The sequence below is a fragment of the Elephas maximus genome, chromosome 15 (genome assembly GCF_024166365.1).
Source record: "Elephas maximus indicus isolate mEleMax1 chromosome 15, mEleMax1 primary haplotype, whole genome shotgun sequence".
Taxonomy (NCBI): domain Eukaryota; kingdom Metazoa; phylum Chordata; class Mammalia; order Proboscidea; family Elephantidae; genus Elephas; species Elephas maximus.
In genome coordinates this window covers 16,372,182-16,516,360 of record NC_064833.1, presented here as the reverse complement: position 1 = coordinate 16,516,360, position 144,179 = coordinate 16,372,182, and positions in this window count along the sequence as shown.

Here is a 144,179-nt window from a genome sequence, read left to right as displayed (position 1 = left end):
TGGGAGTCAACTATGGAAGGCAATGGGTTTTGGTTTGGTTTATGTTCAGTGACCATGAGTCCTGTCTTGCATTACTGGTTCCAGCACCAAATTGCCAGCAGAGGGCACCAGAACCCTTTGAAAGGTTGTCTTTTGTTTGTTTTTTTGTCAGGCTAACAGGGTTGATATTCAAATTACTCAGCCTGCAAGAATCAAATTATTGCTTGGGGGGCCTGAAGGAGGGACGGCACAGAGTTATGTGACTCCCTCTCTCACTTTCTTAAGGAGGAAAAACAACAACAAAAAAAGCTCTCATTAAATTGTAAGAGATACACCCATCATGGAGTTACTTGTTAAAGCAGGCTTCCCAAATCCAAATGCAATTAAAACTGAGTTTTTAGACCTTTATCTCCTTCCTACTGGGTGTGTAGCCCCCCTCTGGGATCTCCTGCAGAGAACACTGCTTTGAAAACAGTAATAAGTGTAGCAAGCCTGTGGGCCCGGCACCCTGAGAAGGTGTGCAGGGAAGCTGGCCTGTCAATGAAAGTGAAACGTGTCTGAGAGAAGAAAACAGATGTGGTGGCATTCTGTGGTGACAGAAACCTCTGTGAGGTGTGCTCCAGACCCTGAAGGCTGAATCATTCTCTCCTGTGGTGTTGGGCTAAAGAATGGCTAACCAAGTTTCTCATGGCAAATTCATGGAGATGTTTTTTGTTTTGTTTTGTTTTGGGGGTGGTGGACAAGGTGAAGGGAGGAGGCACTATAAGAAACAAGTAATATAAAAAAACCAAAACCAATCCCGTTGCTGTCAAGTCGATTCCTACTCACAGCGACCGTATAGGACAGAGTAGAACCGCCCCATACGGCTTCCAAGGAGCAGCCAGTGGATTCGAACTGGTGACCTTTAGATTAGCAGCTGTGCGCTTAACCACTGTGCCACCAGGGCTCCAGGTAAAATATATATATATATATAAAAAACCAAACCCGTTGCGTTGATTCCAACTCCTAGAGACCCTGTAGGACAGGGTGGAACTGCCCCACATGGTTTCCAAGGAGTGCCTAGTAGATTTAAACTGCTGACCTTTTGGTTAACAGCCATAGCTCTTAACCACTATGCCACCAGGGTTTCCATTCCAGGTAATATATAGGGGGCCTGTTAAAAGAACCTGTTGCTGTCAAGTCAGTTCCAACTTATAGTGACCACAGTCTGTAATTTTTAACAGAAGCAGAGTGCCACATCTTTTTCTTGTGGAACGGCTGGTAGGTTCGAACAGACGACGTTTTGGTTAGCAGCTGAATGCTTAACCACTGGGCCACCAGGGCTCCTTAATATAAAGGGGCAGAGAGTCTAAATTAATGGTGATGTAAAAATGTGAGTAGAGGTAGTGAGAATGGTGACACGTTGTGAAATATGTAACCAATGTCATTGAACTGCACATACAGAAATTATGAACAGGTATATATTTGGCTGTGTATATTGCCACCAAAAAAAAAAAAAAAAACCCCAGGTAACATATACAGTGAATTTTTTGTCTGATTCCTCAGAGAATGTACTAAGTCGTATGATTTAAGACTTTTACTTAACTCTGACACTTTGAGTTAGGTAAATTACCTTTTGGAGTCCCTATATAGGGTTTTGTTGGTGTTGTTGTTGCTATGAGTCGGAATCGACTCAAGGGCAGTGGGTTTGGTTTGGTTTGGGTTGGGGGTGTGCAGTGGTTAAGAACTTGGCTGCTAACCAAAAGATTGGCAGTTCAAATCCACCAGCCACTCCTTACAAATCCTATGGGGTAGTTCTATTCTGTCCTACAAGGTTGCTATGAGTTGGAATCGATTCAGTGGCAATGAGTGCTTGTTTTTTAGGTGGTGCATGCAGTGCTGGGTTGCTAACTGAAAAGTTGAAATTTTGAGTCCATCCAAGAGCCCTTGGAAAAAAGGCCTGGTGATCTATATCCAAAAAATCAGCCATTGCAAAACCCTATGGAGCACATTTCTACTCTGACATACATGGGGTCACCATGAGTTGAAGTCGATGCAATGGCAACTAGTTTTTAATTACCTTTTAAGAGCAATTATACAGTTACTTGCACCGTCTTTGACCATCTTATTATATATTTCTAGCTCAATTGAGTATTTCTGAGAATTGTTTGAGGAAATAAAAATGTCAGTTTCCTCAATCTTTGCTAGTTTGTGTATTTTCCTGATATTAAATTGAACTGGGGGAAGAAGACATAAAAATTAGTGCATTCTATTTGATCTCCTCATGGCCAAGTTAGAGAGAGTTTTACATTTGCATTACTATCACTCTTCTCTCAAAGGCTGGTTTTCAAAGGTGTTATGGCAGCAGAAAAGAATCTCAACTGCCCCAGCTTGGGAACACAGTGGGGCCTAGGGAAGTGGTATGGAGTTTGAGACTTGAAGGATGAGTTGGACTTAGCCTGGTGTGGAAGGAGCTGGGAAGAGTGTCTGGTCAAGGAGAAGCACACTGGGAAGGCCCAGAGGGAAGACTCTCAGAGCATGTTGCCCACGTTTCCAGAAAGGCAATGGAGTGGAAAGTCATCACTGTCCACAATGCTGCTCTGACTGTAAAAAAGAATTAAATCCAATTTATCAACAATATCAAATGTGAGCCATGGAAGAATTTGATGAGATAAAAAAAAACATTGCCATCGAGTCAGTTCTGACTCATTGTGACCCTATAGGACAGAGTAGAACTGCCCCATAGGGTTTCCAGTGTGAGCCATGGAAGAATTTGATGAGATAGCTTTCACTTATTCCAAAGCAAGGTTTGGATGTTGGGTTTAAATCAGGTCTAGATAGGATTTTGTATTGTACTGAAATCTTGTGTCTTGTGGGGACAGGAGACTCGATCTGATTTGAAAATCCAAGAATAATATATATTTCAACCTACATTTCTAGGAAATCTGATATGTAGAGTGGGGAAAAGAGGAGATTGACTTTATTTTAGTAAGTGTAATGGGGGCCAATTTGGCCTAATTATCCATAATGCCAGTCTATCTCAAGCTCAATACCTTTAACTCAAGATGTGCCATGTCTGTCATTTTATGTGTGAATAACTGTCGGATGCTCTTCCCCAAGCCTGGGGACATATGCTGTCTTTGTGACTAAACATGCCTTTTCTTGTCACCTTAGTCTCCCAGCAACACCCGGGGAAGTCAGTAGATTAAAATTCAAACTTAACATTCTTTAGTTTCTTTCTAATTACCTGGCTAAAGAGCTGCCTACTTGCAGCTGAAAGGACACCGTCACCAAAGGATGTGATATTGAGAAAGGCCCGATGAAAAGTCGCAGGAAAATAGAGCCTTGCATTCCTGTGGCTGCTAATTTTGTGTGAAGCATCTGAGGAATTGGTGTGGGGTGGAGGTGGGGAAGCTGAGAGCCGTCTTCTAGGGGATTCTAGTAATATGAATTCTCTGGCTTGACAGTTGAATATTTAAGCTTTAAAGGAACTGGGAGTGTCCTACAATTCAAGACCTTCATGTGATAAAGTCTAGACAGAGATGGTAAAAGACTTTCTTCTAAAAAAAGGAAGTGGTTGTCATCTAGTTGACTCCAACTCATAGCAACTGTATGTGTGTGACAGCAGAACTGTGCTCTGTAAGGTTTTCAATGACTAATTTTTTTGGAAGCTAGTGGCCAGGCCTTTCTTCTGAGGTGCCTCTGGGTGGATGCAGACCTCCAACCTTCTGCTGAGCATCTGAGTTTGTTAACTGAAAAAGGGATTCCAAAGGTGGCTCCTGGGAAGGCAAAAGCTTCCCTGTATGAGGGCGGGTGTTTTCTTGGGACAGGTTAAAGATAACATTCAAACTGGAAGAGTCAGAACTGACTCCAAGTAATGATATTGGCTTAAATATGTATTTTAAACTTGGTTGTGGCAATGTAGTTTTGCAGCAGAACATTCCGTTGCTCTAAAGTCACGTGCAAAATTACAGATTTGTCAGTGTACCCTTATCCCAACTTCCTGTTTGAGAGCTTCCTATCTTTCCCCAGACTCAAAAACAAGCCCCAGCTGGCCTGATAAAATTACTCTATATAGGTTCAAAGAGCCACCGGGTCTGTTGTGCCACATGGAATATATTTTACTGCTGCAATTCAAGGGGCAATTTGGGGGGGACAGGAGGGGAAACTGGCTTCATGTCTCTTACTTAGTTACCCAGTGGTGGGGAAATGATTCTGAAAGCCTTCCTGGTTCACTGAAGCAAGGTACTTGCCCACATGCCCTTCCACCCCTCTACGCCTCTGCACACTGCATAACTCATACGCTCTTCCCACCTATTACTTTCCAGACTATGCTGGCCCCAGCTCCATTGCCATGTCATTCCCTTCAACACAGGACTTATTTTAGACTGTTGAACTGAATGAGGAGCTCCAAAATGGACATAGATCTAGAGGATGGTATCTTTAATATTTCAACTCCAGCAACCAGCACCTGACTCCTGGTAGGCACAAAACGAACGTCTGGCGAATGATGGATGACGTGGTTTTGAATACAGAATTAATACATGTTCGTGTACTCCCTCCTTTCCTACCTCCCTCGCTGCCTCCTTCCCTCTTTTGGGAAGAGGCTGTGGTGTGTGACATAGTGCATTTCACGCAAGCATGCAGGGTGAGAACTGCTGGTCACCTTGGAAGCATTTCCCCCAGAATCCCTCATTGACATGCTCAGCAGCTGTACACCCTGCTGCCCAAATCATTTCAAGACTTCAATGACTATTTTCAGGTTTCCCTGGCCTGTTAATTGGCTTCTCTCCTGTTACTCATCTCTCATGAGTGATATTGACATTGTTCATGAGTCTAGGCATTCCAGATCAGGGGCTCCCAATCCCAGAATCCCTAGGCTGGTTTGCTGGGAGTTGGAAACCTCCTGGTATCTCATTCCACAAAGGAAATGAAATTCTCCCAGGAGCGCTGGTCCTGGCCACCCTGGTTGCTGATAACAACCCTCACTTTCATCCAAGAGGCTACAGTTTAGTAACAGCAGCAGCTGCCTCCAGCCATACAGTTTCTCCTTGTTGTTCTTTTTTTTTTAAGGCCAAGTCTCTACCTTCCTCAAACTGCCTTCCCAATATGAGGCCAAAAGCTTAAATGCCTCAGGGTAACTGGGACCCACCAGATGTTGCTGATGGCTTCCCATGATTGTCGGTGACTTCACTGAAAACTTATGTGTGATCTTTCAACATGTCCACAAGTGGGGGGAAGAAAAGCTTGCTGGTGGAAGAAAGTTTCCTGGTATGTCACTCCATGCACGCACAAGATGAAACAGGAGCTCAGGACATCATTTCCAATGGCTCTCTGGACCCTCGGCTTCACCCGTGTCAATTCTACTGGCCAGATTCCAAAGCTTTGCCACACAGAGAGTTGGGTCTTTGGACTGTGCAAGCATGGGGTCCTGGAGGAAGGCAGGCAGTGTGAGCAAGGCTTGACCACCCACTTAATGGCCCACATCAGTGTTTTCATCAGGAAAACTACTGAATTCCTAGCAATGCCATTTCTCAGGGTGATCCCAACCCTGCTCTTTCAGCAAACAGACACTGGAATATACCCCCATTATAAAGTGATTTTTCTCAGGGAAAGAGATTTTTCTCAGGGAGCTTGCAGCCTAGTGGTGGGGGGGTAAGACAAGGACCAGGTAAATATATAGTATAGTATCATATAGTATCATATCGTATCGTATAGTACAGTACAGTATAACGTTAGAGATAAACTCTTACAAAAATGGCAACTCCGTATGAGCATTGTGAAATGCAGAACTGTCAGCTGCCTTGGAGGGTAAAGCAGGGTGACTTAACCTAGTCTGGGGTGGGGGGTGGCCAGAATGCCTCTTTGAGAAAAGGCTGACTCTGGAGTTAAATCTGGCACCTTCTTTCATGCAGTCAATACTACTGAGCATTTGCAAAGACAGTCACTGTGCTGTGTTGGGAATACAAATATAAATAAGGCATGGCACCTATTCTTTCCGCCTTAGGGATGAGACAGATATGTAAATGTTCGATTAAAATATATTGTCGCCAGATAAACCAGGGGCTATGGATACACATAGGAAAGGCAGTTAATATAATCTGGAGAGGTCAGGGATGATTGGAGGAGGTGTCCCTAGAGCTCTGTCTTAAAGGATGAACAATAAATTAATAATAACAGTTATTGAGACCTTGCTGAAGGCAACATTCTGTTTGCTTTCCATGTATAATCTCATGTGATCATCACATAACCTCTATGAAGTAACTACTATCATTAACCACATTTTACGGATGATGAAATTGTGACTTTGAGGGGTTAAATGGTCTGCCCAGTTCATGCTGGAGGTAAAGGGTGGAGCCTGGATTCCAACACCAGGCTCTAACCATTCTACTGTCTTCCTGGAGTTAGCCAGAAAAAAAATGGAGAAAAGTGTTCCAGTTACTGAGATCAGCCCAACTGGAAAGACACAGAGGATTGTGAGAGCATGGCCGTTCCAGGGGTTGTAAGAGTTTAGTGTTTCTCAAACCCATAGTGCAACTGGGGGGGTGGGGTGGGTGGTGAGGCTGTAGTGGTGGGCGCAGGATAGATTTCAATGAATTTTCCCTGCTGAGGTGTCGTTCATGGTCACAGCTGATATTCTAAAAGGAAATCTTTGTTGGGAGAGAAGGAAATGAAAAACAGGAATTCTATGCATTTTAAAAAAATCAAGAAAAAGAGTGAAAAACAAAATTGCATAGACCGGGAAAAGGGAATAATTGTTTGAGTATAGTATAATGTTTTTTGGGGGGAGTTGTAGTATAATGTTAGAGACAAACGCTCACAAACATGGGAACTCCGTAAGAGCAGGGATGGTAATGCTGATGCTGCTGCCGAGGATTTTGGTCTATTTTATTCACTGATGCCTAGAACAGTGCCTGCTCATAAGAGGTGCTCAATAAGTGTTTGTTGACTAACTGGATGAATGAATGAGTCTGATAAGATAAGTTGGGCCCAAGTCATTGAGGTGCTTGAGCGCTATATTAGTAAAATTTTTGTATTTATTTTGTCTCTACAGGAGATTGATAAAAGGCATTTGAATGGAAGAATGTTGTAATCATGTCTGAATTTAAGAAAAATATATTTGGTTACAATAGGCAGGAAGCCATTGATCTAGCTCATGGAAGAAGATGAGTAAATATTTATTGACTGAATGAATTAGTAAGTGCATGAAAAAAGAAAAGAATGCAGTTATGCAGAGTAAGGGCAGAATGAATATAATGGCTTATTGTGGGAAAGTGGGAACTTCTTTGTGGAAAGTAGGAACTAGGTATGAATGCTACCAGCACGAACTGGTAACATTCAGAGCCCAGCTGAGGCTGAATATTAGCAAGGAAGGTTGTGTCATCTGCATATCATAGGTTGTTAATTAGTGTTCCTCCAGTCCTTTTGCCAGGTTCTTCTTCACCTGTGATATGCAGATATCACAACCTTGCTTGCTGAAAGTGAGGAGGACTTGAAGCACTTACTGATGAAAATCAAAGACTATAGCCTCAACATAAAACCAAAAACCAAAACCAAACCCAGTGCTGTCGAGTCGATTCCGACTCATAGCGACCCTATGGGACAGAGTAGAACCGCCCCATAGAGTTTCCAAGGAGCGCCTGGCAGATTCGAACTGCCGACCCTTTGGTTAGCAGCCGTAGCACTTAACCACTATGCCACCAGGGTTTCCCCTCAACATACAGAAAACAAAAATCCTCACATTTATCAACATCATGATAAATGGAGAAAATATTGAAACTGTCAAGGAGTCTGTTTTACTTGGATCCACAATCAATGCCCATGGAAGCAGCAGTCAAGAACTCAAATGATGTATTTATTGCATTGGGCAGATCTGCAGCAAAAGACCTCTTTGAAGTGTTAAAAAGCAAAGATGTCACTTTGAGGATGAAGGTACACCTATTTTCATATGCGTTCGAAAGCTGGACAGTGAGTAAGGAAGACTGAAGAAGAATTGATATCTTTGAGTTATGGTGTTGGCGAAGAATACTGAACAAACCATGGACTGCCAGAAGAATGAACAAGCCTGTCTTGAAAGAGTACAGCTAGAATGCTCCTTTTAAGTGAATATGGTAAGACTTCATCTCACATACTTTGGATATGTTATCAGGAGGGACCAGTCCCTGGAGAAGGACATCATGCTTGGTAAAGTAGAGGGTCAGCAAAAAAGAGGAAGACCATCAATGAGATGGATTGACACAATGGCTGCAACAAGGGGCTTGGACATAGCAATGATTGTGAGGGTGGTGCAGGACCGGGCAGTGCTTCTTTCTGTTTTACATAATAAGGTCACTATGAGTTGGAACTGGCTCAGTGGCACCTAATTACAACAACAACAACAGTGTCACTAATCAGCGTAAGTGTTTTCCTCCTAACAGTACCCAGAAGGCCTGGAGCTGGAAGGTAGATATTAGAAAGGTAGATGGCATGGAAGGTCAAGGAGAGAGAGAAGGGGGCTCTCAAGGTTACAGTTGAAACAGTTCCACCCTGGTCTTCAGCTAGTAAGGGGACTCAAAAATGATAGGATTGGGGAAATGGAGATTCAGGAACAAAATTGGAAATAAGGCCAAATAGGAAATTTAGTGGAAATGAAGAAGGGGAATAAGTAGAAGAATAAAAGTGTTCTTGAATTATTTATTCATATCACACCTTCTCCTCACTTACGACTGTCTTGTTATCTGGCATTTTATGATTATGACAATAGTAAAAAATCTACTATCCAACTATTTTTCGTGTTAATGACCCTCAGACCTCCACACCCTCTCCCTGCACAGGACTGCCCACCCTCTCTGAGCACAGGTCCTCCAGGGCTCCCAGAAGGTGGAGGGTGGAGCGGCACCACCCTGGGGGTATTTAATCCCAGTCTGGAACTAGTGGGATGCTGCGGGTCCTCCCAGCTCATGTGTCCCCTTCGCTCCTCCTGACTCTCTTCTGGCTCTCTCTAGGCGCCCTACCCTCGACCGTATACTCACACCACCATCTGGTGGGTGCCGGGAGCAAGAGTGGTGGTGGCCAAGGCTGCAGGCAGCACCTACCCGCCCTGTGCAGCCCCACTTTCCGCACTGCACGGAGTGCACTGCAGAGCCTGAGCTGGGATGCTGAGACGCCCACAACATGGATGGCATGCAGTGAGCAGAGCCAGGGCAAGCTGGTGACAGCTGCCCAGCTGAGAGAGGTGGGGCTGGGGAGGAGGGGAGGCCGGGCAGGAAATCTGAGTATTTTGCATAACTCCGATTTGCCTATAATGACCTAGTCTTTGGAACCTAACCAGGTCAATAAGTGAAAAGACCTGGAGATCTGCTTCCATAAAGATTACAGCCTAGATAACCCTATGGGGCAGTTCTACTCTGTCAGAATCGACTTGACTGCACACAACAACAACATCAAGACCCTTAGTGCCTAGGGATTAAGAAAAATTCTCTAAATAGTTTTTTTTGTTTGTTTGTTTTTAAATAAATGGGAGGGGCAACTCCGGAGTGATTACATATCTTCATTTCACAGTTGAAGACAGTAACTCTCAGAGAGGCAGAAGTTTTTCTTCCTAAAACAATTAGCATTGTAGTATAGCTGATTGCGAAACTTGTTACTTTCTGTTTTAGCTAATCGTTTATGGCCACGGCCAAGATTGTCTGTAGCTAAACTTATAACCCATTCTCCCTTTCCATTTAGCAACAGGCTCTGACTTTTACCTGGGAATGTTGCTACCCAGCCCTAAGGACCAAGTTTCCCACTTTCTCTTGCAACTACTTGTGGTCATTTGACTAAGTTCTGGCCAATGTCATATGAGCAGTAGTGTCATTGGGAACGTTCAGGAACTCTCTTTAAAAGAAAGAGAGGGCACATATGAAATTTGGACAATATTATGGATTGAATTGTGTCCCCCAAAAATGTGTGTCAACTTGGCTAGGCCGTGATGCCCAGTATTGTGTGATTGTCCACCATTTTGTCATCTGATGTGATTTTCATATGTGTTGTAAATCCTATGTCTCTGATGTTAATGAGGTGGGATTAGTGGCAGTTGTGTTGATGAGACAGGACTCAGTCTATAAGACTGAATTGTGTCTTAAGTCAATCTCTTTTTCAAATATAAGAGAAAGAAGCAAGCAGAGATACAGGGGGAACTCATACCACCAAGAAACAAGAGGCAGGAGAATAGCACGTCCTTTGGACCCAGGATCCCTGCACTGAGAAGCTTCTCGACTGGTGAAAGCTGATGACAAGAACCTTCCCCCAGAGCCCACAGAGAGATAAACGCTTCCCCTGGAGCCAGCACCCTGAATTTGGACTTTTAGCCTCCTAAACTGTGAGACAATAAATTTCTCTTTGTTGAAGTTATCCACTTGTGGTATTTTTGCTATAGCAACACTAGATAACTAAGAGACCATGAGGATATTTTGGCCTGGAAGGGAAGCCATATATAGAGGGCCAAATAGAGAAGGATCCTGGTTACTGGCACTCTGGAACCAGTGAATATATCAGTCCTGGAACGCTTCGCTCCAGACTTTTGTGTGTGTGTGTGTGTGTGTGTGCGTGTGGTAAACGTATATGTAACAAAATCCCTCCAGACTTCTTAAACGTGAGAGAGAAATAAATTTTACTTTACTTAAGCAACAATTTTCTAGGTCTCTCGTACTTACAGTGGGACTTAGTCCTAATGAATGAAAATACCTATGACTTTCTACCAAGGAAATGCCATTCAAATACGACTTTGACCTCTGGTGTTTGAGTCAATAGCAAGGTATTTTGAATCTCAACCTACTTTTCCATAGATAGCAGCAATCTTTGAAATGAGGGGTGGTCCTGGCAGTATCGGCTAGGTTGAAATACTCTCTCAAATCATTCTTTGTGTTGTTTTGACTTCCCACACTGTTCCAAGAAAAAAAAAGAAAACTAGGGTTCTTTGAGGTCAGGTTGATATTGAAAACTAGGATTACTCTGACTTGAAGCCTCTCGTTCTGCACCAAGGATATCGAAAATTAGATTTCTCTGGGTCAGATGTGTCTTCTGTGACTGTTTCCAGCTTCAGTGGTCTCTCTGGAAGCCCAAGATTGGTTGGTGACCAAAATCAATCTGATCTTGACCAAAGGAGGCATTTGCCAGAGTATGATATGTCCTCATTCTGTGGGATACTTATACACACAGTTCTAGAGTGGACCATATGCAAAAATGAATGCAAGAAGCAATTCCTAAGAATCTAGATTCTTAAATTGAAAATATTCCAATAGATGATAAGCCGTATGCAAGCAGCATCTTCGCAGTGTTATTCACCATGGTCCCCTCAAAGCCTGGCACTGAGTAACCATTTGATGAATGCTTTACAAAAGAGAGAGAAGAGAGGGAAAAAGGAGAGAGGATAAAAAAATATGGAAGAGAATTTTATGCACAAATGTCTAAAATATATAAGTGTGTATGTGTATTTTTACGTCAGAGAAGTAAAAGCTTGAAAGCTGGAATCCCATTTTCCATTTTTCACCCATGTTCTTTCATTTGTTAGTGAGTTTTGTTAATGAGGGTGTTCTCTTGAATGTCAAGGTGCCAGTGCCTTTCACCCAATTAATCTCAAAACTCAGAGTTAACTCTGCTGCTGTTTTAACACCCTGGGGCCATATTTCTCAGAGTAATTAGATTTAACTTCTGCAACATTTGTTTTCCCATTTGCTACTCCCATAGGTTGTAGGTTTCTGCAGCTTTCTTGACCTCTGCTGTAGGGACTCTCCTTGAGGAATGGTTTTCAGGGGGGCTGTTGAGGGCTTTGTCAGTTTATGTAACTATTTGGCAGGCCCTAAGGCAGCTGGTCTGTGACTTGAAATTGCCCTCTGCTAGGATATGTTTTGAAGATCTTAGTTGAAGAAAGACAGGAAGTCTCAGTCTTGGCCCCTAGGCTCCAGTGAAGATGATGACCTTAGGCTCCTGGAACCTAAGGAGGTCTTAGGAGGTCACCAGGTGTCTAGTAAGCTGGAAGGGACAAAGTTAGTGGTGAGTGTATGTCTTTCCAACTTAACTGTAACTGATAGACGTAAAGACATCTTTCTGAGCTTTTCAGAAGCTATTTAAGTGGTAATAAGATAAACCAATGAGGTTATGTAAAAATGGTGTGGGGGCTGTGCCTGACCTCTAACTTCACAAGGGGGAAGGAGAATCAAGACCAACAGCCCAAGGCTTATTCCTTTGAGGTAGAGGTCAGACACACCTCCTCTCTCTCCACCATCTTTACCAATTCTGACACCAACAGTCCCACCCACAGCACTCTCTACTTCTCTGCCGAGTTCAATAATTCATTGCAGTGGCTCACAGAAAATACTTACGATTATGAGGTAGTTTATTAGGGAAATAACAGGTTATAATTTAGGTTCAGGAATGCTTAGGATACAGTTCTTCCATCAGGATAGTCTCTTCCCAGCTGTGTCCACAGACACCCCTCTCTCTGGCCCCTCAGCCTCTGCCCTGCTCAGGGAAGTGTTACAAAACTCTTTTAGCTTTGCTGATAAGTACCCAGAGATACCGTACTCTTTCAGCAAGCCTCCTGCCCGAAGGCAATCAGCTTTTTTCACTCTGTGGGCCGGGAAGCCCACTGCACCAGCTCCTGCCGGTCTCTCTTGTAGCCATTTCTCTGCCACTGCTTCTCACTGTCTTCAGTGTTACAGCTCTCTCTTGGTCTACTGGATCCAGGAGCTTCACAATGCAGGAATCCCGGGTCCAAAGGATGCCCTCCACTCCTGGCTCTTCCTTGGTGGTGATGAGATCATCTTTCTGCTCTGGAATTGGCTGTCTTCTAAGCCTTGCAGGATAGCAAAATGACCAACCCCCTAGGTGGGCCACAATCATCTTATTTGCACAGTCCCACCCAAGAGATTGGATATCACTTGGGAGCTATGAGACCGTGGTGAAAAAGGCCACACAAAAGCGATCCATTGCACTGCAGGTCACTTTTTGCAAAACATCTTTATTGACATACAATTCACATACGGTAAAACTCACCCATTTAAAAGCCTACAATTTATTGGTTTCTAGTATATTGAAACCAATTCATCCAAAGAACCACCGTTCAACATCAAAGACCTCACCCAGGGGAGGGCAAGCCGTTATTCCAGCAGTGTTGCCACTGGTCAAAACATGTCTGGATATTCCTGGGAACTGCCTTCTGAGATCACAGCACATTCTTTTGAGTTTTCCCTATGGTACCGAATATCCTATCTCTGAGGGTGGAGTCAATTCTTTGACTTGAATCTCTCTAGCCAGCATTGTTGGATTAATGGGCCAACTTTCCTTTGAAAGGGACAGAGATAGTTTTTTTCCCATACAGTCATGCATGTATTTGCAAATGATCTCTTCACTAGAAAGAGAGGGTCGGACAGAACATTGGACCAGGAGACAGAAGATCAGAAGAAAAGTCCAAGTCCCACCACTTATGAGCTATTTGACCACAAGGTTAGCCTCACCAACTTTCCTTTTCTGCCCTTCTTATTGAGGATAACAATCCCTTGCTGTTGAGTTGATTCCAACTCGTAGTGACCCTATAGGACAGAGTAAAACTGCCCCATAGGGTTTCCAAGGAGTGCCTGGTAGATTTGAACTGCTGACCTTTTGGTTGGCAGCTGTAGCTCTTAACCACTACATCACCAGGGTTTCCATTGAGGATAATAAAGAAAAAAAATTAAATGAGATATACATTAAGTGATATAATACATGTGACCCTGTGTCTTAGTTGTCTAGTGCTGCTATACCAGATACGCCATAAGTGGATGGCTTTAACAAACAAATTTTTTTTATATAGTTTAGGAGGCTAGAAGTCCAAATTCAAGGTGCTAGCTCTAGGGGAAAGCTTTCTCTCTGTTGGCTCTGGAAGAAGGTCCTAACCTCTTTTGAGCTTCTGCTCCTGGGCAGTCTTCATGTGGCCTGGCATCTCTCTTCCCCGGTCTGTGCTTCTGTCTCTTACTTGTTTAATCTCTTATATCTCAAAAGAGTTTAACTCGAGACACACTGTACACTAATCCTACCGCTTTCACATAACAAAGACAACCTGTTCCCACATGGGATTATAACCACAGGCAGAGTGGCTAGTATCACAACACATATTGTGGGGGGACACAATCAACCCATAGCACACTGCTTTGTAAACAGTAAATTGAAAAGTGCTGAGCGTGTCAAAAGAGGGTATCCTCTGAAAATGCTCAGTGTTGCTATCTGTGGCCCTTTCCCACTTTTCCACCTGACCTCCATCCCCAAATTCATCTCAGAATCCAGGAGGGCCATTCCAACACTCTAGACAGCACTCAGAGAAAAAGTAGAAAGGCAAGTACAGCCACTTCCTATTAAGGCTATTTCTAGGAAATTGCTCTCACCACTTCTGGTCAGTAGTTGAAAAATATGACCCTGGCGATAGAAACAATGCTGAAGATTGCATGATAGAATTTTGCAAGGCCAATGACTTATTCATTGGAAAAACTTTCTTTCAAAAATATAAATGGTGGAACCAGGGATAGCATTGCTGATGTCAGATGGATCCTGGCTGAAAGCAGAGAATACCAGAAGGATGTTTACCTGTGTTTTATTGACTGTGCAAAGGGATTCAACTGTGTGGATCATAACAAATTATGGATAACATTGCGAAGAATGGGAATTCCAGAACACTTAATTGTGTTCATGAAGAACTTTCACATAGATCAAGAGGCAGTTGTTCAGATAGAACAAGGGGATACTGATTGGTTTAAAGTCAGGAAAGGTGTACACCAGGGTTGTATTCTTTGACCATACCTATTCAATCTGTATGCTGAGCAAATAATCCGAGAAGCTGGACTATATGAAGAAGAATGAGGCATCAGGTTTGGAGGAAGACTCATTAACAATGTGCATTATGCAGATGACACAACCTTGCTTGCTGAAAGTGAAAAGGACTTGAAGCACTTACTAATGAAAACTAGAGACCACAGCCTTCAGTATGGATTGTACCTCAACGAAAAGAAAACAGAAATCCTCACAACTGGACCAATAAGCAACATCGTGATAAATGGGGAAGATATTGAAGTTGTAGAGGATTTCATTTTACTTGGATCCACAATCAACAGCCATGGAAGCAGCAGTCAAGAAATCAAATGATGCATTGTGTAAATCTGCTGCAAAAGACCTCTTTGAAGTGTTGAAGAGCAAAGATGTCACCTTGAAGACTAAGGTGAGCCTGACCCAAGCCATGGTATTTTCAATTGCATCATATGCACGTGAAAGCTGGACAGTGAATAAGGAAGACCGAAGAAGAATTGACACCTGTAAATTGTGGTGTTGGCAAAGAATATTGAATATACCATGGACTGCCGAAAGAACGAACAAATCTGTCTTAGAAGAAGTACAACCAGAATGCTTCTTTGAAGCAAGGATGGTGAGACTGCGTCTTATATACTTTGGACATGTTGTCAGGAGGGATCAGTTCCTGGAGAAGGACATCATGCTTGGCAGAGTACAGGGTCAGCAGAAAAGAGGAAGACCCTCAATGAGGTGGTTTGACACAGTGGCTGCAACAATGAACTCAAGCATAACAACGATTGTAAGGATGGTGCAGGACAGGGCAGTGTTTCGTTCTGTTGTGCATATGGTCGCTCTGAGTCGGAACCGACTAGACGGAACCTAACAACAACAACACTACATCTGTGGAAAGAGTGGATGGACAAGCTAAAAATCATCAGTCAGAAGAAGACCAGTGTCTGACTCCAGAACAATCGGTTGCTCATATGCAAGTTCAAGTTGAAGGTGAAGAAAATTAAAACAAGTCCATGAAAGCCAAAGTATATCCGGCCTGAATTTAGAGACCATCTCAAGGATATATTTGATGCATTGAATGCTAATGACCAAAGATCAGATGAGTTGTGCAAGGACATCATACGTGAAGAAAGCAAAAGGTCCTTAAAAAGGCAAAATGGATGTCAGAGAGGATTTTGAAACCTACTCTTGAATGTAGAGTAGCCAAAGCCAATGGAAGAAAAGATGAAATAAAAGAGCTGAACAGAAGATTTCACAGGGAGGCTCGAGAAGCCAAAGTATTACAATGAAATGTGCAAAGACTTGGATGTGCAAAATGTGCAAAAACCAAGAGGGAAGAACATGCTCAGCATTTCTCAAGCTGAAAGAACCGAAGAAAAATTCAAGCCTCGATTTGCAATACTGAGGATTCTATGGTCAAACAATGGAGCTGTACGGAAAGCAGGAAAAGGAAATGGAAGGAATACAGTCACTGTGTCAAAAAGAATTGGTCGACATTCAACAATTTCAGGAGGTGGCATATGATCAAGAACCGATGGTACAGAAGGAAGAAGCCCAAGCTGCGCTGAAGGCATTGGTGAAGAACAAGGCTCAAGGAATTGACGGAATACTATTTAAGATGTCTCAACAAATGGGCACAACACTGGAAATACTCACTTGTCTATACCAAGAAATTTGGAAGACTGCTAACTGTTCAATCAACTGGAAGAGTTTCATATTTGTGCCCATTCCAAAGAAAGGTGATCCAACAGAATGTGGAAATTATCAAACAGTATCATTGACACCACACTCAAGTAAAACTATGCTAAATATAATTAAAAAATGATTGTAGCAGTACATCAACAGGGAACTTCTAGAAATTCAAGCCAGATTCAGAAGAGAACGCAGAACAATGAATATCATTGATGATGTCAGATGAATCTTGACTGAAAGCAGAGAATGCAAAAAAGGTGTTTACCTGTGCCAGAAAGATGTTTACTTGTGTTTTATTGACTATGCAAAAGCATTTGACTGTGTGGATCATAACGAATTATGGATAACATTGCAAAGAATGGGGATTCCAGAACACTTAATTGTGCTCTTTTGGAACCTGTACATAGACCAAGAGGCAGTCATTTGAACAGAACAAGGGGATATTGTGTAGTTTACAATCAAGAAAGGTGTGCATCAGCGTTGTATCCTGTCACCATACTTGTTCAGTCTGTATGCTGAGCAAATAATCCAAGAAAAAACTATATGAGGAAGAATGCAGCATCAAGATTTTAGGAAGATTCATTAACAACCTGCAATGTGCAGATGATGCATCTTTGCTTGCTGAAAGTGAAGAGGACTTGATGAACTACCAGATGAAGATCAAAGACTACAGTCTTCAGTATGGATGGCACTACAACATAAAGAAAACAGAATTCTCACAACTGGACCAATAAGCAACATCGTGATAAATGGAGAAAATACTGAAGTTGTAGAGGATTTCGTTTTACTTGGATCCTCAATCAACACCCATGGAAGCAGCAGTCAAGAAATCAAAGGACGTATTGTGTTGGGCAAATCTGCTGCAAAAGACCTCTTTAAAGTGTTAAAAAGGAAAGATGTCACCTTGGGACTAAGGTTCACCTAACCCAAGCCATCGAGTTTTTCAGTTGCCTCGTATGCAGGAGAAAGTTGAACAATGAATAAGGAAGACCGAAGAAGTGATGGTTTTGAATTATGGTGTTGGTGAAGAATATTGAATACACCATGGACTGCCAGCAGAATGAACAAATCTTTCTTAGAAGTACAGCCAGAATGCTCCCTAGAAGTGAGGATGGTGAGACTTCATCTCACGTATTTTGGACATGTTATCAGGAGAGACCAGTTCCTGGAGGAAGCAGGGATGTAGTGAGGTACAATCTCGTAAGTTGGATGTTCCCCCACCTTTGAAGATGAATACATGTTGATAGTGGTGACACTTCTGCAGAAATGCCTTCCCCCCCCCTCACCCAGCTGCCTCAGTCTGATGCCTCTTGTATTTGTGGTGCCTCGGAATGTCATTCTGTACCTTCTCTGGCGCCCCCTTGGACTTGCTGCCAGTGGCAAGTGCCCCCTCTATTCCTACCCCCCGCCCTGCTATACCCCTGGGAGAAAGACATTATGCTTGGTAAAGTAGAGGGTCTGTGAAAAAGAGGAAGACCCTCAATGAGATGGATTGACACAGTGGCTGCAACAATGGTCTCAGACATAGTAATGGTTGGGAGGCTGGCACAGTACTGGGCAGTGTTTCTTTCTGTTGTACGTAGGCTTACCATGAGTCAGAACCAGCTTGATGGTACCTAACAGCAACTACAACTTCTGCTTATATGACTGGGCAGAACTTAGTCACATGGTCTTAGTCATCTAGTGCTACTATCACAGAAATACCACAAGTGGATGGCTTTAACAAAAAGAAATTTATTTCCTCACAGTAAAGTAGGCTAAAAGTCCAGATTCAGGGCATTGGCTCCAGGGGAAGGCTTTCTTTTTTTGTTGGTTCTGGAGGAAGGTCCTCGTCCTTAATCTTCCCCTGGTCGAGGAGCTCTTCAGGCACAGGGACCCCTGGTCCAAAGGATGCCCTCTGCTCCCGGTGCTGCTTTCTTGGTGGTATGAGGTTCCCAACTCTCTGCTCCTGCTCACTTCCCTTTCCTTTCATCTCTTGAGAGATAAAAAGTGGTGCAGGCCACACCCCAGGGAAATTCCCTTTACATTGGATCAGGGATGTGACCTGGTAAGGTGTTACAATCCCACCCTAATCCTCTTTAATATAAAATTATAATCACAAAATGGAAGACAACCACAGAGTACTGGGAATCATGGCCTAACCAAGTTAATACACACATTTTGGGGGGGACATAATTCAATCCATGACACATGGCCGCCCATAGTGTCAGTGGAGGCTGAAAAAATGCTGTGTTTATGCTGGGAATTCATGTGCCTAGCTGGAAAACAGGACTTCTGTTACGGAAGACGTGGTGGCGAAAGGATACGGGAACATAACATCCATAGTCTCATAGATTTTGAGGATCATCTTTGTTATTATTCTTTTTTTGCTTTTTAAAAAATTGAGTTTATTTATTTTTTTAAATTTCAGAGTAGAACTTTCCAGTGGTAGGGAAGAAAAAGTTTTTAAAATACTTTGAACTATTGTGCTTGAAACCCATTGCCATCGAGTCAGATCCAGCTCACAGAGTAGAGCTGCCCCATAGGGTTTCCAAGGAGTGGCTGGTGGATTTGAACTGCTGACCTTTTTTGGTTAGCAGCTCAGCTCTTAACTCCTGTGGTTACCCACTGCCGCCAAGTCGATTCTGACTCACAGTGACCCTATAGGACAGAGTAGAACTGCCAGATAGTTTTTCCAAGGAGCACCTGGTGGATTTGAACTGCCAACCTCTTGGTTAGCAGCCGTAGCATTTTAACCACTACGCCACCAGGGTTTCCACTCCTATGGTTATGCACATGGAAATGTCACAGGGGAAAAAAATCAAAAACAAAAACTCTGGAGTTTTGCCTCCGAGAGACTAACTTGGGGGCGGGGGAAGGGCGGGAATGTATGAAATTGAAAGTTCATAGCACTAGGATCTTAGAAATCATAATTTAGTGTTATGAAGTACTGCATTCCTCCTTTCATTTATCCATTCATCTACTAATTCATCCATTCATTTACTGGACACTTGCTGAGGGCCTGTTAGGTTTCAGGCATGGATTCTACTTGCAAATACCGTGAAGGCTAGGATAAAGAGACGCTGACTCCCCAGCTCCGCATTCCCAGGGATTTAAACGTACATGGATTGAGCCATGCAGCTACCATCTGAAATGTTCCATCATCTCAGTGATCTTGTCTGAAATCTTAAGAATGAAGAAAGTATTTCCTAAGAGAGTATTATTTTGTTTCTTTAGGGGCCGCCCCTGCAAAATGTTATCTTCCTCCTTGGGGCAACCCTCATTGCAGGACGGAAGCCTTTAGAGTTGTGTGTACTTAACCTACAGAGCCTGGAACAAACAAGATGCATGTTCAAAACAAGTATGTAGTTTTGTTTCTTTCTTTGAGCAGGTACGAGGCACTTTGGCATATGAAGTCACATTGAATTGTCACAGCAGGTCTGTGAAGGATGAGTGTGCCATTAGGGTAATATGAGGAGGCTTTAGACCCACTGTCTCTTTCAAATAGTCCACATTAGCCTTCTCACTCAGGTCACCTCAGATACACACTTGATCTAAGTAAATAACCTACAAGTAAATAAAACTTCACAATCATGGTTCAAGGTAATTCCCCAGGCCACTTTCCAATCAGATCAAGATTTAGTCTTAAAAAGTTCTAGACCCACCACTGCCTTTGAAGCGGGTAGTATTATGCCCAGTTTTTAGAGCAAGAAACAGATGTTCAGAGAGGTATCAAGGTTCCCTCAAGGCTACACTGTTTGTAAGCAGCACAGCCAGGACACAGGCCTACTGCTGCAGGCCAGTTCTATCTGTTCACATGGTCGTTGTTAGCTGCCATTGAGTTGGCTCTGACTCGTGGCAACCCCGTGTACAACAGAACGAAGTATTGCCTGGTCCTACTCCGTTTTCACCATCATTATTACTCTTGAGTCCATTTTTGTGGCCACAGTGTAAGCGCTTCTAACCTAGGGGGCTCGTCTTCCAGCACCATATCAGACAATATTCATTTATTCCCATGAAGGCTCCATCTAAATGAGAGAATGAGGTTTTTGGGCCAGAATGTAAATGATTGGGTCCTGTCGTGGGAGCCCCCTTGAAGAAGTAATTGTACTTAGCGCAGGACGCAGATTGCTAACATCTGTGTGCAGCCAGTGTGTCTCTGGACCTGGCCAATTGGCCACTTAGGATGTTAGAGCAAGATGTTCCTTCAAGATGTTTTAACCCAACTCCCTTATTTTACTGTTGAAGAAATAAAGCCTTAGAGAAAAGAAAGTTCCCCGTGGTCACTCAGGGAGCTAGTGACAGGAGTGGGAGAACAGCCCAGGTCCACTACCCACTGCTCCTCAAGTCTTCTTTGTAACTCACTGCTCGGAGAACAGAGCCTTCATGGTCAAGACCTCAGCCACTAACCAAAAGGTTGGCGGTTTGAATCTACCAGCTGCTCCTTGGAACCCTATGAGGCAATTCTACTCTCTCTTCTAGGGTCACTATGAGTTGGAATTGATTGGAGGGTAAAAGGTTAAGGTCAGGGGTCACTCGGAGAATAAATAAGGATGAGGTGGATTCCTAGGAAAAAAGGATTTGTCATTGTGGAGACTGAGGATCTTCTGTTCACTGTATTTAGGGGCCGATATTTGAGAGGTGTGAAGAGGTTAAATGAGAGCTAGCTGGCAAATGATGGGAACTGGGAAGAGAGGCCAGGAAGCAGCCACTTGAATCATTTCCCACCCCATCTTGGAGTGCATAAGGTCCTTGGGTGGTGCAAACAGTTTGGGCTCAGCCATTAACCAAAAGGTTGGTGGTTCAAATCCATCCAGCAATGCCATGGAAGAAAGGCCTGGCAGTCTCCTTCCTGAAGATCACAGCCATTGAAGCCCTGTGGGCTGCAGTTCCACTCTGACACACATGGGGTCATCCTGAGTCAGAATCAGCTCAGCAGCAGCGAGATTCTTGGTTTTCTCCGAGCGCATAAACCTGGATGAGGCCGCTCACTCCGTTCCCGCTGGAAGCAGCTCCCACCTCAGTTGTTATCAGTTACACCTCAATGCCACTGTCCAGTAGCCAGTTAATACGGATTAGCTGACAATCGCTTAAATAGAGTCGGATGGTGTCAGAAAGGGGGCCAGGAGGCCTCCTAACTGCCTACTTCACGATATGTCCTAGATGCTGGCCAGACTTCTCAAACTATCTCCTTTGTGCCAACACCAGGTTGCATTAAGGGCACCCAGACTAGGACCCTGGGTTCCCTGTGTTGTGCTCACCCCGGGATCTGGGGCACACGTTAACCCAGGCCTCAGCTACAGGAAACTAATTCTCACTATTCCTAAGGTGGGTGAAGGCAAGGACCCTGTCTGTCTATCGTTGGATCCTCAGCTCTTAGTGCGGAACTGGGCGTAATAAGTGCTCGATAAATACTCGTCAAGTAAACGGAGACTTGTGAAAAATACTCAGAATAAAAACGGTACTGGAGGATCTGGCTGGCACTGTTTAGAAGCCATTTTTGCAATAAGAGTGGATGGCATAATGCCGACAGATAACAGTGAGGAAACCGATCTAGGTAAGTCTTATAAAATAAGTCACGTCAGTTAAGGAGCCCTGGTGGTGCAGTGGCTAAAGCTATTGACTGCTAACTAAAAGGTAGGTGCTTTGAAACCACCGTAGCTCCATGGGAGAAAGATTAGGCAGTCTGCTTCCATAGAGATTTACAACCGTGGAAACCCTGTGGGGTCACCATGAGTCAGAATCGACTTGATGGCACTGGTTTCTCAGTTAAGGAGAACTTCTTACGGGAAAAGGCAGAACTTGGAGTCGAGGTAGCTAAAATCCAGGATACATGAGGACAACCACGAGAGCACGAAGTTCAAGATACAGAAACAGAAAACGCTGATCCCTACAGAGCAAGGGCAGATATTTTTAAAGGATATGTCAGGGACTGTTAAGTGTTTTATATATGCTACTGAATTCCTTTCTCACAATTCTGAAAGACTCGTCATATCTATTTTACAGCCAAGGAAACCATAGTTCAGAGAAGATAAACCATTTGCTCCCTCTTTTCACTTCGAATAAATTACTTAACAGAGACAATGTTTGAACTCACGTCTAAATCTCATATTTCCCCTAACAACTTAAAAATACAATTGTAACTGTAAATAATCTCAAAGGAACTGCAGAGGAAAGTTCTAGAGAACTGAGGATGGGTAAATCGTCCAATTTTAAGTAAGGAAGGAAAGGAGGATATTAAAATTGACAAATAAACGTGATGTCCATTCCCAGGAAAATTCTACAATTTATTATTAAGAATATTGTTTTCTCAGCACTTAAGAGAAGGAAACAATGATCACCAGGAACCAGTATGGGTTACTTAAGAATAAGGAAACGTGATGACAAACTCACCACATTCCTTTTGCGCTAGTATTGCTAGACTGGCACAGTACTGGGCTGTCACTGATGCCATGTGGGTCAATTTCAACAAAGGACTTGGCAGTCCCCCTTAAAATATTTTGGAAGAAAACTGGAGAAACGAAAGCAGGAAGATAGTATATTTCAGTGGATATACATTGGGTGAAGGACTAGATAAGTCTTAGCTACCTGCTGTATCTCTCTGCCCTTGGCCTTCCTTGTAAGCATGTAATTAATTGTGTGACATGAAGATTGAATTTGTTGACATTTCTGTGTCACAGAGTTGGAAAGGATTGTTGGATAGGGGCTTGGGGTCAAGACTTCAGTCCTAGAAGAAACAAGTGTGTTGAGAGTGGACTCGAACATTAAGAAGGGTGGTATTAAGGCAGGGACACAGTCAGGAAATGAGAACAAGAGCCAGTGACGAGCTGTGCTACAAGGTGGGAGCTTGGGCACAGAAACACAACTGCAATAATGATGACACAAGTACTGAGCTGGTTGAGCAGAATGTTTAATTTACGGGGAGTCTCCTGAGCCCTTCACACTTTGCCTGAGGACAGCATTAGACCCAGAGCTTTAAAGATAGATTGCTTAGTCAGCCAGTTGGTGGTTTGTGTGTGTGTGTGTGTGTGTGTGTGTGCATGCACGCGCATGCTTACACAGGCTCATGTATCTGTGGATGTGTGGATTGGAACTAGGCAGGAGTGGTATTTAAGCTAGAGAAGGATTAGAAGGATTTACGAGTCATCTTCATCTTAATAGGCTTTTTATGTGGAGAATAACTCATTGGTCTCTTTGTTTTACTTATATGCATATTTGCTTTTCATGTCTTTCTTCCAAAAATGTTTTGAAGTAACTAAAAAGTGTTCAGGACCTACTCTGAGTAACTTCAGAAGTCAGAATTAGGACAAATGGTGAATATTAAAAGGAACCATCTGAGCTGCAAAACAGTGGGGTGGCCTGTTGAGCAAGTCGTGACCTCGTCATCCCTGGAAGGAAGCAAGTGCAAGGTAGCCAGAAGGGAGGTGTGCGTGTGCACACACACACATTCTTGGAATGGTATGAATAGTTGTATCGCTTCGCCTACTAAGTTGCCTTCCATTACTGTTTCTGTGTTTATTTATTTAATTAAATTTGTTCATTTTTTTGAATATATTAATCATGTTTTATTTTTGAGATTTTGTTTTCATAACCTCACTATATAGTTCCAACAAACTTTAGGTTGCTGACTCTAATCGGTGATAGCCCACACAGCTAAACCCAAGCCTGCGAGAATAGGGCTACCTTTTGGGAATGTAGCTAGTCATCTATCTTTCTATAATATTATAACTGCTCATGAGTTTATTATTAACTAATGTCCAACTATTGTGGATAGATTAGAAACTGTGATAGAGCTGGAAACAAAACGTACACTACAACTTTCTCTCCCACACCTCAGCCCCTAGCTCTCTGGGTGACGTTATACTACGTATAAAAAACCAAACCAAACCTGATGCTGATGAGTAAATTCTGATTCATAGTGACCCTATAGAACAGAATAGAACTGCCCCATAGGGTTTCCAAGGAGCAGCTGGTGGATTTGAACTGTCAACCTTTTGGTTAGTAGCCAAACTCTTAACCATTGTGCCACCAGGGCTCCTATTTTATTCTTCCGATTCTCTGCCTTTAACTGCTCTTTAACTCCTAGGGCAGGGAATACTGTAAGTAAGAGGCAATTGACATCATTAGAAGCTGCATTTCACCTTTCATCAAGGGAGTTTTTGTTCAAACAAAAAGAAATAGAAAGCAACTCCCCTGGTCCCTGCCCAGCCAAGGACTAATCGAGCAGGTGGGAAATTACAACCACCAAACCCTCCCTGTTGCCTTTAAAGTCACAGCCGGAAGAGTATGGCCTCTTGCTATTTTGCCGAGAGTCAGATTTGCAAATGTGATAAAACAGATGGCACTTTCTGGGATAAGCCTTCCCTGGTCTCTCCCAGACAGTTGTCCTTTTCTTCCTCTGACCTTTTCTATGTTGTCATTTATTGCTTTGCTTGTCTGTCTCAGAGCATGCTTGGAGACATGCATCCTGGAGCAAAACTGCCTGGGTTCAGATCCTAGCTCTGCCACTTACTGGCTCTGTGACCTTAGGGATTTTGCTCATCGGTACCGGAGAATGATAACCCTCACAGGATCGTCCTGAGCATTGTCAGTGAAAGGGTAGTAGTTCCAACCCACCCAGGCGTGCCTCAGAAAAAAACCCTGGTGATCTGTTTTCAAAAGGCCATGCCTTGAAAACCCTATGGAGGGCAGTTCTACTCTGCAATGCATAGGATTGCCATGATTCGGATTCAACTCCACAGCAGCTGGTGGCTTATGGTTATGATAGGGGTTAATAGAATGGGCTCTGGAATCAGATCTGCCTGGGTTCGTGTTCTTTAGGTTTGTTATGGGGCCCCGTAATTAACCTCCCTTAACCTCAGTTTTCCTTGGCTGTAAAATGGGAACAATAACAACCTCTATGTCAGAGAGCTACTGTGACGGTAATGCAGGGAAAATGCCTGGCTCCTAACACTCAGGAAAAGTTGCATATTGGACTCTGAGATCTTTCAGGGCAGGAACTTGTTCTAACTCAATTCTCGTAGCACCTAGACTGGCACTAGCCCATAGTAGGGGCTATTGAATTTACGAACCCTGGCTTTCATGGATGCAACCATCCCCCTTATCTCACTGTCCCCCTGAGTTCCCCCCAACCCCTGCCACACCCCATCGTGTATTCACCTTTCACCTCCCCCTTATCTGCTCTTTGGAGCTGGTGGGAGCTCTGCTCAGTTTCAAAGATGTGATTCAGCTCCCGAGGCCTGTTAGTACAAGCAGAGGTCCCTCATCAGCTGTAGCCACCTCCCTGGAAAGGCATGCAGGGTGAGCTCCAATCTGCATTCTGGCCTGGGGGAAAGGGTGTGGAGTTGTGACTTTTTTCCCCTTCTGATTCTCAGATAACACATCTACCCTAGTCCAAGAGACCATTTCTCTTAATAGAGGTATAGGTGAGGCTGCTTATTCTTTCCAAAATCCTACACAACCTGAGTGAACGTCATGCCTGTCACAGTTGACAGGCATCTTCCTGAGTAGGCGGCAAGCAGAAGATGAGATGGCTTAACACAGCATTTCCGAGAGCCACGAAATGTCGGGGCTGAAAAGTGTATTGGAAGAGTATCTTTCTTGTCAACGGTTCTCAGACTTTAGTGGATTTTAAGAACCCCCTTGGAGCTCATGCTATTCATACATATTACTAGGCCCCGAGCCGCAGTGGGGGCAGTGGGGGCTCAGTGGTAGAATTCTTGCTTTCTGTGCAGGAGACCTGGATTCAACTCCTGACCAGTGCACCACATGCATAGCCATTACCCGTCCGTCAGTGGAGGCTTCTGTGTTGCCATGATGCTGAACAAATTTCAGCAGTTTCCAGACTAAGAAGGACAAGGAAGAAAGGCCTGGTGACCTATTTCTGAAAATCAGCCAACAAAAACCCTATGGATCACAATGGTCCCACCCACAACCAGTCACGTGCGTGGGATTGTCATGAGTCAGGAGTCAACTTGGCGGTAGCTAAAAACAGTAGCATACAGAGATTGTAATTCAGCAGGTCTGGGGTCGTGTCCAGAAATCGGCCTTTCAGATAAGCAGCCTAGACAATTCTGATGCAAATGGGTACATGGATGTCATTTTGAGAAACCTGGGTTATTTCAGAGGTGGGAAAAATTGATCCCCATCACCAAATAACTAGCTCATGCAGACAGTCAGTGGTAAGCCTGGGACTGGAACTCAGGGCGCTGCTTTTTGCTCAGTGCTTCTTCAACATTGACGTGAATTCTTTGGTACTTCCTACCTTTAGACCTCCAAGCGCCTTATAGTAAGCCTGTGGTAAAACAAGGCACTGAATTTGGGGCTGAAATTCTAACCTTGCGCCCCAAGCCCTCGTTCTCTGGTTTAAAGGCCCAGTATTTCATGATTGGATCCCCAAAGAACTTTTCACATAGATCCCAGCTCTGCACCATCTGAGGCCAGACAGGGGGCTTCACACATCTCAGGGGCAGCTCCTCTGTGGCCACAGGCTCACCTTCTCTGGGGCGTGTGGCTGCCCTAACACAGTTCCCCCCGCCCCTTGGTTGTCAAGTCCACTGATTATCATGTAATTCTTAACCAAGGCTGGCCAGATTTCAGTTGCAAAGTATTACAAGAGAAGGGGGTAACATGGATTTCTCAGTTAAATTAACATGCAGCAAGAGACAAAACTGGCTTCCAAAGGGGAAGCGAAAAAGCAGGAAGAAAAGAGCATGGGTGAGAGGGCTGCTGTCACTAGTTTTGATACCGTGCTTTGTGGATGATGCAGCTCCGGGCAATGATCAGGCTGGCAAAATTCGAGTTCTAAGCATTTGAAAAGGAGCCCTGGTGGCACAGGGGCTATGCGCTTAGCTGCACAGGGGCTATGCGCTTAGCTGCGAACAGAAAGGTCGCAGGAGAAAGATGTGGGAGCCTGCTTCCTTCAATATAACAGCCTTGGAAACCCTATGGGGTAGTTCTCCTCCATCCTGTGGGGTCTCTAAGAGTCAGAATCAACTGGACAGCACCTAACAACAACAATAATACCAAGCATTTGAAAACCAAAGCAAAGAGTGGCAAGCATTCACCCACAGGAGGCCTGCAGCACCATTATGAGATGCAGATTTCTTGCATCCGCAGGGAACTCGCGATAAGGAAGCAGAGTTTGCTGTAGGGTGTATACAGGTATATGCCGTTCATTCATTTATTCATGCAGTTCTGTTACTAGATAGCTCATGAGTTGTAATTGTGGGATAAAGTTTTCATTCATCCATCCATCCATTCGTTGAAGATATTTCTAGAGCCAGATAATGTGCTAGGCACTGGAGATACAAAAGTGACAAAGAACATGGCCCCTGACTTCTAGGAATTTACAGGCTAGAGAGAGGAGACAGGGAAAGAAACTGGCACGAACTATATAGTATACCAAAAGCCCCACTGTCCGTCTGTCAGTTTGTCCTACTGTGGTGGCTTTCATGCCACCATGATGCTGAAAGCTATGCCACTGGTATTTCACATACTAGCAGGGTCACCCATGGCAGACAGGTTTCAGGGGCGTTTTCAGACTAAGACAGTCTAGGGTGGAAGGCCTGGTGATCTACTTAGGAAAATTAGCCAATGAAAACCTTAGGGGTCACAACAGAACATTGTCTGACTCGTTTGCTTTGGGCACATCATCAGGAGGGCTCACTCATGACTCCCAGAGCCTGTGGCCTCAGACTTTCACCAAGCAACTTCAGATTGGAAGCAAGGATCAGAATCTCATTTAGACTAGGACGTCACAGCAGATAATGTAATATGTGGTGTGGCCCAGGCACTATGAGGTGAATAGGGTCACATTTTCTAGATGTAGATGACTCATTTGGCCTCGGGGGTGGCATTCCCAAGTTGGGGAGGGCCTCTGGGAAGAGTCAGAACAGAAAGCTTAGGTTGAAGAGATCCTTCAAATTACTATTACACCAAGGGCACGCGGGGTTATTTCGCTTAGGTGAATGTCCCTGCTTCCGTAGTAAGCCTTGCCTATAATAACTAACTCCTAGTAATGCAAAGATTTCCATCAAGGACACCGATGATACTCTCGCTCTCTCTTAATCTCCAAAAAAAGTAATACAATTTAGTCCTGGGGTTTTAAATTTCCACCCAAAATGAGCTTTTCAATTGTTCCCTTTTTTTTTTCTAAGTCCAGTTTCATGGCTTCCTCCTCGCGAATGAAAGATCACGCAGGCATGGGTTTCTGAAGGTTATCTATAGCTTTGCCGAAAATGGTTATAATTGCAGAAATGAAATAGTGCTAACTGCAAAGCCTGAATAACATTATAGCATTATGCAAAACGAAGGCACTTGAGAAGAATAAAGGAACGATGACAATGCAAATCAGAGCCAGTGAAGGTCAGATGCTTTGCATAAAGTGCCTTGCAGTCTCATTCACATGAACTTAGCCTGAGGAGAGGAAAGTGACTTATTAAAGCACAATGGGTTTTCACAGAGCCTTCCTGCCGAGCCCCCGGATCTGCTTACAAGTCCCACAGGCGGCCATGAGGGGATTCGGCAGCCAAGCTGAAATTATAGAACCTTTGTGTGGAAATCAAATATCCCAGCCTCATGATTGCACTCCGGCTGGCTTTTTTAACCCTTGGGTGGGCGAACTGAATGGGTCCTGCTTAGGGAACAGGGCTAGGCCATTAGTTACAAGCTCTCACTTGTGGCTCAGTGGCAGAATTCTCGCCTTCCATGCGGGAGGCCCAGGGTCGATTCCCAGCCTGGGTACTTCAGCTGCAGCCACCACCTGTTGGCCAGTGGAGGCTTGTGTGGTGTTGTGATGCTGAACAGGTTTTAGTGGAGCGTCCAGACTAAGACAGACTAGGAAGAAAGACCTGGCAGTCTACTTCTGAAAAACAGTCAGTGAAAATTGTATGGGTCATAAAGGTCCCGTCCTATTATGTATGGGGTCGCCGTGAGCCGGGGCAACTCCACAGCAGCTAACAAAAACAAGACTTGTGAGTAAACATGCAGAGCTCTGAGTTCCGTCTTAGAACTGCAGTCTGCACTGAACGTGAAAACTTAGGGGTTTTTTAAAAAACATTAATGTCCGAATAGGATTGGAAATGGTGCTGGTGAAGAGTGAGCTTCTTGGATCAAGCAGACACAAGAGACTATGTTGGCATCTCCTGTCTGGAAGGGAGATGGGAGGGCGGAGGGGATCAGAAGCTGTCTCATTAGGGGGAGAGCAATTAGGAGTATATAGCAGGGCGTGTATAAGTTTTTATATGAGGGACTGACCTGATTTGTAAACTTTCACTTAAAGCACAATAAAAATTAAAAAAAAAAACAAAAAACGAATGTCCAGGCTCTACCTAGATTCCACCCCAGACCAGCTAAGGCACTGTATTATAATTTCAACACACACTCACTTTATTCCTATGATGAGGCAAGGCCATCAAGTTCAATCTTCAAGGAGAAGCTTGTCTTTATACCCTGGGTATAAAGTACGGTGAAGAAAGCTTCTTGACTAATTAGACACGGTTGAGGATAAATGACCAGGACAGTGAGAAGACCTTTCTGCCTTTAGGAAGTTAAACTCTTTTTATATAGGTTACACATATAAATAAGAATAGCACAGGAGAGGACAGAGAAATTGGCAGTACTCAAAGTTTTATAGGAATTCAGTGGAGAAAAAAGCCCATACATTAAAGGGGAAAGAGAGTAGCTCTTTGACTCCAGGTGGACTTCAGTTCAAACCAATGCCTTCCTGCATACTGATTGTGTGACCCTGGAAAAGCTACCACGTGAAGGGGCTTGTTGCTAACTGTTCAGCAGGATTGTTATGAGAATTATCAATACTATTTGCAAATTTCACAAAATATCTGGCTGATAGTAAGCACTCAATCAGTGGTATCTAGGTGGCACAAATGTTTAAGTACTCAACTACCAGCTAAAAGGTTGGTGGTTCAAACCCACCCAGACAGGCCTGGCAGTCCGTTTCAAAAGGTCATAGCTTTGAAAACCCTATGAAGCACAGACCTACTCTGTACGCATGGGGTTGTCATGAGTCGGAATTGACCCTACGGCAACTAACAAAGACAACAATACTTTTTTGTGGGCTGAAGTCTTCAGGGATGGTTTCCTGAAGGAGGCCATCCAGGAAGACTTAAGCCAAGCCTTAAAGAATGAGGAAGTTTTATATTCTGATCACGGTAAAGGTAGAGGAGAGGGAAGAAGAGACTGAGAGCAGGGAACCAAAGGTAGAGAAAGGTCATTGGACAGGACGGAGAAGTTCACTACCTGCTCAACATCCACTTTCACCTCCTCCTTGGTAACTACCACCTCTGTGTGTACCCCAGTCCCAGGCAGCAAATCACAGCTGATAGAGTTCAGTCAGGAACACCTTTTCTCCCTTGCCAAATGCTCGACTTTCTTGTCACCCTTGAAGTTAAGGAAGATGATAGGACTCACTTCAGACCAATGGGATTTAAGGAGAAGTTTGCTGGTCGGCTTCTGAGAGGTTTTCTTTCCTCATGGAAGTAACAGGGTACCTCTTCCCTCTTTATACTGCTTTTAATGAAGATGTGGCTCTTGGAGCTGTGAGGGGCATTTTGAGGTGACATGGCAATGAGAATGAAAGGATGGTGAAGTGGAAAGACAGAAGGAGTGAGTGTCCCTGATAGGTATGCTGGAGCTGCTGCATTAGTTTGGGGCTGTCTGTCCATATGCTTCTTGATACCAAGGGAGAAAAATCTAGTATTTGTTTAAGCCATTGTTAAAACTAATTTTCTTGTTTCTTAACTGATATACTTGGCTAAATCACTGATAAATATTGCTCTCTTTTACCTCTCTAAGAAACATGGCCTGGCTGACCCTTTGCATAGAGTTATGCTCACAGAGCTAAGAGAAGAAAGACCAGAAAGGAGTCCTGTTCTGGCAAAGAGGTAGATAAACTAAGACCTTGATCATCTAGGGTTATTCTTCCAGGAAAAAACCTCTCAAGTGTTTCTATATATAGAACAGGCTTCTTCTGCAACTTTTAGGAAAGGTCACCTGGAATCTAGCCAAGTTGAAATTACTGCTACCTGCTAGGGACAAATGATTCATCCAATTTCTGGAACTCATAACCACACCACCCAAAAGAAGAGAGCCAATCCATTGTTTCAATACAATGTGAAGTATTCCCTACAGTTTGCTCAATGTCTTCTACCAAAGCTTAAGGGTTAAATTCCTCTGACTGAAACCTAAATGAGCTTGGACACTATGAGGGGATTGGGGTCACATTTTCTAGACGTAGAATTGATTCATTTGTCACTTAAGGTATAAGCTGTTGTACGTGAGCACTATCATGCATGGCTATTAGTATAAAACTTGCTTCTGTCAAGTTTCAGGGAATATAGGGATATGAATCATACCGAAATTGTATATTCTCATGAAACCACCATGTCTAATCCTGTGTTTGGTGTAACACACTGTCCATTGTTGCTGTTCAAACATCAGAGTGTTTGTTTCTGGATCTAGGGTTAGCAAGGACAGTGTGAGCCGGGAGATGAAGGATGTGGGTCTCCACAGGGCCTAGGGAGATTACTGCCCCCTAAGTTTTTTACCATCCTGGTGCCACAGTGGTTGAAATACTTGAATTCCTTTGCTTTTAATTCTCCTTTAATCACACACATTGCTAGAAGAAGTGGCTTGCTGTCTAACTTACACTAATGTATAGGTGGTTAAGTTGATTCTATTCTCCTGGTCAACAACCCAGGCAAACTGAGGCAGGAAGTTCTAGCCACACTGTGCTTTTTCTTGTCCAACAAACATTTCCTGTACTTTTTCACCTTGATCCTTTTGTTCACCATGTTTTTGTCTGGACTGCCCTTCTTCTCGTATCTATATTTTCCAATATCGTATTCACTATCCAGTATTTGCTCCTTGGAAACTGTATGGGGCAGTTCTACTCCGTCCTATAGGTTAGCTATAAGTCAGAATTGACTTGACAGCAAAAGGTTTGTTTTTTTGTTTTATCTGGTATTAAGGGCCCTCTCCTCCATGGAACTTCTGGTATACCTGCTCAGAATTAAAACTTTCTTCACTACCTTTGTGCTCCATAGTTCATGTGTTGGTTCACTCACTCACTCAGTCTTGTCTCTCCATTCCTGCCTTCCCCAACCTAACTCAAAAAACCCATTTCGCCATTGAGTCAGTTTCAACTCATAGCAACCTTACAGGACAGAGTAGAATTGTCTCATAGAATTTGCAAGGCCGTAATGTTTATGGAAGCAGACTGCCACATCTTTCTTCTGCAGAGAGGCTGGTGGGCACAAACTGCCAACCTTTTGCTTAGCAGCTAAGTGCTTAACCACTGTGCCACCAGGGCTCCTTGAGTGAAGGGAGAGAAGGGGTTAACTAGGGAGATAAAATTGACTCCAGGCACTCAAGGAGTTTAGAGGATGGAGTAAGATAATGGATGCCTTTAATAGGGTTTCTGGCACCTGGTATGTGCTCAGTAATTGGTGACTATTATGATTACTTCTTCTGATGGCATTTTTTGTTTAAGGGAGTGTTTACAAACATTAGAATCCCTGGGTCATGCAAACTGTTAACACATTCAGCTACTAACCATAAATTTCATGGTCCAACTCTACTCAGAGGCACCTCCTGAAAAAGGCCTGGTGATCTACTTCAAAAAACCCAGCCATGAAAACGTTATGGAGCACAGTTCTACTGTGACACACATGGAGTCACCATGAGTTAGAATCCACTTGTTCGCAACTGTTTTTTTTTTTTTTTTTTTTGCAAACACCAGGCTCTCTTAAATGATGAACTGATCTCAGTATTTGGAAGGCCACATTCTCCTACTAGAGGGAAAGCAAAGTACCCAGGTGTGTTTCTAAAAATAGTACATCTGCACACAGCTTTCCAGGGACTCAGAAAGCTCACTGCCTCTCGTTTCACTCCTCACACACCCCCAGGACTCTACTTTTATCATTTTTTCCTGGGTGGCTTTGGCATCAAGTTTGGCCCAAGGATTACTGTTACAAATTCACACTCACACCCACTGACTTCTTATGGTGGGCAGAGGAGTAAGGACGGGAATTATGGGTGGTAGGAAGAGGTTGACAGGGTGAGGGGCAGTCCACAGGGAGAGACAGTCACTTGCCACTCATACTTCTCGGTGGCTTGAAGTTGTTACAGTGGGAAAATGCTCATGTAGTAATAATGACCTATTGTACTTTTTTCATTAAAAAATGCCAAGGATCCATCTATGGAAGCTGACCTTTGTATGGTCAAATGGGATAACAAGGGATCAAATTCCATAGTTCATTTTTAAAATTCTAACAAAATAATTTTATTTAGTTTTTTTTTTTTTTTTAATCTTCAGTGTGTATATTTTACATACTGAAAAGTAGAGAGAGCATTATAATGGACACTTATAACTTGATTTCACATTTGCTAACATTTTGCTGCGTTTGCTTTATTTCTCCTTTTTTTTCTTAAGCACCTTGAAGTAGTTTGTATGTGAAAGCACATTATAGACATCATGACATTTTCCCCTAAATATCTCGTAATGCGTATCTGAAAAGCAAGAATATTGTCTCACATAACTATAATACAACCATACCCATTAAAATCAACAGTGATTTCCTCATCAGCACAGAGTGCTCAGTCAAAATTCAAATACATGCCCTCAACTGTCCCAGAAGTTTCTTTCATAGTTGATTTGTTCAAACTGTACACTGATTGGGTGGTCTTTTGTGGTGTTTTGCAAGGCCTCTGAGGGGCATCAGGATTATGAACTGGAAAGGGGCAGTAATGGAGACTGACCTTGCTTTCTTGGGTGATGGCCTCGCTAGGCGGAAGAAAGACACCCTGCATTCCTGCTTAATGACTAAGAACCATAATAAGAACAGGCCTGTGATTACCCATTGAGGTGAGTCTGGGACTGGGTGACCAGTATGGAAATCACATGCAAATCTAAGCAAACTTGACTAATTTCCCTCAAAGGGGTCAATGAAGAGTGATAAGCATGAGGTTTATTATATCTATTAGGAGACAGAATATGTTCTTAAATTTGCTGAATTGAGGCTTTGTTGGTATAGAGCTGCCTTAACTCCATTTTCTCTCTCCAGGGAGGGGAATTTAGCTACTTCCCAACAGCTTTCTGCGGAAGCTTTGGCACTTGAATTACTTCTGTTGACAGCACATCTCTTTAGCTGAGCAGTGCTGTTGCCACTGCATAAGCTGCCCCTTGATTGTCCCAGGAGCTGTAAGTTCAAGTCCTAATTCTGCCAATAACCCATGTGGCCTTCACTTCAGCTTTGAAAAATCACATCAACTGGGAAATGAGGGGGTTGGACACGATGCCCTTTCTTTAAGCTGTTTACTAGTTCTGAAACTGCAGGTACCCCTGAAAGTTCTGACTTTTCGACTCCAAATTTCTCTCTTTGGCATTTGGTGAGAATAGAGGTAGTGCATATTCCTTTAGTGTGCGTAACTAGGGGAAAAAAGAACAGAAATTCCCATTTACTTTTTTAAAAAAATTTTATTGTGCTTTCGGTGAAAGTTTACAGCACAAGTTAGTTTGTCATTCAAAAATTTATACGCAAGTTGTTTTGTGGCATTGGCTGCAATATCTGCAATGTGTCAGCACGCTCCCCCTTTGCACCCCAGGTTCCCCGTGTCCATTCGTCCAGTTTTCCTGTCCCTTTCTGCCTTCTTGTCTTGCCTTTGGGTGGGAGTTGCCCATTTGGTGTCATTTACATGATAGAACTAAGAAGCACGTTCCTCACGTGTTTTTTTTTTTTTTTTTTTTTTTTCTTTTTATATAGGCCTGGCTAATCTTTGGCTAAAAAGTGGACTTCCAGAGTGGCTTCAGTTCTGAGTTAGCAGGGTGTCCAGGGGCCATAGTCTCAGAGGATTCACCACTCTGTCGGATCAGTAAGTCTGGTCTTTTTTTGGGAATCTGAACTTTGTTCTACATTTTTCTCCTGCTCTGTCCAGGACCCTCTATTGTAAACTCTGTCAGGACAGTTGGTGGTAGTAGCCAGGCACCATCTAGTTCTTCTGGGCTCAGGCTGGTGGAGGCTGTGGTTCCTATGTTTCTTTAATCCTTTGGGCTAATATTTTCCTTGTCTTTGATTTTCTTTATTCTCCTTTGCTCTGGACAGATAGGATCAATAGATGTATCTGAGATGGCTGCTTGCAGGCTTTTAAGACCCCAGATGCTACTCATCAAAATAGGATATAGAACATTTTCTTTATGAACTGTGTTATGCCAGCTGACCTAGAAGTCTCCTGAAACCATAGTCCCCAGCCCTCAGCCCCAACAACTCGGTCCCTTAAGGTGTTTGGATGTGTCTATGAAGCTTCTGTGACTTTGCCTTGGTCAAGTTGTGCTTGTTGCTGTTGTTGTTGCATGCCGTCCAGCCAGTTCTGACTCACAGTGATCCTGTGTACCACAGAACGAAACACTGCCCGGTCCTGTGTCATCCTTACAATTGTTATTATGCTTGAGCCCATTGTTGCAGCCACTGTGTCAATCCATCTCATTGAGGGTCTTCCTCTTTTCCACTCACCCTGTACTCTGCCAAGCATGCTGTTTTTCTTCAGGTGCTGATCCCTTCTGACAACATGTCCAAAGTATGTAAGACACAGTCTCACCATCCTTGCTTCTAAGGAGCATTCTGGTTGTGCTTGCTTTCCCTATGTTGTGTGTTGTCCTTCCCTTCACTGAAGTTGACACTTGTCTACTACTTAGCTAGTGATTTCCCTTCCCAGTCCGTTCCCTCTGTCGTAACCATCAAAGTTTGTTTTTTTTCCTGTGTGTAAATCTTTTTTTGAGGTCTTGTAATAGTGATTTCATATAATATTTGTCTTTTTTGTGATTGACTTATTTCACTCAGCATAATGCCCTCCAGATTCATCCATGTTGTGAGATGTTTCACAGATTCATCATTGTTTTTTATTGTTGGATAGTATTCCATTGTGTCTGAAGCAAACAAATGAACACATTAAAAAAAAAAAAAGTCTAGGTGGTTATATTAGTCATCTAGTGCTGCTAAAACAGAAATACCGCAGGTGGATAACTGTAACAAAGAGGAATTTATTCTCTCACAGTCTAGTAGGCTATAAATTTAGGGTGTCAACTCCAGGGGAAAGCCTTCTCTCTCTGTCAGCTCTGGAGGAAGGTTCTTCTCATCAATCTTCCCCTGAACTAGGAGCTTCTCCACGCAGGAACCCCAGGTCCAAAGGATGCACTCTGCTCCGGGTGCTTCCTTCTTGATGGCATGAGGTCCACCACTCTCTGCTTACTTCCTTTTCATTTTATCTCTTCTAAGATAAAAGGTGGTGCAGACCACACCCCAAGGAAACTTTCTTTACATTGGGTCAGGAATGTGACCTGAGCAAGGGTGTAAGATTCTACCCTAATCCTCTTTAACCATAGGCAGAGATTATGATTTATCACACATAGGAAAATAACCAAATGGAAGACAACCACACAGTACTGGGAATCATGGCCTAACCAAGGTGACACAAATTTTGGGGGGACACAATTCAATACATGACAGTGGTGCTCTGTGATGGTACTTGATAGGTCAATACTGGTCAAGACATTAGAAAAATGAAACTCCTAAGATGAAGGATGGGCAAGTAGACCTGAGTGTCTGAGGTTCCTGCAGAGCTGTGGACTTCTAACTTTGAACACTGAAAGAGTGAAGGAGTAAAAACAGGAAGGCACCATACATGTATGGCTTTATTTAATCATCACCACAACTATAAGAAGTAATTGTTCTTATTCCCATTTTCCAGATAAGAAAACTGAGTTTTAGAAAGCAGGTTTAAATAATCTGCTGAAGGTCACAGAGAAAGAAGCAGTCGGTGGAACCAGGCCCAGATTTGATTCCAAAGCCCTCACTTTCCTTCTTGTTGCCCGCTCCCAAGGGTTTTATTTTTATCTCTAAAGATGGTAGATGGTTGACCTGGCAAAGACTAAGAATCGGGAATGTGATAGAATAGAAAGAGCATTCAGGAGATTTGTTTTGCTGGTGTATTTGTTGGTTTGTTTATTTTTGAGTTGTGGTCTTACTCAGGAATCAAGCACTATTTTGTCACCTCGTACTAAATTAATGAAGCTCTCAATCCCAGGCCTTCACCCCTGTGCTTCCCCTGCTGAGACCACTCTTCTTCCCTTACCTGGTAACTCCTTCCCGCCATTTCCTCAGACAGCCTTCCCTGACTCCTTGGACTAGCTTGGATCTCCCAGGTATAAACTCTCGAAGTATATAATACGTTGTCCTAGTCATCTAGTGCTTCTGTAACAGAAATACCACAAGTGAATGGCTTTAACAAAGAGAAGTTTATTCTCTCACAGTCGAATAGGCTACAAGTCCAAATTCAGGGTGTCGGCTCCAGGGGAAGGCTTTCTGTCTCTGTCTGCTCTGAGGAAGGTCCTTGTGATGCGTTAGTTGTTTCCTGGTCTGGGAGCATCTCAGTACAGCAACCTCAGGTCCAAAGGACACACTCTGCTCCTGGCACTGCTTTCTTGGTGGTATGAGGTCCCCAACTCTCTGCTCGCTTCCCTTTCCTTTTTATCTCTTGAGAGAGAAAAGGTAGTGCAGGCCACACCCCATGGGAACTCTCTTTATCTTGGATCATAGTAAAGATGTTACAATCCCACCCTAATCCTCTTTAACATAAGATTACAATCACAGAAGGGAAGACAATCACACAATACTGGGAATCATGGCCCAGCCAAATCGATACACACTTTTTTGCGGGGACATAATTCAATCCATGGCATACTTTTTTTAATTCAATCCATGACATACTTCTTTTAATTCAATCCATGACATACGTATAAGTTAGAACAGTGCCTCACACATAGCAAGCACTCAGTCCTGTGAGCTGCCATTATTTTTTCTAGCTTTCCCAGTGGATAATAGTTCTACTGGGGCAGATCCTGTATCTGCCTTGTTTACTGCTGTATCCCCAGTGTCTGCCCACGTTGTGGATTGTTGCTGTCAGTTGCCATTGCGTCCGCTCTGACTCGTGGCAACCTCCTGGATAACAGAACAAAGTGCTGCCCCGTGATTTGGGGTATGTATGAGTCCATCGCTGTGGCTGTCGTGTCAGTCCATCTCATGGAGGGCTTGCATGCTCTAATTACTATCTTTCTGAATCACACAGACCTGGGCCCTGATGAATACCTGCCACGTGCTGGGTACTTTCATATATGTTATCTCTCATAAAGTCAGTGATTATTGGCCTAACCATTTTACTGATGAAAAAAGTAAGGATCAGAGAAGTAAATGAGCCTGCCTCAGGTCACACAGCTATTAAATCCTTGAACGATGAACCTTATGGAAACCCTATGTAAACAGGAGGTTCCGGTTTCATGAAACCAAAGCCAAAGCAAAGTAAGCAGAAGTTAACAAAAGAGTCACAGTCATCTGATATTTTAATTAAAAAAAAAAAAAAAAAGATACCACCGCCTTCTTTCCTAGATACCAAAACAGATGTTGATTCCTGCATGGGGACAGAAAGTCATTAGGGCCTCTCCCGTGGAGGTCACATCTTTCTGGGTGGAGGACTAAAGAGCCACTTGCTAATGCTGATTGAAGAGTCACCATTATTGTCCTCTTGGGCTGCTCGGAGCTGCAATAATTTCTGTGTTGGCCAACTCAGTTTTAAGCCTGTCAGGGAACTATTACTGTTCGTATGACATTAAGGATACTTAACGTCAATGCTTCTTTTTAAAGTGCATACAAATCACTGGAGGGCCAAGTGATTCTGATTGAGTCGTGTAATGATCAAATCCCACTTCTCTAACACCAAACTGCGTGGAAATCAATACCAATCAATCAGATCAATTCAATTCCAATTCAACGGCACACGCAGTATTTCTTCTTCTGACCCTACCACCTGGAGTTAGGTCAGACCTCTCCCGTTAAAGGGCCTAGTCTGCCAGACTGCCAAGTTTGCCCAAGACCTCAGATGCAAGCTTGGGAGTCCCCCAATATCCTCACTTTAGACCTGCTGGTTGCAAGAAGCAGTTTTCCCACTACCCTCTCAGGATGCCAGCTGTGGCTCAGGTGTTCCCAGTCTTCCCCCCGACTCCCCACTCTGACCTGCTGATTCCCATTATTGTTCTCAGATTCGATAATTCACTAAAACGACTCACAGAACTCAGGAAAGTGCTGTATTTACGGTTAACAACAAGGATACATGTGATGAAACACATACAGCAAGTTATGGGAAGGTTCCTAACGCAGAGCTTCCACCCCCTAAAAAGGGATACGCTACTCTCCCATATGCATCAATGTCCTTCACCAGTGTCCAGAGCCTTTACTGGGGCCTCGTGGCATAGGTACAATTGATTGAATCAACACTACCCCTATCCCCTGAGGTTGGGCTGAGATCTTGTGGTGGGCCTTTCTGGCCTGACCAGCCTCCACCCAAAGGGCAGTTCATTAGTATAAACTATCAGGTATGGTCTGGAGGCGCCATCAAAGACACTTCAATCACTGGGGAAATTACAAGGTATCGGAGTTTATCTCTCAAACCAAGGACAAAGACCACGTTCTTAGCGTAAAGTTCAATTCTTTACCCCACAAAGAGGTTCGAGGAGGGGTTGGAATTCTGTACTTCCAAGTGTCCAGCTAATGGGGATGCAGATGGTTCATGGACGAGTCTTTGAGAAGCCAGTGTTTTTCAAATTGCCTGGGCTGCGTTCTGCACCAAATGCAGTGACTCCAGTCAAGAATGGTCTTGCAACTGTAGACAAGAGTGTGCACCTCTGCTTCTTAATGGGAATGGGCCCTTGGGACAGATTCTTCTCTCAGGATGCAGGTGTCTGCATGTATAAATGGGTGTGCTGTGTATTGAGAATGGGTCAACGGTGAAAGGCAAATTATTTCTAAGGCCCCTTTCAGTTCCATGGTTGCATGACTGCCTGACTCATTCTAACAGTTGCATTGAAGAGATTTGTTTTTTTCTGTTTCCTTAGAAAGGAGCAGGGAGGGGCTTAGAATCTTGTGAAAGAGACTTTTAAGCCGTAGCCTTAGGAACCAGTCCATGGCCCATAGAAACCTTTGTCCATGACTCAACTCCTTTGAAACCTCTCTACTCCTCTGTGGTCTATGTCTATTCCACAGGTGGCCAAGAGCACTTTGCCAGCATGATGCACTGGCAGTCAGTCTTAAAATTTCCTGACAATAAAAGAACCCGTGGAAAAATGACAGTAACCTTCAGCTAAAGCAATATGGTCATGAACGTTCAGGGCCAGAGTGAAACTTGGATGCTACAGAGCCAAATACCCTTATTTCAAAAAGAGAAGGGACTTAGCAAAGAACACACAGTCAGTTGGAAAGAAACATGGGCCTGGAGCTCCTGACAGTCCACTGCCAATTCACCCTTTCCCCACGCTGTAAGTGAATGCAAGGTACAGGTTTTAATAATATGTCCTGGATGTCCTTAGGCCATTGTCATACAATAAAATAACGCTCCAATGTGAGGGACGTCATTCATGTTCTCAAGTTTCTCTGGGTGTTCTTATTTACACCCTCTCTTCACTTACTTCACTTACTGACATTGTTAGGTTCCAAAGACCAGGACATTATGTGAAATTGGTATTATGCAAAAACGGAGGATGACCACATCAGGTCATAAGATGAAGGATGACTAATATAACTGCCAAATTACATCATTATGTAATTGCCAAGCCACTGAGAATCATGGCCTAGCCAAGTTGACACATAACCTTAACCATCACAGCCAGCATTATTCTTGCCCCACACCTCTAAGTTCATTACTGCCAGATGTACCCCGTCATTGCACAAAATAGTAGATAGTAGATTTTTTGCTATAGTTGTAAATGCAAAATGTTGGATAATGAGACAGTCCATAAGTGAGGAGAGGTATATTTATTTTAGCCATTCAGTTTAAAAATAAAATTTCTAATACCTGTCTCAGGGTAATGGAGGCAAAAATTAAGACACTGGACTTCAAAGTTGCCATCTTCCAGTGATAGTTCAAAAGTCACCTATTTCCCCAGGATGGATGCCACCATTTTGATCACAGTATGGTGAACACCAAGCAGTGCTTTTTACGTTAGAGAGGGAGGAGATAGTGAGAGAAGGACAGAGAAGGAGATAAAGAGAAAGGGACAAAGACTGTAAGCTGCTCACAGCATTATGTAAAACTGTAAAATACCCTCACCATCTCTTGCACTTCCCATCTCTCTGGGTCTTTCCCACACCTCCCACTGAATTTGCATCCTCTGGCATATGAAAATTCAAAAAAGAAAGAAAGAAAAGCTTACCATTTCTCCGTGCTTGTTAACAAGAGACTTTACGAAGACACACTTTATTACAGTGTTATTAACATTGGCTTTGCTTCCATGAAGTGGGTTATGAGGAATATTATGGAAGGAAAGGTGTGCTTTCACAAGTAGATGGACCCCGTCTCTCACAGGTGAGGTCATCACACTAACCACTTCTGCTGGTGTCTTTGGTCAGACCATCCATCAACATATACTCAGGCTGATTTGGAATCAGTTACCATGGAAGGTGTCATTGGAGGTACAGGGGCACATCATATGTGGCACTGTGACTCCCAACATGGTAAATCGTCAGATCTCTCTACTTGTGAGAGGACTGCCAGAACCATAAGAAAACAGGCCTCCTGCCCCTCCTATCATTCACACTGCTGTCTTGAACCACTTACTCCTTGCTCTCTGCGTCATATCCCATCTTTCCTTTCATCTTCTTAACTTCTGACTTTGCTATTTGTTATCCTCACAGCTTCATCCTGACATTCTGACTTAATGCTCAGGCTTTGCTCATCTTTCTCCTCCTTGACTTCCGTCAGTTCACATTCCCTTCCTGGCTACGCTGTTCTAGGCCATGTGAATAAACGAACTCTAAGTCCACCCAGTACCTAGGAGCTTCCGCGTGAAGTAACTGCATGGGTCAGTTTATTAGTTTCCTACCGCTGCTGTAACAAATTACCACACACTCAGTGGCTTAAAACAACTCAGATTTACTATCTGACATTTCTGGAGGTCAGAAGTCCAAAATGGATTTCACTGGGCCAAAATCAAGATGCCGGCAGGGCTGCCTTCTTTCTGGAGGCTCTAGACGAGAATTCATTTTTCTTGCCTTTTCAAGCTTCTGGAGGCTGCTCAGACTCCTTGGCCCATGGCCCCCTTCCATCCTAAAGCCAGCAATGGCTGGTAAATCTTTCTCATGATGCCATCTCTCTGGCTCTAACTCTTTTCTTTTTAAGGACCCTCATGATTGCATTGGGTTCACCTAGGTAATCCAAAATACTATTCCTCTCTTAACGTCAGATGATTAGCAACTTGCATTCCGTGTGCAACTGTACTTCCCCTCTTCCCCAACCATGTAATACAACATTTTCACAGGTTCTGGGGATTAGGACATGAGCATCTCCGGGAGGACCATTATTCCCTTCTGATTTCTGGCCCCGGGAGAAGTTTGTATTCATGTAAGGGCAGGAGGTGGCTCAGGAAGGCGGTTGGTCTGGGAATATAAAAGAAACCTCAGAAACACTCTTATCACAATGTGACATGTTTTGCAGTCACTTTCTTTACAATTTTATCAAGAGTCATCATATCTTGTTGAAAAACACATTAATCGCTAAGGAACACAACAGAAATTCAATATGTCGCTATTACCGTGAAAAAGACAAAACGAACATGCATTAAATATTTAAATTATAACCTAAGGAACGTCTGTTATTAAAAGCAACATGAGTTATCAATGTAATAAAGAATAGTTTTCAATTATTTTTTTCTCCTGAGCTTTGTCAAGCCATGTGCTGAGCACTTTACACAGGCTCTCTCTTTTAATCTCCAAAACAACTCTATGAGGTAGGTGCTATTGATACTCACATTTTTAAATAAGGAATGATAGGCTTGGAAGGACTCTAAGTTGCAAAGGGCCCTACAGGATTTGAACCCGAATTTGATTCCCTTGCCCGAACATACCCAGGGACTACGCTGCCACTTTAGACGAGGGAAAAAATCAGTGAGGCACCAAGTAGCTAAGAAATGGTCTTGAAGGTGGTGATATTTGAACAGGTTTTAAAAGATTGCTCAAGGAAACCCCTTATGATCCCTCTAAGACTCTATGGGGAACAAGAACATAGGTATTTACCTGCTCGTTACAGAAACAGGTTCATTCCCAGGACTTGTCTGTGCCTTTACGGCCAAGTACATTTAAAGAGCATGCTCCCTTTATTATCTACTTCCAAGCCTCACCTTGGCGAGGCAATGGATAGAGAAGCCATCCTTGTTTGCTTTAGATCTCAGGTTGGCCTCTTCCCTGCAGCCCTTGAGGAACCATTTCCCACCAAGGCTAGATGAGGGCATGCTTGGGTGTGGGGGGAGGATGAGATTCTCTGAGGGAGGGGTGTATTCCTAGGGTGCTCTCAAGGCTGTTTTACCCAGTCCAGTGCCATCGAGTTGATTCTGACTCATAGCGACCCTATAGGACAGAGTAGAACTGCCCCATAGAGTTTCCAAGGAGGCCTGGTGGATTCAAACTGCTGACCCTTTGTTTAGCAGCCATAGCACTTAACCACTACGCCACCAGGGTTTCCAAGGCTGTTTTAGGAAGCCTGAATTTGTAAAATGGAAATTGCTTGTGTCCCATTAGGGACTGCAGACCACACAAGTTATTCATTCATTCATTCTTATCCAACATTCGCCTTGCAGGCACTATTGACTATAGAAATAAGCATGACATGGTCCCTTTTTTAAAGATTTAAGAATTCATAGGGGGAAAAAAATAGAAATCATCGTCTATGAACAAATGAATTCAGAATCAGATACAACAAACCAGTATTAAGCACAGACAAGGTACCAGGTGCATTTGACATTATCTAATGCTGGCAGCAACCCTACAATGTAGGTATCTGCATCATATCCTCCATTTTCTCATTCCGGGATGAGATACCAAGGTTCTTAGAGTTTAAGTAAGTTGCCCAAAGTCCCATGGGTAGCAAGTGGAGAAGCTAGGATTCAAACACAGGCCTACCTGATCCCAAAGCCTGTTCACTTTGTACTAAACCACCTATGATTCCCCCTCATAGCCTTCGAGAGCAGGGATCAGCAAACTTTTTCTCAAAGAGCCAAAAAAGTAAATATTTCAGGCTTTACAGGTCAGGGGGGCAAAATGGAGGATATTATGTAGATAGTGATATATCCAATTCAAATAAAACCATTTAAAAATTATTTTTAGCTTATAGGCCATACAGTAGAAGGCAGCTGAAAGAGTTTGGTCCACAGACCATAGTTTGCTGTTCCTTGTTCTAGAGCAATTTCTCCCTCTCTTTATAGTAGAGGCTACCATATGTATTTGTTATACCACATTCTAATGCATTCGTATACATATTGCAACTTCTTTGAGCAAGATCTCTTTGACAACAAAGACTGTTTGAGACTTTGTTTTATCGGAGAATACTACATGAGTGCTTTATCCATAGCAGAGCCCATAAATAATAGCATTGGCACGGGTATAATCCATTATAATTTACCAAGTGGACTCCTTGGAGATGGCCATGAATCTATATGTATACATGTGCATGTGTGTGTGCATTTATGTATTTAGCACCAAATAATGAATTTTGAGACAGGGAGACATGGTGTTGCTTCTGGAAGTGGTTTATGGAAGGAACCTAGAATTTTAGGGGCAGTTTGGTTTTCAAGCACAACTCCTAGGTGTATGAAGCAGAATAGCCTAATGGTTAAGATCCTTAGCTTTAGAGACAGAGAGATCTATCTGGCTGTGAAATTTGCTTCTGCCTTATTTTTTCTCTCGGAGACCAGGGTCACAGATTAAAGGAAAAAAATCCATGATAATGATGATGGTTATGATAATGATAATGAAAACTTCACATTCATTGAGCCTTTTTATGAGCAGGCTCTGGTTCAAGAGCTTATAGGTGTAAAATCATTTAATTCTGATACCAGCTCTCAAAGGCGGATAACATTGTTAACTCCGTTTGTCAGATGGAAAAACTGAGGCACAGATAGGCTAAGTAACTTGTTCAAGGTCACACGGCTAGAAAGTGGCAGAATGGGATTCAGACTAGGTACACGGGCTACAGAATCTGCACTTTATTATTATCAAAATCCCTGTGCTATCTGGGACTTCTTCAAGGGCTTTTATTTGATGAATGATTATTTAAAGGAGAACTGGGATATGGGTTTCCCAAAACTTGAGTGGCTGGCTTTGGAGGCTAAACCGAGTTCTTATCAGTCACATATTGTGCTTTGCTTACATCCAAAGGGCAAAATGTGGGAAGAGGTATTGAGTTGTGAAACATATTTCAAATATGATTAAAAAAAAAAAAGCATTTACACATCACGTGAAATTGTGGATTAACTTGGCAACATCTGAAGAAACAGCAAGGAAGCTACTTACCATCTTTAAATTAGCTACTGATAATGCGTCTTGACATTCTGTGGTGAAAGAAGTTTAAGAGAGTGAGCAGCAAACCCCTTCCTTCCCCTGCCGGCTTTCTGAATCCACCGAGAAACACAAGGGAGTCGACAGATGGGGAATAGAATGCCAGCTTTATTACCGACGAAGCAAATACTGGGGAGAAAGGCAACAATAAACCAAAAAACCCAAACCTGTTGCCGTCGAGTCAATTCTGACTTATAGGGACCCTATAGGACAGAGTAGAACTGCCCCATAGGGTTTCCAAGGAACACCCAGTGGATTTGAACTGCCGACCTTTTGGTTAGCAGCCGAACTCTTAACCACTGCACCACCAGGCTTTCTTTTTAAGGCAACAATGGGTTTTAAAAAAATTGTTTCCCAGAATTAGGGTGGCTATTCTACCCAGGCACTGACAGTGCTGGGAAAAAACAAACAAAAACATTTTTTCTCCCTGGGTAGGACCTTTGTCTACATTCCAGAGAGGGCAGTTGCCCTCCGCAAGCAGTTACAGCCTGTAAAAGAGGAGCAGGAGGACAACCTATGTAAGCCCCATGCTTTGTCTCAGACTCTCCAGTTAAATAACTTTTGGGACATCATGATAAATGGAGAAAAATTTGAACTAGTCAATGATTTTATTCTACTTGAATTAACAATTCATGGCCATGGAAGCAGCAGTCAAGGAAGCAAACAATGTATTGCATTGGGCAAATCTTCTGCAACAGACCTCTTTAAAGTGTTGAAAAGCCAAGATGTCACTTTGAGGACTAAGGTGTGCCTGACCCAAGCCATGGTCTTTTCAATTGCCTCATATGCATGCGAAAGTTGAACAATGAAAAAAGAAGACAGGAGAAGAATTGATGCATTTGAATTGTGGTGTTGGCGAAGAATATTGAATATACTGTGGACTTCCAGAAGAATGAACAAATCAGCCTTAGAGGAAATAAAACCAGAATGCTCTTTAGAAGAAAGGGTGGTAAGACTTTGGTTCTCTTACTTTGGACTCATCATCAGGAAAGTCCAACCACTAGAAAAGGACATCATGGTTGGTAAAGTGAAGAGTCAGTAAAAATGACGGGAACTGTCAATGAGATGGATTGACACAATAGGCCACAACCATGGACTCAAACACACCAACGATCGTGAAAATGGCACAGGACCAGGCAACGTTTTGTTCTGTTACGCATAAGATTGCCGTGAGTAGATCTGACTCAACACCATCTAACAAAAACAATAGCAACATGGGGTGGAGTATGCAGAGGGACAGGTGTGTTTAGAGAAAGTCTGTCTTCATGGAGGTCAGGAGAGTGGGAGAATGAGTGGTCTCCACCTAATGGGACTTTCGGGGGAAGGAAGATTCTATATCCTTCTTGGTTTGTTCTTTGGAAGAATTCCCCTCTTTGGAATGGAAATTTACTTTTGCCAATTTTTTCACACACAAAAATTGTAAGTAGGAGAAATGACGTGTATTCTATAAAAAGGAAATCTCCATTTAATTTCATATGATGTAATGGTGACCCAAGAAACCTGATTCTGACTCACAGCGACCCTGTAGGACAGAGTAGAACTGCCCCATAGGGTTCCTAAGGCTGTTAGTCTTTACGGAAGCAGACTGGCACATCTTTCTCCCAAGGAGTGGTTGGAGAGTTTTAACTGCCGACCTTTCAGGTAACAGCTGAGTGCTTTAACCACTGTGCCATGAGGGCTCCCAGTGATGGTGACACGTTCCTAAGAAGTTTTCTTTAGATATCTCTGGGCAGATGAACTAGCTGTGCGAATTTGGTCAAGTCATGTCCCCTCTCTGGGCCTCATTTCCCTCAGGGGTTAAGCCCAGTGGTGCACTGGATGGCTGCCTTGATTCCTTCCAGGCCTCACATTCTCAAATACTCTGATTTCCTATTTCCAAGAACAATAATTACCACAGAAAGTATCATCTTGCCCTAGATTGTGATCTTCATGAATTCATCTGTGAGAACAGACAAACATCAAAAAGCAGCTGAAGCAGAACACAGGATCTACGGCAAAGGCCAGGGGCCTGGCCTAAAACCTCCCGTCGAGATAAACTTTCAAACAAGCAGCATCTGTGTGTCAGGAGGGAGGAGGAGAAGGTGGGACAGTATGAAATGGAGTCTTTATTCAGGGTGTAAGCTCCCATTTCCTGGGACAGTGAGAACGTTGTCTTTTCAGAAAGCCTGCCTGAAGGGCTTGCCTGTGCTGTAGCTTGAGGACAGGGAAGAACAACGGGAGGCGTGGAAACCACTTCCTCCCTGAGTCCTTCAACTCCTCCCTTCAACCCAAGTCTGCAACCTTCTGTTCCTCTGAGGCTTAGGGGAGCTGGGCCAACTCACACACACACGTGCACACACACACAGGTGCACACATGTGCACATACACATGCACGTGTGTGCATACACACATGAATATGCACGTGCACGTATACCCACATATGCACACACATGTATACACATAAAAGAATAAGCACACACCTTTCCACCACTGAAATGAGCGTGGACTGAGTCCCCTGTGGAGGAAGAGACAACATGCCACGTAGTCCTCACACAGAGTCCGTTCCTCCCAGGTACATCCCTGACTCACCCAAGTGTACTTAACTGTCCCTTCCTTGAGGCCACCACAGCACTATGCATGTATTTCCATTTTGCTTTTTTGCCTGGTAGGCCACTTATTTTGTTTTCACATATGTTTGTCCCTTATAGACTGTGAGCTCTTTGAATGCAAAGACTGTAGCTCGTTTATTTTTGATGCCTCAGTCCCAAGCTCTAGCATACAAACAGGAGTTAAGAAATGATTTTTGAGTGGGTGTAGATTAGCACCCTTTGAAGTTTCACCCCCTCCCAAGAACCACCCTACTGGGAACAACCAATGCTCACAAATAGTGGTGGATGCCTGGCGGCCATATTTATACTACCTGAACCTCCCTCCCCAACAACCCTTGGGTAGCCCTTGACTCAGTCTCAGCCAAACAGGTTCCCCTACCAGGTTAAGAGATGGAGCCCAGGCTTTCCCGCTGCGAGATGGTAGGTGAGAGGTAGCTGTCTTCCACCTCGTGTCTAAAGGACCAATTTCAGCTGTGCCAAAGATTGAAAATTTATGACTATTTTTAATAACAAAAATAATACATGCTTGTTGTAACAATTCAGACAATGTGTGTATGTCTGGTGTAAAAGAAAAATAGTGAGGAGTGGGGGCTTGTCCTACCAGGTAAACACAGTATGGTGGTGGTACTGTAAAATATTTTGATGGAACAGATAGGATCCAGTTATATAAAAGAAAAAAACAAACCCACTGCCATCGAGTTGATTCCAATTCATAGCGACCCTATAGGAGAGAGCAGAACTGCCCCATAGAGTTTCCAAGGAGCACCTGGCGAATTCAAACTGCTGACCTCTTGCTTAGCATCTGTAGCACTTAACCACTACACCAGCAGGGTTTCCTCTATGATCGCCTGGCACAAACTGTTTGCCCTTGACTACTAACCTAAAGGTTGGTAGTTCGGACCCACCCAATGGCACCATGGAAGAAAGGCCTGGCATGCTTCCATAAAGATCACAGCCAAGAAGACCCCATGGAACAGTTCTACTCTGTAACACATGCGGTCATGACTCAATGGCAAAGGGTTTTATTTCTTTATTTTTGTTCCATGATAAATGTGGCATTTCAGCTCAACCGGGGCAAGGATGGATGTTTTTAAATTGATGTGGTGCTGAGACAGTTGATTTGATGTTCAAATGAAAATGAAGTTAGCCTTCCTCAAGTGGGATATAAAAGTAAATATAAGCCTGAAAATAAAATGGTAAAATTATTGTCATGTGTGATATTAAAGACTATTTTCATACTTTGAAGTGGGGGGGGGGGCTTCCTAAGTAAGAAGGGAAACCCAGCAGCCGTAAAGGAAAAACAACATATATTTAGTTACATTAAAAAAAAAAAAAGAAAAAAAATTTTTTTAGTTGCAAAAACTATTTCCAACTCCTGCACACACAGAGGGATAATTCCCTCAGAATATGAAAACCCATTGCCATCGAGTCAATTCCAACTCATAGTGACCCTACAGGACAGTAGACTACCCCACAGGGTTTCCAAGGCTGTAGTCTTTCTGGAAGCAGACTGCTACATCTTTCTCCCTTGGAGTGGCTAGTAGGTTCGAAGTGCCAACATTTCGACCTTTCAGTTAGCAGCTATGCACTTAACTACTGCACAACCAGGACCAGTGGCATCAGCAGGCAGGTGCAGGAGGTGTGGACTGCCCCAGATGACACTGTCAGAGGGCATGACATCAAAATGACTGTCTAAGAAGATATCCCTGTAGCTAGTTACAACAGCAAAAACTTTTCGTCAGCCCAGCTCACAGGTATCAATATACCTCCGAGGCTAAAACTCTATGCTGATTTACTTTTTGAACCTCCTGATAAAATCCCCTGGAGCCCTGGTGGTGCAGTGGTTAAACACTGGGCTGCTAAGTGAAAAGTCAGTGGTTTGAGCCACCAGCTGCTTCCTTGGGAGAAAGATGTGTGGCAGGTCTGCTTCCATAAAAGATTACAGCCTTGGAAACCCTGTGGGGGCACTTCCACAGGGTCACTGTGAGACAAAACTCACTTGATGGCAACAGGTTTTGATTTTTGGTTTTTAACGTGCTCTGATCAGAGCTGTCACTATTACCCAATTACGATGACGTTTTGAATCACATGGATTTGTCTGCCGGGGCTACAAGCACACGCTGTTGTTTTCATTGCTGCCGGTGTTTTTATAGTCACTGACTTTGTCAAATTTTCTGGCATTTTAGCTACAGTATGGTGGTAATTAGTATTTGTGAACCTATATCAACAATTTTTTTGAAAATGAAGTAGTAATTAAAGGAAAAGAAGGAGTGATAGACAGGAATTACAATGATTAACAGCACAAAAGCATTACTAAGGATTCTGTATGGCCTGGTAGGGGAGGATGTTCATGCGGGAGGGGGTGACACAATGAGTTACCACACTGGGTGGCACTGACCCTAGTGACCCCACTGCCAGGGCTCCTCAGGATATGAAGAATTTCTGCAAACTAAGAATTAGAAGTCAAACCACCTAACGGAAAAATGGGTGAAGGCATAGTTTCAAGGCTTTTTGTATTTTGGTAATGTACTGATTTTTATTCAAAATAATGAGCCAAAATGTAATTTCCCCTGTGTGGATGTAAGTCCTACAACGTTGTGTGGAAAGCAGCCCTCTTAAATACGAGCTGCTGACTTTTGACATTGGATTCACCTAAGGGAGCTTAACAAGAGAGTCATAAAGAATGTGTTCAATTAACACTCAAATTCATTCGACAACTATTTGTCAGTAATGCCCCCTACCACACAAGGCTTTAATACGGATGAACTATGATAACACATGTAAAGCCCCAGGAACAGGGGCTAGGCAACAGTGGGAATTCAGTCAGTTATTTCCCTCCCAGTTTTCCTCTCCACTTTCACTAGACTACTAACAAGTGGGACCTGTTTCAAATGTAGGTTTGTATCCTGAGGGTCTAGCCCAGTGCTTGTCACAGTGTAAGAAGGAAGACAAGAAAGGAAGGAAGGGAGAAAGGAAGGGAGAGAGGGAGAAAGAAGGGAGGGAGGGAGGAATGAAGGAAGGAAAGGCAGGCAGGCTAAAATAGGTCCCTAACAAATTCGGCAGGTTCATTTCTTGGTGCAGTTCCACGTGCGGCCACTTGATGGCGGCATGCGCATTGCAGGCCTCTCACCTTCTCAAATCCGACACTTAAATTGCCCAGGTTTTAAAGGCGCGGTGCCTGGGTATGATTCGGTGCGTGCCTGCGCTCGAAGCTACGCCAAGCCTCAGCACTCAGCTGAGCTGTAATGCAGGTCGCCGTGAAGATCTACAAGGCTTTCATGGCATTTCTTTCTAGAAAAAACCTAAGAGGAGTTTGATAGTAAAAAGGCCTTTGTAGTCATTTGCAAACGGCGAGAATTCCCTCAGCACACGCACCTGCTCCAGGTATTGCGGTCGAGGAGCCAGCGGCGTGCTGCTCCAGGGCCAGGCTGGCGCAGTCAGCTGGTGGCGTGATGCGAACCGCAGTCATCAGCTCTGCACCAACGTGCCCCGGGATGGAAAATATGATTTGTGGCATAGCAGCTTGGGAATAATAATGGAAACGTAATTGCTCCAGGCCAAATTGCTCGCTGTCTTTCAATCGCAAAGCTGCTTCACAGCATATGAGAGGAACCGTAGTTTTTAGCTTTTGTTTTTCTAGGACAACCAGAGGCACACCCAGCAACTGTCCTTCTGCCCCCAGTGACTTAGAGGTTTCTTTGAACCCCAGAGAAAGGCTGTCCGCACACCCGGAAGGACCTGCCCCTGCTGCAGGCTCACTGTGCCAGCCTGTCCGTTCAAGCAGAACCACCCAAGCCAGGGATGCGGCTTTGAAACCTGTTCATTCCCACTCTGTCACCGGGACGGGCTGTTAGGTCTTTTGCCTTCTGAAATTCTTTTTTAAAATCCTCTATAGCTCACACCCATTTCTCACCGGGTTTCCATCACGCCCCTGAAGCAGGCAGAGGTTATTGGCATGATCATACAGAAGGGAACACAAGAACCAGAGAGATGAAATGACGTGCCTGGGGTCTCCATTGCCCAGCTCAGTGCTGGGGATCAGAGGACTCCCAGGTGGGAGCCTGGGTTTGAGTCCATTTTAAGGAAGTTACCTGACATCTCGGAGGCTCCGCTTCTTCATCTGTAAAATGAGGAGAAAGAGGATGGTCTCTTGGGGCTTTAGGGAGGACTGAATGCTGTAGGGTCTCTATGAGTCAGAATCGACTGGATGGCAATATGTTGGGTTGGGATTGGGACGAGATACCAAAGCAAAAAGAAGAAACCAAACCCGTTGCTGTCAAGTTAATTCCCGCTCCTAGGAACCCTGTGGGACAGAGTACAACTGTCCCCGTAGGGTTTCCAAGGGGCAACTGGTGGGTTCAAACTGCCAGCCTTTAGGTTAGCAGCCAAGCTGTTAGTCACTACACCACCAGGGCTCCTGTAATAAGATAGTGCATGTCAAATATTGTGGGGCCGGGAGCTTCTGCTTGTGGGAGGCAGTAAGTGGTGTGTCTTGCACCTCTTCACACAATCTCGCGTCCCTCCAGCCCCATATTCAGTGCTAACAGTTCCACACGGTCCACCACAGTGTTTGGACAGGGGCAGTCTTCTGCTCCAGGCCTTCTCTGGCTGATGAAGGAAATTTGCTCAGCTTTTAAGGGTATGCTTTCTAAGAGACTGATGTTGGAGGGGCCACCCTTGACAAATGGGAGACTGAAGCACTGCTGTAAACGCTTCCCCTTTTCATTCCTCCAGGGGCAGTTCTGAGTCACGTTCCAAAGGGGGTAGATTAAGCAAACTCATTCCCGCTCATGGCCAAACTGATAGCGTACTCTCATGTTGGCATTCCTTCCTTCCTGTTCCACTCGCCTCAGCGCTTCACTCACGCACCTTGGGACCACCGGCAAAATAAACCGCCTTGGTAAAAGCCTCAGATGCAGGCTTCTCGCTTGGGAACCCAAGCCTCCCGACTCACAAGGCCAGGACTCCTTCACGCTACATTGGCGTTCAGGTACACTCACGCACGCACGCACACACACACACACGTGCGCACATACATATACACACGTACTTCCTTGGCAGGAAGGTGCAGAGGGGGCATGTTTGGTCAGCTCTAACGTGTTTTTAGAGCATCTCATAAGGTGCTGGGGCCCCACAAGGTGGAAAGTGTGTTTGTCAAGTCCCTTAAAGACACTTGTTCCTAGGCCTTAAGGACAGAGGTGTTCAACCCCAGGTGCCCCATAACAGCAGTCCCCTGAGTCCTGGGCCACATCAGGTGGAGCCAGAAGCTGTCTCCATCCTGTGATTTAAGGGCACCATCAGGCTCTGCAGTGCAAATGTATTATGTGGGTGTAAGTTGGAGCTTGTAGGGGGGTAGGCAGTCCTAGTTGAGTGCCTTAGAGCTTTCCTCTCATCTTTTAAGCTACCGTTTATTGATGAGCACTTATGAGTCAGTACCACGTTAACACTTCTATACACACCCCGTAAACTTGTTGCTGTCAAGTAGATTCCAACCCATAGTGACCCTGTAGGACAGAGTAAAACTGCCCATAGGGTTTCCAATGCTGTAATATTTATGGAAGCAGACTGCCACATCTGGTGGGTTCAAACCACAGACCTTTCGGTTAGCAGCCAAGTGCTTAACCACTGTGCCCCCCGGGCTTCTTCTACACACATCAGTCCTTTAAAACCCAGGCTTCAGAATAGAATCACCTGGAAAAAAACAAAACCCATTGCTGTCGAGTTGATTCTGACTCATAGCGACCCTATAGGACAGAGTAGAGCTGCCCCATAGAGTTTCCAAAGAACTCCTGGTGGATTCAAACTGCTGACCGCTTGGTTAGCAGCCGTAGCACTTAACTGCTATGCCACCAGGTTTCCACCTGGAGCATCTTTAAGACATGCCATTGCTATCCTTCAACCCTTTTACCCCATTCTGTTTTAATTGGTCTGAAGGTGGGACTGGGGCAACCGACAAGTTCCTCAGGTGGTTTTCACCTGCAGTCAGGTTGGAGTGCCACTGAAACACGTTGTTTTTCTTTTATTCTCACCACGATCTTCCCAGGAATGTATTCTTACTCTCACTTGCAGAAGGGGAAGCAGCGAGTGTCTCAGAGCAGTTCAGGGACCTTCCCAAGGACACACAGCCAGTTAATAATGGAACAGAGCTCCAAGTGCAAGTCTGTCTGATTCCCAAATGCCAGACTTCTTCAAATAGAATGCTTGCCAAAATTCGTTCCTAAAAATCCCAAGGCGGAGGAGGGTATAAGCATATTCTTCCAGAAGAGATTACTTGGGGGACAAAAGCAAGCTGGTAGCATCATTAAAGCCCGGGCCTCACCTATTAAAAAAAAAAAAACACATGAAAAGCTTGCATTTTTTTTCTATCATATATCTGTGTTTGTTTTACAAAAGATTCAGATTTTGTATTATTTTCTGTAAAATTGATACCCCAGTGCAGTGCAGTGGGTTTCTCTTGTACATAGCCTTTCTGGCCTTGGGTTTATAATTCTGCCAAAATGATTGGCTGGGCCACAATCTTCCAAAGGGATTGGTTAACTTACTATGCAAATAGGGTGTGTAAAATCACTCATTAGGATTAAATGGCCTGTGACAATTGGTCAATTACTATGCAAATTGAGTGTTTGTGGTCTACTGAGGGAATTGATCAGTTTGTGGTCTGGCTGGGAGGGCCATGCATTGAATATGAGGGCCAATCCCACAGAGGTTGAGCGGGACCTCACTACCATCAAGAAGGACCTGGAGCAGGGAGCATCCTTTGGAGCCAGGGTGCCTGCACTTAGAACCTCGTAGACCTAAGAGAAAGAGAGAGAACTGTAACACTGAAGGTAGCTTGAGACACTGAGAAACAGTGGCAACCATAGCAGAGCCCAGCAGCAGCAGAACGAGCAGAGGGAACCAGGAGACTGGTGCAAGGCAACTGCAGAGGGCTTGCCAGCCCATAGAGCAAGAGAGAGCTGAGGGCCTTCAGGCAGGTGGCTTGCTGATGGAGTAGGGTGCTTCTGGGCACTTGTCTTCAGTACTAGAGAGCTGTAACCCTTGTCCAAGCAAAGCGGGGGCCCTGAGAAGAGTCTGTTGGCTGGCGTAGCCAAGAGAAGGGTCATGTGCCTTCAGGTACACCAAGAGAGGGGCTGCCTGCCTGCAGGCATCGCAGAGAAGAAGGTGAGAGATGTCTTGGTTGGAAGCACTCTGGATAAAAGAACTGTATCCTATCTTCTGGGTTGTATCCTGTTACTTCCAAGTAGATGCTGGTCATTAGTTGTAGCTTGTTACTTTTCTAATAAACCACATAATCTCGAGTATGTGGGAGTCCTGTGCGGCCATTGCAATGAATTATTGAACCCAGCAGAGAAGTAGAGAGTGTTATGCAGGCGACAGCTGGTGTCAGAAATAGTGAAAAGGTTGGAGGGTGTACGTATGTCTGACCTCTACCACATGACCATCAGCTTTGTGCTGATCTTGTTTTTATTCCCCTCCTTGAAGTTAGACAACTTCAGATGCTGGGTTATATCGAGACAGCTGGGTTGGGGTCATTCACACCACACCATGCTTGCAGGAGGATCACACACTTCAGTTTGAGCAGTTTATTCCTCAACCATATTGTTGTGGGGTAGCTGCCACTGAGTCAGTTTCAAATCACGGTAACCCCCATACACAACAGAACAAAGCGTCACCTTATCCTTAATTACTGGCATGGTTGAGTCCAGTCAGACAATATTCTGTTCCAATCCATAGGATTCTTACTGGCTAATTTGCAGGAGTAGGTTGCCAGACCTTTCTTCCTAGTCTTCCTTAATCTGGATGCTCCACTGAAACCTGTCCACCGTGGGTGACTCTGCTGGTGTTTGAAATACTGGTGGCATGGTTTCCAGCATCGCAGCAACACACAAGCACCACAGTGTGATAGACTGACAGACATACCCTCAAATGGACAGATGATCTGGGGTCACTATGAGGAGGGTGGATGTGGATGGAAAAGAAGGAGGAACGTTGGGAGAAAGAGTAATGAAAAGCATGAGGTTCCCTCATGATTAATCCTGTTAATACTTCTCACGGCATTTGAAAAGAAAATTCTTAGCTTTGGAAGATACAGGCATCAACGATGGGCACAAAGGCAAAGCTCGTAACGTGAACTTCTCATATCCTCTATTTCAGGGCTTGACACACATTTTCTATAAAGGATCAGATAGTAAATATATTAGGCCTGTGAGCCATATGGTCTCTGTCACAGCTACTCAACTCTGCGGCTATAGCACAAATACAGCTGCCATAGCACAAATGCTATAGACACCATATAAATGAATGAGCGTGGCTGTGATCCAATAAAACTTCCGTTACAAAAGCAAGCAGCTGGGCAGTATGTGGCCTTGGGCAGTGGTTTGCTGACCCCTGCTCTATTTTGCTTACTTCTAAGCCTGAGCTAGGCAATTAGCGTAATTCCTCCTATCCTCAGTTGCTTCATTTATAAAATCTCAAAGTTGGGGCTGGGCTAGATGCTCATAACAGCTATGGATTTTGTTCTCTCAACACACACATACAATCACACGCACACACATTGCTAGTTGTTACAACATGAATTTGGTTTCCAAATGAGAACACGGAGGCTTAGAGAAATGAGGTGGAATGTTTCACATCTAGTAAGTGGAGAGTCAGAATTTGTATCCAGGCCTTTTAGTAACTATCTGTCAGCGTTCTTCAGAGAGACAGAATCAATGGGAGGGAGGGAGGAAGGGAGGAAGGAAGGGAGGGAGGGAGGGAGGGAGAGAGGGATGGATGGATGGATGGATGGATGGATGGATGGATGGATGGATGGATGGATGGATGGATGGATGGATGGATGGATGGATAGACAGGTAGGTACGTAGACAGACAAATGGATGGTAGTGAGAGCTACAGATATAGAGATTTATTTTAAAGAAATTAGTTCACGTGATGTGGGGGCTGGCAAGTTCAAAATTTGCTGGGCAGGCCAGCAGGCTGGAAACTCTATCAGGATTTCTATGTTACAGTCTTGATGAAGAATTTCTTCTTCACCAGGAAACTCAGTTTTTGCTCTTAAGGCCTTCAACTGATTGAACAAGGCCCACCCACATTGTCGAGAGTATCTGTGTACTACTGTGTCACATATACAAGTACTTTCACAAAGTAGTGTTTCCCCTGACAACTGGGCACCATAGCTGAGCCAAGATGACGTATAAAATTAACCATCACAGTGACTGAAGCCCTAATTCTTTTCCAAGTTATAACAATGCTTCTAGGCAATGGTTTGAAAATACTTCTAGCCCCAAGACCAAGAGGCTATGACTTCACTTACCTTCTCTAGGTGTCTCTTTTTCCAACTTAGCAGCCAAACCATTATTTATTTCTTTGTTTGTTCTAAGCAATGAACCTAAGGCTGAAATCTATCCAGCTGAGCACATTGGCTTGGCAAATGTCAGGAGACCAGTTTCCATTGGGCCTGCCTCCCACATCAAGGGAATACTTGGACATGCATCTGAAACATCTCCTTATTTCTGACCTTCCAGCTGTCTCCATTATCACAGGGTCATGTAAGCACTGGAGAGTCCAGTCCCAATGACACAGCCTGCTAAATGCAGTAAACACACGCCCCCTGTGTCATCGGCTTTAAATGGCCTCTGCAGAAATACCCAAGAGACCGAAAATCACAGTAGCCCAGATGCCTGGCTCGTTCTGTCACTTATTTCTTCTGTAGTAAATTCCACTGCAAAATGTGTTTCTGTGTCCGACCATTCTAGGCCTCCAAATGAAGACTAAAAATGTGGTCCCTGCATTTGCCCCGTAGTTGCTGTGGTGCAGGGACTATGTTAAGTGCTTAAATATGTTATGTACATAATCTCATTTCATTCTTCCAACAGCCTTATAAGTGGTGATTTTTATGTTCGTTTTTCGTGTACAGAAGATGTGTGGTAGGTGAGCAGAGCAGGGCAGTGTTCTCTCTTCCCCTGGGAGAGCTGGGTAAACTCGGTTTCCATCTCTACTCCCATGGCAAGGAGACTCCGCAGTCTTCCCCCCATACTGCTGGGAGGTCAGGTGAGTGCAGCCTGCATGCTTTCTCCTCTGGGCTGGGCCATGTCAGTCCCTTTGTGGGTGCCACCAACCACACACCCAGAAAGGTTTCCATTTTGAGCATAGGATACTTTATTGATAATTTCAGAGAAAGAACTTACATCTCAGCAATGCAAACAACTTTACCAGGAAGAAGAGGTCTAATGATTTTTCCAGGGTCTTTTGGCTACTGCAAAGGTGTGAACACTGTACTGGTCACACTTCATCCCGCTTTCCTCCAGCTCATCTTTCCCTTCCTATATCCCTGCTCTTCTGTCTTACACCCTTCCTTTTCTCCACTTGTTCTCTGTGTAGTGGCTTACTTGTCCACAACGGCTTTATTCTAGACAAAACATGCTTCTGAGTCTCTAGACTTCAACCAACACTTCCTGACTAGAGTATTTTCCCAAAAGAGCCTCTGCCTTTAGGGCTTATTGATACATTTTGCTTACAAAGAATCCATGTGCTATACTGCAATGGTAAAGAGCACAGATTTTGAAACCTGAGTTTCTGGGTTTGAATCCTCACTCCACCAATCTAACCGTGGAATCTTCAGCCAGTGATTTCAGCACTCTATTCCTTAGCTTCTTCATCTGTAAAATGAACATAAAAACAGTACCTACTTCTAGGGTTGTAGTTAGAATTTCAAAAGTTCACAAAAGAGAAGCACCTAAAACATTGCCTGGCACAGAATTAAGCAGTATATTGAAACAGAAATTATAATTATTGGCTTGTATGGAGATTCTTGCTCATCTAAGACCTCTGGCTAATAAATAATAATAATAATGGCTAAAAAAATTTTGCACGCTGTTTGGTGCTAAGATGTCCTCCACCATACTGCAAGCACAGCTACTTAACAGCAACTAGATCCACTGGGGATTTGTGGAGAAGGAACTGGGTGTGCTGGGTCATGCCTCTTCCTCTGTCTCTTTGGGATGTGTCCATCCACAGAGAACACACCTTCGGCTCTGCTCTTCCATGCTGGAGGTTTTACAGGACCCATCCCCCATCGGGAGGCTGTGGCTGTCCAGTAATGCCTGTACCTGGGTGAGTAAGCCCTCTGACATTAAACTGCCGTGTCAGCAAGCTCGTTTGCCCAAAGATAACCAGCTTTAATAGTAACCACAAAAAGAGGATGTTTTAATCTACCAGACTCACATTTTTTTTCTGAACTTAAGTGGGGAACAGAGATGTCATTTATCAGCTCCCCTTGAAACTACAGGTAAAAGAAGAAGCAAAAGACACTGGGCAGGCAAAGTGAAATGAAACATGCCCACTGCAGACACAATATGTGGGGACATGAGAAATTTAAGACACTAGAATTGAGTAACACTTGAATTACATCCTAAGGGAAGGATAGGTGGAAGTTTTCAAAGTCAACATGACAAAAATGGCAGTAGAGGTAGCAATATACAGAAATGTACAGAGTAATACGTGACTAAGGAACATCAGGTGTGCTGGCACCTGGCTAGAGAACTCAGTGCACCAAGAGAAATAGGCCGTGATGAGGCTGGAGAGGAAGGCAGGGCCAGATCACAGAAGACGTTGGAGGTCTCTAGGCGTCACCTTGTGGGTACTCAGGGAGAGTGGCTATTGAATGGTTTCTAGTCTCTGTGGATACACGCCCATGTGGTAAAAGTGATAGGATTCAAATATTTGTATTTCAGGATCTTTGTGGAGACAGTATGCTCCATGAGGATAAAAATAGCGACCATATATTTTCATCACCTCTGCACTTTCTTAGTATCTCCAACATTTAATGCAAGGCTTGGCACAGTGTATTTTTGAATGGATGAAGAAAAAGGTACAAACCTAGAGTCAGATAGATTCATGTACGAGTGACTCTTAACTCCTTGGGGCCACAGATACATTTGAATATCTGGTAAAGGTTTGGGATCTTTTCCCCAGAAAAATGTATTTTGTGTAAGATTTCAGGGGGTTCATGAACAAAAGTGAGCACCCATTATGCTAGACCCACCACCCATCTGTCAGTCATACTGTGGTGGTCTGTGTTGCTATGATGCTGGAAGCTATGCCACCAGTATTTTTTAAATACCAGCAAGCTCACTCATGGTGGACAGGCTTCAGGGGAGCTTCCAGACTAAGAGAGACTATAAAGAAAGTCCTGATGAGCTACATTCAAAAATTAGCCATTGAAAACCCTATGGATCACAACAGAATATTGTCTGGAAGTGCTGGGAGATAAGCCCCCTAGGCTGGAAGGCACTCAAACTACATAGTGTCTGTGACAGTGGAGCCAAGCATACCAATACAATCATGAAGATTGTGCAAGGCTGGGTAGTGTTTCATTCTGTTATACATAGGGTCACCATGAGCCTGATCCAGCTCCGCAGGAACTAAACAACAACTGTTCTGGACACTAGGCTGTTGCTGGCCTACAAAAACATCTGGAGCAGATACTTTTGGAGCCATATCCATATCGCCTTGCCCTCACCATTGCAGTGCACACCAGACCAACTTCCATCTGTAGCACCTGTGTTTCTCTACCTAGACTGTCACTTAGAGCCAGGGCTTCAAACTGGCTAATTCCTGTTTGAACATCTGCTGAGAATTTGCATTTCTGCCCCAAATATACTGAATCAGAATCTGCAGTTTGACAAGATCCCCAGGTGATTCTTATGTATAATAAATTTTGAGAACCACTGCTTTACTAGTGGTTCTCAGAATTGATCCCTAACCAGCAGCATTAGCATCCCCTAGGAACTTGTTAGAAATGTGAATTCTTGGCAGGGGTTCGAACTGGAACTCACTGGTTTGAAGCCCTGCTTAGAGTCTGATCCGTCATCTTTATGGCAGTCTGAAGGGCTAGAGAATTAATGCCTCCTGGTAGTAGCCATTGATCAATTATTGGCTGGTGTATAAATACCGCATCTCCTTTTCCCTTTAATGAGTTAACATGAGATACGTGATCTGTACTGTCTCCCAGAGTTTGCTCAGTGGATTAGGCTCCAGTTGCCCACACTAGTCTGAGAGGATACCCTTTACTTGTTCCCTTTCCTTGCCTTTTTCTCTACCAGTGTTCCCTCCATTGCCAAACAAGTTACTTGCACTGGAATTTTTGTTTTAGAGATCGCTTCTGGGGAATCCAAACTGAGGTAGCTGTTGTTGTTAGGTGCTGTTGAGTGGGTTCCAACTCACAGCTACCCTATGCACAACAAAACGAAACACTGCCCAGTCCTGCGCCATCCTCACAATTGTTGCTATGCTTGAACCCATTGTTGCAGGCACTGTGTCAATCCATCTTGTTGAGGGGCTTCCTCTTTTTCCCTGCCCTTCTACTTTACCAAGCATGATGTCTTTCTCCAGGGACTGGATCCATCCTTATAATATGTCCAAAGTATGTGAGATGTAATCTGGCCATCCTTGCTTCAAAGGAGCATTCTGGTTGTATTTCTTCCAAGACAGATTTGTTCTTTCTTTTAGCAATCCATGGTGTATTCAGTATTCTTTGCCAGCACCAGAGTTCAAAGGCATCAATTCTTCTTCAGTCTTCCTTATTCATTGTCCAGCTTTCACATGCATATGATGCGATTGAAAACACCATGGCTTGGGTCAGGCACACCTTAGCCTCAAGGTGACATCTTTGCTTTTCAACACTTTAAAGAGGTCCTTTGCAGCAGATTTGCCCAATGCAATGCATCTTTTGATTTCTTGACTATTGCGTTCATGGGTGTTGATTGTGGATCCAAGTAAAATGAAATCCTTGACAATCTCAATTTTTTCTCCATTTATCATGATGTTGCTTCTTGGTCCAGTTATGAGGACTTTTGTTTTCTTTATGTTGAGGTATAATTCATGCTGAAGGCTGTGGCCTTTGATCTTCTTTAGTAAGTGCTTCAAGTCCTCTTTACTTTCTGCAAGCAAGATTGTATCATCTGCATAATGCAGGTTGTTTATGAGTCTTCCCCCAATCCTGATGCCCCATTCTTCTTCATATAATCCAGCTTCTCAGATTATTTGCTCGGAATACAGATTGAACAGGTATAGTGAAAGGATACAACCCTGACACGATAATTATTTGTAGAATGTTTAGCCTTCTGCTGTATAAGGTGGGTTTTATTTGGTATTAATTTTAGTAGATGTTGACGTCTGATACACAGAGAGGTTTAGTAACAAGGCCAAAGGTCCAGGGCTAGGTTAATGCTAAATTGAGGTTGGACTAAAGTCTCTTCAGTCAATGACTTGCCCTCTTCTTCATTTATTTAGACTATATCACTGCTATTTTTTTTTTATATGCCAGGCATTGGGAGTCAGACATGATCTCCCTTCACATGGAGCTCACGTTCTAGGGAGAGAGAAAAGACAATCAGTATGTATAACAATTAAAATAAGTACAGATTGTGATGTGAACTATCAAAGAAATCTACAACATGGTAAAATAGAAAAAAAAAAAAAAAATGGAAGAGCAGGTGCTATGCAGTGAAGGCCAGCCTCAGAAATTGTGAGAGATGTCCTTGTTCTCCATCTTGGTTCACCGGACCTCTGTGTTTATTTATTTTTTTTATTGAATACCTACAATGTAGCAGCAAAGAAAACAGACATAGTCTTTACTCTGAGGGAGTTTACAATCTAGGCAGAAAAGATGGGGGGGGGGAGCAAATAAATAAGGAAAAATGCCAGCTATAATAATTTTGAAAAGAATAAAAATAGATGATGAGACAGCACATTTTGCCTTTTTTAAATAGGGTTCCCCAAGAGAATCAAATGCTAATACCCTAAGGAACTTCTTGGATACAGTTAACTAACTTCTCTTCTTTACATCTAGAATATTACTAGTTACATACCATTCTTGAGAGAATCGGAAAAACAAACAAGCAAGCAAACAAACAAGTTACTCTGTCCTGTGTTTCAGATGAGGACCTCTGGTTGAGAAAGTCTCTCTGAGGAGATATCATTTAAGCAGAGCTCTGAATGTCAAGAAGAATCCGGCCATTGAGGATCAGAGCATGCAAGGTAGGGAGAGTGGTGACTGCCAATGTGCTGAGAGCGATATCCAGCTCCAATGCACAAGTAACAGAAAGAAGACCCGTGAGGCTGGAGCAGAGTAGATGAAAGGAGGAGTAGAAGCAAATGGTGCTAGGGAGATGGGAGAGGGACAAACATGGAGAACCTTGTACAGCAAGGTTAGAAGCATGTATTTCATTCAGAGCATGGGGAATAGATTATACAGAGGCAATAATTACAGAAGTGAGACCAGTTAAGATGTTTTTGCAGTCGTGTAGTCGAGAGGTGGTAGAGCTTTATCCAAACTGGTAGTGGAGTTAACAGGACTTGCTGATGAATTGGAAATTGGGATGAAGGACAAAGAAATCAAAGATGATGCCTGGCTTTATGAAAGGTGGTGAATGATGGCACCATTTGCTGGAATAGAAAAGGCTAAAGAGGAACAGGTTTGTAAGAAGATGCTCAAGAATTTTGTTTTGGCTATGTTACACTTGAGATATCTATGTGACGTCCAAGTAGACATGTCACAGGGATGGATTACCCAGTAAGCAGGGTATGCACAGGCTTACATGTGCTTACTTTCTAATCTGTAGTGCACAGTTTCACCTGTGCACTACTGTTTCGCTCGTGAATTTGTGCAATACAAATTAGTAAGTAAATACAACTAAGCCTGTGTGTACCGTATTTACTGGGTAATCCGCCCCTGCTGATGTCAGGTTGACCATGGAGTATGTGACTCCAGCGTCTGTAGAGAAAGAGTTGAAAGAGTTGCCACGTAGAAGACAAGACTGCCTAAATACATCTGTGGTCTTGAAATACTGCCTGGTTTAGCATTGTTACACTTTCAAGGTGGTCCTGTTTTAAATGATAAATTATGTCATCACCCTCCTGTGGAAAGAATATAGATGGAAAAGTAAAGAAAGCCCAAGATAGACCCTGGGACATTCGAACTATTGACCTTTTGGTTAGTGCCTAGCTCTTAACCACTTCACCACCAGGGCTGCACTCAACATTTATACAAACTAAACCAAATCTGGTGCAGTCAAGTTGATTGCAACTCATAGGGATCCTATAAGACAGAGTAGAGCTGCTCTATATGGTTTCCAAGGAACAGCTAGCTGGTGGATTCGAACTGCCAACCTTTTGGTTTGCTGCCGAGCTCTTAACTACTTGCGCCTCAACATTTATAGGAGGAAGAAAAGAGGAGGAGCCAGCGAAGGAGACTGTGAAAGAATAGTCAGTGAGTTAGAAGGAAAACCAAGAAAGTATGGTATCAGGAAGATAAGCGAAAACAGGTTTTATAAGGACGAAATGGCCAGGCATGCAAATGTTGCCCCTGGAGAAATCTAGCCTATCACATTACAAATGAATTAAGGACAATGAGTGTACTTGGAAAGACTGCGGAGTGTTGTTGTTAGTTGTAGTTGAGTTAGTTGTTGTTAGTTGCAGTTAGATCAACTCCTACTCATGGTGACCTTATGTATAACAGAATGAAAAGTTGCCTGGTCCCATGCCATCTTCATGATTATTGGCACATTCAAATCCATTTTTGTAGCTATTGAGTCAATCCATCCCATTGAGGCGTTCTCTCCTTTTCACTGATGCTCTACCCTACCAAACATGATGTCCATTTTCTAGAGATTGATCTTTCCTGATGACATGTCCAAAGTAAGCAAGACAAAGTCTTGTCATCCTCTTTTAAGGAGCATTCTGGTTGTATTTCTTCCAAGACTGATTTGTTTGTTCTTCTGGAAGTTCACAGTGTATTCAATATCCTTCACCAACACTGCACTTCAAATGCATGTTGTTACACATAGGGCTTTCATTGGCTAATTTTTGGAAGTAAATCTCCAGGCCTTTCTTCCTAGTCTGTCTTCGTCTGGAAGCTCTAGTGAAACCTGTCCATCATGGGTCACCCTGCTGGTATGTGAAGTATCAATGGCATAGCTTCCAGCCTCACAGCCACCGAGTATTTCCATTTAACTTGCTCATAACAACCTAAAAAAACAAAAACCAGTGGACACATTGAAATGTTTTGAGGTTAAAGAAAAACATCTTGCCTATGACATTGACTGATATTAAGCTCAGGAAACATGGGAGTTTATTTGAGAAAGTAGAGGGCCTCCAAGGGTTCTGACTCTCTAAAGACTGTTCTACTACTGTTATTACTACTGTCTGTTACTACTGCCATGACTGCTACTATCACATCATCTCTTCCAACTCCCAGGCCAGTGCTGTTTTCCAGCAGATCATGCTGTCTCAGCAAAGCTTCCTGGCTGGTTGTATAAAAAGCAATGTGGGAAAGAGTTAATTGGCAAACAGAGTGACTACATTTGCAACCCGAGAAGGCCTGCTGTGACTTGTTATCTGCAGAGCTAAGCAGCTTGCTGTACAAGTGATATTCAAAGCTCATTGCTGTTAATGCCAATGGGGGCACTTAACGCCTCTCTGTAAGTGGTCTCAAGATTAATATCTTGCCATTTATTTTATGTTATTTTTTTCCCATTGGGGGAGAAGGCTTTCCTCATCTTTTGCCTTCAGGAGCCAGAGCCAGAGAAGGTCAGGCCTGGCAGAAACCTGGGGTGAGCTGCTAACTTGACAGTTTCTTCCAAATTTCTCCCTGTGTAGCATGAATCATAGAGTTGGAGAATTACTCAGCAGGATGGAAAGAGCATGGGCTTTGGAATCAGAAACCTGGGTTCAAACAATTAGTAATTAAAGGGAAGAGCTACTCAACTCATCTTAGCATTATGTTTTCATTTATAAAAGAAAAAAAAAAGCGAAGGGGAAAAGGAGACATATGAAACTTATATCACAGGCTTATCATGAACAACCTACTCTAATCTGGCTTCTGCTTCCTACACACTGAAAAAAAACAAAAAACGAAAACGGTTGCCATCAAGTTGATGCTGACTCCTGGCAACCCCGCGTGCGTCAGAGTGGAACCGTGCTCCTAGGGTTTTTCGATGGCTGATTTTCCAGAAGTAGGTCACCAAGCCTTTCTTCCAAGGTGCTTCTGGGTCTACTGTAGCTTCCAAACTTTTGGTAAGCGGCTGAGCGTGTTAACCTTTTGCACCACCAGGGACTCCCATGCCCTGAAAGTCATCTTGAAATGTTATTGTTTTCATATTTCAACCGTGTATTCATCAGAATTGATCCACCCCACACCGCAAAGCATAACCTTCTCTTGCCTCTGTGACCTTCTGTGTTTCTGGTTTTCTTTCTACCGCTCTAACTGCTCAGTCTACTGTGCTGGCTTCTCCTCTGCTTGATCTCAGAACTTAAAGATGAGTCTTCTTCTCTTTTCTCTTCACATTCTCTCACCAGATAATAGCCATTATCATCTCATTAAGCACCATGTATATTTGGACAACTTCCAAAATTTTCTCCCCAGCCTATACACCTGTCTTTTGAGATCTGGTCTTATACATCCATGTGCCCACCTGACATCCATTTTTGAATGCCCCTCAAGCAGCTTACACATACTCATATGCTTCTCTCAAAAAGTCCATTCCATTCCAACTCTACCAGTTGCATTCTTCTCTGGCTTGTGTCCTGCACTTCAGCCGCATAGATGTTATTACAGTCTCTGGGACACTCCTGGCTCTTTCCTGCCTGTAGACTTTGTACATGTTCCTGCTTCTGCCTGAGATGTTCTCCTCATGGAGAACATGAATATTCAATTCCTTCTCATTGTTGAGGTCTTGCCTTAGTTGTCACCTCCTTGGAAGCGCCTTTTCTGTCACCCATCCTACAGTAGTTTCCTCTTCATTGTTCTCTGCCATGTCTTTCTGTTCTTTTCACAGCAATAGTCATAATTAATAATTATTGTTTAAGATATGAATATCTGCAATCGATTGATTATTATTGTTGTTTTTAATCACAGTACACACAGAGCCTGGTATGTAGTAAACCCTGTTGCCGTCTAGTTGAATTCCGACTCATAGCGACCCTATAGGACAGAGTAGAACTGCTCCATGGGGTTTGAAGGCTGTAATCTTTTTGGAAGCAAACTGTCACATCTTTCTACTGCAGAGCAGCTGGTGAATTCGAACTGAAGGACTTTCAGTTAGCAGCTGAGCACTTAACCACTGTGCCACCAGGTCTCCTTGATATGTAGTAAGGACTCAGTAAATATTTATAGAATTAAATAATTCAACAGGTGAAAATACCTGGCTCATAATATGTTCCATGCTTCATCGAGCATGGAAACCCTGGTGGTGTAGTGGTCAAGTGCTACGACTGCTAACCAAAGGGTCAGCAGTTCAAATCTGCCAGGCGCTCCTTGGAAACTCTATGGGGCAGTTCTACTCTGTCCTGTAGGGTCGCTATGAGTCAGAATCGACTCGACGGCACTGGGTTTGGTTTGGTTTTGGTTATCGAGCATATACTCTATGCCCTTTGGATACTTCTGGCAATCTTGGGTAGATGTTTAGACATAACCCAAGAGAATGTGTACGGTGAGTAAATAAACTGATTTTCATAATTTCAAAATGGAGGTGCTTACTCTGTAAAGGCAGTATTCTCTAAATATTGATATAGCTTTGATGACTCAAAATAAATAAAATGAAACAAATCTACCCTCCTAGAAATTCAGAAAATGAGACCCATTTGTGGACACTAAAAATCAGTTGCTGTCAAGTTATTTCCAACTCATAGCGACCCCAAGTGCTCCATAGGGTTTTCAATGGCGGATTTTTTGTAAGTAGATTGCCAGGCCTTTCTTCTTTGACCTCGAGGAGGACTCAAACCTCCAACCTTTCCATTAACCATTTGTACCACCCAGAGGCTCCTTGTGGAGACTTTTTATTGTCATCAGATGCCGTCGAGGCTGTTCCAACTCACAGCGACCCTGTGTGACAGAGCAGATAGACCTGAACTGCCCCACAGGGTTTTCTAGGCTATAATCTTTGTAGGGCCAGATCACCAAACCTTTCTTCTGTGGAGCTGCTGAGTGGGTTTGAACCACCAACCTTGTGGTTAGCACCCAAGCACTTAACCATTGTGTCACCAGGGCTCCTTTATGGAGACTACCACCAACTTGTTTTAATCGATGTGCACAGTTTAAAAAAAAAAAATTAAAGATTTATTTTACATATTAAAGTACATTCCTGCATAAAGAACTAGAGAAAGACTTCTGGATAGGCTTAACGCTACTGGAGACTTCTGCACCTGGTAGTGTTTTTCTGAATTACAGGCATAGGACTGGGAAGAAACTAACCAACATTCCTTAGCTACTATTCCCAGTATATTTGAACATCGATGGATAATAAATACAAATAGGTAAAATGACTAAATAGAATCAGCAAATGTGAAAAACTATAAATGCCTGCTAAAGGACTTCCGTGAAAACAAATACTTTTTCCATATAATTATAAACTTCGGATGTAGGCAAAAACCTCAAGTGTTGGTCTCTCATGGCCCCACAGCGCGTGGGGTAACAGCTGAGCCACAGTAGCACCATTTTATAACAAGGCAGCTGAGTATTATGGAGATTATACCTTGTTCAAGGTTTAAAACAAAACTTTTTTTGCACTGAAAATGAGAGCATGTATACCTGGACATCTGGCTCCTGGTACGATGGTGTTGGGCCCATTGAAAAGTCTTCCCCACGCCCATATTTCAATTGTCTGAAATTCATCCAGTATCATTTTGCACTATGTATGGCCATTGAACAAGGTAATCAGTTAAAAACAGAACATTTTCACGTTCTTGTTCTTAGTTTAGCCCTGTAGCAACTTTATGAAAAAAGAGATTGGTATTTTGACTAAGGTGAGGCTCGGCGAAGGCAAGTAGCAGCTTTCCTGTGGTCACACAACCAGAAAGTGATATAGCAATGGCTCAGATGGTGGGTGTGCCAATTCCAAGCCTTATCACCTTCCCACTTGTGGTGCTAAAACCAGTGGAAACGGCACTGGACGTTTTTTCTTTTTAGGCAACAATTTTCTTTGAACACTTGTAACCAAAGTGTCTATCTAGCCCTTTCTTATTTCTCTCAGTGGCCAAAGGATGGCACCTCCCTGTGACGGTTGCTGGGGCCGATCATCTGTTATCACCTGCTTCAGTGTGGAACCACCTACGGAATCATGAGAAGAGAATTTTGCCTAAAGGGCCTTGCTCAATAAAGGCGCCAGGGAAAGGAAGTGGAAAGGGATGGGATTTCTCCTCACTGTCTTTATAATTACTTTTTAGCAACATATAATTACAGGAGTATAATAATAGCTCTTGTTCTCAGGCCTAGAATTCTGGCTACACAGATTCACATAAGTAGAATCTAACAGTGCTGTGCAGCAGAGGGATGAGTACGGGCCCTGAAGGGTATAGACTTGGGTTCAAAGCTTAGTGTCGTCACTCACTAGCTTTGGGGGTTTGGGCAAGATACTGAACATCTTTGATCCTCCCTTCCTCATATCTCAAATAAGAGTGATAACACATATCTCATAAGGTTTTGGAAGTTTAATTTATTAAATGTGTAAAACCAGTTGCCGTTGAGTCAATTCTGACTCACAGTGACCCTGTAGGATGGAGTGGAACTGCCCCATAGGGTTTCCAAGGAGCAGCTGGTGGATTTGAACTGCCAACCTTTTGGTTTGCAGCCACCAGGAGAGAGTGTAAAATAAAAAAGATACTCAAAAAACATCAAGTTTCCATCTGATAGTGAGTAGGATAGGCTTTATCATAATATCTGCCAGTGACAAGGTAAATGCATCTTATTTTCATTTGGAGTGGCAACAAGTGGGGATGACTAAATGTTGGGATGCTTTCAGCCTGTCCAGGGAACCACTGGCCAGTTTTAAGGTCCCGTGACCTCAGTCAACCCGCAGTACACTGGAGGGCTTTCTGAACAGTTTTGAACTGAGAGATTTTAAAGTAAAGAATTTATATGAATTGAACCTGCAATCTAGGTTGGCTTCATCCTAAAACTATATTCTTAAATATGCTATCCTTCGTCCTCATTTTGTACACATTAAATGTCTCAACTCTTTTCTATGCATTTAGGAGTAAATAATATTTTTTTATTTATTGAATGTACCTCCTTGTACCAACAGATTTGCCATTCTGTTAGCATTGTCCAAAGATGGATAGCTATCGACTTGACATTTCTACTTGATATCTCATAAACATCTTCAACTTAACGTCTCCACAGTATCTTGACCTTCTCACCAAAAATGGTTCTTCCCAAATTGTTCATTCACATCTCACAAAATGGCGCCATCATTAACTCAAACCCTCAAGTAAAAACTTGAGATTCTGACTTAACATCTCTCTTTCACACTTCACATCCCTTACATCAGTAAATCTTGATGATTCTACCCCCAAAATAATGTTAATTAATTCACATTTCTCAATCTCCACTGCCACTGACTGTCCAAGCAGAGAAAGGACCACCATTGGGTAGGGGTGTCAGAGAGGATATTTAAGTTTTAGATGTGAAGTTGGATTTAAAAAAAAAAAAAAAACCCGTTGCCATTAAGTTGACTCCGACTCATAGCGACCCTATAGGACAGAATAGAGCTGCCACATAGAGTTCCCAAGAAGCACCTGGTGGATTTGAACTGCCGACCTTTTGGCTAACAGCTGTAGCTCTTAATCACCATGCCACCAGGGTTTCCGAAGCTGGATTAGATGGAGACTAAATTTCTTTCAAACTACAAGATATAATAACTTGGCATTCTTCTTTCTTCTCTTGAATTTGATACTTAAAAGGAAGTATGTAAAGATGAAAGGTGGTAAATGCAAACATCATCATTGATGGGACATGTACACACATACTCTGGCGGTGGAGGGGCTAAGTTATTTCTTCTTTTGGCTCCTTGTAGATGACCTATTGACTACCCAGTCACTTTTTCTATATAAAATCCAGGTGCATCTGAGAGCACCTGGAATCTAATCCGTGTTGGCATTCCAACTCTGCCCCTGAAAGCCTGTGGGTCTCTTCAAGCTTGTTATGTAACCTCTCTGAGACATAGTTTTCTCATTAGTCAAAAGGGATGATCTCTACTCACAGAGTTGATGGGTGAACCAAATGAGATGGCAACAGTGAGGATGATGAAAATGATATCCCATGAGTTTTATTTATTAATTTATTCAAAAAATATTAAGTGTTAGGTGCTAAGAATGGAGACAAAGAGATAGTTTCTATCCTCTTGAAACTTATCATCTGCAGAGGTAGTAAACAGACTCTAAACAAATAGTCACACAATAAACATGTAGGTGAGCATTCCAATAATAGCTAACACTTACCCAGTACCTTCTCCATGCTATGGACCCCCCTCAGTATTTTATGTACATTAACTAATTCAGTTCTACAGTAAATATCTGAAGTTGGTAGTGTTCACATCCCATTTTATAGATGCTGAAGTACAGAAAGGTGAAGTAACTCATCCAAATCTCTCAGTTACTAAATGGCTGAGCCTAGATTTACACCCAGGCTATGTGGCCTCAAAGTCCATGCTTTTCATCACCCCCCTTCAATTATGTTGATAAGTATTATGAAGGTAAACTCTAGGGTCTTCAAAACTGTGAAATAATGTATTAGTGGGTACTGATACAGATTGGGGTATCTGAGAAACATATCCAAGGGAATGATATTTAAGTTGCAATTGAAAAAATGAGTAAGAACCAGAGGAAGAGGAGGGACAAAAGAGTTTGTTTAGAGCAAAGATCTTGGTTTGGCCACAGAACAGAATGGAGATTGGTATGAAAGGAAGAAACTGAGAGGGAGACCGGGGCAAGGAAACTGGAGAGACTGACTGGGGCTAGAACAGACGGTGCCTTGGAGGCCATGCCAGGGTTGTGGATTTTATTTTAGGAGCAAAGAGAAGTCACTGCCAGTTTTAAGCTTAATATAATTTTCTGAGACATTGACAGTATCAGGTATTATAATCTTCACAAGTTTGAGTTGAATACAGCTGAGGAGATGGAGGCCTAGCAAGATTACCTAACTTGCTTAAGACACCACAGAGGTAGTAGGTGGCCATGGCAGGATTTACCATGAGGTGATCAGGTTTCCACAGCCTTCCCCTTAGCCATTTCACAGACCTGCTATATACTGTACACCATTCACTCTCTGTGGTAAATCTGTCTAGTCTCCCATTTGGCATAATTTCATCCGGTCCTATCACTTTCAACCCCAGCATACACCAATGGCTCCCACATCAGTATGTCCAGTTCCAATCTGTCCTAGGAACCCCAAACTTACCTGTTCACTTGGCATATCCATTTGGCATCTTAAGCTTAATATGTGCAAATATGGAACCTTGATTTCCCCCCAAATTTCTTCCTTCCACAGCTTTTCTCATCTCAGCCAGCGGCCCCTTCATTCACCTCATTGTCCAGGTTATAAAGCTGACCTTCATTCTCCACTCCTTTCTTTTATACCTTAATCCAATCAGTCAGCAGTCCATGTCAACTTTATATTTATAACTTACCCTCCCCCCTTCTCCTAATGCAAATCACATGCATCCCTCACCTGGAGATTGAACAGGCCTACCCAGGATTCACCTGGTTTCCAAAGCGATCATTCTAAACGCAAGTCGTATCTCCTGACTCTTTGTTCAAAACCTCCCAGTGACTGCCTTACTCAGAGTGAGAGCCCAAGGCCTTACCGTGGCTATTAAGACCCTGCCTGTCTCATTTTGTTTTTTTATTAAACATTTGTTTACATACTGTCTATGGTTGCTTTCACGCTATAAGAGCACTGGTGAATAGTTGCAACGGAGACCGTGATGGCCCACGAATCTAAAACACTAACTGGCCCTTGCAGAAAAAGTTTGCTGACCTTTGCTCTGCATCATCTACCGTGTCCCTCCTTCCACAATGCGCACGCGCACACACACACACACACACACACACACACACACACAGACCTCTGAACTCTTATTCCGACACTTTCACCTTTACTTACTCTGTTCTAGCGACACTGGCCTCCATGCAATTTCGGGAACATTCTAAGCATATTCCTACCTCAAAGAGTTTTTCTTGCTGCTCCCATTGCCTGGACTAGCCTCCACTCAGCTGTCCACAGGTCACCTCCCTACCCTCCCTTCAGGTTTCTGCCTGAATGTCCTTTAGTTGCTTTTTAATAAGCTCACCCTCCCTATCACTCTCCCCTCTCTCTCTTTCCCTTTTACCTTGTTGTATTTTTCTTCTTATCCCTGATCTCCGCTGACAATATGTCACTAGTATATTCTCTGTCCTCCTACTAGCATGCAAGCAGAGACTTTATTTTATTCTCTGCTTTATTTTCTGTGCCTTGCTATTGATATCCGGCTGCAACAGAGCCAGGCACATACTAGATGTGCAATTTTCAATTTTGAATGAATGAATGCATGTGGAAGTGCCTGGAATGTAGTAGGCAATTTCAGCCTGAGATTGAGAATATTCCTTGTGTGCTTGCCACGTGCTAAGCACACACTGAGCCCTTTCATGTACATTTATTTCATGTTTATCCTCTCAGTAACCTTGTGAGGAAGGGGTTTTTGTTTCTCTTCTGTCCTTTCCATAAAAAAATAAGGATGTCCCTGAAACAGCGTGCTGTGAAAGCCACTGTGTACAGAGCAGCAGGAAGAGGCCATATCTCAGACACCCTCACAAGTGACCATTCCTAAGGTCTGAGCCACCTCTTCCCTCCAGGTGGCAGCTGAGAAAAGCACTGTCTCTTTAAAATAGCTCACATTATTACGCAGCTAATAATAAATCAGAGTTATGCAATTTTTCCTAAAAAGATTAAGTCCAGGATCCTTCCCCAGAAATCCAGGTCTCACTACAATGGACATCCTGTTTACTGGACCCTCAATAGTGGAGTCCTTATTGGAAGATGTCAGAAAAAAGTTAAAGGCCAAAGAACACATGGGTGTAGCCCTATGACGTTTTCTTCCTTTCTAAATACTATACATGGAGACGTCTCAAACCACTGTCTAGCAGAAATCTTTTATTACATTTTCCATAGGTAACATTTTAAAATCTAGATTTAAAAATTCTAGATTAAAAATGTTACAAAATAGCTATGCCTGTCTTCAACCTGGTCACCACAAATCTCATGACTTGGTCACTGACTTTCGAGGCTGCAGTAATGACCACTTTATCATCATACTAAGGCTCAGATATTCTGCCCCCCCACCACTGTGTTTTGTTCCCCAAATGAGTCAGCTGAGGAAACTAGGAGGCTGAGGGAGCAATGCCAAGCTTTTTGGGTTTCTTCCTTCCCTCTTCCCCCAAATTCCTTGTGACCCTTCTGTGACCTCATGAACCTCTAAGCGGTTGTTCACACACCCTTCCAAACCCAGGTTAAAGGCATGGAATTGTACAATAATGTTAAATAAGCACCTGGTTAGAGTATTGAGCTGTGTGAACACCTGTACTTCAGGGTCATGAAAAGCACTAGAAATGGGAGCTAGAGGCAGCGCCAGGTTCTATTCTGTGATCTTCTCCCAACCCACTTAGTGTGACCTTGGCCAAGCCAATGAATGAACTCTGGAAGCAGTCACTCCTTTTATCACTTGTATTTTTTTTTTTAACAGTAGGTCCCTAAAAGCAAATAAAATATTATACAAAATCTCAATGTATGACATAAATAATAGTTAAGGTGCTTTGCTTGACAAAGGGATCAAGGCTTAGAACCTCTTCTACTCATTGCCACTCATCTACTTCACCTCTCCTGTCCCCACACATAGAGACCTCTGAAGCTCTGTCGTGTCCCACTGACACTCAGTGGAACCTAGTTTGAAAGCCAGTGAAATAGATGACCTTGATACTGATCTCCAGCTTCAACATGCAATGACTGAGGCTCTCCAAGGCTCCAACGTGGCAATTCCTCTTATGAACTGACTTCTATATGCAGTTGATAAATACAGTTGTTCTCCAAACTTGAAAAGATACAACATATCAGCAACCATTCTTGCCATCTGGTGGTGATGGGCCAAGTTGATGAAATTTTGCTTGGACTCATGCTTTGTTTGTATTTATAGAAATGTGTTGGTATTTTAGAGATGGGGAAACTGAGGCTTCAAAAAGCTATGTGACTACATGGTTCAAAGTGTACAAGCTTGAATCTAGAAAGCATGGCTCTCAGAGCCTGTAGTTTTAAAAATTTCATACAACAGCCTTCATTTATAAACCAGAATTTGATAAGTAGAGGAACTTCTGTATACAGCAAATGTGAGAGTCCGCTGGACTATCCACCGCTATTGCTGCAGCACGACTGTGGGAGATGGCCACCCTGGCCAAGGTCATCAACCTTGTCCCCTGGGCTGGCTCCTTCCCACCCACACATCAACAGAGCTCCTCAGAGAGTTTCAGCAATTAAGGTGATTCAGTTAAAGGTTCAGAGCAACAAAACAATTCATTTGGTTTAAGATTGGGTCTTTGGGACTGAATTCTCCATCAATTTCCATGTCTCTTTCACTTCTTCCATTTGCCCTGTAAGTGGGGCTTGTCCTTTTTAATTACACAGCTGCTTCCTCTTAGTCCTTATTTTCTTCCTCAGGGCTTCCTGCAGAGAATTTGCTGCAGTCGATTTATAAAAAGATATTGATTCTAAGGGCAGGGTTCAGGAATACTCTTATACTTGGATTGTGTTGTTAATAAAGGATCACCCAAACAGGGGCCTGGGGATAGAATGTTGCTGAAATCAGAGCTCTCAGCAGTAGTAGCAAGAGAGAGAAAATGGCCTAATGACCCATGCTCAAGAAGGGAAATAAGGGAATGGAAGCAATGGGATTATAATTACCATTTATCAAACACCTCTGGTATGCTAGAATCCTGGCTCTGTTAATACTAACCTTGTGATTTTGAGCAAGCTTTTTAGTATCCCCAAATCTCAGCTTCCTCCACTGTAAAGTAATATAAATAATACCTTCTTCAAAAGGTTGTTGTCAGGATTAAATAAGATAATGCATGTAAAGTGCACTGCACAGCTGCTGCCATGTGATAGGCAATATAGAAATGGCTGTTATTACAGCTATTATTACTGTTATTATTTGTGCTTTTGTTTAACCTTCACCTGCTTCCCAAGTGATGGATATCAGTGGGAATTCTGGGTTTCAAAATTATGAAGCAAAGCCACTGCACAACTTGTGTTAGTTGGATGATAGTAGAGTGGGTCTGTTTATGACTTACGTCTGAAAATCAGACAAAATGATGGCTGTGAGACAAGAAAGAGATGCAGAAAAATGAAGCCAGCTGAGCAGCAGACATTGTAAATTTTGCAAACTGTCCCCAGTTTAATGTTTGGCATTCTATCCTTATTACTGAGAGTGTATATGGCTTCACAATAAATCGGGGATTTACAATGTGAAAAAATGAGGATTTATACAAAGTTAAACTGAACAAATGGTGAATAATTGATTTAGCTGATCTGGCAACTTCCATTTGTAAATAACACAGAATGCTTTACTCTGGCAGTAATTTTGTTTTCTGGGCATCCTGACTCCTAGCTGTTCATGGCTGGGATCAAGTCCTTTCTGACTTTCCCCTATAGCAAAAGATTTCAGATCACGAGCTGTGGTCTCCCAGTATCATCCTAGCAAGTATGGTTCGCTCCATATACTATATACTTTTTCCACTCCATAGCAAGTATGGTTCACTGCATATCATGTATACTCCACTCCATAGCAACTATGGTTCACTTCATATACTGTAACCTCTACTCCATAGCAAGTATGGTTCACTCCATATACTACATACTCTACTCCATAGATGGAAAGAATACACAGAGTAACTATACCAAAAAGAATTAGTCGATGTTCAACCATTTCAAAAGGTAGCGTATGATCATGAACTGATGGTACTGAAGGAAGAAGTACAAGCTGCACTGAAGGCATTGGTGAAAAACGAGGCTCCAGGAATTGATGGAATATCAATTGAAATGTTTCAACAAACAGATGCAGCGCCGGAAGTGATCACTCATCTATGCCAAGAAATATGGAAGACAGCTTCCTGGTCAACTGACTGGAAAAGATCCATATTTATGCCCATTCCCAGGGAAAGTGATCCAACAGAATGTGGAAATTATCAAACAATATCGTGAATATCACCAAAAAAAAAAAAAAACAAAAAACCCAGTACTGTCAAGTCGATTCTGACTCACAGCAACCCTATAGGACAGAGTAGAACTGCCCCATAGAGTTTCCAAGGAGTGCCTGGTGGATTCGAACTGCTGACCCTTTGGTTAGCAGCTGTAGCACTTAACCACTACGCACCAGGGTTTCTGTTAATATCACACACAAGCAAAATTTTGCTGAAGATCATTCAAAAGCAGCTGCATCAGTATATTGACAGGGAGCTGCCAGAAATTCAGGCCGGATTTAGAAGAGGACGTGGAACCAGGGACATCGTTACTGATGTCATATGGATCCTGGCTGAAAGCAGAGAATACAAGAAGGATGTTTACCTGTGTTTTATTGGCTATGCAAAGGCATTTGACTGTGCAGATCATAATAAATTATGGATAACATTGCGAAGAATGGGAATTCCAGAACACTTAATTTTGCTCATGAGGAACCTTTACATAGATCAAGAGGCAGTTGTTCAGACAGAACAAGGGAATACTGAGTGGTTTAAAGTCAGGGAAGGTGTATGTCAGGTTTGTATCCTTTCACCATACCTATTTAATCTGTATGCTGAGCGAATAATCCAAGAAGGTGGACTGTCTGAAGAAGAACGGGGCATCAGGATTGGAGGAAGACTCATTAACAATCTGCTTTATGCAGATGACACAACCTTGCTTGCTGAAAGTGAAGAGGACTTGAAGCACTTACTAATGAAGATCAAAGACCCCAGCCTTCAGTATGGATTACATCTCAATATAAAGAAAACAAAAACTAAATCAATACCATTCACAGTAGCCCCCAAGAAGATAAAATACTTAGGAATAAATCTTACCAAGGATGTAAAAGACCTATACAAAGAAAACTACAAAGCTCTACTACAAGAAATTAAAAAGGACATACTTAAGTGGAAAAACATACCTTGCTCATGGATAGGAAGACTTAACATAGTAAAAATGTCTATCCTACCAAAAGCCATCTATACATACAATGCACTTCCGATCCAAATTCCAATGTCATTTTTTAAGGTGATAGAGAAACAAATCACCAACTTCGTATGAAAGGGAAAGAAGCCTCGGATAAGCAAAGCATTACTGAAAAAGAAGAAGAAAGTGGGAGGCCTCACTCTACCTGATTTCAGAACCTATTATACAGCCACAGTAGTCAAAACAGCCTGGTACTGGTACAACAACAGACAACATAGACCAATGGAACAGAATTGAGAACCCAGATATAAATCCATCCATGTATGAGCAGCTGATATTTGACAAAGGCCCAGTGTCAGTTAATTGGGGAAAAGATAGTCTTTTTAACAAATGGTGCTGGCATAACTGGATATCCATTTGCAAAAAAATGAAACAGGACCCATACCTCACACCATGCACAGAAACTAACTCCAAGTGGATCAAAGACCTAAACATAAAGACTAAAACGATAAAGATCATGGAAGAAAAAATAGGGACAACCTTAGGAGCCCTAATACAAGGCACAAACAGAATACAAAACATTACCAAAAATGATGAAGAGAAACCAGATAACTGGGAGCTCCTAAAAATCAAACACCTATGCTCATCTAAAGACTTCACCAAAAGAGTAAAAAGACCACCTACAGACTGGGAAAGAATTTTCAGCTATGACATCTCCGACCAGCGCCTGATCTCTAAAATCTATATGATTCTGTCAAAACTCAACCACAAAAAGACAAACAACCCAATCAAGAAGTGGGCAAAGGATATGAACATACACTTCACTAAAGAAGATATTCAGGCAGCTAACAGATACATGAGAAAATGCTCTCGATCATTAGCCATTAGAGAAATGCAAATTAAAACCACGATGAGATTCCATCTCACTCCAACAAGGCTGGCATTAATCGAAAAAACACAAAATAATAAATGTTGGAGAGGCTACGGAGAGATTGGAACTCTTATACACTGCTGGTGGGAATGTAAAATGGTACAACCACTTTGGAAATCTATCTGGCGTTATCTTAAACAGTTAGAAATAGAACTACCATACAACCCAGAAATCCCACTCCTCGGAATATACCCTAGAGAAATAAGAGCCTTCACACAAACAGATATATGCACACCCATGTTTATTGCAGCTCTGTTTTTTTTTTTTTTTGTTTACAATAGCAAAAAGCTGGAAGCAACCAAGGTGTCCATCAACGGATGAATGGGTAAATAAATTGTGGTATATTCACACAATGGAATACTACACATCGATAAAGAACAGTGACGAATCTGTGAAACATTTCATAACATGGAGGAACCTGGAAGGCATTATGCTGAGCGAAATCAGTCAGAGGCAAAAGGACAAATATTGTATAAGACCACTATTATAAGATCTTGAGAAATAGTATAAACTGAGAAGAACACATACTTTTGTGGTTACGAGGGGGGGAGGGTGGGAGAGGGTTTTTTACTGATTAATTAGTAGATAAGAACTGCTTTAGGTGAAGGGAAGGACAATGCTCAATACATGGAAGGTCAGCTCAACTGGACCGGACCAAAAGCAAAGAAGTTTCCGGGATAAACTGAACGCTTCAAAGGTCAGCGGAGCAAGGGTGGGGGTTTGGGGACCATGGTTTAAGGGGACTTCTAAGTCAATTGGCAAAATTATTCTATTATGAAAACATTCTGCATCCCACTTTGAAATGTGGCGTCTGGGATCTTAAATGCTAACAAGCGGCCATCTAAGATGCATCAATTGGTCTCAACCCACCTGGATCAAAGGAGAATGAAGAACACCAAGGTCACACGATAACTAAGAGCCCAAGAGACAGAAAGGGCCACATGAACCAGAGACCTACATCACCCTGAGACCAGAAGAACTAGTTGGTGCCCGGCCACAATCGATGACTGTCCTGACAGGGAGCACAAGAGAGAACCCCTGAGGGAGCAGGAGATCAGTGGGATACAGACCCCAAATTCTCATAAAAAGACCATACTTAATGGTCTGACTGAGACTAGAGGAATCCCAGCGGTCATGGTCCCCAAACCTTCTGTTGGCACAGGACAGGAACCATTCCCGAAGACAACTCTTCAGACATGAAAGGGACTGGACAGTGGATAGGAGAGAGATGCTGATGAAGAGTGAGCTAATTATATCAGGTGGACACTTGAGACTGTGTTGGCATCTCCTGTCTGGAGGGGGGATGGGAGGGTAGAGAGAGTTGGAAGCTGGCAAAATTGTCACGAAAGGAGAGACTGGAAGGGCTGACTCATTAGGGGGAGAGCAAGTGGGAGTACGGAGTAAGGTGTATATAAACTTATATGTGACAGTCTGACTTGATTTGTAAACTTCACTTGAAGCTCAATAAAAGTTAATGAAAAAAAAAAAGATGCATTGCATTGGGCAAATCTGCTGCAAAGGACCTCTTTAAAGTATTGAAAAGCAAAGATGACACCTTGAGGACTAAGGTGCACCTGACTGAAGCCATGGTATTTTCAGTCACAACATATGCATGTGAAAGCTGAACAATGAATAAGGAAGACTGAAGAAGAATTGACACCTTTGAATTGTGGTGTTGGTGAAGAATATTGAATACACCATTGACTGCTAAAAGAATGAACAAATCTGTCTTAGAAGAAGTACAACCAGAATGCTCCTTAGAAGCAAGGATGGTGAGACTGCGTCTTACATACCTTGGACATGTTATCAGGAGGGGTCAGTCCCTGGAGAAGGACATCATGCTTGGTAAAGTAGAGGGTCAGCGGAAAAGAGGAAGACCCTCAATCAGGTGGATTGACACAGTGGCTGCAACAATGGGCTCATGCATAACAACGATTGTAAGGATGGTGCAGGACTGGGCAGTGTTCCGTTCTCTTGTGCATAGGATCTGTATGAGTCGGAACCGACTTGATGGCACCTAACAACAACTACTCCATAGCAGTATGGTTCACTCCATATATGGTATGCTCTACTCCATTTTATGGTTCACTCCATGTACTGTCTACCGTACTCCATGACAAATGTGGTTCACAATTCACTCCATGTACTGTATACCGTACTCCATAACAAATGTGGTTCACACTAAATACTCTAAAGAACTTTAGGATCCTTCATTTAGTCTTCTCATTTAAGAATATAGTTTGGCCTCTGCTTCAATAAAACTTTAGATCTCTTTGTTTGGATTCAAGAATTACTGTGTTTACTAATCTGTAGAAAGAAAATAAATTTTAAAATAATAGGATAAAGTAAAATGGGTAAGATAAAATAAATAATGACCTGTCATTGTTTAAATCCCCTTGCTGGCCTCTAGGTACAATACATGCCTTCTTAGAACATATTAGGAAAGGAAGTGTTCATTTCCAATCTTGGCACAGTGGTTAAGAGCTCGGCTGCTAGCCAAAAAGTTGGCAGTTCGAATCCACCAGTTGCTCCTTCGAAACCATATAGGGCAGTTCTACTTTGTCATATAGGGTCGCTATGAGGTGGAGTCCACTCGACGGCAAATGTTTCTGGGCTGTATAAATTCATGGTTGGCTGATTTAAACAAATTATAGAAGTAAAAGAGGACAGCTTTGCAGCATCCCAGAATTATGGAATATTAGAATTGAAAGTATCCCTATGAGTTCCTTCTGGTCAATGTCTTGGTTATTGACTCAGTTTCTTCCAATAAACATTTAATGAGCTCCTGGAATATGTCAGTTGTTAGGGTTGGGTCATGGGGAAGGGCCATGTGTCTTTTGGGAGGCAAACTGAAAAGATAAAAGAGACAAAGTGTCTTCCATCAAGGAGTTTATATGCTAATAGAAGAAATATTTAGGTACACAGGGCCTATGACACATGGACTTAAGTATGAGATTCTCTTAATTTCACTCATTCAGCAAAAATCTGTTGACCATCTTCTATTTGCCACAAACCTGTGCTGGGCACTTGGGAATGCTGAAGGCAAGTGTCAGGATCCCTGAGTATATCATGAGCCCACAGTCTAACAAATATGGCAGACAGTTGAACAAGAAATTGTGGTGACATGAGAATTCTGAGTATCCTGAACTATCACTGTGTTGCCCTGCTTCAGGTAGATCTGTATGTAGTTGGAGTGGGGAGCCTGTGGGAAGACATGATCCAATACAGACAAGAGAATTGCTCAGTTGTTGATGCCTCTTTCTCAAGTTGGAGAGGTGAGGTACATTAATGAGGTACAACTTAGTTATCTCTAGTAAAAATATAGAACTTAAAATCAGCATTGTTATTAGCTGTTGTTGAGTCAACTCCAACCCAAGGCAATCTTCTGTATGACAGAACCAGAACTTGGCCAGTCCTCATCATCTTCGTGATCTGTCAGCATGTTTGAGTCCATTGCTGCAGCCACTGTGTTAATCCATCTCACTGAGGGTCTCCTATGGCCTAGTTGGTCCTCTAGTTCACCAAACACGATGCCCCCTAGCTATCGATCTGTATTGATGACATGTCCAAAGCAAGGGAGTCGGACAATGTTCTGTCGTAACCCACAATGTTTACTTGGCTAATTTTCAGAAGTGGATCAGCAGACCTTTCTTCCTAGCTTGTCTTAGTCTAGAAGCTCCCCTGAAGCCTGTACACCATACCCTGCTGATATTTGAAATACCAGTGGCATAGCTTCCAGCATCAAAGCAACATGCAAGCCACCATAGGACGACAAACTGACAGACGAGTGGTGGTAAATGAGCATTAGTTGTGCTGATTTTGCTTCTCTAAATATGTAATTAGTGAACAGAGGAGGTCCTTGTGATTTCTTGGCACGATTTTATACATGCTGGGCTGTGAGTCAAGAGTTCTAGATTCAAGTTGCAGTTTTATCATAGAAGTAGGTGTGTATATATACTGTAGGATTATATTCAATTGTAATGTGCCAGTGTTTTCTCTGTTGCAAAGTGAGGAAGTTCAAATCCAGGTCTGTTTGCTTTCTTTTTGACAGTCAATTTATAATGCTGTTCACTGACCACTGAAAGTGATTATCACTCATGGCCATTGTGTGCAGTTAATCTGAAATACATTTCAAATATAATATATGCTTGACACAGAGCCAATAGTTTCGTGTCACATCACGGAGATGCTGTTAAAACTGATGGTATCTCAATTCTCAGTTTGTGGATTTTATGTGTTTGAACAACCAATATTCAAAATGCAAATACTTCCAATGCATCACACCTGGAGTTATTTTTAATGACCAATGAGAAAATGAGCCTGGTGATGTGCACATGCTATGCAGCTCTGTGCAGGTGTGCTTGCCACTTCAGGGCTATGTGACATTGGAAGAGTACCATAACTTGTCCCTATCTTAGTTTTCTCCTCTGAAGAACAGTGATCATAACTGTATCCTCCTCACTGGGCTATTTAACACAGCTTTTAAGACGTGCAGCATAGTCATTGCCGTGTCTGGCACACGGTAGGTTCTTAATGACTGTAGCTCCTGTAGATATGGATCCTCCAGCTGACAGTGGTGTTCCCTCTCTTGAGATCCTTTTTGATTGGGCCATCTTTCTATTCACGTAGGTAGAGAGCGGCCAAGCTGGGACTTGAACCCAGTCAGATGTCAGAGCCCATGCTCTTAACCATATATTATACTGTCTGTCGTAGTTACCTAGTGCTGCCATAACAAAATATCGCAAAGTCGGTGGCTTTAAAGAACAAAAATTTATTTTCTCACAGTTGTGGAGGTTAAAAACCCAAATCAGGGTCTTTCCGTTTGTGGGCCTCTCTCCCTGGTTTCTAGTGGCAATCCTTTGTTGCTTGTAGAGGCATCTGTCGCTGTCACGGCAATGCATCTTCCCCTGTGTGTTACTCCCTTTTTGTAAGCCACCACTCAGAAGGCGTTAGGACTAGGACCCACCTTACTCCAGTATGACCTTGTTTGGCCCATCTGATAACTCAGGAAAGACCCTATTTCTCCAAACAAGGTCACGTTCACAGGTACTGGGGTTAGGACTTCAACATATTTTTTTTGAGAATGCAAATGAAATCATAATCCCTTTCCCCTAAGTAGTTAGAGTCGATGACTTTTGAAGAGTGTGACAGCAAAAACATATTGGTAATAATAGCTATCATTTCTTGGGCACTTACCAGATGCCAGGCTCTTTATATATTTATATATTCTCATAATAAATTTGCAAGCTAAATGGCATTATATCCATTTGATTGACTTAGAAACGGAGGCTTGGAGAACTAAAATAATTTGTCCATAGTGATTATGTGTCAGAACCCAGATTGCAACAAAGATCAACCCATCTCCAAAGCTCAGGTCTTTGCACTGCCACTGTGCCTCCCCAGAGTGAGATGGAAAGACGAATATTTCCTCACCCGTCCCTTGCTGCCAGGACACCAATGCTTACAGCCTGTTGGACGGCTTACATCCATTCTCTATGTTCATGCAAAATATATAGATATATATTTTGGGAGCTTTTTTACAAAAAAAAAAATCCTATATATATGTGTGTGTGTATATATGTTCCCCTGTATATGTGTGTGAATATGTATATAAGCAAGACAAAGGAATATAGATATACAGTCTACAATACTGTCCACTGACCACTGAAAGTAACAACCCTCATGACATTAGAAAGCTCTTTGGCCATAGGTAAGGGTGCAGTTAATCTGAAATATATTTCAGATGTAATATATGGTCAGATACAGAGCCAGTTGTTTTCTGGATGCTCTTCTGAAACCTACCCACCATGTCCACATATATGCATGTGTGTATTGCTTTAACTTGCTTAAATGCTTCACTAAATTTTCCTACTTTTATATCTCATCATGAATATCACTTCAGGGCATAATAGGTAGAGCTCAAACTCACCTCTTTAAATAGCTGAGTAATATTCCTTGGAAGGATGCGCCACATTTATGGAACCATGTCTTTATATATATTCAGGTTGTGGGTCTTTTTTTTTTTTTTTTTTGGTCACTTGAAACTATTCAGTAATGATTTCTGCATACCCTTTTATTAAATTAACTAAAGGATGGCCACAGGTGTTAAAAAAAAAAATTTTTGCATCCTTTGCAGCTGGAAGGGACCTTACAAGTCATGTCAGCCCATCTCCTAATTTACAGGTGACGAAACAGAGGCATGAAAGGGGCACAGAAATGCTCAGAGTCCCAGAGAAATGCTCAAAGTTTGACTCTTCTTCTGAAGCCAGAATCCAGTTTTCTGGCAACAACCCAGCCCCCTCTTCACAGGTCAGTTGCTTGTAGAGAATGGAGAAGTGTATTTCTAAAGGGCTGGGGGTTTGTTTCTAATCAGAACAAGGGACCTGCGTTTAGAACTGATCTCCCAGACTAATTCAGATGATAAGGCAACCCCTCTTCTGTTCTAGCAAACAAAGCCTCCTTTGCCACAGGCAAGGGCAGGGGTGATGGGAAGAGTTGAACTCAACTACAGCCTGTCTCTGGAGGCAGCGGGATGCTAGCCTTTTCTCTGGTCTAAGGAAGCAGCCTTCTATCAAGCATGTGGGGTTTCCTGGTTGGGGGCGGGGGGCACCTCCTCCTTCCCTTCCTAAGCAGACCTTTTTGACCTCTTCAACATCCTTGGAGGCCCTGCCTCATTTGCTGTCTAACAGGCAAAGCCTCCAGGCCCCTGGGAATAGGTAGGGCAGAAAAAAGGCTCAGTGTTTCTATAAGAGAAGACTGGCGTCCATTTTCTCTAGTGATTCCCAGACCTGCCTGATCTTCAGCATCATGCAGAAAGCTTATTTATGATGTAGGAATATACACTGTTGGCCCCAAACAAGCATCTCTAGGGGCTGAGCTCCAGAAAAACAGTGTGTATGTACGCATATGTGTATACGTATATATCAGAACGAGTTGCCCTTGAGTTGATTCCACTCCAGCTCATAGCAACTCTGTGTGTTAGGGTAGAACTGTGCTCCACAGGGCTTTCATTCAATGACTGTTTTTTTTTTTTTTTTTCTGGAAGTAGATAGTCTGGCCTTTCTTCTGAGGAACCTCTGGGCGCAGTGGCATCACTAAGGGAGTGCAGGGGTTGCCAACTGCGTCAGTGACACTGTCACGGAGGGTGACACTGTCATGGGCGGTGACCCCAAAATGACTGTCTGTAAAAATATCCCTGTAGTTAGTTATGACAATAAAAGCATTTTTCGTCAGTCCAGCTTAAATGTATCAATATGCCTACAAGGCTAAAACCCTACGCTAATTTACTTTTTGAACCTTCTCGTGTGCTCGGCCAGAGTTGTCATGGTCACCCAACTGCAACAATGCTTTGAATCACTGCAGTTTCATCCACACACACTACAGGCAGGCGCTGTTGTTTTCATTGCTGTCGATGTTCATATAGTCACCGATTTTGTCAAATTTTCTGGAATTTTATCTACAATATTGTGGTAATTAATATTTGTAAACCTATGTCAATAACTTTTTTCAGAATGAAGTAGTAATTAAAGGAAAAGAAGGAGCGATATACAGGAATTACAATTTATGAGTAACTAGTACAAAACAAAAACAAAAAAAAACATTAGTTCTAAGGATTCTGAATGGTCTGGTATCTTAGTCATCTAGCGCTGCTGTAACAAAAATAGCACAAGTAGATGGCTTTAACAAAAAGAAATTTATTTCCTTACAGTAAAGTAGGCTAAAAGTCCAAATTCAAGGCGTCAGCTCCAGGGGAAGCCTTCTTCTCTCTGTCGCCTCTGGAATAAGGTCCTTGTCCTCAATCTTCCCCTGGTCGAGGAGCTTCTCAAGCACAGGGACCCCGGGTCCAAAGGACGCGCTCTGCTCCTTGTGCTGCTTTCTTGGTGGTACGAGGTCCCCAACTCTTTGCTTGCTTCCCTTTCCTTTTATCTCTTGAGAGATAAAAGGTGGTGCAGACCACACCCCAGGGAAATTCCCTTTACACTAGATCAGGGAGGTGACCTGAGTAAGGGTGGTGTTACAATCCCATCCTAATCCTCTTAACATAAAATTACACTCACAAAATGGATGATAACCACACAATACTGGGAATCATGGCCTAACCAAGTTGACACATATTTTTGGGGGGATACAATTCAGTCCATGACATCTGGTATGAGGGGAGGCCCTTGGTGGGGAGGTGACACCATGAACTACTGTACTGTGTGGCACCAACCCCGTGACACCGCTGTCTGAGTGGACACGAACTCTCAAACTTTTGGTTAGCAGTTGAGCTTGATTAACTGTTTGCACCACCCAGGGACACTCTCTACAGATCTGGATATATACATACACACCCTGCAACTCCAAAGAAAAAATAATATTTTAAGATACATTATTTTAAAAAAATACATATTATGTCTTCCTTTGGGGTTTGTAGTGATTAGCACAGTCTGTGACCTGCAGACTGTGTCCAACATTGTTTTTTTCTAAAAGAGAAAATTGAGGTCCAGAAATTCTCTACAGCTTGCATGAGCTGGGACCACTCCCTGCCTTCCACGTGCCCGGTCAACATTCTTTCACTGAATTTATAAATACAGATTCCTTTTACAACAGAAGAGAGATTTGTCTTTGTCAAAGCGCCACTGAGAGAGCATGTCAGAGAGAAAATACGAACCGGACGAGTGCCCAGGGTTTCATGGTTTTGAACAGAAATAGCATTTCTACACTGTCAGACAGGGGTGCTGGAAGGTGGGTAACCCGAGTCGCAGGGATGGACACGCAGCCACCAGGTCTTCCCCACTTGTCATATTTCAAAGGCTGGTGAGTGGAGGAAGTGTTGCGGTGGAGGCCATTCCCATTCATCTCTTAAGCATGTGAAAGACATTTAGAGACAGAATGATTTCAGTCCTTCCAGGTTGGGGAATTAAAAGTCAATATGGTGTGGAAAATGCTTTGGCCTGGCTTTAAAGGCTGTGTGAAATGCTTCCTGAGGGGGGAATTGTGGGTCACTAAAAGGTTGCCTCTCGCTAATACCCTTGATGGGTTGTTGGTGCGCAGCCCCCTCTGAAGTGGCAATCAGTGAGGGAGACCACTGCCCCTTTGCGGCAATTATCAATGGTCCAGCAATTTCCCTCAATTTTAATCAATTTGGTTTCTGAATAGCTCTTTTCTTTGTTTCAAACAAAAGAGGCAAGTGTTCGATCAGGATGCCTCCCTTCTCCCTGGCAGCTCCTGTTTTCTTTAGGAAGCCCTTTGGAGACCTTGTCCACTTTTAGGTTGTGCAGAAGGCCCCCATCATCTTCCACTGAAGTAAGATTCATTTTCGCTGACATTCCAGTAGTGATTGTTGGGGAATTGAGTAGATGGGAGGGGATCAGAGATTGGGTGCTGAGAAATGTGGCGTGAAAATAGACTTAACAGACTGAGGCTGTTGGCATAAACTAGGGCTTCCAGTTAAAATACAGTTAAGTCTAGATTGCAGGTAAGCAACAGATTTACATGAGATATACTAAAAAATCATTCCTTGTTTATTGAAATTCCAGTTTATCCTGGTGACCTGTATTCATATTGGCTAAATCTAGCAATCTTAGTGTGACTAGGTGACGGTGAAGAAGGGAGTAAGATATAAAGCCCATGACATCAAGAAGGTGATGGGTAAGGTGAACAATCATGACAATGGCAATGGTGACAATGCACGTTCATTTGTTAGTGTATTTGCATATTTGGAGATTAATTGATTGAGCGAAGATTGATAGAACTCTGCTATGTGGCCGGCACTGTGAGGGGGATATTGAGATGAACAGAACAGATTAGTAGGGAATGAATGTGCAAATCAGTGTTACAATACAGGACAAAAGTACAACAAAAGCCAGTGTAACTATGGTTCTTGATGGGTTTTCCCATCCATCACACTGGAAGGGTATGACCGACAATAGCTGAGAGCTTCTTTAAGTTTCTTAGTGCTGCCTTAACAAAAATATCACAAAGTGGGTGGCTTTAAAGGACAGAAATTTATTTTCTCTGAGTTCTGGAGGCTAAAGGTCCAAATTAGGGTCTTGGCCATGTCCATTCTTTCTGTGTGCCTCTCTTCTAGTTTCTGGAGACTGCAGCAGTCCTTGGCACTCTTGAGCAGCTTATAGATGCACCTACCTGTCGTCACGTGGTCTCTTCCCCTGTAAGACTGTCTCTCTGTGTCTGTACTCTCCTTTATAAGACACCACTCAGAAGAGATTAGGTTTAGGACCCTGCTCTGATATGATCTCATTAACTTAAAAGAAAAACTCTATTTACAAACAGGGTTACATTCACAGATACAGCTGTTAGGACTTCAACATATGTTTTCAATCCATAACAGAGCTCATGGAAACAAGGCTTTGGGATATATCAAACTTTACATATCAAGGGCCCCATTTTATCATCTTCCTTTTTTGACCACAGTCAAGGTAATTCTTCAGGAAGTAGGCTGAGGTGAATATCAAACACCTATGTGTTTTTTCTATGTGTTTGGTGGACTTCAACTGAACATCACTCTAAATATGGAAATTGGACCACAAAAAAAAAATTTTTTTTTTAGCCATTAGTATATCCCACAGGTATTGTTGAAGAAAAAAAAAAAGGAAGACGTGGCACATCTACTTAAAGTTTTCTCTAGGTGGGAAGCCTTAAATAATCTTATTAAAACTTATTTTTAAATTGCATCCAGACTCTTTGCTTGCCATCATATTTTCTGTAAGGGATTTTAATACCTTTCTCATATGTTTTATGGGAGAAAAATGTGGCAGTCTGCTTCCACAAAGATTTACAGCCTTGGAAACCCTATGAAGCAGTCCTACCCTGTCCTGTAGGGTCCCTATGAGTCAGTATCGACTCAACGACAGTAAGTATAATGTGTTTTATGCTGTCTGTGGTACACACACACACATATGTACAAATACACCCTTACCAAACTAGAGTCATGTTAATAAGACACTAAAACCAATCTAGTTAGAAATGAGTCCAGCTGGATTTTAAAAATGTCCGTGAAGTACCTATTAGTTGCTATTGGGGATACAGAGAGGAACAAGAGGTAGTTTCCTTATCTTGTTAAAGGAATTTACAGAACAGGCAATGGAGATAAGCTAATCCACTGGCTATCCCTTGCTTCAGAATGCTTGCTGTGCCACAGCCGCCTTTGCCAGTGTCCCCAAATACAACCCACTCACATAAGAAATCTTGCTAGTGTCAAGTGTGAACCTAGCACCTTGGTCACGGTTGATTGGCTAGGAGAGGACACCTAACTCAAGGACAATCAATGGGTCAGCAAACTATGGGTGACACGGCAATGCTATCCAGTGTGGACAATGGTGACCACCTGACAATCAGATTCTCCCTGTTAGAAATGAGCAGATGGCAGAGAAGGAAAAGCAGGGGCGGGGAGAGTGGCAGAGTTAGGGTGAAGGGAACCCAGGCTCAGAGGCCCCACAGGCACTTCACTTCAGGAGATACACTAGTATCAGCAGAGCCATGTGTGTGGGTGCCCAGGTGTGCACACTGGGTCTGTATGAAGCATGTCCCCTGGATTTGTGCAGTGAGCTCGCTGGAGTTCCGAGTGACTTTCCATTTCCAAGAGATGTTTCATTCCCTCTAAGGCCTACATGTGTGACCATCTTTGTTCCTCCTGGAGGTTGGATTGTGAGGGTGCTCCTTGTCCCCATGAAAAACTGGTCAAATCCCTGTTTTTCTTATGGCCATGCATTTTCACACAATAGCCCCCAATGACCTGAATAATGCAGAGGAGACCTGTATTCCTTCCAAGCAAAAGATCAAACTCACAAACCTAGGCATAACAAAATTATTAGGTTACAAGACAGCATAGGACTTGTGCTTAAAGTACAGAGAAAAGAAGCTGAAGAAATACAGCGGAGGAAGAGAATTATGTAGTCACGGCCTCATTAAAGACACAGCCTCTGAAATGGGCTCTGGAGAGTGAGTCAAGAGTTATCTGCCTAGCCTGGTACCTTCTAAATAAAACCATGTGGATGTAATAAAAACATTTCTCTGCCTACCAAGTTGAAATCAGATGTCCATATTCCAACTCACTAACACATACTTGGCATTTACCAGGCCAACTACATCCATTATAAAAAACCCTGAGGCTTTTTCATTTGCTCCTTTCAGAGAAAAATTATGAAGGATAAAGGAAGCTAGGAAAACAAACAAATGGTCATTGAATTAATACCTCACCTTATCCCAGGTGCATGTTACCTCATTGGAAACTCTCAATAACTCTCTACATCATTGATGTTGTTATTAGTTGCTGTTGAGTGGCTGTGACTTAGGACGACCTTGTGTATAACAGAACGAAACATTGCCCGGTCCTGTGCCATCTTCATAATCATTTGTGTGTTTGAGTCCATTGTTGCAGTTATTGTATCAATCCATCTCATTGACAGCTTCCCTCATTTTTGTTGGCCTGTACTTTACCAATCACAATGCCCTTTTCTAGTTATTGGTATTTTAAAGTTAATAATGAGGGTGGGACTTGCCTTGGCATTGTCTGAGGGTAAAAGATTCAGATAAAAAGTTCCACTACCCATTGGAGAATATGAAGTTTCTTTTTAGGGCCGTCCACAAATGGTTGCCTTGGCGGAAAAACCCAGGGTAGAGGTTACTAGGTACCACCCCCTCCAACAACTCCTGTCAGAATTCCAACCTGAAATAAAATTTAGAAATGTTCAAGCTCTCTTTTTTATTTTAACCTTTCTTTATCTCTGGGGGTTGCCTGCTCCCCTCTCTGGGCACTGGCTTACTGAAGGAAAGGCTCCATAACTCAGCTCTTACAACACCCAGCTCTGGTGCGTCCAGAGTGGATGATTCAGAAACATCTGGGTTTGATTTCCTTCTTAACCGGCATGGGATTAGAAATTAAGGCAAAAAGGTTTTGGCATATGGTATTCAGAGGGATTGTCCAGCCTGGAACTCAACACAAAACCTAACATAGGAAAAGATGAATTCATTGGCTTATGGTTCAACACACACTTATGGAGCAGGCGCCCCCTGTGGGCGGGGCACTGCTTTACTTTACACACAGGAAAGCTGTGAGAAGGCAGGGAAGGGCCATTCTAGCTGCTGAGGCAAAAAGCGAACTAGAAAACCTGGAAATAACCAGGACCATTTCCAATGGGGGGAAGTGCTGTGAAGAAAATAAAATCAGGTCTTTGATAACAGGTCATGAATGGTGTTGCCACTTTGGACTGGTATTTAGGGAGAGCCTTCCTGAGGCAGTAAGATGGACGCAGAGAGCTTGTGGGCCCAAAGAAGCTCTGTGAGATGTTTGAAACTCAATAATGAGTGAGTTTCTGTTTGGATCTCTTACTGCCATCCATATTTCTACTTATTGAGACAGTGTCCTTCTCACTTTATATTCATTATGGTATTTAATCATATAAAACTACATGTGGAAAATATTCTTTATACTATATTGTATGTGAAAGAAATAGGCTTAAAAAATGAAAAAAAAAAATTTCTCCAACTTGAATTCCCAGGATTTGAACCCACATCTCTCTGACTCTAAAATGTGTGCCTATTACCCTCTGCTGCCACTAAGCTGGAGGCTGGTCAGAGAATGACCTGCTCTAAAAATAGGCTGACTTCACTCCGATTGCCCCTGCTAGAACAGACCCCTTGTCTGCACTTGGAGAAGCAAGAGACTTCCTTTCCAAAGAGGACTGGCCTCTCAGGGGTAGCTGGGTATTGTTCTTTACCATTCTGTAAACTATTTTCTAACCTGCCCGTTTCCTGTCACTCCACCTTCCTTCCCTTCCTGAGAGCTGGGCAGGCTATAAGCTGTAGAGCCTATGTATATATCACTTGCCTCTTTGCCCTGTGGATACAATGATCCCTGACAGAAAAGATTTATGGCACACCCACCCACACTTCCGAGGAAGCTTGCTCCAGATGTGGAATGAAGTTTGCTGGCTCTCTCTTAACAACAAACAGCAAAAAAAAAAAAAAAAAAAAACCAAGGGCAGCTGAAGAACTTCCCCCACACCCTCCGGGGCAGACACTTAGGTTCCTCATGTCAGGGTCTAAGTGACTGTGCTTTTCCTTTCTCCTTATCGCTTCCCTTTAAAGTGTGGTTGGAAGCATTGCCAAGGGGAAAGTATAAACAATGTCAGGGGTGGTGCTAATGTAAAGGAAATTTAGGCCCCTCATCCTGTCCTGCTCTTAAAATAAATAAATAAATAAACAAACAAACTGGCAAAGAGGCCTGTACATTTTGCAACTCCCCCCTGGTGTGCCAGCTTATTCTGGTAGTTAGATAACCGGTTTAGCTCTTAAACAGCCTCAGAGCCGACTTTCTGACTTTCGTGTTTGAAATGAAAGATGCCAGATCCCAGCCTTCTGGACTAACCCTTTATCCCTCTAATAACTTTTTTTTGTTTGTTTGTTTTAAATATATAATTCCAGGAATTTCCTTTTCAAAACTCCCCAAAACAGAACACAGTTGGGTTTGAGTTAGAATGACCTTCAGAAATGGAAGGAAAGGCGTGAGTGCAAACTTGAGACCTACGAGTGAAATCTTCTTGCAGGCATGGCTGGTTGGATTTTCATGATGTTTTTTGAAGATGTGAGCCAACATTAAACAATTTATAGGTTTCGCATTACAAAATCCAGCTTCATGGATTATTATTTTGAAGAAGTGGAAAGCATAGCAACATTGGGCTGGCAATTGCACTTGGCAACCACCAGGTGAAGCCAGGTAACTGCCTTCTGCAGGAGAAGTGACCCTCTCTCATTTACCTAATCTCATTCCTCCCTCTGGGTCTGAAACACCGAGGCCAAGCAACAGTTGGCCCTTAAAAAAATCTGTTATGGTTGAGTCAACTCCAACTCATGGTGACCTCATGTGTATCAGAGTAGACCTGTGCTCCACGGGGTTTTCACTGGTTGATTTTTTAGAAGTAGATCCCCAGACCTTTCTTCCGAGGTGTCTCTGGGTGGACTCAAACATCCAACCTTTTGGTTAGCTACTGAGTGCACTAACTGTTTGCACCACACAAGAGTTCCTGCTTGCCCCTTATGACATTATATTGTCCTTGCACTGTTGCTGCTATTTTAAAAATAATATTTTTTCTCAACCCATGTCTCTATCAAAAACAGGATCATAACAGTTGAACCAAGAGGACTATGTGATGTTTTCTTTATACGTGATTTACCCTTTAATTTATGTTACCTGCCTTTCCCTTTGGCCTTTCACTTAGCTGTCCTTGATCTAGGCTGGCTCCTTCAATTAGAAGAACAGAAAACTGAGGTCTGAAGATAGTTGGTGACTTGTCCAAGGTCATGTACTCTAGACAAAATTCAAGGATTACAATTCACATTTTGTGACTTTGATCTTGTGTTGTACCATCTGCAGGAGGTGTTTTGGAATTTTGTAGGGATGTTTTTGGTTGTCCCGATGAATGGTAGATCCAATTGGCGTTTAGTAGGTAGGGGCCAGGGATGCTAGAATCCTACTGTGTGCTCTCACAACAAGCCAGGGGTTGTCCTGTGCCCACTGAAGTTTTGAATCCCCGGCCAGACATTTATTATTTGAAAAAGCCATTAATAATTACTTGATCCTAGAACCTATTTCCATTTTTCATATACAAAGTTTATTTTTTAATATGCAGTTTAATATACACAGAATTTTCAAGAAATGCAATCTCAGTGTATATCAAGAGAGGCAGTATATTGGTTAAGAGCACAGACTCTAGAGCCAGGCTTTGAGGGCTTAAATCTCAGCTCTACCCCTTGCCAGCTGTGTGACCTCAGAAAAGTTACTTAATATCTCTGGGCCTCAGTTTTCTCATATATAAAATGGAATAGGAAGTCATTATCTCATTTGGGTATCCTAGGCAAAATTAGCTAATACACGTATTTAGAATAGTTCCTGGCACACAGTATTGTTAGATGTCAAGCCTGTTATGACTCATAGTGACCCTATGTACAACAGAACAAAACAATGCTCGGTTCTGAGCCATTCTCACAATCGTTGCTGTGTTTGAGCCCATTGTTGCAGCCACTGTGTCAATCCATCTCATTGAGGGTCTTCCTCATTTTCACTGACCCTCTACTTTACCAAGCATGAAGTCCTTCTCCAGGAACTGGTCCCTCCAGATAACATATACAGAGTATGTGAGACGAAGTCTCATCATGCTTGCTTCTAAGGAGCATTCTGGGTGTACTTCTTCCAAGAAACATTTGTTCATTCTCTTGGGATACATGGTATATTCAATATTCTTCACCAACACCATAATTCAAAGGCATCAATTCTTTGGTCTTCCTTATTCATTGTCCAGCTTTCACATGCACATGAGGCGATTGAAATTACCATGGTTTGGGTCAGGTGCACCTTAGTTTGTAAAATGATATCTTTGCTTTTTAACACTTTGAAGAGGTCTTTTGCAACAGATTTTCCCAATGCAATGCATCGTTTGATTTCTTGTCTGCTGCTTCCATGGACGTTGATTGTGGATTCGAGTAAAATGAAATCCTTGACAATTTCAATATTTTCTCCATTTATCATTCATGTTGCTTATTGGTCCAGTTGTAAGGATTTTTGTTTTCTTTATGTTGAGGTGCAATCCGTACCGAAGGCTGCAGTCTTTGATCTTACCATCGGTAAGTGCTTCAAGTCCTCTTCGCTTTCAGCAAGCAAGGCTGTGTCATCTGTATATTGCAGGTTGTTAATGAGCCTTCCTCCAATCCTGATGCCACATTCTTCTTCATATAGTCCAGCTTCTCTGATTATTCGCTCAGCATACAGATTGAATAAGTATGGTGAAAGCATACAACCCTCACGTAACTCCTTTTCTGACTTTAAACCACGCAGTACTCCCTGTTCTGTTCAAAGGACTGCCTCTTGGTCTATGTACAGGTTCCTCATGAGCACAATGAATTGTTCTGGAATTCCCACTCTTCGCAACATTGTGCATAATTTGATAGGAGCCACATGATTGAATGCCTTTGCATAGTCAATAAAACACAGGTAAACATCTTTCTGCTATTCTCTGCTTTCAGCCAAGGTCCATCTGACATCAGCAATGATATTCCTCGTTCTAAGTCCTCTTCTGAATCTAGCTTGAATTTCTGGTAGTTCCTTGTCAATGTACTGTTGCAACCACTTTTGAATTATCTTCAGCAAAATTTTACTTGTGTGTGGTATTAATAGTATTATTTAATAATATTTGCATCCTAATTGATCATTTTTCTTTGAAATGAACACAAATATGGATCTCCTCCAGTTGGTTGGCCAGGTAGCTGTTTTCCAAATTGCTTGGCATAGACGAGTGAGTGCCTCCAGTGCTGCATTCATTGTTGAAACATCTCAACTGGTATCCTGTCAATTCCTGGAGCCTTGTTTTTCGTCAGTGCCTTCAGTGCAGCTTGGACTTACTCCTTCAGTACCATCAGTTCTTGATTATATGCTACTTCCTGAAATGGTTGAATGTCAACTAACTCTTTTTGTTACAAGTGACTCTGTGTGTTCCTTCCATCTTCTTTTGATGCTTCCTGCGTCATTCAATATTTTCCCGCAGAATCCTTCAATATTGCAACTCGAGGCTTGAATTTTTCTTCAGTTTTTTTCAGTTTGAGAAATGCCTAGAGTGTTCTTCCCTCTCAGTGTTCTAACTCCAGGTCTTTGCATATTTCAAAATAATATTTCACTTTGTCTGCTCAAGCCGCCCTTTGTAATTTTCTGTTCAGTTCTTTTACTTCATCATTTCTTCCATTTGCTTTATCTACTTTAGGTTTAAGAGCCTGGAGTCTCTTCTGACATCCATTTTGGTCTTTTCTTCTTTCCTGTCTTTTTAATTGCCTTTTGTTTTCTTCATGTATGATGCCCTTGATGTCATTGCACAGCTTGTCTGGTCTTGGGTCATTTGTGTTCAATGCTTCAAACCTATTCTTGAGATGGTGTCTGAATTCAGGTAGAATATATGCAAAGTCATATTTTGGTTCTTGTGGACTTGTTCTAATTTTCTTCAGCTTGAACTTGCATATGAGCAATTGATGGCCTGTTCAACAGTCAGCCCCTGGCCTTGTTCTGGCTGATGATACTGAGTTTCTTCATTGTCTCTTTCCACAGATGTAGTCAGTTTGATTCCTGTGTATTCCATCTAGCGAGGTCCACACATATAGTTGCCATTTATGTTGTTGAAAAAAGATATTTGCAATGACTAAGTTGTTGGTCTCGCAAAATTCTGTCATGTGATCTCTGGCATTGTTTCTCTCACCAAAGCCATATTTTTCAACTACTGATCCTTCTTTGTTTCCAACTTTGCATTCCAATCACCAGTAATAATCAATGCATCTTGATTGCATGTTTGATAAATTTCAGACTGCAGAAGTTGGTAAAAATCTTCAATTTTTTCATCTTTGGCCTTAGTGGTTGGTATGTAAATTTGAATAACAGTCATATTAACTGGTCATCCTTGTAGATGTATGGATGTTATCCTATCACTGACAGTGTTTTACTTCAAGATAGATCTTGAAATGTTCATTTTGATGATGAATGTGACTCCATTCCTCTTCAATTTGTCATTCCCAGCATAGTAGACCATATGATTTTCTGATTCAAAATGGCCAATACCATTCCATTTCAGCTCACTAATGCATAGGATATTGATGTTAATGTGTTCCATTTCATTTTTGACGATTTCCAATTTTCATAGATTCGCACTTCGTACATCCCACGTTCCAATTAGCAATGGATATTTGCAGCTGTTTCTTCTTATTTCAAGTTGTGCCACATCAGCAAATGAAGGTCCTGAAAGTTGACTCCATCCGCATCATCAAGGCTGAACCTACTTTGAGTTGACAGTTCTTCCCTAGTTGTAGTTTGAGTGACTTTCATCCTGAGGGGTTAATCTTCTGGCACTGTATCAGATAATGTCCCATTGCTATTCATAAGGTTTTCACTAACCAATTTTTTCAGAAGTAGACTGTCAGATCCTTCTTCCTAGTCTTTCTTAGTTTGAAAGCTCCACTGAAACCTGTTCACCATGGGTGACACTGCTGGTATTTGAAATACCAGTGTCACAGGTTCCAGCATCACAGCAACATGCAAGCCATCACAGTATGACAAACGAGTGGTGGTAGCATACAGTAATGTTCTAGAAATGTTATTGTTTTATTCAGAATTGACCATGAGTTTTTCACTATTTCAGAAAATCATATCACTGGTCACCAGTCCACTCATGGTTGCCAATATATGCTCCATCGGTTTACATGTGTAGCAGTTGCATTCCTGGTGATTAACGTTTATGAACAAGTATCTGATTACTTCGTGATGCCTTCCATGGTATTTCTATGGGAAGATACATGTTATTATTTTAAAATGCTTCCCTTTTCCCCTTTTATACTTTTAGAGCCTGATAGTGATTTTTTTTTTTTTTTTTAATTATGTGTTCAGGAGAGTATGCTATAGTATTGGTGAAACATTTCTGATAGCAAAGGGGAATTGCAAAATACTTGTTCTGGAAAGAGAATATAGGTTTGATTACATTGAGCACCACTGATCAAGTGGTTCCTACACCTACCCTAATTACTTTCCCTGATTTAATAGGATTTACTTTAAGGGACCATTTTGGTCAGTTCCCTGCCTGACCTTATAGGGTTTGAAGATGGCTGCTTTTAAGCATAAACCGAGTAGAGATCATATTAGCAGCTTTGAGCAACTGAGTCAGGGCTTTCTGGAACAGCAACTTCTACCACTTGCAACCTCCAGAAGGGGAGAGAAACTTGTCTGAAAAGAAAGGAAAGCTTGTGACAGGTTGATCATTCTGCTTCCTATCTCCTGGTTCTTGCGGTTTGAGGTTGAAGAAAGAGCTGTCTAGTATTTCGTTAAAACACCGAGGTCCCTGTTGATATCAGAGTCCATTTTAATTCAACTGCAACGGACAACAATTGGAGAATTTTGAACATGTACTTGATTGGATTTACGTTCTTAAAAGAATCACTGTACTTGTTGTGAGGAAAATAAAATTCAAGAGGGAGGCAAACCAAAAGTGGAAGCAGAAAGACCAGTGAGGAGACACTATCTCAGGTAAGAAACGTCAGTACAAAGGTAACATTGGAGACAGTGAGATGTAGTTGAAGCAGGTTTTGCGTGTAAAATCAAAGGTTACATTTCGGACATGGTAAATTTCAGCAGCCCATAGTTATCTAAGTGGAAATGATGAATAGATAGTTGGATATGTGAGTCTGGATTTTCTGGAAGAAATCAGGACTAGAAATATGATTTGGGAGTCATCAGTATATTGATACATTTTAAGCCATGAGATTGGATGAGGTCACTAAAGAGTGATCACAGGGGCCCTTCAGGGTTGAGAGGTTTGGGAATACCAGGAGGATCCATAAAGAAAAAGAAGAGGAAAATACAGAGATACTCAGGAGAAAAAACAAACAAACATGGGAATACCATGTCATGAAATCAGTGACAAATCTGTTTCAAGAAGAGGAAGTGATCAATTGTGTCAAATGCTACTGAGAGGCCAAGAAAAATGGCTGACCGTTGGCCATTTGATTTGAAAAAAATGGCTTTTAGACTCTTCTTTTTCTTCCAAGTATTTTGAAATTTCCCTTACGACATATCTTAGGGTGGACCTTTTAGAATTTTTGTGCTGAGCATTTAGTAAGAGTGTGAAATCTGGAGATGTGTCCTGTTCTGGGAAAATTTCTTGTGTTATTTTCTGATTTTTTTCTTCCCTTCTACATTCTCAGTTCATTTTTTCTGGAACTTTTATTATTCAGATGTTGAATTTCCTGAATTGATTTCCTAATTCTGTCTTCCCTCCTAGTCTCTATCTCTGTGCTTTTTGGTTCTACTTTTGGGGAGATTTCCTCAACTCAACTTCTAAACATGCCTTTAAATTTGCTTTAATCTCACCTATGATATTTTTAATTTCTAAGAGCTTTATCTCATTCCTCCTTCTTTTTATTACTTTTTCATAATCTTCTCAGATGCAGTGTCTTTTTTCTCTGAAGATACAGAAGAGTTACATTTACATTTTCTTTTTAATTATCCTTATTTTTTCTTGTTTTCTTTTCTCTTTTTTCATGCTAGAAGCATTTCTTCAATATTTGATAATGCTTGGTTATGTGTTCTTTATTTTATTGTGCTTTAGGTGAAAGTTTACAGGGCAAATTAGTTTCTTATTCAAAAATCTATACACAAATTATTTTGTGACATTGGCTGCAGTCCCCACATTGTGCCAGCACTCTTCACCTTTCCCTTTCCACCCCGGGTTTCCTGTGTCCATTCGTCCAGTTTTCCTGTCTCTTCCTGCCTTCTTGTCTTTGCTTTTGGGCAGGTGTTGGCCATTTAGTCTCATATACTTGATCGAACTAAGAAGCACGTTCCTCACGTGTGCTATTGTTTGTTTTATAGGCCTGTCTAATCCTTGGCTGAAAGGTGAATTTTGGGAGTGGCCTTGTGGTGCAATGGATCACTTTCATATGGCCTTTCTTGCTGTGGTCTTGTAACTGCCACCCAAATGATTGTGTGGGACAGTGCAAATAAGGTAATTGTGGCCCACCAAAGTTTTGCTATACCACGAGGCTTAAAATGAGCCATCCCAGAGGCAGGAAAGAGAGGATCTCACCAATAGCAAGGAAGAAGGGCTAAGAGTGGAATGTGTCCTTTGGACCCAGGATCTCTGTGCTGAGAAGCTCCTGGAACCAGGAGACTGAGAGAGAGAGAGAGCTGTAACACTGAAGATGGTGAGATGTGGTGGCAGAGAAATGGCTTCAGGAGAGACTGGGAGGAGACAGCATGGTGTGCTTCCTGAGCCATGGAGAAAGAAAACTGAATGCCTCTGGGCAGGAGTCTTACTGGAAGAGTGGTTTACCTCTGGGCACTTACTGGCACAGCTAAAAGAGCTTTGTAACACTTGCCTGAGCAGGGCAGAGGCCGAGAGGCCAGAGAGAGGGATACTTGCAGACACAGCTGAAAAGAGGCTGTCCTGATGGAAGAACTGTATCCTAAGCATTCCTGAACCTGAATTATAACCCATTGCTTCCCAAAGAAACCCCATAATTGTGGGTATAGTCTGTGAGTTCTGTGTGGCCATTGCAATGAATTATTGGACCCAGCAGAGAACTAGAGAGTGCCATCGGAGGGACAGTTAGTGTCAGAATTGGTAAAGATGGCAGACAGAGGAGGCATGTCTGACCTCCGCTTCATAGGAATCAGACTTGGGCTGCTGATCTTGATTCTCCTTCCCTTTTGTGAAGTTAGGTGGTCAGACGCTGCCCTCACACCATTTTTACAGGCTTCAGTTCTGAGTTAGTAGGGTGTCCCTGGCTGGGGCCATAGTCTTGGGGGTTCCTCCAGTACCATCAGACCAGTAAGTCTGGTCTCTTTTTGGTGAATTTGATTTTGTTCTACATTTTTCTCTTTCTCTGTGTAGGACCCTCTTTTGTGATCCCTGTCAGAGCTGTCCATGGTGGTAGGTGGGCACCATCTAGTTCTTCAGGGCTCAGGCTGGTGTAGACTGTGGTTCATGTGGCCCATTAGTCCTTCGGGCTAATATTTTCCTTTTTCTTTGGTTTTCTTCATTCTCCTTTTCCCTGGACAGAATGGGATGAATAGATGTGTCTTAGACGGCCGCTTGCAAGCTTTTGATACCTCAGATGCTATTCACCAAAGTAGGATATGGGACATCTTTCTTTATGAACTATGTTACGCCAGTTGACTTAGATGTCCCCCAAGACCATGGTCCCCAGCCCTCAGCCCTAGTAACTCAGTCCCTCAAGGTGTTTGGATGTGCCTAGGAAGCTTCTATGACTTTGCCTTGCTGAAGTTGTGCTGACTTCCCCTGTATTGTATGTTGTCTTTTCCTTCACCAAAGTTAGCAATTGTCTACTATCTATTTAGTGACTTCCCTTTCCCAGCCCTCCCCTACATTGTAACCAGCAAAGATTGTTTTTTTTTCCCCCTGTGTATAAACCTTCTTCTGGGTTTCTGTAATTGTGGCCTCATACATTATTTGTCCTTTAGTGATTGACTTATTTCACTCAGCATAATACCCTCCATATTCATCCTTGTTGTGAGATGTTTCTCAGATTTGTTATTGCTCATTGTCATTTTGTAGTATTCCATTGTGTGTATGTACCATCATTCGTTTATCCACTCATCTGTTGATGGGCAATTAGGTTGTTTCCATCTTTTCCTGTTGTGAATAATGCTGCAGTGAACATGGGTGTGCTTATGTCTATTTGTGTGACGACAGCTCTTATTTCTTTAGGATGTATCCTTAGATGTGGGATTTCTGGATCATATGATATTTCTATTTCTAGCTTTTTCAAGGAGGTGCCATAGCATTTTCCATAGTGACTGTACCATTTTACATTTCTACCAGCAGTGCATAAGAGTTCCAATCTCCCCATAACTTCTCCAACACTTGTTATTTTGTTATTTATTTATTTATTTTTTTTGTTAGTGCCAGTAATATTGGGGTGAGATGGTATCTCATTGTTGTTTTTATTTTCATTTCTCTAATGGTTGATGATTGCAAACATTTCCTCTCGTGTCTGTTAGCCACGTGAATGTCTTCTTTGGTGAAGTGCCTGTTCATATCCTTTGCCCATTTTTTAATTGGATTGTTTGCCTTTTTTGTTGTTGAGGTGTTGAAGTATTTTGTAGATTTTAGAGATTAGACCCTTGTTGGTTATGTCATAACCAAAAGTTTTTTCCCAGTCTGTGGGTTCTTTTTATGCCCTTTTGGTGAAGTCTTTTGATGAGCATAGTGTTTAATTTTTAGGAGCTCCCAGTTATCTAGTTTATCATCAGGTATTCGTGCATTGTTAATTTTGGTTTGTATTGTACTTATACCGAGTATTAGGGCACCTAGTGTTGTCCCTATTTTTTCCTCCATAATCTTTATCATTTTAGGTTTTATATTTAGGTCTTTGATCCATTTTGAGTTAATTTTTGTGTATGGCATGAGGTATGGGTCCTATTTAATTTTTTTACAGATGGATATCCAGTATTGCCAGCACCATTTGTTTAAAAGACTGTTTTTTTCCCCATTTAATGGACTTTGGTCCTTTGTCAAAAATCAGCTGACCCTAGATGGATTATGTGTTCATTTTTTAAGAACAAAGAACCAAAAAGTTGATGGGACATTCTATGTACATGGACAGGCTCATTGACTATTTGGCTTCACTCTACTGTGATCGGGTTTTGAGGAATTAGTTGTGTCTGGAGGCATTTTCTCTGTGGCCACCCGTCTTCTTCAAGAAATATCCTATGAACTATTGCCTTTGGAACATATGCCTGGCTAGTGATCTTTGGAAACAGAGAATGAGTTGAAATTTTACTGATCAGAAGTAAGGATTTCACTTTACTCCTGTTTTCATCCTCACATGTTATTTCTTTTTTTTTTCTGCTATATCTGGTACCCATAAGCCTAGAACTTCTCTGGTTCAATTTTTTCATAGATTAGATCCTTAGTTTACTGCCTAGAGCACTGGAGGTAGGGAAGAGAAGGCATGGTCAGATAGCTGGCAAGGAGGAGAATCTCAGGAATCCATTTGTTTCATAAGCAGACTTTAAACTTTAAATCTCTTTCGACCCTGCACCTCAGCCCTGGGATATTTTATAAGAGGGTATGCATACTCTTTGGAAATTTCTGGTAAAATTTCCAGAGCTTATAAGGAAGAGAAAGCATGCTTTGAAGAGAAGGAAAAGTGTCTAAGAGATTTACTTGTCTTATTGCCACAAGTCGAAGAAAATATCCACCAAAACTGTGCTAAATACTGGAACTTCCTGTTGGTCTCAGAAGAATTTGAAAGACTGCAGGGGTTGTTTGTTTTTCTGTGGGTTGGTCATCTGCTGATAAGATAGACTTGAAGCAATCGTATCCCCAAGTTCCTTAAAGGGTTTGGATCTCAGATGGTTCCAAGACCTAGCTTGTTGTTACCACACCTGTTCTCTGTACCTTCACTCCTTGACTCATAGCTTATTAGTGAGTTTAGATTTAAAATTTTGTGATTCTGTAATTTTATGGTCTCTTCAAGCGTTGAAATGTTATGATTTGAGTCCATAATTTTACATAACATCTTCTACTATGTGCCAAGTACCTTGAGGGATCTCTAAATTTCAGACTTATGGTTGAAATAAAATAATGGGTGTATTAGTTTCCTAGAGCTGCCATAACAAAGTACCACAAAGTGGGTGGCTTAAAAGGACAGAAATGTATTGTTTCATAGTTTTGTAGACTAGAAGTCTGTATTCAGGGTGTCAGAAGGGCCATATTCTCTCCAAAGGCTCTAGGGGAAGGTAACTTCTCTTTTCCATCCTCTGTTAGCTCCAACCACTTCTTGGCTTGTAGCTGAAGCATAACTCCAATCTCTGCTTCTTTCTTCACATGGCTGAATTTCCTCTGTGTATGTATGTCTTTGTCTCTTCTTCCTACTCCATAAGGACCGATCCTATTCTAGTATGATCCCCTATTAACTTAACTGATAACATCTTCAAAGACCCTATTTCCAAATAAGGTCACATTCACAGTTACGGGAGGTTAAGATTTCAACATATCTTTTTGGGAGACAGTTCAGTCCATAATAATGGGGGAGGAGGAAAGCAGCACAGATCAGACATCAGACAAAAGTTCACTCTTAGTCTAAGATGGCAAGTATGTTTTTTATTGTAGCCAATGCTATATGGGATTTATAGATGCTACCTTGAGTGTATTAAGAAATTCATGTTGAACCCTGTTTAGGTATAACAGGACGAAGTGGCACATATGATTAGAAATGTCAATCTTCAGCGTAAAATGGAGAAATAGTATTTTTCCCTCTGTGTTTATCGGCCCTTCTCTAAATGCTTTAGAAATTTGCCAAAAGTACGAAAGATGTGTGAGTTGGAGCAGTCAGAAAAAGTTTCCTAGGGAATGCAGGGCTTTGGTAGGTGGTAAGATTTAGCTAAGAAGAGAGATGTATGAGTAATATCCCGTGAGAGGAGAACAGAGGGAATGATCAAAGTGTGTATGATTTTTTTATGTCAAGGCTTCATTAACATAACCATTAGCAACCAGGACCTCTGACTTCTGGCCCCAGTGCCACCAATCATTAGCCATGCAATCTATAAATCACTTCTTCCTAGACCCCAGTATTTTCATACCTAAAGTAAAGGGAAGATAACATGATGCAGTGCCCTGTTTCTCAAAGAATGTTCCATGGAATTCTATGTTCATGAGATGTTATCCAAAAAAGGACTCTATGATTAAGTAAAATTAGGAAATGCTGGTCAAACAAAATTAAACTGAATTTTTAGGACATTTTAGAGTCTTTAATATGTCAATGGTATTATGAATCTTATGGTGGGAATATTATATGATATTAAGAAGTATCTTAGTTTATTCAATCAGAGAACTTTTTTCATATAGACCATTATGAGGGGCTGGTGTTGATGTGTTGCTGATACTAGCAATTGTTTTCCTAACACCCAGTGCTGTGCAAGACACTGGGAAAATGTAGAAGAGTAGATAATATACAGGTGGGACATGGACAGTGGGTCAGAAAGATCTGGCTTTGAATTCCAGGGTTGTCACTTACATCCTGTGTCATTTTGAAGCAGTTGACCAACTTTTTTTGAGTATCAATTTACTCCTCTATATAACAGGGACAACAAGATCTACCTTGCAGATTATTATTACGATATATGGAGACAGGAAAGATATTGGACCTAATAGCACAGTTCCTAGTTTTAAATATGTACTCACAGGCAATGTGTCTCATTTTTGCTTTCCTTCCTATTATGTATGTTTTCACTTTAGTAAAAGGCAGGCAGCCATGGGGCTGATTGCAAATGGAGAATGGCACCGGCAAACATCATGTTTTTAAATGTTATATGTAAGGGAATGGGAAAGGGAAGTTCTCCTTTACACACCAAGACATTATTGATCAAGAGGGGTGAGTGGAACACTTCTATACCACAGTGTAACCAGATGCTTATAAACATATTGCTTGCAAAGGATCACAGATCCTGTCTACACATTTGGTTTAATCCTTTTGAAGTGGTGATGAAAAGAAAGTACTAGAAATTAGGTTTTTGGCTTGTGATTACAACAGAGATTATGGACCAGACCAATCTGTCGTGAAGTTTTCCTTTTCCCAGATTCCCTTCCACTTGAACTATCTTACCCATAGCACTCTACTTTGGAAAATACATCTAGATCTCTAGACTGGTCAATATTACATTGGAATGGGTGGCTGACCAACTAGCAGCCACATCTAATTACTTATAAAAAAAAAATTTCTCATCATGGGTGAATGACAATTACCACTTCCCAATCAAATTGGATTCCTCCATTATTGGGAGTGACATAAAAAGGAATTGGCCAACCAGTGGGCATGCAAAGAGAAGACATGCTGTCACAACAGAAGACTTTTTCTCGATGTGGCTTGAGTGCATTTCTGCTTTTTAAATAATGAGAGCATAAGTAGCATGTGGAGTTCACTACGGTAATTCCCCTTCTTCCGTATTCACATCCTATCCTTTACAAAAGCCTTTCTCCCACCTGAGAGTTGGGGAGAAACTGAAATATCTACTTTTCATTTTTCTTTAAAGCTTAGAGTGGTTTATGCCTCCTCAAGTCCAAGATGAGAGGTGGTCCTTGAGTTGATTACCGAGGTAGTTACACATCAAAGTGACTGAGAGATGGAGATGAACACGAGTTTGCACAGATCCAGATGTACCAAGCTTGGGTGGACTTTCTTTCTTGCTTGTTAACAGCTTTGATGAGGTGCCAGGTAAAGCTGTCTGTAGCTATTAGTTACGTGGATGACATCAGACAGGTACTACCTGGCAACATCACCCCTGCATTCCTGTGGAAACTCAGGTTAATCTTAGAGGATCTTCTGAAAAATTCCTTTTGTATGTTTGGGGGCTTTATTAAGAATTGTTGGTCTAATATTTATCTCTCAGATGAGGTCAATAGCTACATCATAATCCTTTCCTCTTTTGCAAAACCACAGATTCCAGAGGCTAAGGACCAATGCCAGCAATTAAATTTTTGCAGAATCTTTGTGGGGGCCCTCCATGTTTCAGTGGCTGTGTAATTGAAGGAAATAGGCATTGGGCTGGGTTTGATGAATCTCAGATTCTGACCCACGATCTGCTCTTGTCTTTGTGACTTTGAGCAAATCCTTTCTCATCTCTCAGCCTCTATTTCTTGAATTGGATAAAACTTATAAGACTGGAGCCAGAAGGCATCTCTAGAAATCATGCTGTCCAACTGCCTTCCCTTTATAAAAACACTGAGGGTTTGTGTAGAGCTGTTCTTGCTGGGGTCCAAGAACATTCATGAACAAGTTTCTGCCACTTTCCTCTGGGACATTCAGCCTCTGCATAGGGCTGGCCAGAAGTGCTGGGAAGTTGACACCCCCAAGAGTAGCCCTGAGCTTGGAGGATAAATGTTCCAGCTTCCTTACCCCTCTTTTGGGGCCCATTCCACACTGTATCCCGGAAGTCCCTGATGTAATTGAGCTCCAGTTGCCCATGGCCAAAACATGATCAATAACACACCTTTCGCTGGCTTACTTCCATTCCCTGTCTTACTTCTGCAAACCCATTGCTGATGAGTCGATTCCTACTCATAGTGACCCTATAGAACAGAATAAAACCGCCCTATAGGATTTCCAAGGAGCAGCTGGTAGATTTGAACTGCCAACCTTTTGATTAGCAGCCGAGTTCTTAACCACTGCACCACAGAGCTCCACAGGACAGAGTAAAACTGCCTTATAGGGTTTCCAAGGCTGCAGTCTTTACAGAAGCAGACTGCCACATCTTTCTCTCATGGAGTAACTGGTGGGTTTGAACTGCCGACCTTCTGGTTAGCAGTCAAGTATTTTAACCACTGTGCCACCAGAGCTCCTTGTCTTACATCTACACTGCCATAGTGATGCTTCCTGGAGTCACCTCTCCAATAAACTATTGTCCTCAAATCCTTGTCCCCACTTCAACTTCTGAGGAACAACTGAAGGAAGAAAGGGAGAGAATATTGAGCTTGAACAAAGTCACCAATCAGAGATATGCAGAGGAAAGATTGACTGGGAAAACTTTTTCTAGATGAACAAAATTTGGTCTCCTATGGGTGTCAAGTGATTAAGAAATAGATGTCACTTGGACATGTCCTGTTCCATGCATGTCTGACCACATCACCTAATTGTTTCTATGGGATATTGGGGAAAATCCGGTGCTCAGCACCACTGTTTAGAACTAAATCGCTCAGCTATCGCACTCTCAACCTTCTTTCTGCCTTCTCCATGGAGATATTTCTTGGTGTTAGTTTTTGAATTACCAGCCAAATATTATTTTCCTTTCTGCAGGGTGACTTTGCAGCACAGTAAAGACATATATATGCTCTTCCCTGAGAGCCAAGCCTAAATTCCATTCTGGCTTCTTCAAATGCCCTTGGATGAAAATAGACATTCCTTTCTCCTGCAATCTTTGTGTATTCTTACTCATTAGACATGCTGTGTTAAATCCATTAATGGAGCAGTTATGCCTATGAAGCGCCTAAATTGTAACCAACTCAAAATAAAGCCCTCAACAAAATAAAGCATGAATGCTGGGAAAACATTAAGTTGCCTCAGCTACCCATAGTCAGTGGAGTATAATATAATCTGCTTAGCCTAACAACCAAGGTTCTCACAGAGATAATAGCAGATCGTGGGTTAGAATCTGAGATTCATCAAGAGTTTTGATTTCTTGACTGCTGTTTCCATAGGTGTTGATTGTGGATCCAAGTAAAATGAAATCCTTGACAACTTCAGTCTTTTCTCCATTTAGCATGATGTTATTTTTTGGTCCAGTGATGAGGAATTTTTTTTTTTTTTTTTTAACATTAAGGTGTAATCCATACTGAGGGCTCTAGTCTTTGATTCTCATCGGTAAGTGCTTCAAGTCCTCTTCACTTTCAGCAAGCAGTGTTGTGTCTGCTTGTAGCAGATTGTTAATAAGTCTTCCTCTAATTCTGTTCCTGCATTCTTCTTCATATGGTCCAGCTTCTGGGATTATTTGCTCAGCATACATATTGAATAAGTATGGCAAAAGTATACAACCTTGATGCACACCTTTCCTGATTTTAAACCACGCAGTACCCCTTGTTCTGTTCAAACAACTGCCTCTTGGTCTATGTACAAGCTTTGCTTCCGCATGATGAAGTGTTCTGGAATTCCCATTCTTTGCAATGTTACCCATAATTTGTTATGATCCACACAGTTGAATGCCTTTGCATAGTCATTAAAACACAGGTAAACATCTTTCTGGTATTCTCTGCTTTTAGCCAGAGCCATCTAACATCAACAGTTGTATCCTTTGTTCCATATCCTCTTCTGATTCTGGCCTGAATTTCTGGCAATTCCCTGTTGATGTATTACTGCAACTGCTTTTGAATTATCTTCGGTAAAATTTTACTTGTGTGTGATATTAATAATATTGTTGGATAATTTCTACATTCTGTTGGATCACCTTTCTTTAGAATGGGCACAAATATGTATCTCTTCCAGTCAACTGGCCAGGTAGCTGTCTTCTAAATTTCTTGGCATAGATGAATGAGCGCTTCCAGCATTGCATTCATTTGTTGAAATATCTCAATTAGTGCTCTGTGAATTCCTGGAGCCTTGTTTTTTGCCAGTACATTCAGTGCAGCTTGGACTTCTTACTTCAGTACCGTTGTTCTTAATCATATGCTACCTTCTGAAATGGTTGAATGTCAACCAATTCTTTTTGGTACAGTGATTCTGTGTATTCCTTCCATCTTCTTTTGATGCCTCCTGTATTGTTCAGTATTTTGCTCATAAAGTGATGGCTAGGGATCATGGTCTTGGGGGACATCTATGTCAGTTGGCATGACATAGTTCATAAAGAAAATGTTCTACAACTGACTTTTGTGAGTAGCATCTGAGGTCTTAAAAGCTTGTGAGTGGCCATCTAAGATACATCTACTGGTTCTATCCTATCCAGAGCAAAGAAGATTAAAAAAGCCAAAGACACGAGGGAAATGTTAGTCCGAAGGGCTAATGAACCACAAATACCACAGCCTCCACCAGCCTGAGCCCAGAGAAACTAGATGGTACCCGGGTACTACCTGTGACCATTCTGACGGGGATAACAAAAGAGGGTCCCAGACAGAGCAGGAGAAAAAAGTAGGACAAAATTCAAATTCCCAAAGAGAAAAAAAGACCAGACTTACTGGCCTGACAGAGACTGGAAGAACCCCTGAGACTACGGCCCCTGAACACTCTTGTAACTCAGAATTGGAGTTACTCCTGAAGTTCACCCTTTAGCCAAAGATTAGACATTTCGGTAAAACAAACAATAACAAATGTGAGGAACATTCTTGTTAGTTCTGTCATGTAAATTAAACCAAATGGGCAACACTTGCCTAAAAGCAAGGACGAGAAGGCAGGAAGGGACAGGAGAATGGGACGAATGGAAATGGAAAACCCAGGGTGGAGAAGAGGAGAGTATTGACACATCACAGGAATTGCAACCAATGTCACAAAACAATTTGTGTATAAACTATCATATGAGAAACTAAACTGCTCTGTAGACTTTCACCTAAAGCACAATCAAAAAAAAAAAAAAAAGCTGCCATCAACAATAGCACAGCACATCAGGCCCACCATGTCTAAGTGTTAGTGATCCTGCAACCTCCATCTGGTCAGAAGATGCCCTTATAGCTGGAAAGTGTGTCCACCACGGTGTGGCAGACCAAAACACTTCCGGCGTCTCCAGGGACAATAAGGTACTGCAGTGACCGCTCAAAGAATGTGCAGTGTCTACAACCTGACTTCATGTGTCTACATGAATTGGTGGTAGCCGGTTCCACAAAAGTGGAAATTCAAGTGGGCAAACACCAAAAATATGAACAGAAGCTACTGAAGTCTTAATTTTCATCAACTATCCATGGGTTTAGATGTTAAGAGTAAGAATGAAGTGATACCTCCGCAGAGCCTTCTGAGAAACCTCCAGACTCTCTCAGTACGGGAAACTGAAAATAACCAGCAGATATCTAACAGGAATGTGTCTTGCCCACCACCTGGTTTGCCAAAACCCAACGCGCTCTGTCAACCTAGAACTGCTGTAAAAGATAAGGTGTATTAAAATGTATATATATATATATATATTTTCACATAGAATTCTTCAATATTGCAGCTTGAGGCTTGAATTTTTTCTTCAGTTCCTTTAACTTGAAAAATGTGTTCTTCTCCTTTTGTTTTCTAAATCCAAGTCCTTGTACATTTTGTTATAGTACTTTAGGTATATTTCTCAAATATAGATTTGTAGAAGTCCTCTATATCCTTAAGGCCTAGCTCAAATTTTATTCCATTCTCAAATATTCTCTTATGAATATATTTATCTTTAGTCATAATACCATAGCACATAGTTTCTGTATAGTAAAATTTACAATCTGAGGTTGGAATGATTTTTTTTTCTGTTTTCCTCATTTGCCCGTGAGCTTTTAGAAGGCTGCTACTGTTTTATTCATTTTGAAATCACTACACTGTTCTTAGAATTGTACTCTGTACATAGCAGTTGCTCAATAAATTATGTCTCCAAGCACAATAATGGACAGAGGAGTTGGCTCATGGAAGTGGAAATGAGAATGGAGTAATACTGCCCTTTCTAATAGTTGTCAAACTCTCCTCTGAGAACCAGCTGTTATGTTTTGATTTAAGGAAATAAAATCTGGCATCTACTGTGGTTGTCAAGTTATGATATGGCTCCCAAAGCTCCCTGCCTTCTGGTATTCATGTCCTTGGGTAATCCCCTACATTTAAGTGTGGGCTGGACCTAGAGACTCTCTTCTGAATAAAACATGGCAGAAATGATGGGGTGTCACTTCCGTGATTAGTTTTTAAAAGGCTGTGGTGTGTATCTTGCTAGCACTCTCTGTCTTGCTAGCACTGTCTTTGCTGGCACTTTCTCTTGCCCTCTGGCTCACTTACTACCATGTTGTAAGATGCTGCATGGAGGGGCCCATATGGCAAAGAATCAAGGGAGGCCTCTGATGAACAACTTGTGAGAAACTGAAACCTCAGTCCACCAGCCTGTGAGGAGCTGGATCCTACCGCCAACCACATTAAGTGAGCTAAGAAGCAGAGCCTTCCCAGTTGAGCCTTGAGATGAATGCAGCCTTGTGAGAGAATCAGTGCCACAGGACCCAGCTAAGCCATGCCTGAATTTCAGACTCAGAGAAACAGAGATAATAAATGATGTTGCTTCAAGCCACTGAGTTTTTAAGTAATTTACACAATAGATGACCAAGGCATCTACCTTTGAACATTCTGAGCACCATGTTTAGGCCATCAGGAGGTCCTTTCTTATTGGTGGATTCTTGGTGACATCTATTTACATTGTATGTTTATCCTCCCCAAGTATTTCCATTTCAAGGCCTTGTGTAAGGATTGTTAGCTCCTAGGAACATGGCTTATATATGTTTACATTTATCTGCATAGAACTAGTAACTAGGACTTTAATAGATAAGAACTTAAAATAAATCATAGTGATACGGGGGCAGTGAAAACAGAAAAAAACCAGTAGGATCACCTACTGGTTCAGGCATTATGAGGTGGGCATTACTTTACCAATTTTACAAATAAGTACAATGGGAATCAGGTTAAGACATTTGCTCAAGGGCACACCCTGCAAAAGTGTTGCAATTGGATATCAAGTCCAGATGTGCACACAGTCAAAATCAAGTTTTCTCCCCTTATCTAAAGATTTCCAACTGTAGCTGCACACTTCAATCACCTGAGGAATTGTAGCCACATACTGAGAGATTCTGACTTAATTGTTCTGGGGCACAGCCTGGACATTGGGATTTTTAAAAGCTGCCCAAGTGATTCTGAAATGTAGCCAACTTTGAACACCATTGCACCACACCAAGTAGTTTTTTTTATTAGTTGCCATCCAGTCGATTCGAACTCATGGTGACCCCATGTGTGCAGAGTAAAACTGCTCCATAGGGTTTCAAAGCTGTTATCTTCTGGAAGCAGATCACATTGAGGCACCTCTAAACCCATTGTTGTTGAGTCGATTTCGACTCATAGAAACCCTATAAGACAGAGTAAAACTGCCCCATAGGGTTTCCAAGTAGCAGCTGGTGGATTTGAACTGCTTACCTTTTGGTTAGCAGCCGTGTTCTTAACCATGCACTACCGGGGCTCTGGAGGCACCTCTAGGTGGATTCAAATGTCAACCTTTTGGCTAGCAGTCAAGTGCTTAACAGTCTTGTGCCACCCAGTCACCACAGACCTTCCCAAACTGGGTTCATTTCCAATGGAATTTGGCTATAATCGGTGATGACTCCTAATTTGTGAGTTTGAAACTAAGTCCCTTGAATCCATGTTGAAAAAAATCAAAGGCTCACCAAGACAAGCTGAGTCCAAGCTGTGGGGAGAAGTGTTCTAGGGGAGGAAGAAATAGAGGGAGATGATAAACGCTTACCTTGAGTTATGCAGATATTGTACAGAAGAGATTTTATTACAAACCAGGAAATTGGTCAGCAGGTTCCCCCACACCTCACGTAACTACACAATTTACTCACATTTCCCTTACCCTTGAGTAATGGTCACTTCTCTTGAGTCATAGCATATTCGGGCTGGAATTCAATCACTTTATGTAGAAGGACTAAATCTTAGAGAAGGGAAAACCAAACCAAACCTGTTGCCATAGAGTCGATTTTGACTCATAGAGACCCTATAGTACAGGGTAGAACTGCCCCATAGAGTTTCCAAGTGCCTGGTGGATTCAAACTGCCAACCTCTTGGTTAGCAGACATAGCTCTTAACCACTACACCACCAGGGTTTCCCAGAGAGGGGAAATGACTTGCTAACGGCTATATGTTAAATCAGTGGCAGAACTAGGTCTAGTTTAGATATTTAGACTCCTAAACCAGGGTTCTTTCCTCAACACCAGAGAAAACTCTATTTCTTTGGGAGAATAAGTCGGTAGATGGTATAATGTCTTCCGAAAGCATGTAACTGACAAAGGGAATCCCAGACCTTTTCAAACTCGTTTTCTGGTTCCCTCTGCAGACTGCCAGGATTCAGGGACTTTTCATTTGCTGTTCCCGCTGCCTAGAAACTATGTCCTTGGAGAGCCTATGGTTATCTTCTTAGTTTCATTCTGATCTCTGCTCAAGTGCCACCTTACCAGAGAGGCCTGCCCTGACCACTCTACCTAAAATAACAGTCATTCTGCCAGCAGCCTCTATACCCTTTACTCTGTATATTTTCTTCCATACTTCTTATCATCAGCCAAAGTATAATTTGTTCAATTATTTGTTTACTTACGTCTCTCCCCTGCACCACTCCACTAGAAATTAATTAAATACAAAATGAATAGTCGAGTCTTCAGAGTTGCACCATCCTGAGAGTAGGTTCAGTGTAACCAGAGGTGTTCAATTATAGGTTGGGTGAATGAGCTCTTAGCAAGGATAGAGAAAGTGGTATTCAATTGCAAATGAGAAATTGAATCTGATGACTTCTAAAATCCCTTCCAAAACTGAAATCCTGCAACGTAAAATCTTACTATTCAAACAGAAGACTCATGGTTGTTGGAATTTTCATGGATTCTTTGAAAAAGTATTTATTTTCATTCATTCAAGGCACTTTTAGTCAGTGTCTGCTTTATGCATGTTGGATGCAGCTGTTGCATGAATGATACAAGACTGAAGTGGTGGCTCTTATTATCTTGAGCCTATCCCTTCATATCTGATTACCCATCTTCCTCTAAGTATCTTCCTATTTGCAATGGTTTCTTCATTATTTTTAGAAAGTAACATTTAGCCTAAACAGTGGCCATTGGGAAAAGTGAGAGTACATTTGTGGCGTGCTTTCATAGCACACAAGGTTCTGATCTCTTTGCAGAACAAGGTAGGAGAAAGACAACCAAGTACCACCACTCCCAAAGATTTTACCCTTTCTAAAATGAATGTAAAGAAGGCCAGGGCTGGCATTTTATCTCTTCATATCTTGCCCTTGGGTGACATAGAGCTATGATTTAAATGTATAATAAATCATTATACATTTAAATCATAGAGCTATGATATAACCTAAAAATGCAGGCAATTGTAGGTGATGAATTTAAAAACCAGAAGGAATTCTTGTCACTTGTCCTGAAGTGTTAAATTCGTCTTGGAATTATTTCAATTGCCAACTATTCTCGGTTACCTACTTTGGAAGAACTGGAAATGTATCTTTGTATTTTTTTTTTTTTTGTTATATATGTATATAACAAAAAGTTTGCCATTTTAACCATTTTTCAGTATACATTTCAGTAACAATTACATTCACCATGCTGGACTACTATCACCACTATCCATTTCAACAAGTCTTTCATCACCTCCAGTGGAAACTCAGTACCTCTTTAGCGATATTCCCCATTCCTTCCTCACCTCAGCCCCTGGCAACCACTAACAAACTTTAGTCTCTATGCACTTAACTCTTCTAGGTATTTATGTAAGTGGGATCATACAATATTTGTCCTTTTATGTCTGACTTTTTTTACTCAGCGTGTTTTCAAGGTTCATCCATGTTGTAGTATTATTAGAACTTCCTATTTCTTTATGGCTGGATAGTATTTCGTTGTATGGATATACCACATTTTTGTTTATCCATTTATCCACTGATGGACATTTGGGTTATTTCCACCTTTTACTATCATGAATGATGTGGTGATGAACTTTGGTGTATATGTATCTGTTTGAGTCCCTGCCTTCAAATCTCTTGACTTAAAGAAACTAAATTCTATGTTTAACTTTCTGGGGAACTGCTAATCTGTTTTCCATAAAGGCAGCATCATTTTACATTCCCACCAGCAATGCACAAGGGTTCCAGTTTGTCTTCATCTTCACCAGCAGTTGTTGTTTTCCATTTTCTGATAATAGCCATCCTAGTAGGTGTGAAATGGTGTCTTATTGTAGTTTTGATTTGCATTTCCCTGTTGACTAATTGATCATCTTTTCTTGTGCTTATTGGCCATTTGTATATGTTCTACAGAGAAATGTCAATTCAAGGCCTTTGTCCATGAAAAATATACATGTATATATATACATAGATATATAGATATATATATTTTTTACTGTGTTTTTTTGGTGAAAGATTACACAGCAAATTAGGTTCTCATTTAACAATTTCTATATGTGTTGTTCAGTAACATTGGTTACATTTTTCACAATATATCAGCATTCTCATTACCTCCATTCTGGTTGTTCTATTTCTCTTAATCTAGCTTCCCTGTCCCTCTGTTACCTCCTCATGTTTGGTCTAGGGAAAATTTTTACCATTTGATTTTATTTGGATGATTATTTAGAGGAGCAGCATAGTACTCATGGGTGATATGATTTATTTTATGGGCTAATCTGTCTTTTAGCCAAAATTTGTCCATCTTTTAAATTGATTTGTTTGCCTTTTCATTCTTGAGTTGTAGGAGTTCTTTATATATTCTAGATTTTGGCCCTTATCAGATATATAGTTCTCAAGTACTTTTTCTGTGTATGTGGATTGTTTTTTCACTTTATTAATAAAGTTCTTTGATGTGCAAAAATCTTTCATTTTGATGAAGTCCAGTTTACCTGTGTTTTATTGTTCATGCTTTTGGTATCAAATCTAAGAATCCATTGTCAAAAACAACATCTTGAGGCTTTCCCCCTATGTTTTCTTCTACAGTTTTTATGGTTTTAGTTCTTATATTTAGGTCATTGATCCATTTTGAGTTAATTTTGTACATACTACGAGGTGTAGTCCTAACTTCATTCTTTTACGTATGGAGATCCAGTAGTCCCAACATCAGCTGAAGAGACTATTCTTTCCTCTTGAATGGACTTGGCACCGTCATAGAAAAATCTATTGCCCACAGATGTATAGGTTTATTTTTGAACTCTCAATTCTATTCCTTGGTCTATATGTCTATCCTTATGGCAGTACCACACTGTTTTGATTACTGTAGCATTATAATGTTTTTAAATTAGGAAGTGTGAGTCCTCCTATTTTGTTCTTTTTTCAAGATTGTTTGGCTATTCAGGGCACCTTGCAATTCTGTATGAAGTTAAGGATCAGCTTTTTCAATTCTGGAAATTCCAAAGGTGTTAGAATTTTAATAAGAAACACATTGTATCTGTTGATCATTATGAGTAGAAATGACATCTTAACAGTATTAGTCTTCCCATTTATTTAGATTTAAAAAATTTTTTTCAGAAATGTTTTACAGTTTTCAGTATACAAATCTTTCTCTTCCATTGTTAAATTTATTCCTAGATATTTTATTCTTTTAGATACTCTTGTAAATGGAATTATTTTCTTGATTTCCTTTCCAGATTATTCATTGTTGATGTACAGAAACCCAACTGATATTTTTTTTTGCATTGATTTTGTACCCTGCCACTTGCAGAATTCATTTATTAGCTCTAGTTGCTTTCTTGTGGATTCTTTGAGATTATATACATGGTGCACTTAATAAAATAGGATCATGTCTTCTGTAAGTGGAGGTAGCTTTACTTCGTCCTTTTCCAACTTAGATACCTTTTATTTCTTTTTCTTGCCTAATTACTCTGGCTAGTACTTCCATTGTTGAATGGTCAGGGTTTTTCACTTGGCAGCAATTAACATGTGGTGCATTTCCCTTCATTTCCATTCCTACAAAAAAAAATTTTTTTTTTAAATATAATACCTGCCTAGCTCCTATGGGGACTGAGTTTGAACCTCAGGGATAAGAGGAAGGGTATTTTAGGAGGGGGAAAAAGTAAGAATAAAGATTAAGAATTAAGAAAGAATATGTCTTAATGGAGAAAAGTAAAGATGGCTTTGGCTGAAGAGGAGCTCTCTGTGGGAAGGCAAAAGTAGATACATCTGGAAAGAATAATTGTATCTAGACTGTGAAGATAATATTAATGCATTTACATAATGTTTTATAGCTCTTCATTTGTTTTTGAGACCAGAAACACAAACTATTTTATTTGATCCTCATAAAAACCCAGTAAGTGAGGATTAGATTTATTATGATGCAAAGGAGGAGATTAAACCTTAGAGTCACATCAGCTGTTGATGATTAATGGTAAAACTAGAATGGAATCCAGATCTGGCCCACTGCTTATATAAATAGACAAACAGGCCATCACAAACAAGCCAGACATTGGCCAGAACTTTGTCTGTCTTCTGCACTGTTCTATTCTTGGCACCTAGAATGACACTTAAAAACAAAAAAAACCAAACTCATTACCATGAAGTCCATTCCAACTCATAGCGACCATATAGAACAGAGTAGAAATGCCCCATAGGGCTTCCAAGGAGTGGCTGTTGCATTTGAACTGCTGACCTTTTGGTTAGCAGCCAAGCTCTTGACCACTGTGCCACCAGGGCTTCAAATGATACCTAGCACTTGGATAAAAGCAACTAAATCCTGCCAGCTGCATTTTGCATACCCTAGTGTGTGTGTGTCATGGTCAAATATCATTTTGATTCCCAGTGGGGCTCACAGTACAAGCAATGCCTGGAAGGCAGAAAGGCTTAACCAAGAATGGCTGTTCAACTTCAGCTTCCTAGCTCCTTGAACTGGATGAATTGGCTTCTTAATTGCATTTTTTTTTTTTAATTTCAGAAAGCAACAAGGACTGAGCTCATTGCCAGACACCTTCTAATCAGGAAACCTGGCTGGCCTGCAAGCTGGTGGTGGGTAGGCTGGGCAGTGGGTAGAGACTGAGGCCCACAGTGATAGGTGAACGTTACTTGGAGGGCATACTGTTTCCAACACACCCCTAACAGCTCTACATGATGGGATTACTATTTACATGGGAAAGCAAATATGTCCTGGATTTTATGTCTTGTGAGGAGGCATTCTTGGGACTTTCTATCATAGTATTGTTGTTAAGTTGTTGTAGACTTGTTGTTGTTGTTGCTGTTAGGTGCTGTTGAGTCACTTCCAACTCATAGTGACCCTATGTACAACAGAACAGAACAGAAACAGAATGGTCCTGCACCATCGTCAGGATTGTTGTTATGCTTGAGCCCATTGTTTGAGCCCATTCTTGCAGCCACTTGTGTCGATCCAGCTTGTTGAGGTTCTTCCTCTTTTTCACTGCCCCTCTGTTTTACCGAGTGTGATTTCCTTCTCCAGGGACTGATTCCTCCTGATAACACGTCCCAGACATGTGAGACAAAGTCTCACCATCCTTGCTTCTAAGGAGCATCCTGGTAGTACTTCTTTCAAGATGGAGTTGTTCCTTCTTTTGGCAGTTCATGGTATATTCAATATTTTTTGCCAACACTGTAATTCAAAGGCATCAATTCTTTGGTCTTCCTTATTCATTTCTCAGCTTTCCCATGCATATGAGGTGATTGAAAACACCATGACTTGGGTCAGGCACAGCTTAGTCTTCAAGGTGACATCTTTCCTTTTTAACACTTTAAAGAGGCCTTTTGCAGTAGATTTGCCCGATACAATGCGTCCTTTGATTTCTAGACTGCTGCTTCCATGGGTGTTGATTGTGGATCCAAGTAAAATGAAATCCTTGACAACATCAATCTTTTCTTCATTTGTCATGATGTTGCTTATTGGTCTAGTTGTGAGGATTTTCATTTTATGTTGGGGTGTCGTCTATACTGAAGGTTGTGGTCTTTGATCCTCATCAGTAAGTGGTTCAAGTCCTCTTCGCTTTTAGCAAGCAAGGTTGTGTCATCTGCATATTGCAGGTTTTTAATGAGTCTTCCTCCAATTCTGTTGCCCCCTTCTTCTTCATATAGTCCAGGTTCTCAGATTACTTACTTAGCATACAGATTGAATAGGTATGGTGAAAGGATATAACCCTGACACACACCTTTCCTGACTATAAACCACACAGTATCCCCTTGTTTTGTTTGAACAACTGCCTCTTGATGCATGTACAGTTTCCTCATGAGCACAATTAAGTGTTCTGGAATTCCCATTCTTCACAATATTATCTATAATTTGTTATGATCCACATAGTCAAAATGCCTTCCATAGTCAATAAGTAACCCTAGAGTATTTGTGAATAATTCCTGAATGATTGGATTTAGAGTACGGGATTACAATAAGTTGCAGAATTTTCAAAGCCCAAAATATAAAAGTTATCTTGCATTTTGTTTAATCATGAATTAGCGGACATCTAATCTAGATTTTATATTGTTTTATTGAAAAGTGCACAAGATAGGGAACCCAGAGACCTGGGTCTTGTACATGTTCTGATATGGCGGCCCTCAGCTGATCCAGCTGGCCTCTGGATCTCAGAATCTTTCCATATAAAAACAGAGGATAGATAATTCCTAAGAAACTTCCAAGTTTACAGTTCAATTACTTGAGTTTTGCGAAGTTCTCCAAGAACCTTTTATCTTGTTGTTATTTTTGTTCCTAACTCCAACAGAAAGGAATGAGGACTTAGTTACATCTATGGTATATTTCTACAGTGATCTCAGATACTTCCAAGTAGATTAAATATTTGCACTAGCTATATTTTGTATTTGTGTAGCATCTTGTAATTTTTAAAAATAACATGGATTATTTAATTTCTATTACTTTTTTTCCCCACAGGAACTCTTAAGGAGGCCAGATAGTTGATGGTTGGGTGAGGGAGTTATTCCCATTTTAGATGCGAGGAAACAACCTCAAAGAGTTTTAGAAATTTACCTAAAGTAGCATGACAAATTAATGGAACATGTAGAACTAGATCTTCAGTTACCTGATGCCTGGTCCAATCTAGAGCTTTAAATATATATAAAAAAATATTATTAAACAATTACTTAAGTGCAAGTCATTTTACTAGACACTGGATATGTCTTTTAAATAAGACATGTATAGAAGCTTCCAATTTGCAAGGTCTGTAATCAAATTTGGATACAGTGTGTTAGGGTAATAATTGAAGTGGGAACAAAAGCCGAGGGAGCAGAGAACAGCCCAACCTGGGGGGTTCATAAAGGGCTCAACTAGGAGATGGCACCTGATTCCATCTTAAAGAATGGGTAAGAATTAACTAGGTACAAAGGTAGGAAATACATTTTCTGTGTGGGGAAAGATAAGCATGCCTTTCTGGAGCATATTAGAGAGCAGGGACTGGAGAGTAAGGAGGCTGGAAATGTAGCTGGGCTCAGATTATTGGAGGTCTTGTTTGCCTTGCTAAGGAGCTTGGAAATTGACAAGGTGGTTTCAGTGGAGCAAAAGTCTGATAGGAGTGAGTTTAAGAGAGAATAAAAGGGGAGAGGCTGGATAACAGTGAGTACAAACAACCCTTTCGAGGAGTTTGTTGTGAAGGGGAGCAGAGAAATAAAGTAATAACTGGAGGGAAAATGTAGAGAGAACTGATTTTTCTAAGATGGAAGGAAGAATAGCATGATCGTATGCTGATGGGAATGGTCCAACAGAGAGGAAAATTTGATAATAGAGAGTGGAGATTGCTGGATGATAACCTTGGGTAAAGGAGAGAGAAGATCTACAATGTAAGTTGAAAGGTTGGCCCTCATCTGGGGTGTGGACCCTTCGTTTGTAGTAATGGGGAAGGCAGAAGTCCCTCCCTGAGTGCAGATGCTGATGGATGAGCAGATGCAATGGTGGAAGTTCTCTATTATGCTTGGTAAGTGTTAGGTTAATGGTTGGTTTACATGTTTTTCTCCCACATTAGGATATAAGCTCCTTTGAGACATTGGATTTGGTTTATTTAACCCTGTTTTTCTGACAGTTGTTAACTCCTTGGCACTCAATGTAAGCCGACCATTAACCTAACTACTTGACACTTAATAGGCACATTTAAATGAATAAATGAATGATTAAAGATACACCTGCATTTTCCAAATATCGATGTAATGCTAGAGTCTCTGGTAAATAGGGATGGGGTGGGGTGGGGTGGGGGGGATGTTAAACCCTAATTACAGGACATTTCATGAAAAGAAGGAACATGCTGCAGCTGTGAGAAGACTGACATGGGCCTCAACAAGGCAGGGAGAGCAAGTTGTTTTTTTTTTTTTTAATTGTGCTTTAGGTGAAAGGTTTATAGCTCAAGTTAGTTTCTGATACAAAAACTTATACACACATTGTTATGTGGCCCTAGTTGCTATCCCTATAATATGACCAACCACACATTTCTACTTTCCACCCCAGATTTCCTGTGTCCATTCAACCAGCTCCTATCCCTCTCTGCCTTCTCATCTCGCCTCTGGACAGGAGCTGCCCATTTAGTCTCATGTATCTACTTGAACTAAGGAGCACACTTGTCACGAGTATCATTTTATGTCTTATAGTCCAGTCTATTCTTTGTCCAAAGAGTTGGCTTCGGGAATGGTTTTAGTTCTGGGTTACTGAGAGTCCGGAGGACAGGTCTTCTGGGGTTCTTCCAGTCTCAGTCAGACCATTAAGTCCAGCCTTTTTATGTGAATTTGAGTTCTGCACCCACTTTTCTCCTGCTCTGTCAGGGTCTCCCTGTTGTGGGAAAGCAGGTTTTATGGAATCAGCAAGTTTTATTAAGAGTCTTCTGGGATCCAGCCTTATATTTGGTACAGTTGAACAAGAGAAAAAAACATACGGGATGGCTCTTGAGGAGTTTGTAATCTCATTGTTGATTCAAGACCTTGTAGTTCCTTTGGTTGTTTCCATAATCTTTCAAAAAAAAAAAAAAATCCCTCTTTCACCTGAAGAGCAGAAGTTGGTTTCTATGACTTGCAAATAAACAAACAAACTTCCAAAAGATGCAGAAATAGATCCCAATGTCAATGGAGCTCGCACAGGGAAGATCCTGTACAATGGAGTTTTCAGTTACATGGAATTTCATGTAATTAATTCATTTATTCAGCTAGTATTTAGTGAACACCTTCCGTTTTAGTGTTGCTAAGTATTGGAATTGCATAGATAATTCACACACGGTTATTGCCCTCAAGGAGCTCAAATCTTGTAGCTGAGAGATTTAGGTGCCAGATTCGAAGAGGAGAGAAGTTTAGGTGAAGTAACGGGGTGAATGGTGAGACTATCAAGTATTGTTGGGTCTGGACAAGAAGCATAGTCTTCAAAGAAACAATCCAGTTCCCTTCCAGTGAAGGGTCAAACTTCTTCTGGCTTTTTGCCTCTCTGATCAAGTACCTCCAAACTGTTCCTCTCAAAACAAAATTTGAAAATGGAAATTTTTGAGGCTGGTGAAAATATCATGACAAATCTGTTCTCACCTCTCTACTCATTTGTTAATAAGGATAACATACACCTTTCCCAGTTTCCTTGTGAACTTGCACCAAAATGATGGATGGAAAACACCACTTCAAATGCAAAATGTGTTAATTTTAAAGTGCAAAAAATTTCTCCATCCTGCCCACTCTATATTTTTCCTTTAATTTCAAAATGGCTTTGCCCCAGATGATCTGTTCAGTTTTATTTCTTACTATTGCCCTGTAAACACTTGATAGTGTAGGCATCATGCTATCCCCCTTGCATACTCCATATCTTTCTGCTTCTCTGCTTTTCTTTACACTGTCTTCTTTGCAAAAATAATGCTTCCGTGTCATGATTTCATGCATAAATCATACTTGGGTTTCAAAATCTGCTGAATAGCTATCATCTTTCAGCTGGAAATTCCTCTTTTTCAAATTCTCAAACATGTTATCTGGTACCTCTTCTTACAGATTTTATTATTTGATACCTCATGTTGTAGTTATTATCTTCAACAGTTTTCTGCCTTTTTAGAGCTATTCAAGGGCAGAGTATCTCCTCCAGTGGCCCCTGCTCAGGGAGCCTTCAAGGACCTTTTCCCAGTTCCTGAGATTGAGAAGAAAATACAGATTTCTGTAGCCCTTACAGATTCCTGTAGCCCCTCCATATGAAATGTAGATTTTCTAGCTGGCTTCATAGGGGAGGTAGAAAAGAGATGCATTTCTGAGAAGGAAGTAGGTAACATGAACCTTGGACAGTGACAGTAGGAAGGAAGGACTGAAGATACGGAGCAGACTAGTTGAGATAACCAGGCAAAGACACTTCAGTGATTAAGCCAATATGGGAGAGGAAAGATGAGAAAGAAGAGCAGGCTGGGTACCACAGGTGATGACCCAAAGTAAAAGATGTGTCATAGGTTGGGTTCCACAGGAAATGGAGTCTGATTTGGAGATTCTTTATGGGGTGTTTTGGGATCAGTACACGTAGAGGGGAAAGGAAGGAAGTAGAACTGGGCAGAGAGAGACATTGTGCTGCAATTCTCTCTCAACAGAATCTTCAACTGACTGTATGGGGAATTCTGAAGATGGGATGACCCTTCAGAGTTGTCTTGATTTGGGCTGAGAGGGGCAGAACTTTATCCTCAAGCATCAATCAGTCATTGGATGTAGCTCACAGGAGTGGGCATGTCCTCTGACAAGGCTACTTCTTTCAGCAGAGATACTCCCAAAAGGGGTTGAAAGATGAAGGCCATTTGCCAGCAGTACCTTCTGCAGTTGTTATAATAAGTCTTTGGTTATGGAAGCACACCACAATGTCCACCAGAAGGTTTTGTGTGCCTTGGGGCCTGTCAGTGAATTGAAAGACAAAGCGATGATGTTAAAAAATTAGCTCTAGGCTTCAGAATCTAAGTAGCTTCAACAAGGCTTAGTTCCCATTGATCAATACACTGGTGAACAAAATGATCGAATCAGCAGTGCTCTCCATCAACTCTGAAAATATAGCATTACTTGGTGGCTTATTTCTGATAGAAATACTGCCAGACACCCCAACAATATGTACCACAATTCCTTGTACATAGTAGATTATTTAACAAATTACTGTTAATGAATGAATAACCAATTCATCCCGTCAAAATATTAGAGTGCTGAATATTCTGATGTATTTTATGAACTTCTCTGCAATGTTCTTCACCTTTGCACTTCTGGTTTATACCAGGTCTATGCGTCTCCATGGTCTTGTCTGGTGTCTTGCTTGGGTTAATTTTTTTTTTTTTTCTTTTCAGTTTTAGATTTCAAAGGTACCTTTTCTGTACCTGTCTCTCCTTTTTGGCATTGAAGGGAGATTTGCTCCTTTGTTCTTTCTGCACCTAAGGGGTGTGTATATGTGTATTTGATCTTCAACGCACCCTTCTCTTCGTTTCTCCTCGTAAATGTCTCATTTACAACATCCCATATTCACCACCCAGGTACAGAGAGATCCTTGTGAAAACTCAAATAAAAATGCATTGAAAGGAAAGACAGTCTCTTACCAGTGTCCTCTGGCCAGCTGCCTGGATCTTACTCAAGCCCTCCCTACTTGAATCTAAGACCTGGGTGGTCTTAGACTTATTTTTCTGGCTTTAAAAAAATCTAGATGGGATAGGAAAGACATGAATGCAAAATATGGGAGACTAGTTCAAATATCCAAACAGTCCTAGGGAGTTATAGTTCAGAGAAGAGTAAAAGGGGATGGATTATAAATTAATCTCTAATCCTGAGTTTCTTCATCCATAAAGTGGAGATAATAATACTTCATTTGTAGATATGATTAGAATGAAATCAGTGTATATAAAACACTTAGCACAGTACTTCATATGTAGTCAGTTGTCAATAAACTGATATTTTATTGTTTAATATTTACTATTTTAATTCAAGGATGAAGGGTAGCACAATGTATTAAATAAAATATAATCTCCTTAGAAAAAGATAAAGATATGAAATAAGATGCAGCCAATGGTGGCAATGAGGAAGTGAATTTTAAGTCAGCAGAGATCAAATATGTAAGACAAAGAGATGGGACACTGAACTTGGACCCAGGATAACTCAGGTCCAGGCACTTCCCATAGTGATTTTGTTCAAACAATTCAACTTACTGAGGATCCATAGAATTATACTTACAGTAATACAGTGAAAGACAGAGTTATATTTCATGTGCTTCCCTTATTCCTTAGCCTCCCTTGTAGTTCAGTTGTAAATAATTCTGGCCAATATGCTGGGATTAGGAGTGGCTTTGTACTTAAGAGCAAATGTGTGGTTTTCAGGTTCTTTCTTTCCCTGCTATGGTGATTGTAGAGGGTAGAGACTGAGATGAAGGAGCCACAAAATGGATCCAGGTTAGAATACCTGAGTCACAACATGGAGCTACTGAGCTTTCAGTGTGAGCCATTCATTATGCAAATAAATATTGCCTGTTTACATGTTAAGTCATTGAGATTGTTTGTTAAAAGAACATGATATAGCCTACTCTGACTGACATGAATGACCTAGGATTAAGTAACATTTAAGATGCCTTCCTGCTCTAACTGTTCTCATTCTGACCATTAGGATGAGTGGAGAATGTGAACACACTCTATGTGGACCTAGCTCTATCCTGTTTGTTGCCACTATTGAACTTAGAAGCCATTTTATAAAGACTTTTGGTCTAATATTGATGATTAGAGGTCAGTAAAGTAGTCTTGAGCTTTTCCTTTTTTTTTTTTAAACACATATATATATTACATTGATTTGATTAAACATTTATATTACTGCTTTTAACTACTTTGTATTCCTACATAATCTAGCTCAAATGAGATTAATTAATTAGCAATAGCCTAGTGCATTTGATTTTTCTAAATACCAATTTAAACCCATTGCTGTTGAGTCGATTTCGACTCATAGCAACCCTCATAGCAGAATAGAACTCCATAGGGTTTCCAAGGAGCGGCTGGTGGATTTGAACTGCCGACCTTCTGATTAGCAGGCATAGCTCTTAACCACTGCATTACCAGGGCTCTGAATACCAACTTACTGATAACATAACTAAATAGTTAAGGGCTTGATGTCTAAAGTAAAATATTTCTTACCATCTAGGTAAACTTAGAAAAGTTATTTAGTATCTCTAAGTTTCAGTTTCCTAAATTATAAACAGGAAATAACAGTAGCATAATAGTATATCTATCTCATAGGATTAGTCTGAGGAGTAATCGGTAATGCTGCATGTGAAGTGCATTCCGTAATGCTTGACGTGGAGGAAGTACCGATAAAAGTTAGCTATCAGCATAATTAAATCACCTCGAAGAAAGTAGTAGCCCTCGCGTAATAGAAGATGGTTTACCTTTCTGGTTGGCAAGACTGCGTGCTTATGATGTAAAGGTGACTTCTGCATTGATGTGGTATTTTCGACCAGTTTTTTTTTTTTTTCCCAGTTGAAGATTATCTGATAATACGTTTCCTTGAGACCTACCTTTCAGATGGAGGCTTTCCTGCCATGACCTGAAAATGAGCATTGGTTCCTGCCTTTTGCTATCCAGCCCAGCAGAAGCATCACTTACTTCTCAAAGGGCCAGGCCAAAAGTCTGATTTTCCACAGAAGGGTGAGAAGGGAAGTCACAGCTGTCTTACCATCATTTAGATTTGTATGCTTTTATTATTATTTATTTGCATTTAGCACACTGCTGATTTCCAACAGTTTTAGGGGAGGCTGTCAACTGGCTTGGGATCTGAGCACCAGGGAGATCCTGGAGAACTCTTTGTGGTTTACAGCTCGCCCACCAGCTTTCCAAACTATAAGAGAGCTCTCTCTGCATTACAGTCTGCGAGATTTTTGGGTTTCTGGGGAATTCTATTTTCTTTCAAGTACACCTCTGGCTTTCTGCTCTTTGAGAGATTACTCTCTTCCCTGCTATATCTGTTCCCTGATACGTGGTGTGGGGTCGAAGCACCTCAGAGGAGTTTCTCAGTTCTCACCTGTGCTACCCGGTGTGCCTCAAGGTGGAGTTCTCTCAACTCTCCTGCTCTTTCCCATCCTGACCCCTCAGTTAAAGCACATAAGAAAATGCTGGTGGATATATGGAGGCCCATTCTGTGCCTGAGGTTCCTTGGGATTCCCAGTCTTCACATCAGCTCACTCTGCTGTTACAAGTTCGTTCAGCATTGAGCTGGTTTCTCCTTACCCATATCTGGGAGGTTCTCTGTTTTCTGCCATGAAACTGCAGATAAAAGCAATAGCAGTGTTCTTTTCTCCTGGAAGGGCTTGTTTTGTTCTGGATTTTAGTTCATTTAGGTTCCGTCATTCTTAGTTTTCCAATGGGTACTCTGGTTTTAAAAACTATGCTCTTATAGTTTATCCAGCTTGTTCATAGTTGTTACAGTGAGAGTGATGGACTCTTACAACTTTTTACATCCTAATTGCATGCCTGTAATTCCATACTGTCTCTCTCATTGTTTAATTTTTTACTAATTAGGGGTTGGCAAACAATGTCCTACATGCCAAATCCAACCAGCAGTCTGTTTCTATAACCTCCTAGCTAAGAATGGTTCTTACATCTTTAAAGGGTTATAGATGAGATAGGAGGAGGATGAGAAAAGTAAGAGGAAAAGGAGAAGGAGAAAGAGGAGGGAGAAGGAGAAGTGTCAGAGACTGTATATGGTCCACAAAGCGTAAATATTTATAATCTGGCCCTTTACAAGAAATGTTAACTGATCCTTGGCCTAGACTGTGTCAAGTTTTATGCCTCGGATTATTTTTATCTTTTCTGTGACAAAGAAGACTATTCATGCTGTAATATGGTTACGCATGTGGATCAGAGAAAGCTGTGGAGGAGGAAGAGCATAAGGAACATGGGAGTGGGATGAGGGTACCCTGGAAGCCACATGAACTATTCTAGAAACAGCTTTCCTATGGCCTGGTTCAAAGGGGTAATAGAAGGTATAAAATCTCTTTGGCCATAATGTTCTGGAATAGGATTTCTGGCATTTGGACTGAGGATATAGCATTGACTAACTAGTGTTGTCACATTTTGGAGGTACTTTGTCTACAGCATAAGGGATCTTGATCCTGAAAACTCTTTCTTAGTAACAATGGTGCTACACACTGAATTAACTCTGTGTGAACTCTATGAAGAGAAATCGCTGGCTCAGCATCCTAGTTAAATGACTTCATGTCTGGGTTTACCGAGAACACCCGTTCTGATGTTTATGCTGCTGTGATGGGGCCCCAACAGACACAATGCCCCCCTTATCTGAAGCCATCCAAATCCTTTTTCCTGCCTGTCCCTTTCCTTCATCATCTCTGCCACAGACAGCCAGGTGATAGCAGAAAATAGAAAGAGAAGAAACAGGGTCACTGTCACCATGGTTAGGGGCACATCATTGAAACATGTTAAAGGGAAGTTTGAAGTTTGTCATTCCATTTTCCTCCAATATCCTTTTGTTTTCTTCTGTTCATGATGTGTATTTGTTTAATGTCCACCATTTTTCCTAGGCTTAAGGAAGTGAAAAGAGCACCTTTTGTCATGCCTGTGTACCCAACCATCAACTAATGAGCCTTTATTGTGCACTTATTAAATGCTTGAGCTTGTGGGGGTTATGGCTGCCTTCAAAACTCCCAATATTCTTTGTTGCTATAATGATTGTCATGTACCTCTTGTTATACAATCCTCATCACAACCTTATTAGTCATTTATCATTACTGCCATCATGATCGACATGATATCATCATTGTTATACCCATTTTACAAATCAAAAAACTGGAACTGAGGAAGATTCAGTAAATTGCCATATACCCCACAGCTAGATGTGTAGAGCTGGGACTCAAACAAAACCATCTGATTCTGGAGCCTGGGTTCTGGATTCCAGGCTCTGTTCTCTGCACCAAAGCTGTTTTATAAACCGATAGCTTCCTCTTCAGCCTAATTTTGTTCTTGTTGTATATCATCAAGTCAATTCCAACTCATAGTGATCCAATGTGACAGAGTAGAACTGCCTGGCTGTAATCTTTACAGGAGCAGATCACCAGATCTTTTTCCAGTGGAGCTACTGGATGGGTTTGAGTTGCCAACCTTTCAGTTAGCAGCTGAGCACTTAATTGTTGTGCCACCAACCTAATATTGATTGACCCACCCAGATAGATCACGATAATCTCATCCCAAGATCCATAACTTAATCACACTTCCAAAGACTTTTACTTTGCCATATAAAGTCATGTTTATATGGCAAAGTAAAAATCTTTGCAAGTATGATTAGGTTAAGTAACGTTTAAGGAACATTGGTGGTGCAGTGGTTAAGTGCTCTGCTACTAACCCAAAGGTCTGTGATGGTAACCCACCAGCTGCTTCGCTGGAGAAAGATGTGGCAGTCTGCTTCCATGAAGATGGTTGTTGTTGTTGTTAGATGCCATCAAGTTGATACCAACTTATAGCGACTATGTGTACAACAGAACAAAACACCGCCCAGTCCTGTGTCATCCTCACAATCGTTATTATGCTTGAGCCCACTGTTGCAGCCACCGTGTCAGTCCATCTCGTTAAGCATCTTCCTCTTTTTCACTGACCCTCTATCAAGCATGATGTCCTTCTCCAGGGACTGATCCCTCCTGATAATATGTCCAAAGTATGTGAGACATAGTCTCGCCATCCTTGCTTCTAAGGAGCATTATGGTTGTACTTCTTCCAAGATAGATTTGTTCATTCACTTGGCAGTCCATGGTATATTCACTATCCTTTGCCAATACCACAATTCAAAGGCATCAATTCTTCAGTCTTCCTTATTCATCATCCAGCTTTCACATGTGTATGAAGCAATTGAAAACCCCATGGCTTGGGTTAGGTGCACTTTAGTCTTCAAGGTGACATCTTTGCTTTTTAACACTTTAAGAAGGTCTTTTGCAGCAGATTTGCCCAATGCAATGCATTGTTTTGTTTCTTGACTCCGGCTTCCACGGATGTTGATTATGGATCCATTTATCATGATGTTGCTTATTGGTCCAGTTGTGAAGATTTTTGTTTTCTTTGTCGTGTGGTGTAATCCATACTGAAGTACTGTGGTCTTTGATCTTCATCAGTAAGTGCTTCAAGTCCTCTTTGCTTTCAGCAAGCAAGGTTGTGTCATCTGCATAACGCAGGTTGTTAATGAGTCCTCATCCAATCCTGATGTCACATTCTTCTTCATATAGTCCAGTTTCTCCGATTATTTTGCTCAGCATACAGATTGAATAAACATGGTGAAAGGGTATAACCCTGATGCACACCTTTCCTGATTTTAAACCACATGATATTCTCTTGTTCTGTTTGAATGACTGCCTCTTGATCCATGTACAGGTTCTTCATGAGCACAATTAAGTGTTCTGGAATTTCCATTCTTTGCAATGTTATCATACCATAAAGTTTACAGCCTTGGAAACCATTTGGGGCAGTTCTACTTGTCCTATAGCGTTGCTATGAGTTGGAATTGACTTGACAGCAACTTTTTTTTTCTTCCCCCGATAAAGTAACATTTACAGGTTCCAGGGATTAAACCCGCAAAAAACAAACTCACTGCCATCATCAAGTCTTTTCCAATTCATAGCGACCCTATAGTACAGTAGAACTGCCCCATAGGGTTTCCAAGGCTGTAAATCTTTATGGAAGCAGACTGCCACATCTTTCTCCTGTGGAGCTTTGAATCACCAGACTTTCTGTTAGCAGATGAGCATTTAACTAGTGCACCAACAGGGCTGCCAAGGATGAGGATATCTTTGGAAGGCTGCATTTCAGCGTGCCACATAGAGTAATATTATGCTCAGAGGCCTTAGGAGAGGCTTGGTACACAGTGTGAGTGGGGATGTTGGGGAGAGATAAGAATAGAGAGGTAACTTTAACCAAGTCGTGATTAAAAGGCATAAAGACCCACATTTATCGTCATCATGAAGTCAGTAAGGGAGCCCATGAAGTTTTAAGTAGGAGAGTTACTTTGTCAAGTTTGTGTTAGAGAAAGATCCCTTCACTAGTATGCTGGTAAATGTTTGCCAGCTGGCTCTCCGGGATTAACAAAAGAGGAGAGGGGAGAGGAGGGTAAAAAGGAAGAGAAGAGAAAAGCCTGATTTGTAGTGTTTGCTATTTCTTGTGGTGTGAATAATCCTGCAGTGACTGGTTTTTATTTTATTTTATTTTTTTTTACATGACCATCGACCCTGGTGGTGTAGTGGTTAAGTGCTACAGCTGCTAACCAAAGGGTTGGCAGTTCGAATCCGCCAGATGCTCCTTGGAAACTCTATGGGGCAGTACTGAGTTTGGTTTTTGTTTGGACATGACCATCACTGTATGCAGAGTTGGAAGAGATGCTCACAGTCATTCAGCTTTTGGGAACCCACACAAGCCAGCTTAGCACACTGATGGATCCCTCTGGCTTCTCTCTGAAGAGCTGAATGGAAGGAGGTTGACCAGTCTCTAGGCTGGTGGAATCAATTTCTCTTGCACTAACAATATGGTACCTTGAGAAAAACCCCAATTAGTCCTTAGGCTGTGGCTGGCTGTTTTGGTGCACTTCACCTACAAGAGAAGAAAATTCTGAGCAGACCAGTCCCAAGTAATGTCTGTGGAGGGCAAGTTCTTGATAACATCAGCAAGCGCCAACTACTTCCTTCACCTGTGTCCAATTCCTCAGAATTAATGGAGCAAGCAGTTAAGGCCTGAGATGAGAACAAAACCTGGTATTTGAGCACAGCAAATTACCCTGCCACTTCTTTTTCTGTTCTCTTTAAGTCCCTTCCCTGGCTCTGGTGGAGTAGATTAACAAGTTGGAGGTGGGGTAGTGAATTGTGAAAAAGGAGAGCAAGAAAACAAGCATTTCTTTGTCCCAGATGCCCGTGGTAGGATCTACAGCTCTGTAACTTGCTGTGGGCGGGAGACTGCCCATGAATCAAAGGACAGGGAGGAAATAGAGGTCGGCTGAGATGGTAGACAGACCTGCAAGGACAGCTGACTTCTGCTAACACTGCAATCTCAATGGCTTCTTATTGCCTACCATACACAGTTAGGGATGCTTCCATGCATACATGTTTTTAAGGATTCTCTCAGGATAGTTAGTTTTATGAAATATTAGTGTCATATTCTCCCTCTCCCAGCACTCTTGGAAATATCTGAAATAGGGGCAATTACTCTTAACTTTCTGTTAACTTAGGTTACTTACCTTATTTAATACTATTAATAGCAATACTAAGTGTTAAGTGGGTCATTTGCCTGTAGATATTAGGAGTCTCGAGGGGACCTCAGTGTGTGCAATCCTTTTGCCTCATCTCAACCACTGATCATTAGTCATTTAATAAAAGGAAGATTGTGGCTTTGAGTATACCTGCTTCTGTTTTCAGTGCCCCTACCTTCTCCAACCCCTCTGGAACACCAGGGCATGGTCTGAATCTTGAAAGTAACCAGGAATTCCTTTTTAGCCCAAGGCTTGGAACATAAGAGGTGCTCAATAATGGTTCATTGAAGTAATTATTCTTTCTGTTATCTTCTGAAATTCCAAGTCACTTAATTTGATATATTAACCCTTTAATAAGAAAATTCACATTTATTTAAAAGGTCACGGAAGGAGGTCAATGAAATACAGAAAACTGCTATTAGTAGAATTTCAGGATGACATGAAGAGACCTTCTTGGTATTTGTCCAAATATACCATGAAGTGACTGATGACTTGATCCAGATGTAGGGCTGGCACTGCGTTCTGGGCTTACCAGTGGAACAAATGAACTTATATCAACTGCTTTATTCATTACAGTGGATTAAAAAAAAAACAAACCCATTGCCGCCGAGTCAATTCCAACTCATAGCAATCCTATAGGACAGAGTAGAACTGCCCCATACGGTTTCCAAGGAGCACCTGGTGGATTTGAACTGCCCACCTTTGGGCTAGCAGCTGTAGCATTTAACCACTACACCACCACAGTTTCCACTGTGGATAAAGCGAATTCAAATTCCTAGCCTTCATTCATTTCCAACTTGGAGGTGCCTACTACATACCAAACCTTGTGCTAGGTACTTTTGTATGCCTTATCATTTAATTTTCAAAACAAAATTGTGAGATACATAATGTACAGGTGAAAAACCAAGACGTGAATTAAATATCTTCCCTAAAATCATTAAAAAAAAAAAAAATAGGGATAGTAAATTCAATGTCAGATTCGATTTGGGTCTTCTGCTTCCAAGTCTAATGTTTCCTACAGGAGACCACAGCTGTCTTAAAAAACGAAATAAATTGGTAGCCATCTTTTTATTCATCATCATCTTCGTCATCACCACCATCATCATCTTCATCCTCAGTTGTCACTTATTAAATGCTCACTAAATGCCTGAAAGTGCACTAAGCAGATTACGTGAATAATTTTACTTTTCTTGTGGGGAAGGTAATTCCATTATCATTTCCATTTTGCCAATACAGGAACTATGGGTTTTCACATGGTATTATGTAATTGTAACCTAATTCAGACATGACATATGAAGACCTATAAATGTTCCTGATCTATTCCTACTGTTTCATAATATGGACAGGGACATCAGGTAGATGAATACGTACCTAAGCCCTAAAGTTTTCTGGAGACAATAAAGAGGTTTTGCCACTCCTTTTGTATGCCTTTAACAGTCTTAAAAATTTATTATCTGTCAATTCTTTCTTATTGTTAACCGAAGTCCCTCCTGCTATAATAAAAGATCATTTCATTTTGGTTGACCTCCAGAAATGGCAGACTTTGTCATTCCGCCTCCTTTCTTCAAATGATAAACTTCGCACGTATGACACTTCAGCTATACAACACTTGACAATTGAGACAGCCCCCCAGGCAAATTCAGACTATGAATTAATGTAACATGAGAGGAAGTAAGTGCCTTTTTTCCCTTAATTGGACTGTGAGGTTTTAGGTAAGAAACAGGGCCATCTTTTCTAGGATATTTTCTAGAAACCTGTTATACTGTTATTATACCAATCAAGAACACGTGGTCATTTTTCTTTTTGTACCTCCATGGGGGTGTTCAGCAGGGCTCTTGAGTGAAGACAAGAGCAGCCAGATGCCTCCTAAAACTCACAGGTGTCTGTGAGAGCCTCATAATTCTTTCGCAGGTTCTGGATGCAGGAGCTGGCGGAATTAGAAATGGACAATACCAAGATTAAAGATACGAGTCCTTCCCTCTAATCAGTCAAGGTCTGATAATTCAGCAGACGTGTATTGGGTACACATTCTGTGCCATCCGCCCTGCTTGCTTCTGAGGATAGAGAGATAAATAATACATAGCACCTGCTCTGAAGGAGGGACTAGATATATGTGTGCATTAGCAAAAATATGAGCAGGAAAATGACAAGCACCAGAGGAGAGAGAGACAATGTATGATTGGCATTCAGCAAGTGAGCGATTAACTCCAAGTTTGTGGAGGAGGAGGAATCTGTAAAGGGCCTTAAAGAATGGGAGGATTCCAACACTCGGAGATAGGGAAAGGTTACTTCTTGGTGGAGAAAGCAGCAGGAGCTAAAGCACAGAGAAAGGACAGCTGACACATAGTGGGTTGTAGGAATTGGCTGAAGCACTTAGTACTGAAGGGGCAGAATAGAAGAACAACCAGAGAGATAGATGGATTTCAATCTCACTATTTTTGCCTTGTACGTAGGGTTAGGAGTTTGGATTTTATTGTCCAGGCAATAAGAAGTCATTGTGATTTTTGAGTAAAGGATTAATTTAATAATAGAGAAGAACATCCACTTTGTTCCAGACATCCTGCTAGTTGCTTGAAATATATGATCTCAATCCTACAATAATCCTATTAGGAAGTATACATATATATTCCCTTATTTAATAGCTAGAAAATGGCAGCTTAGAGATCATAGGGTTTGTACCTAGTAGAGCAGGTCTTCTGACTCAAGTACGTTGGACACCAAAACATTTTTTGTTCTGTTTTCAATAATCTGCTGTAATGTGGGAAGCCAAATGCCAGAAGTATTGACTGGAAAGAGCTGTAAGGGGAGGCTAGGGGCAGGGAGAGCAGTCAGGAGACTACTGCACAGTATAGGCAGTGAAGAGAGAGGACGGTGACATGGGAACTGGAGAAGAGGAGACATATAGCAATGATGTCTTCAGGTAGTCGAAAAGGGGTTAGTAACTGGTCATGAGAAGGTGATAGGAGACGAAGAGATCAATACTATTTCAAGCCAGGTAGTGGAGAGATAACGGACATCAGTCTTGAGGGTTTTGAGGCCCCTTGTAGCCCTAGCATTCCAAAGATAGGTCCCTGGTATCTGTGACTACTTACCAGGGCTCCCTTTGAATTCAGACTACTGGAGCTGGACACCCCCCTTGGCACTGACATAGAAGATAAGAGATCAGACTCCTCAGTGTCTGTCCACAAGGTTACAAAGATCTGCCAGGGCTTTGCAGAAAGTGATTCACTTCTATTCCAGCTCTTTCAAAGCTCAGCGTCTGGGGAAGCTTGATGTCACCAAACCCAGGAGTGCACATGTGAACACCAAAGGAATCAGCTCAGGTAGGGGGCCTCTGCTTCCCTTTACTGTGGAAAAGAGAAATAAAGAAGCCCAGTGATTGATGGGCTAGTCTATTCATTTTCCATCATAACCACTTCCCTGCCTGGAAGCCTGCAGGACTGTGTGAGGGAAACTTCTCACTGCCATGCTCAAGGCCAATGCTTCAGGACCTCTGGGGGCCCAGACCAAAGGAACCGTGTGATGATTACAGGCACTACCTTGGAGATAGTACTGGCTCCAGCTAGCTCCTTAGGGCTTTGGAGATGGGGTGATTTCTAAGCTCGTTGAGTGCAGTATTTTGAGGGCCTCACAAGGCAAAGCCTCAAAGAATGATTTTCTTTTATCCTCCCTGACTAATACAGAAGGAAATGCAGAATGAGAGGTGTGGTTTCTCAACACCTGAAAATCTAGGGGAGCTAGAATTACATGGTCAAGGGGAGAATTCAATTCATTATCTAAATTAAGTACCTGTTGTTGTTGTTAGCTGCCATGGCGTCACCCCAGACTTGTAGCAAACCCATGTATAACAGAACAAAACGCTGCTTGGTGCTAGGATGACCTCATGACCTGTTGTGGACCTAATCGTGGTAATCCATAGGGTTTTCACTGGCTGACTTTTGAAAGTAGAACAGGCCTTTCTTCCCATTCTGTCTTAGTCTGGGAGCTCCACTGAAACCTGTTCAGCATCATAGCAAGATGCAAGCCTCCGCTAACAGACGAGAGGCGACCGTGTGTGAGATGCATTGGTCTCTTGCATGGATGGCGAGAATTCTACCACTGAACTGCCATTGCCCCTCAAGCGCCTACTCCACCACCACCCACTGCCATCGAGTTGATTCCAACTCATAGCAACCCTATAGGACAGAGTAGAACTGGCCCATAGGATTTCCAAGGAGCACCTGGTGGATTTGAACTGCCGACCTTTTGGTTAGCAGCCGTAGCTCTTAACCAGTATGCCACCAGGGTTTCCAAGCCCCTACTGGAGGTGCTTAAATGAAGGAGTGATTAAATAAACTCAGTCTCTATCCTTAAAGGACTCTCATTTTATTGAAGAAAATATAGAAGTAAACACATATTTATCACCAAGGTTGATAAGGGCGGTAGGAGGAATGAAAAATAGAGCATGCTTGCAAGGCATAGACTATGAGCCCAGTGGAGGGAAAGCCAAGTTTTACATGAGGGTGATTTGACAGATAGGGTGGCATTTAACCTTGATCTTGAAGAAGAAATAATGCCTAGGAGAGCTACCCTAGGAGAGGAAACAGCTTGTGCAAAGGCTTGCCTGATATCTCCTCTCAGGGGCTATCAGAGGTACACATCCCTTAGTGGATGAGTGGCGATCACCCACGCCAGAGTGGGCATGCAGAGTCAGGCCCACTCCACACTTGCTCACAGTCTGATTTTTGGCAAATCACTGACCCTCTCCCAGACTCAGTTTCCTGATTTGAGTTGTCCCTTCCTCTTCAAAATTTCTTACCCTTAAATTTTACCAACTGGTGTATATAAAATGCCTAAAAAGAGGCAGATACATAAGAAGAATTTAATCACCTTACTTTTATTGGGGTATGTCTCCAGGCATTTGTTCAAAAGAAGAGGTGATTATTGAATACCTTGTATACACAGGGCACTAGGGAAATGAGATAAAAAGTAGAAGACATTGATCCTCAAGTAACTTAAAATTTAGGTGTGGAAATAAGCCGTAAATATCTTAAAGAAAAGATCAGGCAAAAGTGAGGTGGGCCAATGTAAATGATGAGTTCTCAAATGAATTAAACTGACAATTATGACTACAGAAAGAGAAAAAAGAAAACAATTGTCTAAAAGGAGAAAACATTTAAATAAGAGATTAAACATTTAGTAAACATAAATTCCCTCTATGTAATCAGCCTCTTTCAGCTTCTGTTGGTTGGTGGCCTTCCTTGGCTTATAGTTGTATCACTCCAGTCTTCAAGCTCAGCATCTTCTAATTTCCCAGGTGTTATTGATCAAATTGTGTCCCCCAAAAATGTGTATCAACTTGGCTGGGCCATGATTCTCAGTATGGTGTGATTGTCCACCATTTTGTCATCTGATTTTCCTATGTATTGTAAATACTGCCTCTATGATGTTAATGAGGCAGAATTAGAGGCAGTTATGTTAATGAGGCAGAACTCAGTCTACAAGATTAGGTTGTGTTTTAAATCAATCTCTTTTGAGACATAAAAGAGAGAAGCAAGCAGAGAGACAGTGGGATCTCATACCACCAAGAAACAAGAGCCAGGAGAACAGCACATCCTTTGGACTCTGGGTCCCTGTGCTTAGAAGCTCCTTGATTGGGGAAGATTGATGACAAGGACCTTCCCACAGAGCCAAAAGAGAGAGAAAGCCTTCCCCTGGAGCTGGCACCGTGAATTTGGACTTCTAGCCTCCTGGATTGTGAGAGACTAAATTTCTCTTTGTTAAAGCCATCCATTTGTGGTATTTCTGTTATAGCAGCCCTAGATAACTAAGACACCAGGCATAGGAGACATTTTATACATGTTTGTTGCAGAAAGAAAGGGAAGATGAAAGAAAGAAGGAAGGAAAGACACAAGGAATGGATTTTTGTGAAAGCCCTATGCTGTTAATTATTTAGTAGGGACTGTCCCTAGAAAGGTGTCCCTGGGTGGTGCAAATGGCTAATGCACTTGGCTGGTAACCAAAAAATTGGAGGTTCCTCGGAAAAAAGCACTGGCAATCTACTTCTGAAAAATCAGCCATTAAAAACCCTATGGAACGTAGCTCTACTCTGATATATGTTGGGTCTCCGTAAGTCAGAATAGGCTCCACTGCAACTGTCAAGCTTTTTTTTTTTTTGTCCCTAGAAAAGTGAGATATGAGCTTGGCTGTCTTGGTTTAGTATTCCAGGAGGGAAACCTGTGCACAGTCTTTATTTTCTGAATGTGACCCAGATGGTCTTCATGGCTCCCTGACTTGAAGCAATGTGCTTCTCTCAAGGGGCCTTCTGGGGGCTTAGAGAGTGTTTTAGCTTCCTATTGCTGCTGTAGCACATGAATACATGTTAGTGGTTTAAAACAACACAAGTTATTTTAGACTTCTGGATGTCAGAAGTCTAAAATCAAGGTGTTGGGAGGGTTGTATTCCCCCTGGAGGCTTCAGAGGAGGATCTGTTTCTTACCTTCTTCAGCTTTTATATGCTGCCTACATTCCTTGGCTTGTAGCCCCTTCCTACACCTTCAAAGCCAGCAGTGTAACATCTTCTCTACTCTCTGACCTCCTGCCTTTCTCTTTTAAGGATCCTTGTAATTACGTCAGGCCCACAAACTCAATCCTTAACTTAATCATACCAACAAAGTTCCTGTTGTCATAAAAGGTGGCATATTAACAGGTTCCAGGGATTATGATGTAGGCATCGTTGGAGAGCCATTATTCAAGCTGCTGTAGATAAGCAATTGTCCTGTTTGTTAAGTCAATAACATGGTAAGAAACAAAACTGAGAGGCCATAAAATGAGCAAGAGTATTTTATACATTATAGACTACTGCAGAGGTCTTGTATTGATGGAAGTTCTTTCTACCTGACCCTATCTCCTTTCTAGGGAAAGGAATGAGACTTAATTCCCAATACATTGTAAAAGCGTAGCACATCCTCATCTTTCATTGTCTTCTTAAATGGACCTTCTAAGGAATCTTCACCAGGCTAACCACAGCTCACCCTTATTAATGCCTTCCAGTGCTTTCCGCAGCCTGCTTCTACAGCAGGGGTCTCACACCCAGATGCCCTCAGGGGCCAGACAGGTAATATAAATGAGTGATGCTGGCCAGGTGGAAGGCACAGGGAGTGATAGGGCTGTGACTAATGAAGAGGGTCTGCTCTACATGAAGGGATTAAAGTTGAATGTTATTTTAAACATTGTGACAGGCCTAGGGGCAGATTATCCAATAGGAAAGGTAAGCACAGAACATACCGTGCTTACCAGACTATCTGTAGTGAACAATTCCACATTTTTTTCTCCACATCAAAGATTCTGCTTCTAGGTATGGCTGGTATCTGTCTCTCCCAACTCCACAGCACCTTCCTACAGAATCAAAGCCCATTTTCCAATTTGTAATGCCCAACAGGGGCAGATAACTGAATAAGCAAGGTAGTCGCGGGCTGATTTGGGTTTATTTACTAATCTGTAGTGAACAATTTCACATGGGTTTCACCACCTCAAGCAAATGGAACTTTGCAACATGTTGGATATGGTCTTTGGCTCAGCCATTTGATTCCTGGGCGAGAGTCTGAAGAGGACTTTGTTTTATTTCTGTCATCTCTGGTTGCTCCTTTTCTGCTGATCTTATCTCTCCAAAAAGAATATAAGCTCCTGTGCGGTTGTTGCTGCAGACTGTGCAATCAATTCCAACTCAGTGACCCTATAGGACAGAGAAGAACTGCCCCATAGACTCCCCTAGGCTATAGTCTTTACAGGAGCAGATCGCTAGGTCTTTTCTCCCACAGAGTCTCTGGTGCATTTGAACCGCTGACTTTTTTGGTTAGCAGCAAATAGCTTAACCATTGCGCCACCAGGGCTCCTTTCCCGTGGGGTCCAAAATTCATTGCTATCAAGTCAATCACTATTCATAGCAACCCTATAGGACAGAGTAGAACTGCCCCAAAGGGTTTCCAAGGTTATAAATCTTTACAGAAGTAGACTGCCCCATCTTTCTCCTGCAGAGCAGCTAGTGGGTCAGAACTGCAGACCTTTCAGTTAGCAGCTGAGTGCTTAACTATTGTGCCACCAGGGCACAGGTCTGCTGTGGGGTAGAGACCTCCATATCTGTCAATGTTGTCTTATCCTCTTCCTCCTTATATATTTTTTTCTAAGAACGTTTCTTCATGAAGTTATTTCATTAGATAATGCATTGAGAAATTTTCTATAAGTCAACTTCAGTGACTTGTAATACTTCAGTGACTATTAGTACTACCAGAACGTGTTGTGTTAACTCTTTATTTGTATTCAATTATTTATCTATTGGAAATTCATTCGAATATACTTATTATGTCATGGGTCCTGGTTGAAGTTTTGGTAATATCAACCCCTACCCCTTCTCTACTGGAGATCTCCTAACGGGGCACTTTTATACAAAAGGAACAATGGCCAAATGAAAATCAAAATAACAATTTATTAATATGGAAAAAAAAAAAGTATTTCATTGCCACCTACCTCGTTGTAGACTTTTGGGGAAATATAAGTTGAAAGAAAATAGTTCAAGACTTTGGGCCTATGTGACATCTCTGGCCTCCATGAGTTCAGATGGTTTGGCCCCAAGTGGGCCCAACAAGCTTCAGGGAATACAAGAGATAGTCAGAAGAAAGGGGCCATACAGTGTAAGAGTGCTTTCCAACATGGACCCAAGAAGGAAGATGACGTCTAAGACTAAGTATGGACCAGGGCTTCACACTGGTTTGTTCCAGTTCAAACCCCTGTTGAGAATTTGCATTTCCATCCTAGATATAGTGAGTCAGAATCTACAGTTTAACAGGATCCCCAGGTGATACTTATTACCTGAGGATCTATAAGAATCACCTGAGGATCTTGTTAAACTTTAGATTCTGATTCAGTATATCTGGGGTGGAAATGCAAATTCTCAGCAGAGGTTCCAACCAGAATGAACTGGTTTGAAGCCCTGGTATAGATCTGGAACTTTGAGACATAGCATCCATGTTCCCCAGTAAAACATGGCTCAATGATTGCCCCAAGCCCTGACCAATCACGATTAAATCTCTTCTTCCTTAGGAGGAGCTAGAAAGGGACATGAGTGGAAGAGTGTGATAAGTGAATGTAGCCTAATTCCTAACATTATATAAGAAGTCCAAATTTGAGTCCTTACTATGTGCCAGAGACTGCGCTATGAGCCTTACACACATTATCCCTGATCCTCAATATATCCATAATGTATCATATACATGCGTATTACCACTGCACTCAACAGGGCTATATGCATAGCTAAGTACTTAATTAAGGCCCATAGAATAAATATAATGCTTAAAAAAAAAAGCTTACAAGGTCATTTTAACTGTATTGGGATATGTGGCTGCTGCTGAATAGGCTCTTAGTCATTGTATTAGTTTTCTAGGGCTGCCTTAACAAATTACCAAACTTGGTGGCTTAAAACAACAGAAATATTTATTTTCTCACAGTTCTAGAGGCCAAAAGTCTGAAATCAAGGTGTCAGCAGGTTTGGTTCCTTCCGGAAGCTCTGAGGGAAAATCTGTTCCGTGCCTCTTTTGTAACTTCTGGTGACTGTTTTCAGTCCTTGGCATTCCTTGGCTTGTGGCTGCATCACTACATCTTTGCCTGTGTCTTCACATGGCTTTCCCTTCAGTGTCTCTCTGCGTCTCAGACCTCTATTTTCTCTTATAAGTACACCAATCATTAGATTTAAGCTCTCCCAAACCATCCCTAAATCCAGAATGATCTCATCCATAGATCCTTTACTTCTGCAAAGACCCTCTTTCCAAATAAGGTCACATTCACAGGTGCTGGGGGCTAGGACTTGGACATATCTTTTGGGGAGACACAACTTAATCCACTCCAGTTATAAAGTGTCAGTAGAACAACAGCTATGATGAAAGAGACTGATTCCCATATGCAGCCCAGCTTAGCACATGATCACGGTGGTGACGTGCATTTTATTTTATCTTTTCCTAAATTTTATTTATTTTGTTGTTGTTGTTGGGAATATACACAGCAAAACATACACCAGTTCAGCAGTTGCTATATGTACAATTCAGTGACACCGATGGTGTTCTTTGAGTTGTGCAACCATTCTCACCCTCCTTTTCTAAGTTGTTTCTCCCTTATTAACATAAACTCACTGTCCCCTCAGGTTCCTATCTAATCTTTTTAGTTGCTATTATCAATTTGATCCCATATAGATAGTTCCTAAAAGAGCATAATGCTCAAGGCAGGCCTTTTTCACTAGTTGAGCTAAACTATTGTTTGGTTTTAAGATGACTTTAGGGGATATTTTCATTTTAAGGTTTAAAGATTATCTCGGGGCAGTAATTTCAGTGGTTCATCTACTCTCCATAGCTCCAGAAAGTCTAGAGTCCATGAGAATTTGGAATTATGTTCTGCATTTTCCCCCTTTTGATCAGGATTCTTCTATGTACTCTCTAATCAAAATATTCAGTAATGATAGCTAGGCACCATCCAGTTCTGGTCTCATGGCAAAGGAACCAGCTGTCCATGGAGGTAATTACGTATATTCCATGTTCTTCTCTTATTCCTGACTGTCCTACTTTCCCTGTTGCTCTAGGTGAATAGCGACCAATTGTCGTGCCTTGAATGGCAGTTTGTAAACTTTTAAGGCTCCAGGTACTATATAATGAACTAGGAGGTAGAACAGAAGCACTATACACATTATTAGGCCAATTAACTGGGATGTGTCGTGAAACCATGCCCCTAAACCTCTAAACCAAGGAACAAAATCCCACGAGGTCTTTGGTTGTATATAGCAGCCTCAGCAGCTTCTTTTTTTTTTTTTGTCATTGTTATAAATATTACCTATCACACAACTTTTGCCAATTCAACTTTTTACAGGTGTACAAATTATTGACAGCAATTACAATAACCAGCTGTACAACCCTAT